We start from the raw sequence: 144,179 nt of genomic DNA, 5'->3' as shown, positions 1-144,179 counted from the left end.
AAGTCTCTGTTATGTCTCACTTATAGGGGTGCCCCAATATATTTATAACTAACTCCGGGAAATAGAAATAATTCTCCACAAAATTTCATCTCCCAGTAATGCAGTGATGATTTAGGGTGGACTTTATAACTGATGACAAGAAATTGCATTGCCATATTGGTCTATGGACATTGATTACATCACTATGAAAATCATGTTAAAAAACAAATGACAACGTTATTGCTTTTCTATCTGCAGTGAAATCTGATAATGCATAATTTTATTGAATCCACATATTCTATGATTTTTAATTAGACTATTAAAATGTCTTGTACCTGATCCTCTTGTCTATTGCCTTGTGTTGTCTCCCTTTTACATTCATTCTTTTCTTTTTTTTTCCTGTTACTGTTTCCTTGTTGACAACAATCACAAACTACTTGTTTTTAAGTTGCCTCTACCTTATCATTGCTAGAAACAGGTTGATACTCAAGTTTAATTCAAAACAGTGGCAAACTAGAATTCAAGATATCCATATGTTTGTATGATATTCCTTTACTATTTGATTCAAATCATTAAATGTAAGAGACTATGTCCTTGTTAATTTGTGTTCTATTTTATGAACCTCGAAGGAGGTGCTGGCCACCAAGTCAACAATTTCAAGATGTCAACCTTATCTTTCGCAATTTAGAGGTCCATTGTTGGTAAAAAAAATTTCTAGCTTTATATTGTTATGTAAGACAAAATTAGAGCCACTAATATCCATATCTAGTGAAATCTTTTTTTGGTTAACATTCTCCCTTTATCATCACCTTTCATAGCTTGTGAGAAATTATGCATGTTTTTAGCAGGTAAATATATCCCACTAGAAGATTCTCAAAACTAAATTCAAAAGTTTGCCATTAGTTTAGTTCATTTAGCACTTATTTGTCATAGGTTAGGATTATTGCATATTTTTTTCTATTTGATCAAAGGGTTTGTATCATCACTTTTAAAGCATTTGAGTGGCCAAAAGATTATTGTAGGTGTTATCTTGATAAACTTGTAGTGTTTGAATATGTGGAAGCATGGGTAAAGCTTTGTGATCTGGGGATTTTAAAGGCCTATTTCACAAGATGTATGTTTTCTCTTTCATTAACAAGTATCTTGTTGGAGCTTCCTTTGGATCCAAATCACATGATGTGAAGTTCAATAGAATGTTAAGATGGTTGCATCGTTAATTGTTTTCCAACTCTACCTTTGGCAAGCCCTTGTGAATAAGGTGAAACATACTTGGATTGCTTGTTGCACAATCATATGATGGGTATGAACAACCTTAGGCCTAGTTATTATTTATGATCATAGTATAATCTGCATTTGCACAATATAGTATGGTGTACTTAGTACCATTACTACTACTACCACTACTATTGACTTACCTAGCTTCCTCATATTCCTATTGGACACTAATGTGGTATGTAAGCCACTTGTACTACATTGTGTAAACAAGACCCTTCCTTTCCCTTATCCTTTTCTTCCTTAACAAGGGCATAGCAAGAGACAAAATATGTATTCACTCAAGAATCCGAAATGAATGGGTAAACTAGTGGGCACATAAGTTATAACACAACCAATCAAAATCTAATGACTTTTAGTTTCCCTTCCATTCCCCCAACTCAACAAAAGCTTCCATTGTGTAGCTCCATGTTTATCTTTATTGTTGATTTGTGTATATGTAAAGAAGAGAGAGTGAACACATCATCAAATATGTTTACAACAATGAAGTGCATTGCTCAACGGCGAGTCATTCATGACTTATGTTCTTACCCACCTTGGTAAAATCCATCTATTTCTCATCAAATTCCACCTAGCTTTATAAATCAAAACCCCGCAACCAAAATTTTTAAAAAAAAACATAATTAGGGATCAATGGATATACTAAATGAATATGTGATTGACATGGGAATGGGTGTGATGTACGATTAGGTCAGGAGGTGGCATTTGTGTTGCAGCTTAATGTTGAGTTGTAGCATAGTTTGTCAGTATTGTTAAGAAGTACCAGAGTTTGTCAGTGGACACAAACTCAGTACCATCATGGTCTCATGGCATACAAAAATTGTACCAATTTTGTTTTCTAAAACCAAAAATGTTCATTGCAATTCTGACGTAAACCCTAGAACACAAGGATGAGGACTACGTTGCACATATAGAATCCTCATAAACTGAACTAGGATAGCATCAAAAATTTCCACTTTCGACGACAAGTCTAGACCAAGTTCAAAATGTTTTGCGATGTTCGGTTGGTTGTAATTTCGACGACGAAAAGTTCAATTCTGGCAACATCTTCTGATTGCGGGTGCATTCATTTCCGATGAGGTGTGCGTCAAAATTATGACGACCAAGTTAGTCGTCATTCCATCTGACAAAAAAAATAATGACGAAGACCATGGTCGTACATCCGACCATTTGTAGTCGAAAACCCGATCAACATGAATCGAAAAAGAAGCTGAAATTTATTAGTAAGGGGATCCAAAACCATCTTTAAGGGGTTCAAAAATAAATGATGGTTTTGGATCCCTGATTGTGTCTACTTATAATTTGGGGAGCAGAGGCTCTTTCCATCATTTGGGTATGCAAATCAATTATGTTGCGTCTGAACAAATTTGTGACCATGATGCTTATGATGTTTAGATCAGTTGTGTTCTAAGAACCCTTATGACACCTTATGACCCTTTATAGCCCCTAAGAATACACAACCCTTTAGGATCCCTGAGAAAACATCTCAGAGGTTTTAAAAGGTCATAAGGGGTCATAACGACTCTAGGAGGGGCCAAATGAGCTTCCACCTTCGCATGGTTAGCCCTGTTAAGTATAGAATATTAAATTATTCTTGAAACAAAGAGAAGCTCAATAAGGTAACACACCTTTTAATATTTCATCGTGCTCCATTGTTGATCTTATTTATGCTAACCCTTGTTTTGTCAAGTTACATATTCAACGTTGCAAGTTGTGAACATGCTTCTACAAGACAGTTCCCCATTACTAGTGAATGCATGCCTCATTGGTTTTGTGAGCTTATTTTAGTCTATAATAGATAAACTTCCTCTGTTCATTCCTTGATATTTGTTTATTTTGTTTTAGAATACACACACTACCTCATTGGGATTTGTGACAAGTTTTGATTCTCCATTGGAAATTCATTCTAGTAAAATGGAGTACTTTTAAGATAAGTATGTTTTAAAATTATGTATGAAGAAGGATAAAAAGTGTTGTGACAAATATCAATTCATTTTTTAAAATCTATATTGCATATAATCAAAGTATAAATGCTTCCTAGGTAACTTGATAAATCAAGATTTGGAAGGATAGAGATCATGTTATATGGGTTCACTCAGCCCTTCTCTCTTGTCCTTTATTACTTTAGATACAGACAATCATACTAAAATAATTGAGGGGTAGGTTATGATTTAGGAAAAATAGGGCTTCAAGTTCACTAACTCATTTTAGGGTGATTACACAACTATGTCAGCTACTTTAACTCAATATATTCATGATGGCCTAGTGGATATCTAGAAGCACAACTATGTGCTCAATTTCAAATCTTATTATATTTTGATGCACTAAATTTTCTACTTCAATGTTGACTAGATGGATATGGAGCTAATTCTCCAAGAGGAATCGGGAATGCCACTACTAGTGCAAATGTGGATAAAGTTTTGGGATAGCAGTACCTATCTTTCTTCTTTCCTATACTTTGAAAATTAAATTTTTTCACCTATTATTGAAATGTTAGGGGTTAACAGGGATAGATTAATTGTAGTGGTTTAGAGGATCTTGAGGTGTCATCATTTTCTTCAAAAGTGACATATTACACACAATTGAGGGGATTTCTATTTCTTGATCATTTTACTATTATGAGGGTGTATGGTTGCCCACAACCCTCACATATTCTACACAAGTATATTCCTTTTAAATTAGCCTGTGTTGAATTAATTTGTTAGATGAATTTTGTTTATGAGGAATAATTAACCCCACAAAGGAAAGGCACCTTTTTTCCTAGGTTATGGGTAGTACCAAACTTCACAATTGGTAAGAAGGCTTTACAAGAAATGAATACATTTTTGAAACACCATAGGATGATTATTGCCGCACCTAGTTTTGTGATCTAGAGATATTTTTGAAGATTGTCATGAAATTGACGACTCCATGGGCCAATATTAAAGATAACAAGCCTTTAGATGATGAAGATGTGATAAGAAAATTGATGGAGAGGAGTGTAATCTAGGAAAGAAGAACAAAGTGGGGAGATTTGATGACAGTAAAAAGAGAATTTAGAGAAATAGGCCCCAACTTTCCTAGTTTTTATCCAAAGGAGACTTATCTTTAAATCATTAAAAATAAATGTTAAATTTACAGGATGATCTTTGTTAAAAGATAGGGTTTTAGTTGTACCAAAAGATCAACATGTCAATGCCCAATACAACCTCTAGACTTACGGAACAAAGGAGGCAGTTCAGCCATGTCATGAATCATGAAGGGGAATGTTGGCGGTTAGTCCAACAATCACCCTCCCCCCACTCACCATTATGCAAGGAGATTCAAACCTATGACCAAGCTATAATACCTTGTTACATGATATAGTCATTGTTTCACCGAAAGATTGACTTGCCAATGCCCGATACAACTTCTAGACTTATAGAACATCGGAGTGGTTAAGCCATATCACAAATCCCAAAGGGGAACATTGGTCGTTAGTCCAATAGATCTTATGACACAAATGTCACAAGGTCTTGAGGCTACAATAGAGCTACAAGAACCAGAAGGTGTTATGTCTTCTTAGGGAAACAAGACAATTGAGCAACTCATTCATGGTGTAGAGAGTTGTGAGGAGCCACCTACCAAGAGGTACAATATTGATCAACTATGTACAATTGTGAGAAGAGCTCATGTAAAGGAAGTGATAGTTGAAGAATGAAAATACTTCCATGAGCTAAGACAAAGGCTCAAAGAGGAGTGTCACGAGGACAAGGTGGGAGAGATTGATTTGCCCCATGCAAATCCCATTGATGACAAGATTATATTATCCTAGAACTTTATGGAGGATGCGTCCTTAATTGAATCTGATGTGTTTAAGATCTTTTGTTGAGATTGAAACAAGATGAATTGAGGAAAAGTAGTGACTTAAGAGATGCACACAATAAGAAAATTGTGCAAGCCTTGTCGCAATATGACCTTGAAAATGAAGAAATTACTATCGAATAGGCTAGAATATTAGTCAAAGAGACTGAGATGCTATTATTTCCAGGTTGGGGAATTCAATCTAATTTCATCATTGACCACATTATTTGGCAACCTAAATCACTCTTCAGGTTAAAGATGGAGAGTGGAGATTTGTAAAGGGATCAGGTTTTGATCCAAAATCTAAGACTTTTTCAATTTGGTCATTGGCTCCAATAACTCATAAACCTCATGTTGTTAACACACAAGGTGAAAGGAGAGGAGATCGATTGATTTGGAACGTAGAGAATACTAGCAATTTAGAAATTGTTGATTTAATGACACATGCTTCATATATGAATATTTGTAGAAGAGATATGAAGAGACATATCATGAGCATATGACCATTGCCAAGTGGTATGAAGAAGAATTAATGAAGAATGTAATAATGAAGGAGAAAATAAAAGCATTAAATGAAAAGATTATCAATGCTCCATCTATTTCTCAAATTGTTGTCATGATAGATGTTGCAACTAATGTGCTAGGTGACATTGCACCTACTTATACTAAAGCATCTTTTCCTAATATTGTTAAAATTAAACTTCAATAATATGCAAACAAATTGAGAAGCTTGGAGAAGCTAAGAATGAAAATGGTGTCTACTTTGATGGAGCTGTTAAAAATAATAATTGATAATCTAGGGGGAAAGTTGGGAGTTGTCCATGGTTTTCACATCTTACTAGAGAAAGCAAAGGAAGTCTCTGGTAGCGTTGTTGCATTTTTAGAGGCTCTCTTCAATGTTTGGTCTCGGAGAAATGTTTTGATGGAAAAATTGGAAACCACCATGGTATACAAAGATGACTTACTAGAGAAAAACAATGACACCAAAGACATGGAAATTAATGTAAAGTCCTTGTTTTCTTTCTTCAAGGGTAAATATCAATTGATTAGAGGTAAGTTAAAAAAATTTGTAGAAGGATATCAAAGATTTGGTCCTACAGTTTATAACAGGGATAGTGGTTTGAAGGCAATTGAATTCTAGGGTGAGTGAATTTGATATGATTTTGTAGAACATAGAGATTTTGTTACACTTAATTAGTGCAATGGGCATCCATGATTTTTATGAAGTACTTGTGTTTAAGCAGTTTATTATATTGTTAAATATAAACCATGTTATTTCTTTGAAACTCTATCTTCTTGTCTAGCCCAATAAGGATGGTCCAATCCGTTCCTCAAAATACTAATAAGAAACAAAATATCATCTTTGTTACTTGTGATAACAAGATAAAAGTCTATCTCTTGTTCATGTCTCCCATATTAAGAGATTACAATTCTATTATCGAATAGCCCTAAGTGTGGACTTAAATAAAGCAAGTTAATGGTGCAAATAGTATAGTCACCAAGCTTGAAAGCAAGGAAAAAGGGAAGGTGCAAAAAATTATTTATGAATGATAAACTTAGTAATGCCCCACTCGGAGATCCTTGGAAACAAGGATGAAATACAAGCAAGATTTTTTTTTTTAAAAAACAAGTGTAAGTGTACATGATAACAACGTACATGGATCTCAAAGATCGCAACGGAAGATTGACAATCATCCAAACACCAACGGATCTCCAAACGCCACTACTAACCAAAAACACAAACAAGAAAACATCAGAGATCAACCAAGCTAAAAGACAAAAGTTGACTCCTAAAAATTGGTTGTGTCTAAAATCCTGAAGCCCTGAAATTTGGCTAAGTCTAAATTTCTGAAGCCTTGAAATTTTCTAGAATCTTTATCTTAACCTGTAGAGATCTAGAACCTATCTCAAATGAATCGTCGCATATATTAAAATATATCTTAAGTATAAGGAATACTTAAACAATATATTTAAAACCCCAAAGGACTTACTATAGAAAAACACTCAACCAGAATCAAAATGCAACACCAAAGGATTGAAGAACACCAAAGAGGGTATTCGAAACAACTTCCAAAAAGTTTGGGTCTTACCAAAAAGTGCCCGCTACCCGCCCGCACATGTTTTTGCACAAATTCAAGCGATACTTTAAATTAGCATTGGGCGATACTTTCCAATATCGTGCAATACTTCTAAAGAAGGAGGGTGACATTTTCAGGGACTGAGCGATACTTCTCTCAAGGGTGTACGATACTTTTCAAGTATCACACGACAAAACCCCAAGAGGCGTGCGACACAAATAGGAAACACATGATACAATTCTAATGGGCATGCGATACACTATTTATCGCACCATGCTAACACATGGTCGCCCAAGAAACACAAGAAAATGCTTAAGGATAACACAAATGGATAAACAGAGAATAAAACCTCCACACTAGGGAGTACCAGATCCACATTTCGAGGCAAGAACACTCAAACCATACTGAACGATGGGAAACAATAACTAACCATCTAACAAACAGTAAGTAGTAAAAGTACAAAAGGAAACATCGCAGTGTACTGAAAACAACGTCGCAATAACACAATTAACATTGCAATGAACAAAAAAACTAAGTACGCAGTTCCTCCCAACTGTCAATGGCATCATAATACCATCGTGGGTCCTAACCATCCCCCGTGCATAACATCTCAAGCCACCTATCAAATCATCGATACTATCATAATAGGGACATCACTACTAAAACATGTTACAATCATAAGCATAAGGAAATCTAACATGCTAGTGGAAAGCATAAGATAATCCTACAAGTAAATAACATCACCTATCACATGCTAATAATCAATGTAAGGAAATGAATCAAATCTAACATCATCTAAACATGATATACAAGCATCCCAATGAAAGCATAAGTCACCAGAAAGCATACTCTGAAAACTAAAGTACCAAGTGAAACATCCAGCCATGGTCGCGCTAGAACAATATACTGTCTTTGTACACCAGTCCTTAGCAGTGATGTAGGTAGCTATGCCTCCCAACCACATGACACTCGTAGGTCCACACCTGCCATGTTGATGGAGATAATGATCCAACCACAAACACACAAAAACAACATCCATGGCTAACACACATGCCATGCAGTATGATGACTGAATCTAAGACATAGATAATGCATAAACTACAGGTCCTGGTCAGACATCTCAATGGGCTACTATGTAGGGACTAACATCATGGAGAATCGCTTGGCATCAACAAGCCCAAGCTCGGATCATGCGTATACAACATCCCTCAACGGAAAGGCTCTTACACATACATTTTATTATCTTTAATTTTATTACCACTCAATATTTTCTTTAGTTATCACTTAATTAAAACTCCCTCTGCCATACTTGTGGTGTCATGATCACTAGGCTACGAGATAGGAGCCCCCTCCATATGCTACCCTACCCTACCCATGCTCATCCAACGATGAGTGTCATAGGCATGCAAACTCCCAACTTAACCCCAATGATCATAACTTAAGAAAGAAACACGAAAGATCGGGCCTCGTAGGTCACCCAAAAAATGTATGTGTACGTACTCATGTGTGGTGCACCACCATCATGAAGATCAACACAAGGACTCGATGAGAACACAAGCATAAAGTCACTCAATCGAAAAAAATTCAGGAGGACGGACACAACACACATCTCAATGCAATAGAAAGATGCAATAATGGTCTGATTGATATCCAAATGGATCATTCAGGTCCACGAACCACATTGTGCTGAGAAAAATTGAGCAAATAGGGCGGCATGCAAAACGAGGTAAAAACTCCAAATTTTGGAAAAATTCCAAAATTAAAACCCATTTGGCCTTTGGGTGCAAAAACTCCAAAAATCCAAAAATAAATGAAATCGAACACCATATGCAAAAATGGCCAACATAATGACTCAAAACCCCAAACCCTCATCCCAAAAATAGGAAAAACGTTCATACCCCATCAACTGGGTAGAACTAGCAAACAGAAATGGAGGGGACCACTAGTTCTCAACCTCCTAACATACTGCTACAAGAAACAGAAGCTGAAATGGAGTAAAAACAATAAAACGGGAAGGCCTACCTAACAACAGAAGGGGCAAAAATTGAAACCCGCACAATAAAATAAATCACCCATCGAATTTGCCAAAAATCATGGTCTACCCGAGTTGAATCCAACGAGACCAACCTTGCGAAGATCCCACATTCACAGCTCCCATAATGACAAAAGTCCAATCCTTCAAAAGAGGATTTTGGAAAATGCTCTCCAAATTCTCAAATCTAAAATAGAAAAGTGAGGAATTAAATTCCTCTTTCAACACTTATTTTCTTTTTGGGTGAATAGTTATTTAGGGCAAATAGCCAACTATAGCAGCTAGACTCCGAATCAACCCAAACGAAGATAGGTTATTCTTCATAATGGGAATTCACCTAAGGCAAAGCTGCCATAAATTAAATTTGAAAAAATTCAAAGCCTAAAAACCCAAAAACACAGAAAAACTCTTAACACTTTCGTGACAATGTGAACTTCTAAAATGCATAGACACGCTCACTAGTCTAATTGCATAATGCAGATGAGTTTGGATTTACTAATCATCAAAAGGTTTTAATTAGAACAATTAAAATAAGGATACATCGACCATACAGGGATGACATTAGCAAAATATGAACAATTGAATCACTAACTCCATGTGCCACTACTAGGGATATAATTCCTACACACTAAAATACATGATCAAGTGCAATTGCATATAAGATCATAGCCAAAGCAGCATGTATTCAAATACCTATTTAATCCATTTACATCACTCACATTCGTAGAAAGCGTAAAAATACAAGAATGAAGTAAATAACCATGGCATAAAATTCATCTCATAACATAACCAACAAATATGTCCACTAACAATAAAACAAGATATCATCATAGATCTATTGTCATCTCAAAATAGCATCAACATGCAAATATGATAAACTGAATAGTATAGCAGTAAAGCATCTATGTTATTGAATCATAGTATAACATCTGACCCTCAAGTCATCTCAAAATACATATAATAAGAGTATCAAGTATCTCTCGAATCAAAATAGACAAGGTACAAACTGAAAACATGAGAGGCACTACAAACTTCCTAAGGTTGAGGATTTGTGCTATGTTCCCCTATTAAAGGTGAGATTTCTCACCCTTCCAACTCTTTTGTAGAAGATATTGGATCTGTAATGGAATTTTTGACCAATAATTATGGGGAATTGGGAAAGGAAATTGTTATGCATCATAAAATGCTTTTAATTATTATTTTTGCACATCAACAAAAAGAATTCAAAAGGGTCAAACTTGCTAAGAAATTTGGAGGTCAAGTATTGATACCATATAAAGAAATGCTTCATCATAAGCACTGGGAAGTCAAGGAGTAAATATGAAAACTGAAAGCTAAGAATACCAAGCTAAAGAAAGGATAACTTCCTTGAGAAATAGGTCCAAGGTAGAAAACCTAGGAAGGGTGGTTAATATAAGAAAAGCAATTACTCTAATTAATGATACCATGGTTAAGTTGACTCAAGAGAGGATGAGATCCAACTCCTTGTTAGAGAATGTTAGTCCTATTACCTGTATCAAGGCCAAAAGGCCAAGGACACAAGAACTGTTGAGAATGAGCAATCTAAATTTTGTTGAAAGGCACCTTGACTTTCTACAAGAAGAATAGAGTTGTAATGACATTCAATCAATTGCATTTTGCAAGTTCCCCATGTCATTTTATTGCAAATTTTGTGTGGCTTGTTGCTAGTACGTAAGCCCATGTGTTTTGATAACTTTGATATTGCCTCGTTGATGCTTCATCATTTTTACTATACAAGATATAGATGGGTTAGTGCCACATGTTACCTTCTATAACAAAAACCATTTAATTTTTTAAAAATATTTCTATAAGTTGCAATCGAATATTCAAAAAATAAAATAAAAATCTCTTCATATTGATCAGTTTGATCATATTTGTTAAAGTCTCAAATACATTATAGAACACTATGATACAATATAATTAAAAATGTAATTTTGTCAAGGAATAAAAATCAAATTGAAGTGAACCATGAAAAATGAAGATTTGAACATGTTATAAGGCCTTTATTGTAACGTTTATTTCTCACCATCTCAAATCTCTAAATTGGAGTAATGAGATTAAAATTGAGAGTGGAATATGTAATATGTCACTTGACATTCAATTTAAAGTTTTAGTCTGAACAAGTAATTTGTCAACCCCTTACTAAGATATAAGAATAATGATTTTCATTGTTTAAAGTATCCAAATTGAAATTTCGAAGTTTACAATATATTATATGATTTCTTCAAGATTGAATCACAATAAAAAAAGGCCTATGATAATTTATTTAGCTTCAGATATCTTATATCTATCCTTGTATGTAGAGTACAATGGTGAAATTGTGCATTTTTCAGTATCAGGTGCATGCTTTATTCAAATCAAATGTTGATCCACTATGCTTTTGTGTGTATGTGGTCAAATTAATCCCCTTACCCAAGAAATTGCCTAATTTCTTTCCTAGTACTTTCTAAAGAAACATTAAACATACACAACAATGTTACGCTCAACATTACAAATGGATGGGTTGAGCCATACAAAAAGGACTTGTTTTCCTCCATTTTGTGATGACAAAATGGAGGTAACAATACAATTCTTTTTCAACTAAGTTTTACATATCTTTCAGATAATTCACTATTTAATTGGCCAACATTGATCAACCAATCATTCCCAATTCACGTAGTGAATCCTTTTACAGAAGGCTTTCGTCAAGTCCTTTTCATTTTTTCATTTTATTAGTCTATGCTTGATTTTTGAACCCTTAAAAGTCCTTTCTTGCATTTTTCAGTGTATGTTTGGTTGCTTTTGGTCTTTTTGTTTTGTCTAATCTCTTGCTTTTAGTTTTCCCATTTTCCCTTCGATTCGATATATCTTAGGGCTTAATCAGGTTTAGTAGTCAAAATATATGACCATTCAAGTACCCAAAAAGTGGACTCTCCAGGAACAATACCATATTTAAAATATCAATGTTATATTTTAATGATGGCATTTAGCTTTAGAAAAATATAACTTAAAATGTTATGTTTTTAAGTTACTTTAGCACTTAAGTGATTTAAGTGACTATAGTGCACTTTATGTTATATTTTTGTAGTCAATGACTATTGACCAATTCAAAAAAGCAAATGGAGGTTTAAAAAATGGGCATTTTTGCATGTAGGAGGCAAAATGCAAGTTAGAAAACCGTTGAGATGCATAACATTTTTGCATAAAACTTGTTCTTGGGTGTTTTTGAGCAAAAAAGTGCCCTTCAAATGCCAAAATATGGGTTGTTTTTAGAGCTCTATCTCAAAAACATGATTCTCAAATGCCAAATCATGCCTCCAAATGCAAAAAATGCCCTCCTTGATTAATTGTATGGGCTAGAAATGCATTTTTTCTGGGGTTGTTTGACAAAAATATGTCATTTAAATGCATATACATGACAGGTTTTTGGCTTAGGAATGCAAAAATGGGTTCCCCAATATCATTTACATGCATTTCTTTGCCAAACCACACTATGTAAGTGTTATTACATGTGTTATTTCTCTTTCAAATGCCCTCCATAGGCAAGTTTGAGTCAAATTGGACTCTACAATGGAAATTGCATGTAATGTTTGGAGAGAAATGCATGTCTTTGGTATAAATTGCACTCTCCAAGCCACATTACATATTTAAAATGCATACTAGATGTCATTCCTTGGGAATTTTTGGCTTTGGAGTGCAAACTCAGGGTCTTGGAGAGCTATTACATGGGCATTTAGTGCAAAATTGGACTCTCCAAGGCCCATTACATGTAATATCTTTGGATGCAATGCAATTTACATGCAAATCAGACTCTTGGAAGCCCTTTACATGTTTCATAAACTTGCTTTTTATTTTCCTAAGTCCACAACTTGGCTTCCTAGTGTAAATCAGACTCTCCAAATACATTTACATGTTGAGGTTTTGCCTTTACATGCAAATTGGATTCTTGGAGGCCCATTGCATATTTTAAAAATATGCTTTAGTATGTGAAACACATGTATTTTCAAGTCAAAATCGGACTCTACAAATGCATTTGCATGTAAACATGTAGAAATGACATGTTAAGTTGCACAACTTAAGTGACCAAATTAGCACATGTCTAATTAATTTTTGAGGTAATATCACTTAAAGGGGTCAAAAAATACTTACACTATATAATTTATATATCATGTGCAAGCATTATTGAAAAAGTAATATTTCACTTAGATGTCTTAAAATAAAACATAAAGTAGAACTCAACACTAAATTAGAACTATATAGTGATAAAGTTACTTAAGTGAAAAATTAAAAAGCAACTCAACATGAAAATATAACATAAAGTGCACTATAGTCACTTAAATCACTTAAGTGATAAAGTAACCCTTTTTTTTCGATAAACAAGATGTTGAAGCCATTAATTATATTCTGAGGTAAAATATAAGTACAACCCAACTCATGGGGCACTGACAGGACAAATTTGGGTAGAAGTCCTTCAGTCTTCCCAGTAGAAGTACTAAACTACCCATAAAAGGATTACAATAAAATTTGGAAGCTAAGTATGAATGCTTATATAATTCTGAACCATTCAACTTCAATTTTCCCTTTTGCTAGACCTTCTTAAGAAGCACAAATCCACCACACAAAAAAATCTAATTTTCTAATCAAGCTATAAGTAAAAAATAAAAGAAAAACCCATGGTAAGACAAAATGAATGAGAAGACAATAAAGAATAAATGCTAGTGAAAAGGAGGATTATTCATTAACACTCAAAAAAACTAACTTGTATTCTCTAAGTTTTCTAGCCTCAAATGAGTACAATAAAGTCCAAAAATCAATGGACTCAAACTTGGTACTATCTATCCTACCGAATAGAAATAAACCAACAGAAGCTTAATCAACTGGCATATAGGATGAGGCAAGAGAATCTTCAACGTCTAAAACTTCTTCTTTCTCCAAGGTGGGTAGTTCCAAGCATTCCAAGCTCACTTATGTTTAGTTCTCCCACGCACCAATTCTTTCTTCCACCACATACCTATCCAACCATGACCTGCGTTCTCTTGACATGCTTGAAAAGGAAAAGGAAATGTATATTTCTATGAATAATGGGAAACCATTCAATTACTCTAATTGGATCAAAGGAAGGGATAATGAAATATACAGGAACCAACTATCTACCATGTTGAGGGATGTCATACTGACAGCGCCTGTAAATTAGCTCATTTCTCATGTTTACCAAGACTTTCTCAAGGTTCTCTAAATATTATGGCTTAAACAAATGCCTACAAAGCATATTCATACTACTTTTTTCAATGTCAATCAAACTTATCATTGCTAGGAACATTGTAGGGATATTGTTATGAACCCTGCTCCAATCCATATTCATGATGAATTATTTCCCTAAAATCTTAACGATTGCTCGAACTACTAAGAAACGGGTGTTAAGGAGAACTTCCTTTAGATGTGTTCCATTAATGGGTTCATCAAAGGCTATTTGGGATGGAGGGTCGTTCAATTTGATTATGGTATTCATCTTCGAGAGTCCCACAAATTACTACTTTGGGTTCCTAAATATAAAGTTGCAAAGAGATGTTTCAAATTACTTTCCCTCAGATGATCTAACTCCCACATTTCTATTATTATCTATAAATGAATTGATCAATAATAGCTTGAAAAAACCAAAAGAACATCATTTCTTGTTTTTCCTTATGCATCTATCTAAAGAAGCGAAGAGACATGAAAGTTAATTCCTAATATTCTAGCTTAGAAATAGATTATCCATATAAAGAAAATTACAGAAAAAACTTCTACTTTATTCATTCCATTAGGAGAAACTGGAAACACAATTCTTAATACCATTTAGTCCATAAAACTAGAGAGCCCATTATCATAAGTTTCTTATATTAATAGTATATGGAGATTTATACATCTTTATAAAATGTTCACTTATAAACTTCTAGAAAGCTTAGATAAAATAAGATAAGATAAAATTATTAATGTCCATGCAAAACCAAAACGGTTTATGGGACTGAGCATACAAACAGAAGAGCCAGCCAAGCAAAGGCACCAAACGGTGACTGAAAAGGAACAAAGCAACAACAAGAAAGAAAGACAAGGTAATGACTAAGGGTCCTTCATTGTCACAAAGAAATCCGTAATAGAGAGGTACATCTGTGGACAATCCATAGTCTTTAGATCCCATGAAGAACCTCTATAGGACTGATGTTGCTTGTAGAGATTGGTACAATGTCTGACAGATCTGGAATGTGAAGTAGTGGAAGGCCTTTCCAAACCCCGCGAAGGAGACAAGGGAGAGAAAAAGGTGGTAATGAGCTAATGAGAAGTTCATTTCTGATGAAAGGACTGTAGGGTATTCTCTCGAAGATGGGTGGCCTCCTAAAGATAAAGTGCTAAACACCGCTGATCATTATAACTGAAGAACATTGAGAGAGAAGAACAGTCTCTGAAAAGACACTAGAATCTTCCTTTGATCTCATAGTAACGAGGACAATGAAATATGAAGTGAGTCTTGGTCTCAACCTCCATCAAAGTGCATAACTGGCATAATCAATCAACCCGATCCATATGGTGATCAGTCTAAGCCCTGAGACGATGAGAACCAACCCTAAAAGAGCCCAAAGAGAACCGTAATGCATGATTCCAACGCTGGTAAAGATAGGCAGGGAAAACAACAATACCATCCTGAATAACAAGAAAATGCTCAGCATAGAAGGCCATCTTAGGTCGCAAACCACCTAGGGGATGACACCAAGTAGTGGTAATATATTGCCTATAGATATCCTGTCCTACATGCTCATTCAACTCCTGATGAGAGGGAAGAAGATGAGCCAGGGAATCCAGCAAAAACTGATAGGGAGTTAGAGGATCAATCTCAATCCCGATCGAACCCAACAAAGAGGTGGCCTAAGCGTACCAGCATCTTGATCTAGCAGAAGTGTCAGATCTCATAATCTCCACCGAAGAACAATATGCCAAAAAAGAGTATCTATGTCGGTCAACACCTGTCTCCATAAAACCATGAAGCCGATGAAGAAACCAAATCAAGTCAAAAATAATGGCAAGTTTGAGAGGATGAGCACCAAACTCTGCTAAAACAATGTTGTGAGGGGTGAATCTGTGACACCTAATGATACGATGCAACAACAGTGTCTGGACCCGCTCAATAGAAGCCCAATCAGAAGCAATAAGAGGTCCCCAAACCATAGAATCATAGAGGACTGTCGGACGGACCAAGTAGTAAAGAAGGGACAACTTGGACGAAATATCCTGAAAATGATGCCTGAAGCATTGTCTCTCCAACAAAGCCAGGGAGCCCATACCCTTACTGACTCTGGACTGAATAGCAGGTCTCAAACTAAAATGTGGTCCTGAGAACTTCACACCAAGATACATGTAAGAGGGAGTAATCTCAACCTCCTTCCCCTGGAAGAAGAAATGGAGATGAGAGGTCTTTAAACAGTTAAAGACCATAACCCGTGTCTTAGATAAATTGACCACAAGTTGTCGCTGAGTACAGAAAGAAGCAAGACTATCAAGGAGTCTCTGTAAGCTATCGAGAGAAGAGGCCAAGAGAACGACATCATAGAGCTAAGAGTAGAATTGGAACAAAGCCTACCCGTCTTAACAATATACTATTTCTATATACATTCTTCTTTTAAAAAACCAACCTACCCTAACTACTTAAAATTAACTGACCAAAACCCTACTATTACCCATATACTACTAAACAACAAAACTAAGAAGCGTTGACAAAATAGAGTATTCCCTTGTATGTTTTTACAAAATGGAGGTTTCCCCCTGCTATGATTACTAGCCATTATAGAAATAAAGAGCAGAGGAGAGGATTTACTCTCGTCATTCAAGTCGGCTCCGACCTTTTACCTTTCAGGTACTTTTCCCTAGAACTTGGACCTATTGTTGCTTCCCTTTCTTATTTTTTGACCTTCAACTTGCTCGAGATCATGTCCTCTTTGGAGTCATCCACTTCATCTTTAGAATCAAACATGCGATGTTGGCATAATCCAAAATGTCCTCATAGCCTTCTACTCCTTCCTCTTTTAAATATTTTACAAACCAGTTAGGGTCCTTCAAACGCTTGAAATGAAATACAACCATTAGGATTTACTCTCGTCATTCAAGTCCGCTTTGGCCTTTTACCTTTCAGGTACTTTTCCCTAGAACTTGGACCTGTTGTTGCTTCCCTTTCTTATTTTTTGACCTTCAACTTGCTCGAGATCATGTCCTCTTTGGAGTCGTCCACTTCATCTTTAGAATCAAACATGCAATGTTGGCATAATCTAAAATGTCCTCATAGCCTTCTACTCCTTCCTCTTTTAAATATTTTACAAACCAGTCAGGGTCCTTCAAATGCTTGAAATGAAATACACCCATTAGGAAATTTAGACTCCTCATTCTCATATCCACCTTGTCTCGAAAAGAGTCACAATCTTCAATGCTCAAAATTGAAAATTGGGATATGGTTTTCTGTCTAGCTTTTGCTTTGTCATTGTTCTTAGCTTATGGGGCCATTAGGTTAAAATCAATGTTTCACAGAACTATATCCATGTTAACCAAGTTTTTCTTTAAAAACAAATTACTGCACAAATTCTTCAATATCTCCTTGTCCCTTTCAAAGAACATCATTAGGGCTAAGAACATTGATGTGATGTCTAAATCCACCCTCATCCTATTAGTATTCTCCAAATAATCATCCCCCAAAATCCTCATAACAATGTCCAAAACTAGACAATGGCGAAAGCATAAGATACATCTCAACCTTTCCCTGGTAACAAACTCCTTGATCTGTACCTGCCTCTTCTTTCCTCTCAATCATAGGATTGTATTCATCCTCAAACCCAGATAATCTAAAAAGTGATTATGGTTTGCTCCTATAAGTAGTGAAAAGGTGGTGAAGAAATGATATCAAGGTGATCACCAGTGCAAGTATAGATTAATAGTTGATTGCCATTCACAAAAATGATGACAATGTAGTCCTAGTTTCTAATTAGGAAGGGTTAACAAGCATCATACAGGCAATACATTTCTCACAACAAACAAACTAAATTATGTGTGAAGGGGGTCTTACAAGGAGTTAAGAGAAACAGATTTTTAATTATAGATGTGGAAATCTAGGCCACCCCATACCAACTTTTTGTATGTTCTAGTAATAATTAATAACTAATAATGAGTGTGAAGTTAGATTTATTGATACTATTTTAATTGGTTGCAAGAGATTCATCAATCCCCAAACTCGCAAGCTCAAATGCCCTCCTATTTCCCTCCCAATAAATATGGTTAAATAATACTCTGTTGAAAGATTTGCAAAGCTCTAATGCCTCTGATAGCTTCGCATCTAACCTCTAATTGGTAAGAGAGACATTTCTTAGAGCATTTATTATTATGGTTGTATCTCCTTCTATTTCCAACTTACTTAGTCTCGTATCTTTGCATAAAGAAAGACCTTCCACTAAAGCTAAAATGTTTGCCCAGTTGTTAGTGGCCTCCCCTATATATTTTTTTATTTTTTCTATTTCTTCCCCTTGTCATTGGGAAAACAACATCCTATACTAACTTTACCTGGGTCCCCCCTCAAACCTCCATCAAAATTGAGCTTGAACCAGTCCTCCTTCGGAGCCAACCATACACATTCTTTCCTCTTAGAGGCTCCTAAGGATCCCCACTCAACAATAAAGGGAGGGATTTTTAAACCACTCCATTGACCTCACATCTTTTCATCCCAGTGAGTCATCACAACTAATATAATGTATGAATTGAGCAACCTATTATTTGTTAGTTCAATGATAGAAATTTATATCTTATTGATGAGAAGTTTTGTGTCTATCTTCCTATCCTAAAAGATTCTTCTTTTCCTTTCCAAGAACTATGGAAGGAGAGGAGATCCAGTGGCTACTAAAGATACTATCGTATCATAATAGAGGCCAAGATGAGAACATACTAGTAATAGAACTATGAAAAGTCACAATCAAACCTAGTTGGGAGATGAGCCATTCCCAACAAGAGGAGTAAGGGCAAAGGAGGAAGAGATGATTGGCAGTTTCTTCCCCAAACTCACACAAAGGACACCTACTAGGGCCCTGAAAGCCAAACTTTCTAAGCCTTTCCTCTGTGGCAGTCCTCTTGTGAAGGACTATCCATGAAAAAAACTCAACTATGGGAAGGCAAAACTTATCCCAACAATATCTTAGAGGAAGAAGGCTTTTTGAGAAACCTTGGGAGGATTCCAAAAGCCTATACCCCATTTTGGAGCTATACTCTCCATTGCTGCTACATCCTAAATAAGGGAATCTTTACTACCCCTAAAAGAAATTTTCCTAGAGAAAAGAGTTGATTGAAGGAGATTTTTTTTTTCCTTCCAAGGAAATATCAGAATTTAAGTCTTTCCGTCTCCAACTCAGCACATCTGCCTCAAAGATCACATAATCCCTAACCTTAGGGCCCCGTTTAGATTCCAAATAGACCTTAGAGAGTGGGAGGGATAAAGGTCTAGGGCTTTATACCCTCCCCAAGAATCATGCCAAAATAGAGCATCCCTTCCACCACCAAGATTCCAAGTTAGTTTATTTTGAATGATGGATTTACATTTAATCAAGAAATTCCAAAATCTCAAGCCAATAGGAGGATTAGTTTCCCTAAAAAAAAATTGGATTAGGGGAAGCAAGGTATTTATGAGTTAGGATCCTAACCTAAAGTAGGTTAGGAAATATGATCATCTTCCAAACTAGCCTTGCTCCTAAAGCTTCCCTTGAAGTTTGATATTCTTCATACCTGCCCCCCAAATCCTTTGATCTACAAACCTGATCCCAAGAGAGTAGGTAAAACTTTCTTTTTTTTGCACTACCTTGCCAAAAAAAAGACCTTAGATAACCATTGATGTTAGTCAGATTACTACTTGTAAGATACATGCAAGAAAGTTGATATATTGGTTAAGCTGACAATCTTGATGAAACCAAGGTCTTCCTTCATGTTGAAGAAAGCCATTTGCCCTTCTAGCCAGCCACTCTCAATTTCAATTTCTCTACGAGAGGATGTTCACTAGCATTTAAAGGTGAACCTAAATGAATCCTTATTAAAATTAAAAATCGCACAAATATGCTCCTCAAATACACTCCTCCATTCGAGGTTTTCTATTGAATAAAAAGATGTTTGATTTTTCTTTATTAATCTATTGTCCTGATGCCACAAAATATTGTTTCAAAAATGTTGTTCAAAGTTGTAGCCTCCTTTATCGAGGTTTCACCATACAACATAATATCGTCTACAAAATGTTGGTGAGTGGTAGGTTCAAGGTCGCTTGTAATGGGGATCCCCTTAATAAACCTTAAAAATCTAGCTCGAGAGATTGATATACTTAATGCATCTGCCATTAGAATAAAGAGGAAGGGGGATATTAGGTCACCTTATCTAAGTCCTCGTTAAATACTAAAAAAGTCTACCAAAGTGGTATTGACTAAAATAATAAACAATTTTGGAATCTAGATGCATTCAAAGATTAATTCTATCTATTGATTAGACAAACCATATGCCTCTAGACATTTGCATAAAAATTGCCAATCGACCCTATTGTACGCCTTCTTGATATCTAACTTAAATGAGCATATTGGGGGTCTTGTTATTCTAAATTGAATGGATAGCTTCATGTGCTATGACAATGCCATCATATATAGATCTACTTGGGACAAAACCCATTTGTTCCTCACTAATAAGGTCTGATGAAATTCCCTAGAGTCTAGAAGCCAAGATCTTGGAGAAATGCTTGTAAAGAGTATTACAGAGAGCAATTGGTCTGAAGTCATTAAAAGTTTCCACACTATCCTTCTTCGAGATCAAAGCAATAAAAGTATTATCAACTTCTCTCAAAAGTTTTCAAGAGTTATGTACATCTTCCAAGGCTTGATTAATATCATCTCCAGTAAAGTCCCAACATTTCTAGAAGCAAAGAAAGCCATCTGGCCCTTGAGATTTTTCTGGATGCATTTGTTTAAGAATTGATTCTACCTCTAGTTTAGAGATTATTTGCAATAGTAACTTATTTGGTTCCTTGGAGACAAAATTAGGAATGTTTATAAGAACATCTTGTTGAGCTTTTAAGTTTGAACAAATCGAGTTATTGTAGATATCTTCAAAGTAAGAGATTGCCTCCAAGCCGATCTCATCAAGGGGATCCTTTTTACTTTGATCCATCCCTTTGATAGATGTGATATGATTCATCATCCTTCTCTGTTTAGAGTTGTTTTGAAAGAAATTGGTTTTCCTATCACCTACCTCTAGCCAAACCTCCCTAGATTTTCGTCTCCAAAAATGTTCTTCTTTAGCAAGGACTTCTTCATATTGTTGCATGAGCTCTTTTTTTTTCAAGGAACTAGGATTCTCCCATTCCATGCTCTATAACTTCAATGTTGAGAGATTCCAGTTTTTCTTCAAGAGTAAGCTTACCCTCAAAGATATTACCAAGGAAATCCTAATTCCACTCTTTCAATTTATGTTTAATAACTTTCAACTTACTAACAACTTGGAAAAGTTTGGAACCCAAGACTTTTGTATCCTCCCACCATTGTTTGATTAACTTAAGACAATTCTCCTCTTTAAGCTACGCCTGCTCAAATTTGAAAGTTCAATTATTGTAACGTTTATCCTCCAAAATTTTGAGTTCTATAGGAAAGTGATTCGAAACTGATATAGGTCTTACCTCATATTGGAATGAAATGGATAAAATGCACAAGTCCCCATAAGTCAAGAATCTATCTAAACTTTCTACAATATTGTTGAAACCCTTCCTTTTGTTGTTCTAGGTAAAGGCATCTTTTAAACATTCTATTTCCATTAGGCCTAGCCTATTGACCCACTCAGAAAACTCCTTGGGGGCAAAGGAAAGGGAATTGTTTCCCCCGCATTTTTCGGAGGGACAAAGAATAACATTAAAATCCCCTCCCAAGATGGATATACCTTCATTATGTAAATTAATCCTCCCCTCAAGTTCCTTCCATAATCTACATTTATCTCCATTGTTAATTGGACCATAGACGTTAAAAAGCTTGTAACAAATATCAAATCTTATACGTTTCATTGAGCCAAAAATCCAATTCCTATGAAATTCTAAAGAAGATATAGAAACATTTATTGGATCCCATAACAGTGCGAACCCTCCCAAGGCATCTTATGTTGGGGAGTCCTTGATTTACCTCCAACCTAAAGACCTTCTAAGTTTACCCATCTCTTGTATATTTAATTTTATTTCTTGGAAAAGAGTAATGTCAACCTTAGTAGTAGAAATGAAGTTCTTTAGAAGTCGTTGTTTGTTAGGGGCGTTAAGGCCCCTAACAGTCCATGTTATGATATTCATGGTGTTGTGGGAAGGACCTTCCCCTTCCCTGCATGAAGAATATCAATGAGTTTAACATGTCCCTTAGCTACCCCATCCCTAGTTTTCAGTTCTTGCAAGGATTTTCACCCGAGCTTCTTCAATACTTTCGCACAATCCATATTCCCCCTACTTGGAAGGGAAACACCTAGACCCAGAGGACATGAATTGTCCTCAAACAATACATCCTAGTCCTCAAAGACTAAGACTTCCTTTCGAGTGGAAGTATTTCCTCTTTTCTCTTTATTCTTCTTCAAGAATCTTAGAGATCATAATAGATTTCTATAACTTCACTTTTTCCTCATAAAAAATCTCATCCAAAAACTAATTCATAAGGTCATCCACTAACCATATTATTGAGGGCTTCAATTACCAAATTTACTTTTGCTTCTTTTCGTTCCAGAGTTTCACATGGATATTCCCTAGGAGTGGTCGACTTGTTGTACAATTCTTCATCCACCTCTAAACCCTAATTAGTATAGTCCACTTTCTTAAAGGTGGTTGCCTATATAGATGTCAACAGTGGGGGACAATCTTCCTCATAATGTATAGGCCTAATAATCACCAAGTTTAGACAGGGAGGGCAATCTCTAATCTCTCCTTCCACCAATTTGTTCACCAGATGGACAAAGAAACCATCTTCCTCTTCATTAAGTGATATTTGAACATCTGGGCTAGCCCTTCAGTGGATCTAGTTGCAAACATTTTGAGACAAATAATTCACATGTTCTAGATCTATTCTAAAGAGGTCATTAGCAAGTCTCAACTTGACAGAGATAATTTTACCATTAATATTAATATCTAGGTGTTTACGATTAATAATATTTACATATACTTTGACTATAATGATTGGATTGGAGCAAGCAACATCAGTTTCGACTGTTCCTATAGAAGATCATAATTTATTACTTATGAGCCTAAGTGTATCCTTAACTAAGAATTCAATCGAGAGATTTAGAAGTGAGATAATTTTCTCTACTTTAAAGTTTGTCGATTTCTTTGGATCAAAGTAGAATTTCCAATCTAATTTTTTTAAAGGGATAATCATTTAGAACTAGGGCTTCCCCATACAAGAGTTTATTTTTTAAATTTGCACTATCGCAAGCCAAATACATGAATTCATTTCCATAATTGTAAAGTTTACTTGCTTACCTAGATAGTTTTTAAGCCAAATCGTTAAAGAAGATACCTCCATACCTGGGCCTATCCATTGGGAAAATAATCCCAGATCCTAATACCTACTTTGAATACACTTTACCGAGTGCTCTAATAAACACAACATAGCCCGTTTTTGTTTTACACCCTCCTGAACATAAATTGCAACTGACATAGGACCTTGAGTTTGGGATACCTTTCCACAATCTAGGGACGACAAGCTAGTTCTAGATCAATTTCCACCATTGCTTTGTTTTGGTGGGGGCCAAAGGGGTTTGTCCATTTCACAAATGGAGTACCCCCATTTCTCGTTGGAAACCTAGCTTGGGACTTGTATCTTTGTCTGCTAAAATTCTTTAATCCTTGCTTCCTGGACCTACAAGAGTGGATCTGAATCCAAAGATTGGTAGAAGGGAAAGGCATATTTTGTTCGCCAAAAGTGAACACATTGCTTGTGGTATTTGTTCACATTCATTTGAGATCTGAAGTTTACACAATTCACATCATTTGCCAAGTTTGCAAGAGTAGAGGTCATCACATTAAGCCAAGGTAAAGTGATAAAATAACTAAAAAACATAACATAAAGTCATTTAAAGTTATATTTTTCAAAAATTGACTGTCAACAATAAAATGTAACATTAATATTTAAATATGCAATTGTGTTTGGAGAGTCCACTTTTTGGGCACTTAAATGATCATATATTTTGACTACTAAAGCCAATTAAGCCCTAAGATATACTGAATCAAAGGAAAACCCAAAAGCAAGAGATTGGACGAAACAAAAAGACTAAAAGCAACCACACATACACTCAAATGAAAAAATGAAAAGGACTTGATGAAAGCCTTCAGTAAAAGGATTCACTATGTGAATTGGGAATGTTTAGTTGATCAATGTTTGGCCAATGAAATAGTGAATTATCTCAAAGATATGTGAAACCTAGTTGAAAAAGCTTTACACTGTTACCTCCATTTTTATGATGACAATATGGAGGACAATAAGACTAATTCAACATAAGTTGCACTTGTATCAAGAAAAAGATAATTTAGTTTAACTCTATTTTATTAGAAAATACCTACACCTCCATAATCTCTCTTTTAAGGCCCAAATTATTAACCAAGCCCTCTTCATGGATTTTGGAGGATGACCCCATGAAATAGAGCACACCACAGAGATTACAAAGTTGACGATAAAGATGTACAATTGTAACTTTTGTAGATATAGTATTTATCCACACTGAAAACTCCTTCGATAATGTTGAGGGACGGGAGCACAATGCAAAGAAGGTTGAGAAAATCAAAGGCGTCTGTGATCTTTCCTGAACAAGCATTGCTCTCTATTATAAAAAGCATGGATGCAAAACTAAACCAAGGATGTCATCCTCAACCATGTGATTTTTCATTCTCTAAAGAACATGCAAAGCGTGGGGAAAGCTTCAAAGCCTATCATGTGACTTGTTCAAAGAGTTGCACAAATGTAATCTTAGTGCCTCAACCAAACATAGAACTTGCAATGCACGATGGGATAAGTACGGAAGTCTTATGATTTTGTATTGTAGTGATCGACATAAACTTACCCATTAGACAAGGTTTTTTGGGAAATCCTTGCAACCTTCATTAGATCCATCTTTCCCCTTTGGAGGGTCCTAAGCGAATCAAGCATTGTATGGTCAATGTTGTAATAGATTCATTGTGGAGCATAACGATCTCTATAAGATCCTTGCACTTCAATTCAAATTAAAAGGAGAGAGATCACTCTAGATTATCCAACCTAATCTGCTTCATATCATACCCACACTCCATGACAATAAAATCATCTCCTTGAAAATGATTGCTAACCCACACGAGGACCAAGTGCCCCCCATCATTGCGCAACATTTTGTTTTCCTAACCCACATGAATAACATTAGTGTAGATGTTCTTGTATCACACCATGCTGTATTAAACATGATGGTCACTCGTTTGAACCACCTTCAAAATCTCCACTGGCCATAGCTCGTTCTTTCATTGTCTCTACTACAATTCGAGCCTATAATGAACCAAGTCTCTACAGAAGAAGCGGCTGGAAATCTTGTTGGGAGGATTCTTGTTCAATTTTGCAGACAACCAATCCCTCCTAGACAAATACACCATGTCAACCCTTACTGCAATTGGAAAACATGATTGACACCCTTGTGACCATATGAATTTGCCCTTGTAATCACTTGGAATTGTTTTTTGTTCCTATATGTTATAGATTTGTAATTTTGGATCAATTTTGTTTGCAAAACTACATCTGTCACATAATATATTTAGATGCATTGGTGTCGATGCTTGATTAAACATTTATTGTGATTAAGATTCTTAATTAATGCTAAAATGGACTTGAATCGCCAAAAAAAATTGGTCTCCTCCATTTTCACCATTTTCAAGTCTTTCAACCTCCTCCAATTTACTGTATTCAGAAAGGTAAGTTTCAACTTTCAAAAAAAGTGTTTGACTGCAAAGCCCAAGATCATGGAAACCTGTAAAATACATATATATGGGAGACTGTTCATCACCAATTTTGACAATAATCAATAGGCAACGTGACAGATCCATTTGTAAATTAATCTTATGGCTCCAAAACTGCCATACCACTGATATTTGATGGAAGAAAACATTAAGCATATGATACATGAAATATGAATAACAAGGGCATTTACAATTGATATATCTATCTGAATCTAAAGAAAACTACAGCATTGAAGATGCAAAAGTTCCAGATACTCCAAAGAGAATATCTAGGCGCATGAAACTCACACTACCAACACTAAGTATGCCAAGAAACTCCAAACCAAGAGATTGATTTGCGCTTTCCTCTTCCAAGTATCAATAATGCATGCAAATTTCCACCAAATGAAGTCAAATGCTTCTAGCATTGGTGGATGCTATAACTGTCTCCTTGACATATAGAAACTCGTCCTTCACTAATGGGATGGTTTTCCAAGCATGCACTTTGAGATCAGAACAGTTGCTCATTTGACTCATTTCATCCTCTGCAACTACAGAACAGCAAACTTTAAACAACAAACAAATAAAAGAGATGCATGTAGCTGCAAAAAATATCTTGTATCCATAATTTGAAGATCATGTCCATATAGTCACTTAAATAATTCATCTCAAGAGTCTTAAAACATATGTTATCAGTCAAAGTTGAAGAATTATTTCTTAAGACAATTTCTACAAAAAATATATATTAGCCCTCTAATATGAAATTGATTCACTGCCTTTAGACCATAGTTCAAAACCTACCATGCAAGCAATCTTCATCTCGTCCAATGCAAACTGAAGCATAGTGCAAGTTTGTAGGCTGAAAGAGCAGAAATTGCCACTTAGTTTTACTAGCACCACTCTTTTTTAAGACTTCCAGTTTTATTGTGCTTACCTGTGACATAGGCAAAAAGGTAAGTGAATTGCGTTGTGTATTAAAGAAATATCAACTAGAATACTTCATTCAATCCAGTAAATTATAAATTAAAAGATCTTGCAAACATATGAATGTTACTGAAATTATTTGTACAAGTTCGCTTTTTTGTAATTCCATATTTTTATCTTGTTAACAAATATTAACCAATACATGCTATGAGAAGGGTTTTGTTTTTTCATACAACAGAATTACAACCAGCATCTTCCGAGTGTTCAATATGCTTATTTATAACTGGAAGGTGTTTGATATGGATTGAAAAGTCCTTGAGAGGTGCTCCACTTATTCCTTTTCCCAAAGCTTTGACATATGCTTCCTGCAACATGTTACAAATTTTATACAAACCATATAATCCTATCAAATTAAATAGCATCCCACATTCTATTGTTCCTTCTGTTATTAATTTCATTGATATATGTTTAGTTTTCAAAGGTTAGAAATGTGTCAAATTCCTTGGAGCATAATCTTCAGGACTGTTGTTTATAATATAAGTTTATAGTAATCAATTTGTGAAAGACAAGATACTGCCTCTTTCATGTGATTCATCCAACTAAAAGACTATAGAGGAAAAAAGAAAAAAGGGCATCTTCATGGCAGATGCATTAAATTATGATATAGAGCACAAAATTCACAATTACAACCACTAACAGTAAAGAAACGTGCTTGAAAATGGGTGTATATGTAACACTAAGGTTGTTTGGCAAACACAAAAATATATAAATTTGTTCAAAAAATAATAAAATATCTTAGCATCAACCTTTACAGCAGCTAGATTTGATCAAGATATATATTATTCCTGCTACTCTATGGTGAGTTAAACTGCACATGGAAATGCAAATAATTCCCTGCTATTGATATCTATAGTCTTCTCACTGAAAGCGATATCAATTGGATATGAAAAAATTCTTGTGAGGCTTGATATTGCTTGTCTGCGTGAAAGAATACATTTAATATGCTTGGATTGATACCTGCAACCTTCAAAATGTCCCCATCCCTACCCTCCACTATGTTACGTTTAGTGCAAGTGGTGTAAAGTATTACATAATTGTTCTAAATACCCTGGATGTAGCAAAGATTAGCAGATTGTGATCATATGTTATAACTATCCAAAAGCGAAAACTTGAGGAAATAACTTAGTATTTGCAGGATAGAATTTTGCCTTGGTTCCTGTACATTTATGCTGTTTTAGCTTCAGCATGCTGCTTTCAGAAACTACACAAAACCAGGACACTTGATATGTGATCTATTTATTTTCAACCATTTACATTCTTTGCATTATAAAAAACCACACAAAAATATGGCCACGCACATGCAAATTGAAGTGAGCTTAATGCCTAAACAATCATTTACAAATTGTCAAGAGGATTACTTTGTGTATAACAAGTTTCTGCATTTAGAAGTGGAGCCACAGCCAGCTAGAGTTCATTGCACACTATTGTCTTAATGCATTAAATATATATGAATATTACACATTCTCATCTTTAAATTTTCCTGGTGATTAAATTATACCATTTGAGCCATTTATGATTCAAATGCCTGCATTTCTTCAATCATTCAAATTATTTAGCTTTAATATTCCTTAAATGGTGGTATAGCTGCAAAATGAAGTGAGCTTAATGCCTAAGCAATCATTTACAAAATGTCAGAGGATAATTTTGCCTGTAACTAGTTTCTGCAATACAAGTGGAGCGACAACTAGCTAGGGATTATTGCACTAACAAGTTTCTGTGATACAAGCAAAGCCACAGCTAGCTAGGATGATTGCACATTATTGCCGTAATGTGTAGAATAGTGTAATAACCCCAACAGGGTTATAACCTCTTCAAACACCAAATTCTTTTATATTTCAGTTGTTTGACATTTCGTCAAACACTTTGCAAGCAAGAGATATATTGCATATGTAAATTCTGATTGCTTTCTAAATGCCAAATTTTAATAAATATGCTTCCAAAGAACACACCAAACAACTAACAATGAAGATGCAATTGGTTTTGAGTAACATTGATTATAAATAGGAAAATATGCATCTACATCAATAAGACATTAGGGCAATGAATTCTGATATAAAACTCTGATATAAATCAGATTACAATAGATTTTACAAAACCTACCAATACCCTAAATATCTACTCTCAAACAATGTAAAATGTAGTAGATAAAAACCTCGAATTGCTCCAAAAACATGAATTTTCTTGTAGTAAATTGCTGTAGCAAATTCCAACTTATTCCTTACTCCAAAAAGCTGGCCTTAAGCCACAAATTTGACACAATGAAAAAACTGATTTGTTTTCTCCAACAGTCGCAACCCTTCGGAAGATATTTCACCTCCTCAGTTATGCATAATCAATGGGAATGTTTGTTCCCAACGATCAATATAACAACTGCAGAAACCCTTGGCTCCACAAGCTATCCAAAAGAGTAGATGGAAACACATTCAATGCTCAACAATGAGGCTACCCTCCCTATTTATTCTTTTCTTTCACCCTTCTAGAAGGAAATAAAATATTATTTAATTACACTTTCTAGAAGCTTCCCCCTTTCCAAGGCAATAATTAGTTGTACTTCTAGAAAATGCACTCTCCCTTTCCAATACAATAATGAGTTGTGCTTCTAGAAAATTAAATTAATCAAATATAAAGTCACCTTTTAATTTTAATTTATTTGATGACTTTATAAGAAATTAATTTAATCAATTTCTCCTTATTTCTCCACTTAGCCTTCGGAGAACGTAAAGTCTAAGAACTCCACTGAAATGCTAAAAAGATGGGGACATTACAGTCTGCCACTCTTGAAATTGCTTGTCCCCAAGCAATCTCAACTCTGGATGCTGCAAAAAAAATTCATTCTCCCAAGTCGCATCCTCTACTGGCAAGTCCTTCCACTTCACCAAGTACTCCCTGATAGTACGTCTCCTCAAATTCCTCTCCCTAAACTCAATGATAGCCTCTGGTAGTAAAAACAATTTCCTCTCATCGTCCAAGGGTGGGAGCTCTGTAGAAGGAACAATCTGGTGTCCTAATGCCCTTTTGAGACGTGACACATGAAAAGTATTATGGACTTTTCTCTGCCGGTAAATCCAACTCATAAGTCACCTCTCCAACTCTCCTGATCACCCAAAAAGGCCCATAATAATGTGGCTTAATTTTTCGGCACCACTCTTCTTGAGAGTGGATCAATGGTAAGGTTGTAGCATCAAATATACCATATCACCTACCTCAAAAGTCCTCTCAGTCCTCTTATGATCAGCATACTAATTCTATTGATTTTGTGCCTTGGTGATATTATCCTTAAGAGCCTTCACAATGTCCTAACTCTCCAGTAATAAGTCTCGAGCACTGGGCACTCTACTATCTAATCAACAAATCCATGAAACTAGGTGCCTCATATCCATATAATGCCATGAATAGTGGCATCTGGATAGACATGTGATAAGTGAAATTACAACAATATTCACATAGATATATCCACTTAACCCAAGCCTTATGTTGCCTTGCTATGTAATTCCTGAGGTATCCCTCCACCCATTTGTTCACTATCTTTGTCTGACCATCTGTTTGGGGGTGGTAGCTAGTACTCGGAGTGAGTTCTGTCCCGCACAATCTGAACAACTCCTGCAAGACCTCATCTTTGAGCCCTTTCCATGAAAAACGCTCATGAATCTGTCGGTAGGTTTTGTAAAAACCTGGATGTCCTGCCATAGGTGAGTCATGATAAATCCTCAACACCATTCTCTTCACCTTTGACCCTGGCACCAAATAAATGTGCCCTTTATAAATGATGATCTCATTCACAAGGGTGAAATCACTAATCTGGATCAATCCATCTATAAATCCTGATGCCCATGTATCCTTTGCATACTCTGCAAGGATCAAATGTCTTCAATCCTTTGATATATCTGTCATCAAGCTCAAGTGGGGTCTTCGTGACAAGGCATCTACTACTACATTCTGTGTCCCCTTGAAATAGGTAATATCAAAATCATATGCCTATAATTTACTTACCTATTTTTGTTGCCTGTCATTAAGATCTCGCTGCCCTAGGAAATGTTTCAGGCTATTGTGGTTGGTTTTTATGCTAAATTTGCTACCCACTAAATACTGCCTGAATTTGGCCAAAGCATGAATTATGCCCAACATTTCCTTATCATAAATGCTGAAGCTCCTCTCAGGCCCCTTGAGCTTCCTACTCTCATAGGCAATCAGGTGTTTGTCCTACATAAGCACCGCTCCAACACCTTCACCAGATGCATCACAGTGCAACTCAAAAGGTTTGCTAAAATCTGGTAATGCTAGCATTGGACAAGAAGTCATCAACTTCTTAAATTTATCAAAACACTCATGTGTCTCAAGAGTCCATAAGAAAGCCCCCTTTCTCATCAAGTCCGTCAAGGGTGTTGCATGCCTCGAATATCCACTAACAAACCTCCTGTAGAACCCACACAACCCCAAAAATCCTCTCAAATGTGTCAAGTTCACTAGAGTAGGCCACTCAATAATAGCACGAATCTTTTCAAGATCCATGCGTACTCCCTAAGCATTGATAATGTGATGACCCAAATATAATAACTTTGATAATCCCAAATCACATTTGGACTCCTTTGCATACAAGGACTCCCTGCTCAGAATGTTCAGCACAGTGTCTAAGCACCACACATGCTCATCCCATGTTCTACTATACACCAAGATGTCATCAAAGAAGACTAACACAAATTTCCTCAATGAATGTTGAAAAACCCTGCTCATTGTGCACTGAAAAGTAGCTAGAGCATTAGTTAGCCCAAATGGCATAACTACAAACTCAAAATGGCCACAATGACATCTAAATGCCATCTTCTCTATATCCTGTTCTCTAACTCGGATCTAATGATAGCTTGACCTCAAATCAATTTTGGAAAAGAAACATGCTCCATGTAGCTCATCTAATAACTCATCAATCCGTGGGATGGGGTACCTATTTTTTATAGTTTTTTTGTTCAGGACCCTGTAATCTATGCACATCCTAGGAGTTCCATCATCCTTCACCAAACCACAGAAGAAGCGAAAGGTGACTTACTTGGTCTAGTGTGCCCCATAGCAAGTAGTTTCTTGATGGTTTTCTCAATCTCATCCTTCAATCTCTTTGGATGCCTGTAGGGTGTGATCATGATGGGTTTAGCACCCTCCTCTAACTCAATAATATGTTCAATACCTCTATTTGGAGGTCTACCCGGCGGTGTTTCACTGAAAACCTTATAGTGTTTGATTCTCAGTTCCTATATGTATGGGTGATATTCTGATTTTTGTTGCCCTTGTGATGGCATTAAAGTGCAATGGGCTGCCCACTCAACCTAGTCATGTCTCAATAAGCTCTCCATGCGTCTGCAAGACATTATCCTAAACCCACTGTCACGAATGGCCTTAAGTATATGGGTCTTCCCCTCTGACTGAAACTTCATCTCCATATCTCTCAAATTGAGATAGTACTCCCCTATGTCATGTAACCAAGTCATACCCAAGACCAAATTTGTATCATCCATGTTAACAACATAAAAATCTGCTTTGAAATCAAAATTGTTGATCTTTAGGGGCAGACCTGTAATCTACCTGTCACATTTGAGGATGTAGCCAGTAGCTACCCTCACTCTCAGACCCTCAAATTGCTCTGTTTATATCCCACACCTCTCAATCAATCTGGAATCAATAAAATTGTAAGTAGCACCTGTATCAAGCAAAGTAATAACTCATTGACCAACCAATACCCCTCTCATCCTGAATGATCCCTCTTGTTGTACACTAGTGAGATGGGCCTCCTTAAGTCTACCCTTAGTCTTCTCATCACCTATATCATTTGTGCCTTACTTTTCTTCAATTGATTCCTCATTTTCAAATTGTTGGTCTGAATTTTCAGAATCAGAATCCTCATAATATGCCCACATAACCCTGTTTGATTTCCCCTTTGGCCTTAAGGGACAATCATGGTTCATGTCATAGGGTCCTTTGCAATAAAAACAAAGTTTTTTTCTTCCTTAACTCATTCAATGTCTCTTTATCCAAAGGAGCAAATGATTTATCTTTATTTTTCAACCTTTGTTTCATTCCTGTCAGGTTTCTTGAAGAATGGTTTGTCTTTGCTAGATGCTCCCTTCGACTAAAATTTATTTACTGGGGTTGCTTGTTCCATACTTCTAGCCTTCTTAATTGATTCTTGTAAATTGAATGGATCAAAGGATTTTACCCAACCCTTCAGTGGTTTGGATAATCCCTCCATGAACAAAACAACCAATCTCCTATCTAATATATCTAGCACCATAACAGATAGACTCTGAAAATCACTAATGAAATACTCCAATCCACCTGTTTGTCTCAATTGTGCCAACTCCCTGAAGTAGACTTCTGGATCCTTCTCATCAAACCTATCTACCAACCTGTCCACGAAATCCTAATATGAAGTCACTTGGTTATGTTGAAGAGTAACCATCCCATTGTACCACCAATCATGTGCAGCTCCTTCTAAATGTAGCGTAGCATATTTTATTGCCTCCACTTCTATCATAGGTCTCAGTGCTAAGAAGGTATCAAGCTTGTGAATCCAAGCTTGTGATGTCATTCTGTTACTCCCATCAAATGTAGTTAAGGAAAGCTTCCCTGTAGCCCGCTTTAATTCATTATCCTCACCACGAGGTCTCCTATTTTGTTTGACTGCACAGTAGTGTTCTCTTCTTTGGTTCACAAACCTCTCAAAAGTCATTCTCTCCTGTACCTGTAGTGTCAATAATTCCCATTCATCATTAGCAACCATAAGAATATCTGCAAATGTCCCATCCTCAGCTTCCTCTGTTGGCTCCTGTACTGGTTCCTCTCTAACAAAGGTAGGATGTGTGGACTTGTTTGCTGTTCTGGAAAGAGTTTTATGAGCTCTAGGAGATCCCACTGCACTCTTGTTATCCCCTTGTTCCTGATTTCGTCTGTCTTGTGGGTTCATGCACTCAACCATGGTGGCGAGTGCCTGCAAAGCCCGAGCCATCCACTCTTGTCCTGTAACCATTGCTCTGAAAAATTCCCTTGTTTCCTAATCCTCATTCCTATTGTCTCTTGGTGGGCTATGCTCTTACCTATTACCCATGGTGTCTGGCTGCCTGTCAAAACCTTGTTCCCTGTCAAACAAAGCTTGCCTGCGAGTGGAAAAATCTGTGAGAGCCAACCCCAGGTGTTTGCATGTGATTGCTAAACCCTCAAGATGGCAAGATTTAGCTCTCATACCAATGTAATAACCCCAACAAGATTATAACTTCTTCAAACACCAAATTCTTGTTTGACACTTTGTCAAACACTTTGTAAGCAAGAGAGATATATTGCATATGTAAATTCTGATTGCTTTCTAAATGCCAAACTTTAATAAGTATGCTTACAAAGAACACACCAAACAACTAACAATGAAGATGCAATTGTTTTTGAATAACACTGATTCTAAATAGGAAAATATGCATCTATATCAATAAGACATTAGGGCAACGAATTCTAATATAAAACTCTGATATAAATCAGATTACAATAGATTTTACAAAACCTACCAATGCCCTAAATATCTACTCTCAAACAATGTAAAATGTAGTAGATAAAAACCTCGAATTGCTCCAAAAACATGAATTTTCTTGTAGCAAATTCTAACTTATTCCTTACTCCACAAAGCTGGCCCTAGGCCACAAATTTGACACAATGAAAAGACTGATTTGTCTTCTCCAAGAGTCGCAACCCGTCGAAAGATATTTCACCTCCTCATTTATGCAAATCAATGGGAGTGTTCATTCCCAACAATCAATATAACAACTGCAGAAACCCTTGGCTCCACAAGCTATCTGGAAGAGTAGATGGCAACACATTCAATGCTCAACAATGAGGCTGCCCTCCCTATTTATTTTTTTCCTTCACCCTAGGAGCTTCCCCCTTTCCAAGGCAATAATTAGTTGTATTTCTAAAAAATTATATTAATTAAATATAAAGTCACCTTTTAATTTTAATTTATTTAATGACTTTATAAGAAATTAATTTAATCAAATTTCTCCTTATTTCTCCATTTCGCCTTCGGAGAACGCAAAGGCTAAGAACTCCACTGAGAGGCTAAAAAGATGGGGACATTACAAATAGATACAGATGTGTGTGTGCGTGTGTGTGTGAATATTACACTTTATTGTCTTTAAATTTTCCTGATGATCAAATTATACCATTTGAGCCATTTATGATTCAAAAGTCTGTAACTCAAGTGGAGCCACAGCTAGCCAGGGCTTATATTTAGTCCAAGAGGTGTGAAAATTCTTCTGAATTCCCTGGATGTAGCAAAGTTTAGCAAATTGTGCTCATATTTTATAACTATCCAAAAGCCAAAACTTAAGGAAACAACTTAATATTTGCAGGCTAGAGTTTTGCTTTGGATCTTGTATATTTATGTCGTTTTAGTTTCAATATGCTCCTTTCAAAAACTATACAAAACCATGACACTTGACATGTGATTTATTTATTTTCAACCATTAACATTTTTTGCATTATAAAAAATCACAAAAAAATGGCCATGCACATGCAAATTGAAGTGATCTTAATGCCTAAAAAAATAGTTTACAAAATATTGGAGAATTATTTTTGCCTCTAACAAGTTTCTGCAATACAAGTGGAGCCACAGCTAGCTAGGGATTATTGCACTAACAAGTTCCCATGATACAAGTAGAGCTACAGCTAGCTAGCAATTATTGCACTAACGAGTTTCTGTGATACAAGTAGAGCTACAGCTAGCTAGGGATCATTGCACATTAGCGTCTTCTTGTATAAAACATATATGAATATTACATTTTATTGTCTTTAAACTTTCCTGATGATTAAACTATACCATTTGAGCAATTTATGATTCAAATGCCTGCATTTCTTCAGTCATTCAAATTATTTAGCTTTACTATTCTGCTTCCTAATCTTTACATGGTAGTACAGCTGCAAATTGCAGTAAGCTTAATGCCTAAACAATCATTTACAAAATGTCAGACGCTTTGCCAATAACAAGTTTCTGCAATACAAGTGGAGCCACAGCTAGTTAGGGATTATTGCACTAACAAGTTTCTGTAGTACAAGTAGAGCCACAGCTAGCTAGGGATCATTTCACGTTATTGTCTTAATGTGTAAATGTATGAATATTACACTTCATTGTATTATACCATTTGACCCATTAATGATTCAAAAGCCAGCATTTCTTCAAAACTTGTTAGTGCAATAATCTCTAGCTAGCTGTGGCTCGACTGGTATTGCAGAACTTGTTATAGTAAAAATTATCCTCTGACATTTTGTAAAAGATTGTTTAGGCATTAAGCCCACTTCACTTTGCATGTGCATGGCCAAGTTTTTTTTGGGTGTAATTGTTTATAATGCAAAAAATGTAAATGGCTGAAAGTTTAAAGAATTTTACATGGCTTGATATTGCCTATAATTTTTTTTTCATAATTGAGGTCTTTTATGTCTAACTATTCTGGTTCCTAGTCTTTAAATGGTAGTATAGCTACCAATGAACTTGAATACATGGAAGTTGTAGCACTATAACTGCAAATCCTTTATCCACAATGTCCCCTTTCAAAAATAGGATTTAATATTAAATAGTAATAATAAAATATAAAGTTAAGGGCCTACAACACAGGTAAATTGTAAGTCTCTCATCTGGGAGGTCTTGGGTTTGAGTCTACTCAAGCTTAACACATAATAACAATTAATCTAAATAAATAATAATATATAATGTAGGCTTCAGCCCACTACTTAACAAAAAAAAAATATTAAAATATAATGACTATGAATAAAATTAAAAGTAGAATTTATTTAAATTTAATGAGTGGTCAAAAGCCATGAGATGAAAAGATGTACTCCCTCAAACATGAGATATAAAAGAGAGAAGAATTTGGAAAGGGACAAGGAGAAAAGAAGAATTAAGGGAGCATGGGAACTAAGGAAGGATTAATGAAAGAAGACTGGAATGGGAAGAACTGATGAAGGGTTGTGACTCTTTCAAATGGTGTTAAGTAAGAAAGGTTGTGACTCTTTCATTGGGTATAAATAATGAAGGTTTGTGACTCTCTCAAAAGGTGGCGATTGTGAAAGGTTGTGACCATTGCAAAGACTAGGTGTAACTCTCCCTCTCATTCGCAGATATAAAGAGCAGGTGTGACTCTCCTTCTCATTTAAAGAATTATTTATTATTCTCAAAAGCAACAATGTAAATTGACAACTCAAGTTTTATGAAAGGTGGTGACCCTTTCACTAAGAGAGTATAAAGGACTCATTCCAAGGATTAAAAGATCACCTCTCAATCATCACTCATGAATTTAGCAAGACAAATCTTTCATTCATCCCACAATCATTGGGACCTCATTATATCAATCAATCAGCAAGATCAAGAAAACAATCAACAAATCGTCAATCATCACTTCACCTTGGGATCAAGGAAGCAAACAATTCAGCAATCACCTAATCATCATTCACCAATACCTCAAATCATCAAATCAAAGGAAGTCATTCATTCGATCAATCAATCATCAAATTAGAATATGATATTTTACTATATAATCTCTCATAAATGAAAAGAACGCAATAATACTTACAAGTCAACTTATACATTGATTGTGGTATGAATTTCCATACAGAATGGAAGGGAAGGGAAAAAACAAAAATTGGTAGTAAATTAAAATGTATAGCAATTTGATTACATAATCCGTGAGTCTTGGTATGAGCATAGTGGAAAACATACATTGCATATTGAATCTGCTTATGATTATGTGAATAAAATTCAGTAATATGTACTTGTATATGATTTCTTAATATACATACATACACACACACACACATGCACATATATATATTTATATATATATATATACACACACACCTCTGATTTAATATGCATTTCATGATTATATGTGATAGTATTGTTGATATATTGCTGATTTAGGAATTTCTTAATATAGGAGATTTGTATAATACTACATATATTCATACTGTGAGTGCTGTATCCAGCTGTGCTAGGGGAAATGAGTGATTACAGGAAGGGGAAAGGTGATGCGGTCCCCTTCTAAGCATTCCACCGCAGGGTATATGACAAGGGAGTCCCAAAGAGCCAAAGGGGGACAAAGGGGACTGCCTTCGAGTGTAGGAATGATGAATATTCTGGGCACACTGTTGTGAATACTCCATATATATATACACACACTTCTGATTTAATATGCATTTCATGATTATATGTGATAGTATTGTTGAAATATTGCTGATTAAGGAATGTTTTAATATAGGAGATATGTATAATACTACATATATTCACACTGTGAGTGCTGTATCCAGACATGCTAGGGGAAATGAGTGATTACAGGCAGGGGAAAGGTGATGCGGTTGCCTTCTAAGCATACCATCTCAGGGTATATGACAAGGGAGTCCCGTACAGCCAAAGGGGGACAAAGGGGACTTCCTTTGAGCGTAGGAATGATGAACATTTTGGGCACCCTGTTGTGAATACTCCTCTTCTCTATCATGGCAAACAAACATAAGGATGTTAAATCATTGGAAGTAAGATACAAGAGACAAGATTGAGAACAGTGATAGGACACCTCACTAGGTAAACCCCCCACCCCCTTCTCCCCTCATATGGATGGCATGGGCCACATGAGGCCAAGACATAAGGTATAACTACTCTCGAGCCTAAGGTAGAGGGTCTCTGGGGCACCCTATCAAGTCGCCCCATATTATCTCTTTTATGGTTGAGTCATATTAAAATTAATTTCAGCAATCTAGTGATCTGACCTACATTTCCAATGTGTGCTTATTTCTAACCAAAGAAATCTATTTATGAATCATGATTATAGATGATTCCTAACTTGCTAGCAGGATCTCAATCAAAGTGGAAGGTAACTCCAAACCCAGCTTGTTTTGCTAAAAAGTTGTAACCTAGGGCAAAATTTGGGTGCTCATAATTTGGGAACATTACAGCCAACTTCTCCAGATTCATTGACTGATTTCTGGTAAAAACATCTGTAAAAACAAAATACTGTGAATACACTAACAAATCATCTTGTCAAAGATCCAGAAAAAACCACTTCAGTTTTAAAAACTAACATACTATCATGTGAATTCGATCCTACATTATGACTTGGTTCAATGCTAACATCTGTTCGCTACTAAACAACCTACTTCTCATCAGACAGTACAGATTGAGTAGACATCCAAAACAATCTATATTCTGAACTAACATAGCAAAGAAAAATATTGTTTACAACCACCTCACTGATTTGCCTACTCATATATATGCAGATTGAGTGATTTGCAACTTCTCTCTCTGTCTTTTGTGACAAATAATGAGGAAACATAGTAACATGCTAAGGAATTAAGAATTGATCATCCAAATGGAACAATACTGAAAGTACTCAATTACTTAGAATCTAGAGGAACAAAAAAAGTTGAATATTTCAATTGAGTAATTTTATATATTCTTGTAGAACATATAAAATTAATATCCATGAAATTAACCAAACCTTAAGAGTCCACAGTTGAATAAATTTCTGTCTTTGTTCCTCAGGGTCTGTAAATGCATCTAGCCATGCAATTTCTGGTGAAGAAAACCAGCGCTTGGCAAAAGCTAAAATATTGGTACTTGTTCTTCGTGCCTTTTCCTCAACATCAATGCCCACCTTTGCACAACAAACAGAAAATCAAAATTTCCATGAGTTAATAAGCACTGCAGTTGGCAAAGATTAACTTACTGTAAATGTTTTTGACACTCTAAATACAGCCAGATCACCTAGTCATGGCCAAATTGAGGACCAAAATATACAATTATCTATCCACTTATTCACAATAATGATGTTTTGAATATCAAACTTGAGCTTACTGAAGATTTCGTTGTCACGCCACAACAAATGAGGGAAGAAGTATGTGCAATATTGAAAGACAAGGGAGGCAGCTTCCACTCCTTTCCATAACTTACGTCACAAGGCCATACTAACTGTAATAAAAAAACTTTCTTATTGGGGAACCCACATAAGATGCATTATAAAATATTTCCAACAAAAAGAATCCGCATCTTTCTTTTTGGAATTCAAACTACCTCTGGTTTTCCGAACATATTCTTGCTAAACATTAGCAATTTTGGATCGACATTTCCATCTGTATCTGCTTTGCAAAGATTAAAACATGTGAGAAAGAATCGTAAAAAGAAAATATATACAGGTGACCAAAGTAAGACAATGATACTTACAAATTACAGTTAGCAATGATAGCACTAGAAGAAAATTCCTAAACCATTTCCAATGATATAACAGGAATACCAAAGAACTGACCAAGCTATAGAGGCAACATATTAGAGCCTTTCCACTATGTGCATTACTAAAAGGAACTTTGCTGTTTCAACACACGCATACTGTTTAAGTTCTCACAAAAAAAGTCATTTATCATTTTACAAAACTAATAACAGTTGCGGCCAGTGGCTTGAACTTGTGAAGAGGATGACTAAAAGAAACAAAGTAATTTTTTTCTTTTTTGATGGAGGGTTCAGACCTGCGAGGCAACCCAGTGAGGCACGAAGCCTGCGAGCTACCAACCAGCGAAGGCCACCACATAGACGATTTAGAGACCCGATACAGGCCCACTCATGTCTGAAACCTCTTTGGCTTAGAGCCAAGGACTGAGGGGCATCCAAGCTGTAAAAATCACCCAGGGCACGATCCCGGCCTCATGCCTTATGATGTCGGAGCCTTGCACTCATTTCACTATAACCTCTCAGCAACTTATCCCTTTATTATAGTAGGAAAAACAACTCGGATCAAGACAACCTATCATTTATTTCCATTTAGAAGTAGATGTAAACTAAGAAATCAACTGATATTCATTCCCACTGTTAGTGTAAACATCATTTACAGATTAAGCTTACTTAGGCTTAGTTGGCATATGGTTACGTAATTTACATGTTAAGCTTGCTTAGGAATTAGTTGGCATAAGTTAGTTGTGATGAGTTACTAAACTGTCATTTAATTTGTCCATACATAGTTGAAAACTGCACGATAAATGATGCATATCGTGATATACCACGACTTACCATGGGAAATGATTTTATTGCTCAGAAATTTGTTGCCGATATTTCCAAAAAATTACGGCAATGTTTAAGCAAAAATATTGTAAACATGGAACATTTTCTGAGAAAAATTGGGGGCAAGTTATGCCACAGCAATTCCCAAAAGTTCGCTAAAACTTGTCAAATGTTCACAGCCCTTATGTGCATTGTGGTTCAATTAAAATATATTTTAAAGGAAAACAATGTTTCTCAAGGCTTCCTTTGGCACACTTGTTAATTTTCCTTCTATTTTACCAGCATCTGTCATTCTCTATGGTTACTATTTTACTAATATAAATATACATTATTACTAAAATTACATATTTATATAACGTAGAAATTATATTATTATATTTATATATTCTGGGCATGAGGCTGTAGTGCAATGGCTATTGCAAACCCCTGTTAATAGGGATGTCATTGGTTTGATCCTAAGTTACTGATTCGTCCCCAGATCAGCTGGATTCGGAAGCGGATACATGCGGATTATGGATGCGTCCAGATTCCCTGTGGGTGCCGGCTGGAAGCCAGCAACAGGCCTCCGGATGTGTCTGGAACTGGCCAGAAGCCAGCCACAGGCTTCCGGCCAGCACCCGCAGAGAATACGGACGCATCCAAGGGAGACCAAACCAATTGAATTGCTTGCGAGTAATCATGGAGGCACAAATCTAGACAGCCTTCAAAAAGATTTCTGAATGGGACCTAATCCTAACACTAATTGGTCTGCTTCACTTGGCTTTTCTTTTATTTGTGATGACATCTCACTAGTTAACCAATAATCATCATATCTTGACAAAGATTTGTATGCACCAGAATCAGAAGATCCTTCTGATGCTTGTGCACGGTAATTATGAAAATAAGCTGGTGATAAAATGCATGGGACCACATCTTCTGGGATATATTATGTCCTGAACTGATGTTGCCATCCTTTCTTATGAACATGACTGAAACAACTAGTAAAACTCTGCTCAACTCAATTTCTAAGCATTCAACTACAGAAAGTTTATAAGAAAACAAAATCATAGAGCTTAAATAAGAAGTAAAAAGGTGGCTAATATCCCCATGTAAATGATATAGTAGTAACCATCAAAGAAGCAGTATATTTTCTTATGCACACAAAAATTTAAAAATCACAGAGATTGAAGCAAAGGATATTATCCACTTCTCTGACAGTGAATTGAAATACAAGGGCGTAAGATGGTTTGGAATCCATGTGCAATCTACTACAAGGCTCCAACAAGAAACACATATTAAATACAAGGTTGATGATACAATTTATCAGGATGACATATCATATACTGTGGCAAAAGCATCATGTATTTGAATTGAAGGCCATCTTCTTAAATAGTAGACATGAAGACGAGGATGCTTTACATAGTGTAGTACTTGAGGAAAGGGCAACTACTTCAAGCTAAGAAACATTTTGGCCAATTCAAGTTGCGAACATGATTTTGAGATTCAAATGATTTGCTTTTGTATATTTCTTGCATTTCTTTGCATATATATATATATATAGACACACACACACCCACACACACACACACACATGCTTCCTCCTACATCTGCATCTGCAAAATTTATTTTTCTGCGCATCCCGTATCCACTTCTGAATCCACATTTGAATCGGTAACTTAGGTTTGATCCATTGAAGGGATTGGTGGGATATTGGAGAATTTTGGCACATATGATGGTAGGGATGTTGACAGTGGCAAGGATGGGGGTGGGACACAATGGTAAGGGAATAGAGATCCAATGCATAGAGAGAGGAGAACGTTGGAGGTGTAGGTAGGCAGGCCAAGAGGGTAGAAAGGTTGCCAAGCTGGCACAATACACAAAGGTGGAGTTCGCAACGAAGGTAGGATAGGCAAGGAGAAGCTAAAAGCTACAGTTGATGAGGGGGTGGAAAGTGGCCAAGGACAGATGTGGCAGCAGTATATGGTGGAAGTCAAGGGTAGCAGTTGGAAATTCGTGGTCGCAGGAGTGAAGGTGACAGGGGAAAATTGGGTGATGATTGGGTGTATGGTGGGAGAAATTGGAGCTTGCGAATAAGGACTGACACATGGAGTGATGGAGGGTGGTAGGGAGTATGGGTAGTGTGGTTGGAGAAAGGAGATGAATGGCACGTGGAGGAGATCAGAGGTTGGGAAAAGAACGAGTGTGGAGGCAGAGACGTAGAGGAGACTCGGGTGAGATGGAAGTTGCTAATGGGTAGGGCTATTTGTAGAGGGGTACAAAGATAGAGAGCTACATGGAGTAAGAAGGATTAGTGGACAAGCGCGTGGAGATTCCTACAAGGTGTTGGCTCAATGGATGACCAACTACCACATTGAATCTCAACCCAAGTGTTGGTGATTAGAAGTATTGGTCCATGCACGAGAGGACATTCGAAGTACATGGGGATGAAGGAGGAGGAGAATACCATGGGGATGGGGTCCCCCTCTGGGAAACTGCTAGTTCAAAGCTCCAGTCAAAAGTGATTACCGACCAAATATATATATATATATATATATATATATATATATATATATATATATATAATTGTCTTTACTTCTTTTTTATTATTATTTGTTTATATCATTTTCGAATATCTATATGTTTTTTATATCATTTTGAACGTAATATAATATTTATATTTCTAAATATTAATATTATTTTTTTATTTTTTAAGTTGCATCAGGGGTATCACTACGACCTAGCCCAGCAACCAGCAACTCATATATTGGGTACTTCTGTGAGCTAGGGAAAGATTAACCTCCCACAAGTGAGATCATCCACTCGCAAGCCATCTCACCTCTTAAATTTGAGAGCAAATTCAAACCTAAGACCGTGGGGAACTACCCAAAACCTCAAGCCAAACTCTAATACCCGTATGGGCTTATTAATATTTATTTTATTGACAAAAATATATGAATGAATTCAAAAATATTAATATTAATCTAATATTATAGAATTATATGTTTATATTCATAAATTTATATGTTATATTTATAGAATTATTCTTTTATATTCATAAGTTATATGTTTTCTGCATTCAATATTAGGCAAGAGCCTACAACACAATGGTAAAATTGTTTGCCTCTCATCCGGGATGTCTTGGCTTCAAGTCTTCTCAAGCTTAACACATAATAATAATAATAATTAATCTCGACAAATAATAATTAATCTAGGCTTTGGGCCATTACCTATAAAAAAACTGCATTCAATATTCATAATTTTATGAATGGTGAACCTTATAGTTAGGTTTAATAATCATTATTATTATTATCATAATAGTTTCATATATATGTGTATACATCTATACACACACACACACACATACATATGTATGTTCATATGTTTTTAAGAATACTTTAAGAAATTATATATTTTTAAATGTTTAGTAGTAGTGCCAATTTATTGCTGATTTTTTTGCAAGTTTTTGGCAAGTCCAAGTTTTTCAAAAATTTGGGATAGACAAGTTATTATCGAGTTCAAGTTTTTCAACTATGGTCCATACGATCGAGTATTTATCCTACGTGTCATTCTAAATATAGATGCTAGCTCATTATTTAATATTATCTTTAAGCATTTACTATATTTCATCGTGCATTTAACGTTTGTCACAGGGGTAGTTGTAACCATAGATGTGAGTATCGCCGATTAATAGGCGATACTAGAAAAAATCGCGATTTTTTGGGGCCGGCGATTTAGTCGCCCCAAAAATCGCAATTTTTTTTGCAGATTTTTTCAAAAAAATCGCCCACGCCCGGCAGTCACATAAAGTGACGAAAAAACATATTTTTTTCATTCAGTTTTTAAATTGCTTAGGGCGTTTTGGAGAGGAGAGGATAGAGGAGGAGTTCTTAGCAAGCAAGAGGCGGAATCGAGTGCATTTGGAGGCCTTTTGATTCGATTTCTTCGTTACTAGGTAAGTGATTTGAATCTTTGTTTTTTATTTTTGCAAGAGATTGTATTCTTTTTTCTTGCATGTAAATGGATAAAAATACATTCCTAATTAGTTAGGAATGCATTTGATGAATGTAAGCAAGATTAAATGCATTCATTTGCATTTTTTTCCATTCTAGATCGAATTTATGTTAGAAATTTGCACTTTTTTGAAAAATTTGAAACCCTAGCAGCTAGTTTGTTTGAATGTTATTTGGATTTCAATTTATTGGTGCTATTATTGGAATGTTGATTGAATTCTTTGTTTACCTGTTAACTTTGATCTTGTTATAATTTATTTATAGATTTTTTTTTAAAATTTGTATGCGTAAGGCAGCCCGCAGCAGTTTTAAATGGCAAACAAATGGCCATTGACTCCATGCCCTTCAGGCTACATTGGCACCAGGCCAAAGAATGCGAGAGATCAGGCATGGAAATATGCCTATGAAGCACCCGATGAACCAACCAAAGTGATTTGCATTCAATGTGAAAAAGTAATATCCGGGGCATTTATCGGTTCAAATATCACATCACAGGGATCTCAAAACATGATACGAATCCTTGTGAGAGTACAACAGAAGAAATAAAAAGGTTTGCAAATGCCTTGCTCGTAGCTGGAGAGCAAAAAAAATTGCAAAGAGAGCGGAATAAATTGCATGTCAGGGCAGCCATAGCAGAGACCTAGGGCAGTTTTGTTGATGTTCAGGAGGAGGAGGCAGCCATTAAGAGCATGGCCGGCTCTTATCGTGGGCCGCGTGTCCACAAATAGGGTGGTTTTTCTTTCATGAGTTCCGCTCCCACTCCCACTCCTACACCTCCTAGCACTTCCGCACCATCAAGACCAGCAGGTGCTTCTGGGATAGGGAGCTATTTTGTGCCGAGGCACACACCTAGTGCACAACCTTCATTAGAGGCCACTAAATGGAATAAGAAGGTCCATGACCAAGTGGACAATGCACTAGCAAATTTCTGGGTTTTCAACAACCTTCTTATTAGTGTTGTTGACAGTCCCTATTGGGAGGCTTTGGCCACAAGGTTGACAGTTGTAGAAAAGGGGTACAAGTCCCCTTCTCATTTTGTGTTGGGTGGCAGGTAAGCGAATAATTTTATTACACTCGATTTCCTTTTAATTTTTAACTTTTTATTTAGTTCTAAATTTTAATTAATTTATCTAGAAATTAGAATGTTGATTACTAAAGTCTAAATCAATTTAAAATTACTAAGAATCTAAGACATAACTAAATTTTGTTTTTGTAGGCTTATTGGAACTGTTGTTGAGAGGGCCAAAGCATTTGTTGAGGAACAGAAACAAGAATGGACAAAATTTGGTTGCACCATTCTTTCTGACAGGTGGACGGATGGGAAGAGCAGGACCATAATTAATTTTTTGGCCTACTGTAATGATAATGTGGTGTTCCTGAAATCAATCAATGCCTCCAGCAAGGTAAAAAATGCTCAAACATTGGCATTGATGTTGGAGAACATGGTCTTAGAGATTGGCATTGAAAATGTGGTGCAAATCATCACAAACAATGCTGCTGCATATGTATCAGCAGGTAAACCGTAATTTTATGTTGCATGTGCATTGTGAATTTCACAAGAAGAATTTTTAATAGTTTGATATTTTTGAAAAGTTGGAAACTAATTAGTATTTGCTTTTACAATTGGCAAGAAAACTCCTACAGCAGAGGCACCCCACCTTGTCTTGGACCCCGTGTGCAGCACATGTCCTTGACCTTCTTTTGGAGGATATGGGCAAACTTGAGTGGGTCACTCCAATTGTGGAGGATGCAAGGCAGGTGAAAAAATACATATACAATCACCCATGGGTCCTTAGCCTGATGAGAGAGCACACTTATGGCAAAGAAATTGTCAGGCCTGCCGTCATAAGGTTTGCAACGATTTTCTTGACATTGCAAAGCATTCTCGATAATTTGGTTTCTTTGAAGCAAATGTTTGTTTCCAAAAAATGGCTTGATTCCACATTTTCAAAGAAGAGTGAAGGAGAGAATGTTGTGCGGATTGTGTTTGATAAATATTTTGCAGATAAGGCCGATGAAATAGTAAAGGTAACTACAAAACTTTAAGTTTTAGTTTGCACTTTACAACTTTATAACATACTAAGTTTGTAACTCAAGTAAATAATAATTTTGTAACTTGTCAACTAATTTCAAATTTATATTGCAGGTGTTTGAGCCTTTAGTCAAAGTTCTGGGTTTGGTTGATGGAGACCAAACGCCAATGGGTGAACTATATGAGGCCATGGACAAGGCCAAAGAATCTGTCAAAAATTACTACAAGGGGGAAAGCATCAAATATGAACCCATTTGGTAGATCATTGATAGAAGGTGGAATAATCAGCTCCACCAACCCATTCATGCAGCAGGATATTTCCTCAACCCACGTTTTAGGTATACCGTAAACTCATTCTTGCTCAAATTTAAGTTAACGAAGATTTGAGTTCATTTTGCTTTCGTAGGGTGTTGGGTGTGTACTAAAATTGCAAGACTTATTTGTTTTTCGTTTTTGGTTTTAGGGCTGATGGTACATATACAGATCCTGATGGAGAGGTCATCAGAGGCCAATGTGAGTGCGTCCAAAAGATGGCAACCAGCGAGGAAACAAGAGATAAAATCATCGCTGAGCGGGAGATCTTCACTTCAGCAGGGAGCAAGGTGTTCTCCACTCCTCTCTGCAAGAGAGCAAGGCTTACACAAACCCCAGGTAATACATTTGCAAACTTCTGAATCTCAAATGCTAAATTAACATTTATGTTTCACTTTTTGTTGTCTATTAGTATTTTCTAACTTGTACAATTTTTGTGATGTAGTGGCTTGGTGGACCACTTGGGGTGCAAGCACTCCAAATCTTGCAAAACTTGCTCTCAGAATCCTATCACAGCCTTGCAACGCATCACATTGTGAGCGCAACTGGACTTTGTTTGAGACCAGCCACACAAAAAAGAGAAACAGGTTGTCCCAAAAGAGGATGAATGACATGGTCTATGTGCAATATAATCTTAAATTGCGCATGAAAAGGGCACAACAAGATCCTCGTGGGCCAATCGATTTGGATGAGATAGATCGTTATTATGATTGGACGGCACAGGAGCAGGCTCCCTTATTTACACAGGAGGACATCTCTAATTTGGAGAGGGAGGCTGCGGAGGAGGCTGTGCAAGAGGAAGGGGGTGGAACTGGATATGACATCGATTTGGATGACATCGAGGAGGGCGATGATGAGGATGATGACATTGAGCTTACTGCAGAGGACCTTGACATCTTGCGCGTAGCGACTGTGGAGCTACCGACATCTAGTTCTATAGCTACACCATCTCCTGCATTGACACAGACACAGACACAGACACAGGCAAAGGCATAAACCCTGCGAGGTTCTAGTTCTAGAGCTTTACCCTCTCCCGCACTCACTAGTAAAGTGACTGGGAAGAGGAAGATGTAGTTCTGTATTTGACATTTGTACTTATTTGTAGTCATGTTGATGTGCTTATTTGAACTCTTTACATTTGACACTTTATTTATGAGAATACAACTTCTCATGTGTTGTGAACTTGTTAGTTGTTAGTAATTTACAACTTGTCACTACTTACTTGTTAGTAATTTACCGATTAATAACTCTTTTTGCATTGATATATATCTAAACATGATTGTTTCTTATGTATTGTTAGTAATTAAGTCATTAGATGCAAAAAAACATTGAATTCTGTAAAAAAATCGCATTTTTTTTTATTAAAATTTAGTGGTTTTTGAGTTCCCAATTTTTTGCCGATTTTTCCCAATTAAACTTTTTGAGGCCTAGGCGATTAATCTCCTCAGGCGATTTTTACATCAATGGTTGTAACTACTTCATCAACTTGCCTACATAAGGAAGGCCTGTTTGTACATTGTATCATATCAATGAATATCAATTGAATCATTTTTGTATCATTCAATATCATTGTTCAAGCAAGCTCATGTTCGAACATTCTCTTGTGAAAGGCATCCTTCTTGGTTGATCCTTCAAAGTTTGTCTAAGTCGCAAGGTTCACCAAATTTTCCGCTTTAGCTTCGAAATTCGGCAAACTTATAGAAAGCATATGAAATTGGTCAAAGTTTGTATTGAAGTTTGTGGACAAATACAAGCAAAGGTTTATATAATTAAAATAAATGCTGAAAAACAATTCTTCTAGGTGGGTAACCAATCGTTATTGACCATCGAGAGGTATCAAGGGTACTGCTGAAATCCTCATAACCATATGACAATCTCTCTCTATCTACAATACAAATCATACTTTTCCTCCATAGATAAGAAGTAGATGCCTTGCATTGGTCGAGTCCCTTGACAACCATAGCGGGAAAAGTTGTCAAGTTTTTATGCTTTTCAGCCCTCAAATAAACTTTCTCAAACTTCCTAGAACAATATTAAATGTATTATACAAACTCTATTTATAATATAACTTTATTTTATTATTTTACTTCTATATTTTGATATTAACATTTAATAAATTAAAATTTAACATTTTAAATATTCAATTTAATTTATTTTTGTTTTTTGATGGGTAATAGGCTGAAGCCAAGGTTAATTATTATTTTTTGTCATTATTTTTTATTATTTGTTAAGCTCGAGTAGATTTGAACCCAAGACCTTGCATGTAAGAGGCTTGCAATTTACCGTTGTTTTCTAGGCTCTTGCCTAATTATTTATATATATTTTTAGTAAAGTTAAATCAATATTCTAAATTTAATTAAATAATTTAATACAGTTTGTTTTTATATTTTAAAAAATTATTTATATTTATAAAAAATCAAACTAAATAAATTAAATTTAATAATACTTTTTTTTTTTGAATTTTCTTTCTTCGTGTCAAATTTCATCTGAAAGTTATTGTTGTTGAATATGAACTTGAACTTGAATCTCGTGACTTAGAACTCTCTAGCTTCATAACAGGTTCTTTATCATTCCATCATGGTATCAAGGCTTAAGCCAAGTAAAGCCCTTCCCATATCGAAGAATTGAGCTTTGTGGATAGCGATTTTATTGCAGGTTTTCAATTTCGAAGTGACTTGGCTATCAAATCTGAGACGTGGTGATGTTCCAGAGAAAACTTGGCAAATACAACCCCACCTTTGTGTCAAAATGGCCCAAGACCTCAAATACACGTATCAAATCATCTATTTTGGACACTTTTTAGGTCATCACAAGATTTTTTGGTTGTATCTGTATTCATCCAATTAGTATTGTGCAAACAAAGAGAGAAAAATTCCCTCCCCAATGGAAAATTTTATGTTATTCAGCTATTCACTGAAAATATTTTTGCTCTATCTAGCGATTTTATTGCAGGTTTTCAAATTTTGAAGTGAGTTGGCTATCAAATCTGAGACGTGGTGATGGTCTAGAGAAAACTTGGCAAATATAACCCCACCTTTGTGTCCAAAAGGCCCAAAAACCTCAAATACACCTATAAAATTGTTCATTTTGACACTTTCTAGGAGATCATCACAAGATTTTTTGGTTGTATCTGTATTCATACAATCAGTACTGTACAAACAAAGAGAGAAAAATTCCCTCCCCCATGGAAAAATTTATGTTATCCAGCTATTCACTGAAAATGTTTTTGCTCTATCTAGGCTAGTTTTTTGTAAAGTTGGCTCTATCCAAGCAAAAATCAATCACTTGGTACACAGGCCCCAACATCGATCTAACCCCTCACTTTTTCCAACCCAATCAATGGACCTTTAAAGCACATTTAAAAAAGTATTTTAAACTTTTAAATAAACAAAAGCACATAAGACAGAGAATTAGAGTAGAGTGAACAAAACATCAAAATGAAAACACCAAATTTCATGTGGGAAACCTTTTTAGGAATAAACTACATTGGATCAATAGATGTCTGTGAGCTGATGCAAAAACTAAAGTTAAATGACAACTCACAGACAACACCAACTTTAGTTTTTGCACCAACTCGAATGCATGGAAACTTAAAAACACTTTTCATAACCATACAAAAATTACACACATCCTGCTGAAATGGTTCTTGACTTCCTATCTAAAACAAATTGAAAAAGACAACCAAAATATATCCAACACCAAAATAAAGACAGCAATCAACAGCAGAAAAAATAATCTTGAAAAGCTCAACAAGCAGCATACATAATTGTCTCCATAAACTCTAAACAAGGAATTGCTGAGGTATTGTTGTGAGGTTTTCACACCATCGTCCTATTGCGAATGGGGACCCCCTCTTTTTGCTTTAGTTGTCAGTAGGTGTTAGTTTAGGAGGTAGATTGGCAACATATCGAGAAGTCTAAGTGGGCATGCTTGGATCTTGAGGTGGTGAGAGATGTTCAAGCTTAATCATTAGAGTGGCTAGTTGGGGTGCTCAAGCCTTAGGAAAGAAATAGTTGTGGTGTCCAGATGGATCATTATTAAGTGAGAAGGAAAATTATGAAATATAGGCAAAGAAGTTTATTGGGCCAAGGGATTGATCAAGTCTATAAGATAAGTGTGTTAAGATGGCACTTGTTCATCTTCAACTAGTCAAATCATGCCAAGTGTCCTACTAAGAGAGCCTCACAATATTATGTCTAGATTCATTGAACTCGCCAGAAGCGAAAAGTCAAGGGAAATTCTCCTATAAAGGAAGATTTGTTGTAAACCCATGTGGCATCTTACTGATGGCTCCTCTAGTTGGTGCATTCTTCTATAAGCTTCTACCTAACCCATTTTCTCATTGGTTCTTAAAGGCATTGCAATTCTCTTATTGGTCAGCATTTAATGTGTGTAGTTGTTAGTCAAACTAGGGCTTTGTTGGTATCATCTTAGCCCTAGATTTCAAATCAATTAGAGCCATTCAATGTGCTTGGGGACTATAAAAGGCCAAGTCGAATCATTTGTGAATGGGAGATTTGTTGAAATTGTTGCTATAATGCTACCAAGATTGTTCATAATTCATTCTTGGTCTTCATGGTGGATTACTTGTTTCATTTTGCATGGTTCTACTTTTCCTCACTCATAGTAGATTTCATTAATGTTGAGTAGTGGAATGGAAGTAATTGTGAATCAATCTTTGTGAAACTCACTAGTCCATACCACTAGTTGCTTGCTGATTGTAAGTTTGTCTTGCATGGTAAACTGAAAGTTTAATGAGCTTTACTTCAATTACTGGTTGCACATTGATAAGCATCAATTTATGGTGTTAATCTAATGGTTATAGTTTGAACATCTTACATTTGCCTTAGGAGATTGCACTAGCTTGGTTGATGTCGATGACTAAACTAAGTCTAGTAGAGTTACAAAGCCTAACAAAATTGCTTGGATTCTTAGAGTTATATTAGATTCCTAAACTTTATCCCTTTGTTGTTTATATGGTTGGAAATAGTCAAAGTAGTTGATTGGGTATTGTACGTCCCTTTGTGATAACACATCATTACAACTGAGTGAAAGTCCATAATATGAAGCAACTTTGGGGTTGCCTCATTTGATCACACAATCCATATACATTATTTAGCATATGAGCTTCCTTGTACAAGAGAGATTTGGTGTTTCAATTGGAATACTAAGTATTTGATTCAGCATGTTGAAGTGGCCATAAAACTCACATCAAAAAGTATTTACCAATTAATTTAGAATTAAAAACGATTCCTTTTTAATGCTGATCATTTCCCTTTTTAATGCTGACATTACTCAGCCATCGTCAGGAATAAGCTGCCCAAACGCAGACAGCGAAAGAATCTAAAGCTATTGCTCGAAAAGGATAAATAGATTAAAGAGCAGCCAAGAATCAAAGTCTGAGACTATCAGAGTATACAAACACCTGCAGTCACCATACACCAAGAATAATACAATATCGCCTCACTAAATTACCATGCCCAGGAAATAATATTTATTCCACCAATCAATACACAAATTAAATATAACTGCCACTAATTAAAAAAATCGCTAACTAGCTTTGACATCAATGATAAAGTATTGAATAGGCCCTATGTGGCATGTATACCCAATCAAGTGTTTCGGTGAATTCAACCCTCAAGGAGCTTTTATTTTTGCTCTTTTGGAGACCACCAACATGTCAGAGACCAGAGGCCATTCCACCTAGGGCTTAATCTCCCCACCCCCCATTTTTTCATTGAGATCCATATAAGCAATTTATTTCCATGAAGCATATCTTGGACATATAGAGTCATATTTTTGCAATCAATATATTTTTGGAAAGATGGTTCTACCAACATTGTATTGGTGCAGGTCAATCTGCCTGATTTTTCCATTTATCAGCCCCGTTTCAGCTTGAAGTCAACCCTTGTTTTTCGATCTGCCAAGCTCATAACTAATTGCCAAAATCTTCAATTTTTATGATTATTGCGACATTGCAAAGGCATTGAAGAGCTCTATCATTTGGTCAATGCATTTTTTTCCAAATTCAGCCCTGTAAACTTATATTTACACCTTTGTGAAGTAAGTGGCTTTCGCCAAAGACAATTCCTTCACGAGAACCTTCATCAGCAGATGACGAATGTCATTGCAGCAGACACTTTCTACATGCCTTTTCTTTGGTTGACCAATCTTTTCCACTAGGTTCCCAAGTGTCCCCTTCTTGCTCTCGGTTCTTGCTAACGAAGCATGATCTTAGTTGACTCCAATGCATGTCCAACTTATGAAAGGCCTCTCGGAGGAAAAGGGTGGTCCCCACAAACTATTCATCCACTCCCCACGTGTCTAATTTCCCTCAGCGGAGACCCTTTCGCCCAAGGTCTAAAAGGATCGCACCATCAAGAATACACCCTTATTACAAATTCAACGAATTATTTAAGTGGCGCGTGTAGATTGGGATATCACACAATTTCACAGATACACAGAATAATCCAATTAATACATATGAAGTAAAACTTAGAACATTCCATAATACCAGTAGGCAAGGAAATGATTTCTTTATTAATACCACAAACCAACATGAGTACAATACCAATGTTACAGAAATTTATAGAAGGGTCGGTTCGTTGGAAACCAACCGATGCATTTCCTTACCACCTAACTACCCGACCCAACTAGCTTAAACAAGTACTAACATAATAGTTATTTTATTCCGACTACATCTATCCCCCCAAAAAAAAGTTGTCTTCCAAACGACTTTAGAACATGAAACCAACAAAAACAACTTTGACTTCAAGAGGAAGGATGGGAAGACATCCCTGTGCTCGGAGTTCCCCGTAGCCGTTGCAGGTCTTGCTTAGTTGTCTTCTGCTTTGTTTGAATACCCTACAATACCCGTAGCGCATCCATCTTTTTAGCTTCTATTGTGGCAACCTTGCTCTCCAATTCAGCTTTTTCTTTGTTCCAAGCTCCCTGCATAGCAGCTTTCTCTGTTGCCCACTCTTGTTAAAGACTCTTTCTTTCTAGCCCCCAAACTTTAGCTAGATTTTTCTCCTTTTGAAGTTTCAAAAAGGTTCCCCGAAAGGCAACCTCCATTGCTGTCAATACCTCTAAGAGAGGCGAGTGTTCCTGTCCCACGGAAATGATAGAGTTGCCCGTCCATGTAATCGCCATGTTCTCCTCTGAATAGCCACCCTGTTCTAGTAGTCCCCAATCCGTGTGGCAGTCAATCTACATAAAAGCAGCGAATGCTTCTGTTGCGGTGATGATGGTTTCTAGGTTCTGAACCTTGACCTGCTCCACGATCTTCTTAGTAGAACGCTCCATGGCCTGAAGCTCAGTGAGGAACAGTTCAGCCTTGGCTGCAAAAGATGTTGTGTTTGGTGGTTCCCCATGCTCACTTTGTATCTCTACCTGTTCCTCGGCAGCTATTTCTATGGGTGAAGACACCATGCCTTCTTCCTCGAGTGACCTGTCTACTTCCTCGAGGACAGTATCTATCTTGGCCACATCAGTACTAGCTACTGTCGACATCAGTACCAGCTACTGTCGTCATGCTACTCTAGGTATGAATTTTCCCAATTTTCTCCTCTCCTACTAGTTGTACCACAAGAGCAACTGGATGGACTATTTCGGGTCCAAGAGGTAACCTCACTTTATGGGCACACTTTCTTTGGCACCTCAGATCAATGACTTTAGTTCGAGATGATTGTTCCGGAAAGATAAGTGGCACCATCTTTGGAACTGATAGTTTGGAAGTCCCCCATGTTGGAATTTGTTGTCGACCACTTGTTCCTTCCTTGACTCTTGCTTGATTTGGATTGGAAGTATCTGCTACCTCAATTTTGTCAAGATCACTAGGCGGTTTCTAGTAAAGTTCAGGAGGTTTTGCTACCCCTGCTACAAGTAGCCCCTCTATAGGTGGTAAAAACATCATTGCCTATGGAGTCCCCGGAAGATGACTCAAGCAGATCTCCGCCTCCTATGAGTCCAAGGAGGAGGAATCCATATCGCTGCCTTCTTCTGAACTTTCATCATCCTCCTCTTCCACTTCTTCGATCACTACTGTTTGTTTTGGTTTCTCTTTCTTAGGTTCTCCTTCATTGTGAGATCCCATGGTATCTATATGCAGCCAATATGTCATAGCCAACTTATAGGGCTCCACCCTATTAGCCAATACCAGAATTCCTCGGTGCTCACTGCTCACCTGAGTGCCTTTTGCTTCTAAGAACAAGGCCACCGTATGATGCAGCATATAAAAAGCTTTATGTTTCAACTCCATGAATTCTCAAAGTCTATCAGAAAGAAATTTGGCCCAGTTATATGTTTGCCCTTTGTACAATCCATCCACTACAGGTAACATCCATAGAGCAATATCAGAAGTGTGGCTGCCCACAGTGAGCTTGCTTTTAACAAAATCTATATAAGTTTACAGGGCTGAATCAATTTGCGGCATGAAAATGATTTTATCTACCTCTGTTATACATAACGCTTTCTTCAGGAGATGGTTTGCCTCTGCTTTTTCCCACCAAGTCCTGCACTCACTTCCCATCACACTTTCAAATGTAATATTCTCGGCAATGATGGTGATTTTATGTACCACTTTCCCTTTACTTTTTGTCATCTTCCTTACCTCCTTTGCTTGCAATATGACAGATTTCTTCTTTTTGGAGTTGATAATGTTTCCCTTGCTGGGATTTCCAATGCTAAGTTTCACCATTGTGCGTCCCTATGTTAGTTCACAAATCAATTGAACTGGTTGTATATGCCACCAATACCAACCATCCCTTTGCAAGGATTGCTTGTAACCAACTTCCACAGGTTGTCCCGAATTCTATACGAATTTCTCAGGTACTAGGAATGCCTGTGTTTGTCATACCTCTGTCGGTCGTCCTCCAGACTGTTTGTAGTGCCTGCCCCTAAGTCGCATTTCTGTTATCATTGCCGAACTCTTTTAGGCCAATTTATGTTTGATGATTAGTATTATTATTTTAGAGATTATCAGATGTTGTTTTACACTCAGTTTATTATATGATGAGATTACTTGGTACTCTATATTTTTCATGCATGTATGATGATTATTCAATGTTTTCAGTTATCGATGATGATTAGTTAGATGGTTTATTATCACACGTGCTTTCTTATGGATACTTACCCCATACTGCATGTGTATGGTGTGCCTGTTTGTTTTATTTATGTATGGTGTTTCTGATGTGGTTAAGGAAGGGAGTCGTAGTCACCTGCTAGACGGGATCTACACGATGCACCACTTCCTGCCATTGTCTGTTTAGCTTAGAATATTGTGTTTGTACATGCGTGGATTTTATGCAGGTTGCAGGTACCGGGTACCGACTTCCCTGAATTGCCAGGATGAGCGTACCCTATCGCATTGTCTCAATGGTAAGAGAGGGGAGATAAACTCTTAAGTCCAAATCCTAAACCCTTTAGCCAATTGTCCTAATTGATAATTAGGACAAGTATCTGAGTTAAGTACCCTCTGAATGCATCAAATGATGTAATTTCGGGATTATAACTCTTTTTGTTTTGATTTAGTATGTGTTTTTCTATGTAGGGTTTTCATATGTTGTTTATGAGTCCTTGATGTGTTTTCTATTAATTAAGTCTAATTAAACAGATTAATTAATGATTTAATTCAATAGAGAATTATTATGATATCTTTAATATTTAAATAATTGAGAAATTAATTAAATAAAAGAATTAAATTTAAAGGTTAAAGTTCAAAGATAAATTTAGAACAGGATAATATTTATCTAATTTAATAATAATATATTTGGAGTTCATTTTTAAATAAATGCTAAATATTACTATTATTTAAATTAATTAAATATGTTATCAATTAAGTTCTAAAATAAATTAAAAGTTGAAAGATATAAAATTATTAAGAATTCTAGATCGCATGATCTAAGCATGAGTTTAAATATGAGAATTAAATTAAAAGATTAAATAATAGAAATTAATAATGTTATTTTAATTTCTTAAAAGTGCACATGAGATTAAAGTAATAAATTAATTTAAAATAGAAGTCAAGTGGATTATTAAATAAAGTTATTTTATAATTCAACTTATGTGCATGAAAGTTGAATGCAAAATAAAAGAAAAGATAATAAAGGTTAATTCGGGAGTTAACTGAGTTATGCAATGAGTCTTCTCGGGTGAACGGACAATTAGTGCCCCGATTTGAGGAGAATTTGCTTATCACAACTTTGGGGGTTCATTTTTGAGGGACACGATTTGGGAGACGAATTTGGACGGGAATTTTGGGGAGACAACTTTTGGAAGCGAATTTCAGAAGGCTGATATCAAGAAAGTTTTCCAGAGGAAGGTTATTGAGAGGAGCGAATTCTCTTACAGTTCCTGGAGATTGCATAATAGCATCAGGATCAGGTAGGGTCTTGTGTTTTCGATTATCGATTTATTACGCAATTATCCTTTCCTATCTTCTTCGTGTCTGGGGTTTGTAAATCCGAATTCTCTGTGATGAAAGTTTTAAGCTTTCAATATTGTGAATTTATTAATTGTTCGTCAATAATTTCTGTATCCATGCAGACTGGAAGAATTATTAGAACCCTTGTTTTCTTGATTTAGAAATTAAGATTTAATTGGGTAAGGGTTATGAATGTAAAATTGAAAGTTCTAATTTATATATATATATATATATATTTTCCTTGGAGGATATTGTCTTAATAAAAATTAAATAAAACTAAATTTAAAATAAACATTATTTATTTTATATATATATTTATTGTCTTAATAAAATTAAATAAATCTAATTTAAAATAAAATTAATTTATTTTATACATTTATTAAAATCGAAATTGGAGATTGTTTTAAAATATAAAAAAGAAAATTTAAAAAAAAATATATATTATGTATTTGGAGTGGGGCGGGGCCACCACTTCCCACGCCCCACACTCCCACGCTGCCGCAGCAGCAGTAACACCTGCGGCCGCAGGTGGATGGCAGGCCGGCGGGCCTTTAAACACGCCATATTTTATTTAAAAAAATGAATTACGATTTACTTTTATAAACCGATTTTTTTTTTAAATGTTTTAAATAAAGTTATTTTATTTAATATTATTATTAGTTAATTTAAAATTTATTAAATTTTAAAGTATATTGAAATTTTATTATTATTTATTAATAGTTTTATAAATAAATAAATTATTAATAAATATAATATGATTCTTTATGTATCACTAATTAATCTTATTTAAAGTTTGACTTAATTAAGATTAATTAAATCGAAAGTTTGTTTAAGCAAGTTTAATACTATAACACCGATTTTTAACTCAACAAGTATTATTAATAATTTAATTATTACCTTAAATTGTTTTAGGACTTTGACTTAAAAACAATTAGGGATAATTAGGTGTTTTCATTTGGAGATAGGAATGGGTTAATTTGTAAAGGTGAACTATGGTTTCTATCTGTTTAAAATATACGTTCAACTGGAAATGGAAACCTCACATTTACTCAATAGTATATTATCAATCAAATTGAACTATAAAACTTTTTACTTGAAAATAAACACTGAAAACTGAAACCTTATTGTTTAACTCAACTGTATATTTCAAATCAAAACCAATTGTGAGACTATGATGTTTTCTATATATCGTTTATGTTTGAGTGTTATGGGGTTGGTTTAGCGTTGACCAATTTAGGTTGTTACCAGAGGCTCGAGGTTGTGAATGTGATGTTATGATGATTTGTTCTTGATCTTTTCAAACCAACCAAGGTAATGTAATAGTATGCTCTATGATGGATGTATTTACTGTTTGTTATTGCTTTCCAGTTTCCTTGTGTGAAGCTGAGGTGTATGTATTTGAGATACCTAACTTAACCATTTTCGAGTCTCGATCAGTTATATTTGATAACCATTTTTGAGTCTCGATCAGTTATACTTGGATTGCTTTTCGGTCGCTTGAGAGGACTGAAGTGTTTGTTATGTTCTTGATGATGTCATGTTTTAACTTGACCATTTTGGAGTCTTCGATCAGTATTGTAATTTATTATTGAGATACTTTCTGGTTGCTCATTGGAGAACCATTGGATTTTGTGATTTATCATTGATGCCTTCAGTTGCTGATAGAGAACTGTCGTGATCATATGATTATTATTGGATGCTTATCTGTTGCTCATGAAGAACTGATGTAATTTTGTGGCTTATCTTTTATGATGTTTTTCAGTTGCTTGTATAGGACTGAGGTGGTTTTATTATGATTCTTTGATTTATGATTTCATGAGCCTAGGGTAGGTTATCTATGTGTAGTGTCGGGAAGTGGCTTGCAATGGGGATCGGGGCCCTAAGAGGCTTCCTGGAGTAACCCATTGTAAGTTGATTTAATAAGTGAAAACATTTACACTAAATGGGAGAAAATGAACCTAACAAGATAATTGTATGTTCTCTCCCATGCCTTGAGTGCTAGTACAGACTAGGATGGGGTAGAGAGAACGCTTGGTTACGACCTTGCATTCCATAGTATGCCTCGTCAGTACGAGAGGATACTAGTGGCCGCAGGGATCAGTAGGGACCCGGGATTCCTAAGGGATTGCTCGGGTAACTTCTACGTGACTTTTGCGATGACACTTTCCCGCTTGCATATTAGGTTTCCTACGTGTCTTGTGGTACCTCTGGGATTTAGATGTCGATCTTTTTAGGAACCCTTGAGTTAGCATACTTATAGGATTTCTTGGACTTAGAGAGTATTTATGATTATAGGTTTTGTTATCCTATTTGGGACTTGAGACTATCTCCTCAGCGCGGTGGGAGTGGACCATTTAGGTTCCACGCGGTCGGGTGGTAGTGCTTTTTACTCTTACCATTGAGATCCGTTCCGTGGTCACCGTGGCTGGAGTTTTCGTGATTGGCATTTACCTTCACTATGTTCTTGGATTATTATGATGGATGGTTAGATTTTATGATAGATGTTTTATCATTATGGATGTATGGATGTATCATGTATGGGGAATAGTTTCATATATTTTTACTGCACTTTGTATCATGGATTTGAGGATGTTGTATCTTTATCTTTACATATGTATATTCTTTTAAGCCTTTCATACCCTGTGACTTGTACAGTGGATGATTGAGCATTCCGAATTAATTTGCTGAGAGGCATTCGGAACAAATGTATATTATGGACATGGGACTTTCTGATTATTCTTTCATATGTATGTGATAGTTGTTAGACTTAGAATTAATTAAATTTAAACGTGACTCAACGTCTTGGGATCTTTAAGAAATGTAACTTACAATGTATGTTGTCGATGATTACATGTTATTGCTTCCGCTACTATGTGTTTGATGTGTATGTTATACTTTCTTACTTTAAAAAAAAAAAAATGTTTAGCAAACTTAGTGAAACTTTAGGTTAATTCTTTTGGATCCCTTGGCGGGGCGTTACACTGTTGTCGTATGGGTGTCTCCACCTGTCGTACAGAATTACCTCTTATACACCCTTGTACGGATGTGAATAGTTGTCGTACGAACTTGAATGGATACTATACAGATGTGGCTGGAAGTTGTACGGATGTGGCTGGAAGTCGTACAGATACTGTACGGATGTGGCTGGAAGTTGTACAGATGTTACTCATTATTTCCGTACACTGCCATGTTAAGATGAAATTTGTCGATGTCGTACTTTGCCTTGTTCCCGTACGAATGTCATTTGGTGATGCCATACTCTGCCCTACTATCGTACGGATGACTGTCGTACGGGTGACTATCATATGGGTGGCTACCGTACAGGATTTCCTTTTGAAGCCTATTGCCATACAAACTAGTGTCTCTATTGTACATGCATGTGTCTTGGCATATGGATGTAGTTCCTTGTTGCCGTACGGATGGAATTCTTTGCTATTGTCATACAACCGTACTTCCTTGTTGTCATACTTTGTTGCTGTCGTACAGACGTGTTCACCTTGCGTAAATTGTTTTGTCATATGCCTTTTTCACTGTGTTGTTGTACAAGTATGTTCTGGAAGTGCCTTTGCACGGCCACCCGTCCCTCTTGTATGGCTATTCGTACGACTACCTCCTCGACTGCTCCTTCCTGTATCCATACGATTACCTCAGCTGCATCTTCCTATCTATCAATTCCTTTTCTATCACTTGTGGTAATGCTTTTTGACTTGGTCTCTTTATAAGGACTTGGTTTCGTTTTTTCTCCTTGGTCACTTTTGCTTTTTGCTTTTCGTCCTTTTTCCTCTTTTATATTTATAAAATAGCTACTTGCCAATTTATTCCTTTTCTCATACGCTTTTGACTTAGACCCATTAACGAGGTCTCTAATAGGCTTTTTATCCAAAGTAGATAACTTCATTGCTCCATTCTCTTTATACTCAGTACACTCCTCCGGGTACCTTCCATCTGACTGAGATCTTTGTATTTGCAACATATTACATTCTCCATGGAAAACTTCATAGTCTCCCATTTGCCAGTGGAAAAATCCTTTAAGGGAACTTCTGTCATCGTCTAAGCATTCCCCTAGTGTAAGCACCCCTTCCTCATCTGGTTCCATCCCTTCATAGTTTTCTCCTTCAGAGTCCGATGCCAAGTCCTAACTTACTGACTGGTTTCTGAGATCTATGATGTACTTTCTTCCTTCAGTCTCAATAGATAGTGTTCCGTTTCCATTTATGGGTAGCTTTTGCTGCCACCAACCATCCCCTGCCTAATAAAGCATCGCACCCTTTCTTTTCTAAGGGGATAACCACAAAATCAATAAAAATTTGTTGTGTACCAACGATGACTTTTTGTCCCATCAGCATTCCTATACTCTTGATTCCATGTTGGTCTGCTCCTACTAGTTGAAATGTCGGGGCTAGAGTGTAGGTTTCCCTAATTCCTTCCATTTTTCTTCTGATAAAATATTTATGCTAGATCCTCCATCAACAATGTTATTTGAAAGCTTACACCCTAATATCTCCATCTCTACTACTACTAGCATTCTCCCTATTCCTATGGTGAATAGGGTACTGTCCTTTGTGCCTACTTCTCCTTTCTTCCCTTCTCCTTCTCTTTCTTTGAGGTTGTCCCTTTCGGGTTTGCCCCATATGTTAGTGCTACCTGCAATTGGGGTAATGTTTCTAATAAATCACCTACTTTTACTAGGATAAAAATCTCTACTACGTGCCTCACAATATTCGTTACACCCCTATAGGAAGTAGGTTTTTATGACGTCTTTCCTCCCTCCCCCATGCTATCTTGATTGTCTTTCTTTGCTTCCTGAAATCTTTCCATCTCCATACTAGCATTTGGGTAGGTTAATTTTCTAGCTTGCATCATGGTGACTGCACAAATTTCGTCTTCTATATCTTCAATGCATAGCATATTTACTCCCTTCTGTCTCGAGCAATTTGCATCTTTATGATTGCCTGGCCCACACCATTTACAGAGCATCCCTCCATTTTGTCCTCCTCCACTTTGGCAATCTCGTGCAAAGTATCCCCATTCATTGCATCTCCTTCATTGGATCACTGGTCTCCCTTTGGAATCATACTGAAGTGGACGCCAGGGTGTGTTGTTAGTGCTATTGTCATTGCTATTATTGTTACTTCCTCTCCTGTCGTTTCTGTATCCTCGTGCCGAGGCTTCTATATTTGTATTCTTATAAGGAGTGGAGGGTGGTGTGGATTGTTCCCCTTGGGTCAGGAATACGTAAGCGCTTCGTGTTTTTAAATTGTAAGGACAATCTTTAATTGTGTGCCCCATTACCTGACAAATCTCGCAAAATGCCTTCTTCAGGCAAGATTCTTTTGTATGGCCTTCCTTTTCACAATCAGTACACCAGAGTTCTCTCCCTTCTTTCTTTTCTTCTTTACTCCCTACCACTTCATCAATCATCTTAGATCTTTTCTTAAGGTTTGAATAGTTTTGGATTCTTCTTTGCTCTCTTTGGAATTTTCACTGGAGCTTCCATGCCTTCTCGCCTTGGAGGTTTTACTTTCACTTTCTATGTCCATGGCACAAGTACATGCATCTACAAAGGTCGACGATGGGACTATCTTCATCTTTCTCCTAAGAGATGGTGTTAATCCTTCAATGAACCATCATTTCCTTAGTCCATCTACCGGCTTGTTATTTTTATTTTTTATCAGCTCTTTCATTCTTCTGCTATAGGCCTTGACAGATTCACTCTTCCCTTGTCTTGTGTTGTAGATCTTCGTTACTATTTCATCGTCATCTCTCAAGAGTCTAAATTCTTCCTCGAAGGCTATGCGGATGTTATTCCATGTGTTTTTCTTTCCTGCCTCCAAATCCATATACCAATCAATGGCAATACCCCTTAATGTGGCCGGAAAGGCTTTTAGCCATTCCACCGCGTCATTTCGTCCATTAGCCTGCCATATTGTTATACATGTTTTACAGTGGCGAGTAGGGTCCTCCGAGCTGTCCCCTATGAACCTTGGCATTTTTTGTCTATCTATTGCCATTATGTGAACACCTCCCGATGGAACGCCTCTGGATGGAACGCCTCTGGATGGAATGCCTCCGGATGGAACACCCCCTCCCGATGGAACACTCCCTCCCAGTTGGAAGTTCGTTCTTGAGGAGGAACTACTAAAAGTATCCCCTTCTTGACTTTGCTCCTGTCGGCGTCTCTGGGTTTTTGTATCCCAGCTTCCTTGTTGGTGTCTCAGAGATGACCAAATTTGCTATACCTTCAATAGTATGCTTGATCAACCCTTCCTGGATTCTCATGGACTCCCCTTGTCCTCCTTTCCAGTTACGACGTCTCGCCTCCTACTACTGGAGACGTAGTATCGTCAAGGCGACTTCTTCCTCAGTTTCTTCTCCTTGTACCCGCCTAGGATATATGTTTAGATTCAAGGGCATGAATCAATTTTATTGTCTTTCTCTTTTAATCGTAACAAATTGCTTGCTAATAGGGGAAGAAACTCTCCCAGTAGTTCGTACACTGCTAGTGGCACTAGAAGTTCATCGTGCACGGTACCTTCAAGGACCATTCTCTCACAGGCTTCCCTTCGTATGTACTAATTGACCGCCACTTCGCACGCTATCACCAGATCACGTATCAACTGATCCTCCCTGATTATTTCCTCCTCTTCCTGTCACTATTTGGTACTTGGATGAATGGTACAAAGGGCCTTCCCATTACTCCATTTTGTTGACCTCCAAGTTTGAACTTAGGCAACGGCGCCAAAAATGTAGATTGGGATATCAGACAATTTCATAGATACACAGAATAATCCAATTAATACATATGAAGAAAAACTTAGAACATACCAAAATACCAGTAGGCAAGGAAATGATTTCTTTATTAATACCAAAAACCAACATGAGTACAATACCAATGTTCCAGACATTTATAGAAGGGTCGGTTAGTTGGAAACCAACCGACGCATTTCCTTACCACCAAACTACCCAACCCGACTAGCTTAAACAAGTACTAACATAATAGTTACTTTATTCCAACTACAGCACGTGTCTCCAAGCAGTAGTCACCCTTAAAGTACATTTTTACACCATAAGTATTCGCAATGCATTGACGACAAAAGTATGATGATTTTCAAGCAAAGGTCATGTCACTTAGAGGTAGCAGTCACGAAATAGGGGAATGGAAATCGACTCTTAAGTGTAGAGCACGAAGATAAATGGCTCATCTCATGGGAGCCAACAATGGCAAGTGACTCTTAAGTCCTACCAGAGCAACAACATTGTCCCCATGACTGAGGACCATTTTCAAATTCTCAAAGGCTTTCTCCCTTTCAAACTATATATACTTGCATCTTTGAAACAAGAAAAAGGACTCTGATCTCTGAAAGGAGAAGGAGAACAAGCCGGATATCCATAAATATTATCGGAGAATCAAGAACCCTTTCTCCTTCGGAAGTTCTTTCCAATAGAATTGGTGTTAATGCAATCACTTTTGCATCTATGTAATCATACAAGCTATTACTATGCCTTAAGCTGAACCTATGTCCTAGAGTTATGAATAAGATTAATCGTGCATTTGGCCTTTTGGTTTATTCTATGATTCAATTCACTTTTTATGTGCCAACAAGCTTTAGTCTAGCTTTTGAAAAATGTTTGTTTCCAGAGAGATTATGCCTCAATTGCTTCTATATTCTTGAACTCGTCATTACATGCTTTACTTTATGTTGCCATAGTAGTTATTTATGAGCATATGGATGTATAATATGGTTGGTCCGCACATGCCCTATGATTTCCACTCTGATATCACCTGTGCTTCAAAGCCTTGGATTGCCTCTATATCTAGTGAATCGCCTTTTGCGATTTTATCTTTTCCATTCTTTTCTCCACCCGAAGCAAAAAGAGTTAGCTTCTAAAATCCCAGAGGTTTCACTATGGTATGCAATCAGGTCCCGACCACCATTGTTGCTTATCATAGATCTATTGCACCCTACTTATGCCAACCTCAAACCAGAGTCAATTTCGGAAATCAACAAGCCTTGGGTACTATCTATTGAGTTTTTCCATTTTGTGGCATTTTTTTGATAACTTGGACACTCAAATATTAAGAGAGGTACATTTTTTTACGGGGGCTTCATTTTCAGTTGCTTATCGTATTTAAAGGTTTCTATAATTATCTATTGGTTCTATCTTTTATATGTTAGAGAATCGTCATAATCTATAATGGGTTCTTCATTTCATCCTTCTTTGATCATTCTGAAGAGTAGGGACTATAACCAATAGAGAGATGGCATCATCACCCATCTAAGAGGGCTACATTTATTGCCATATTTGTATGATCTTGTTCCCCTATCTAGCACACCTTGTTAGAAATTTGCTTTAAAATGCAAAGAGGATTTTGTCTTCAAATTCATTATTATGCATGTCGATGGTGACATTTTGGAGTCTATTGTTGATTTTGAGAGCCCTCATACTCTTTGGACAAAAATTTGGGAGTCATAAAGAGATCATAATACTCATTCATTCCCCTATGATACTATTGTGCCTCTTTATCCCTCAAATAAAATGCCCCGTGTTTATTAAACTTTGGAGTCTTTTGACACTTCAAATGAGGTTGCTTCAAAGGTTCCAGACTCTTCTTCAAAGATAGTTAATCCACCTTTAGTTTCATTGACATCTCATCTAGAGTCATCTCAGACTTCCATCATTCCTGATCAGCAAGAGCATAATTGTCTTTCAGATGCGGACACATTTTCCCTTTTTTGGATTTGCAGTTTGAGGATGGCTTCATTTAAGGTATTTCAGCCTTGGTTTGTCATTCTACTTCATATTTGTTAAACACATTTGAGGGGTTATATGTTGTCTTCGATGACAATGAATGTACTCCTTTTTGCCATATCTTATTTGTCTTTGGAGTCTGTTATACATCAGTTTCCAAATAGTTCTAGTATGTCACTTTCTTCATTGATTGGGCATGTACCTAATTGGTTAGTGACATCATCATTTTCCTTAGGCAAGAAGACACGTGAGCATTTTCAAAGACATCATCATTGTTTAGGCTTCCATCTTTCACAACATAACTTGAATATGAAGCATTCCTGCATCTATACATGGTTTTGTTTCTTCCTAAAGAGAGACAAGTTGTTTGTAAGCATTGGATCAGTTTTTGTCTTCAATCACTTACCATTCTTGCAGGAAATTATCCATTATTGGAGGACTTCTTAGTCTCTCTCTTTCCCTCTTATAGTGGAGCTATCAACTATATCTACGTAATGTATTTAACTATTGCAGGAAATTGATGTTGAGACTATCACTTGCACATGATTTGTGTATCTCTTTTCTGGAGAGTTTTCTCTCATTTTCCATCTCAGAAGGAAGTGTAAAGGCTTATTTTTCCCTGTTACACTGCCATAAACTACCACTTAGAATGTTGTTTTTAACAGCATTTAGGAAGCAACATTCATAAACATAATTTTAAAACAACTTTTGAGCCGTTTTCACCTCATGCAATTCACATAGGTTGACTATCAAAGATATATATAAGTAATCACAATTGCCTACACATACTGTTTGGCCATCTCATCAAAACAATCCCAAGCTTTGTACATCTTACCATCTTCGCATAGTCCATCAATAACTGCATTGAATGACACTTCCTTGAGCAAAGGGCCGAACTCCATCATTTGTAGAAACAGATTGTAGGTTTTCTCTATTTTTCCAGCCTCATAAAAGCCATTTCAATTGTACATATATACATACATTCCTACACATAAATATAAAAAATGTGTATATGCATTGTGTGTGTGGGTGCCCACATTACTATATAGACATTCATGCATGCATACATTTATACATACATACATGCGCGTATATATATATATATATATATATATATATATATATATATATATATAGAGAGAGAGAGAGAGAGGTATGTATGCATGTTTGTATGTATGTACATATGTATAAGTCTATGTATATATACACATACATAGATATGTGTGTATATACATGCGTATATATGTGTATGCATGCATACATTTGTACGTATGCATGCATGTATACATACATATATGCATTAGTACATAGGCATACATACATATATGTCTATATATTTATGAATATGCATACATACATATACAAATATATAATATACATGCGTGTGTTCATATTTTACATATATAGACACACATACATCTTAGTTACCAGGAGAAATATATGGAAATGCTTCCAAACACTAGGAAACTTCAAATGAAGCTTATTTGTCTCTTATCAGCATCCCTTAAAATGAGAACAATTCTAGTACAACGTTTTTCAAAAATATCACATAAATTACATTGGACTCTGAAAAGTGCTGAAATGTGGTTGAAAAAGAAAAGAACTAAACAAATACACTAAACGACTTGTAATTTATAAAAAAATTGATAAATTAATTACAAGTTTTTCTAGTGCTAAAAGAAATCCTTACTAAATTCCAAAGAGGTAGGAATATTAAGTGAGACAATAAAAGGCTTAATGCAATGTACATGCATCGAAGTATTTTCCATTTATGTTTTTGAAAATAATGGGATTTTCCTCCCCATTTCTTGGTCATCCTGACGCAGTCACGGGAGGAGGATCCTCAGAGGACAGTACAACCATACAGCAAGAGTCACACAACAGAAGCAAACAACAAGGGACAAAATGGAACAGAGAGAATGCAAGAACAGATGTTCGCTTTATTACAGAATCATAAAATTATATGCAATTGGCCAAAAACATACAATTGGCCAAAAACATGCATGCTTACATTCCAGTCATACAACCCTGATTACAATAGAAATCCAGACTTATTCATTCTTCAAACCTCCAAGAGGTTATCTATCTATCAGCTACTGAGAACTGTTTTTCTAAGGATCAATTGCAACATTATATAGAGCCTTTACAAGCATCAAGTCAGCCAAAGAAGATCATGTTCTCAAGGGCCAAGGAAATGTATTACCAAATATAGGTCAGGACCTAAATCTGGAAGTACTCCATAACGATCTGAAATGAAGTGCAAACCCATAGGTAGTTTGGCCACAAGCATATGAACATTGAACAATGTGCCATGAAGCTTCACAAATCATGGCATTGCTTTGCAAGATCAGAAAACCCCAACTTAGTTGTTAAACATGAAGAACAGTGGTCCAAGCAAGAATCCAACAGACCTCCATTGCAAAGAAACAAATCGAGATGTGAACCCAAACAAAGGAAAAACATGATGTCTGAAACATGCCATAAGCTCAGCAAGAGATATTAAGCTAACTCAAAGAAACACCACAACAAACATAGAAACTAACTATTATTAACAAACTAAAACAAAATATTTTTTGTTGATGCAAGATTGCCAAGAACCTAAGATGCTCCTGCATCACATCTCCAAGCAATCATGGATTGAATTATTTATTTCCAATCCCAGTGATAATCATATATCAATATAATTAATCTATTTCAATACTTTAAAATGTTGATTTTATTCCTAATTTTTTACATTTTCATTTTCTTTAAAGAAATGTGTCTACAAGTAACCATCTTGAACTTTTTTTGAAAATAGAATACGAATAACCATCACCGTCTCCCTTACCAATATGAGTGTCCATCTCCTAGTGACTTTGACATACATATGTATGTATGTATATATGTGTGAATACATGTCTATATGTACATAGACATATTGTGAGACCCCCACCTTATGTGGTTCTCTTTGACTTTATGTGTTTTTGATGATGATGTCATTCATTCAGAATGTTTTCATATGTTATGGATAGTACTTTTTGGTCTTAGATCTAATGGATATTCAAAAGAGTTCTCTTTCAAATGCATCTGATATTGTTGTGCTGGCGGGATTCATTGGCTATGAATACATGGTGATCATCAGATTTCTTTCCTTCCAATGTTCCTTTTCACAAGATGTGAGACCCCTCTATACATGTTCTCTATTGACATTATTTACATTCATGATTTTGTGATTGTTGTTGTATGGTGCTCCATTGTGTGTACTCAAATTTTCACAGAGTTAAGGATGATATATATTATTTTATGGATGGTGTGTCATGAACCTGCTTTATGCTATAATTCCATGTGAATTTGGTTTATATGTTAGATCAAATATGATCACTAATATTAGTTACATTTTTGTTATAAATGATTACTTAATGTGCAATTATTATATTAAATTCCTAAATTAATTGGTTACTTAGGAGTATTTGTTACAATTTAACCTCTGTATTTTTTATATGATTTTGTATAAATGATCCTCTGATAAGAATGAATATTTCTAATTTTACCAAGTCCACGTAAGATGTTTTGGCTATTATTACTCGTCATATCAGCACAGGTTGTTAACAGTTGCAATCTTCCTGGGGAAAAGGAAGAATATATAACCAGATTATTTGAAGTTTTATTGTGTGTTGATGTAGTGAGTTGTGTAAGTTATTATTGCTATCAAGTATTGTTGGTTATATTGTTTATTTTGTCTCATTGAAGTTTAAAGGATTTCTGGGCATATAAAACTAAATTTTATTTGTTAAAATTAACCCTGGGAGTTGGTTGAGAAGTTATGTGTGTGAGTCTCTTCTTCCTCATTATATTCTCGATTTTGTTTGTTGGAGAGGTATATATGTGTTCTCTTGGCTTCAGAGCTTTTGCTCTGAAATTTTTTTGGGAAGATGATATTGCAATAAGCAATAGAGGAAGAAAAGTGAGGAGAAAACTTGGAAGGGAATTCTCCATCGTGCCACATTTTCTTGGCTAATGTGTTGAGCTAGGAGATTAACCCCTTATTTGGAAATATGACCTCCCCATTCTATAAAAAGATTTAATAAATTTTAATTATTAATTATGTTATCATTAAAATTAATTATATCACTAATATAATAATGAATAAATTAATATAATATGATATTATTTAGTAATGAATGAATATAATAAAAATAAGAATGAGTAAAAATATAATTAATGTAATACAATAATTGATTTTATATCAATAATTACTCGGCATTAGATTTCTCTAAACACCACCCCATAACAATGTAATATGGTAATATGGTAACAATAACATCAATAATGAATGGAGGATCAAAGTTGACAATGAAGACCACGGTCATGATAGGCCTGAACATCACAGATAAACAGATGACACTGTTAATGATATTAGCACAAGAGTCAATATTTTAATGAGCTACACCCTTGCCATTGGAGACAAATAAGATAGATAGGGTACCCCTTCCATATGATGAGTCTTCATCATATCGTTTCATATATGTAGGAAGTGATTAATACTTGTGTCGTGTTTAATATTCATTAAGTTAAGTGACATGAAACAGTGTGATTAGATAAGCACCAAGAATATAAAGAAGAAAATAATAAAATATTAAGATTTATCAAGAAGTTATCAACCAATGCAGTTAGGGAGTAGACATGGATATGTCTAGACTCTATATTGATGACTCCTCATACAAAAGCATAGGTATAAGAGGGCGTTCCTTATAATCATCCAGGAAGGGCATGGAATGGAAAGAATATAGAATAAAAGAGATACTATATTGATTTTGATTGAAAAAGCAGATTTGCAGACCGACAGAAACGTCAAGAAAAAGATGATAGATTTTATATGTTAAAAATTTCCAAGGAAAGAGCATTAGGCACCAAAGAGGAAAGATAGAATAGTTCTCATCAGGGATTTAGAGAACCAAGGAATTGAAGGTAAATCTAGGTTCTCATCAGGAGAAAAGAAATATATGTGTGGGTGTGTTATTAGCAAAGATGAATTAGACAGTGATGATAAAATGTATTACATTGAATTCTATTAAATATAAAGGCTATTATATGATCATATATGTATGTGTGTGTTAATAATAAAACCATCATTATTCATATATGTATGTATGTGTACCATACATATATGTATTGTTCCATCTTAAAATGAACACACTTAGTATTTATGACCTTTTAACTGTTATTTTTCAGGATCGCTGCAAATGTACTAAGCACTACCTATTGTGGTATGTGTGTTCCAAGGGCATTGATCTCTCTCTTTTTATACTGTGGATGATACATGGAAAGACATGTCCCTTCAAGGGACATCTCTACTCAATTGATTTAATTAGAATAACAATCAATTATTTAACCCCACACAAACACACACACACACATATCACATATATATAACTTCCGATTAGTCTCATGAGTCTATCCAACTAAAGCTACCAAACATTAACACTCCCTCTTAGCTAGGGAGGATAAACATTGAATAATATTACACCATTGGTAATATAAGAAATGACAAATTTTAAGGATTTCTTTTATTAGAAGATGTGCACCATTTTAAGATCACAGTTGATATCACGAGTATTGGCCTCGAGAATATCAACATTTGATATTCAACAAATACTCTGAGTAACATTTTGATATCGCATTTGATAACATGAGAATTGGCCTCCAGAATATCAACATATGATATTCACCAAGTACTCAATAAGGTTTGATATCACATCTAATATCATGAGTATTGGTCTCGTGAATATCGACACATGATATTCACCGAGTACTCGATAAGGTAATAGCCTACAGAATATCAAGATATGATATTCACCAAGTACCTATCATATATCTGTACAAACAACTCATAGACCGTCAAGTGACTGCGTTGTTGATTTACGAGATATAATCCATCATGATTTGTTTCAACATTTACAGAAAATGTATATCATGACTAAAGTTATTGTAAGATCGTTGTCTTCCAATAACTTCTGCAAATACAAGTGATAATCATTTGGAAGTCATCATTTCCTCATGATGTACACAAGGGGCAGGCCCATACACATGTGAAGTCATCACAAATACTATCATGTGGTGTTGTCATGACATCCACCATGAATCATATCAAAGAATAAGATTTTCGCCTCAAACTTATCTCTCATAGAGAAGAATGTATCACAAGGGATTTCACTAGGAACTTCTTCACAAAGAAACACTAAACTTTTGATCACTTTGTCAAGGTTACTTCTAATAAAGTGTCAAAACTCCCTCTCTATATCAATCTTCTGAGCTCCTCATCTAAAGTTTCCTTTAATGAAGTGTTAGACTCCTACTAAATGTGATATCAATCTTTATTTTCCTACACGAATGTACTCGGAGGAAAATGAAAAGATCAAGGCAAATAGCTCTAATAAAAATCACTTTTAATAATTATTCTCAATAATAATATATTTGTATTTTAATTATAAGAACATTTAAAAATTTGATTCTATACTTAATTTATAATGAATTAATGAATCATTTCTATTCCAATATTCAACATAATTATTAATATATTATAATAAGACGTTGTTTTAATTTTTTATATTCACTATTCCAATCTATAATCTTGTATGCGTTATAGATTTCTATAACAAGCTAAATCCATAAGTATTTTTTTATGAAACAATAAATATACTTTATATACCTTTATAATTACCATATACCTAATATCATTTTAGATATTTATAAATATATATCCCCTTGACTTAATAATGTAAAGGGAAATATGAATTACCTCTATATTACATATAAGGCCCAATGTCTATTAATCCGTAATTTGCTACATCATCAATCTGCCTATTTGGAGTCTTAATTACTCAACTCTAATACTCGACTGCTTATACAAGTGTTGGCTTGCAACTGGTGGTGGAGTGTAGAGTAGCAATGGGTATCAATGTTGATCTAAGCGTGCCACTTAGATGTTCGTTAATTTCCTTGTGCCCGTCCCTTGTAACATGTACTTCCCTTATGTGACTAATGTCCTCAGTGTATGCAATGTTCGATGGGGATTTTGTAGTTCCCTGGCTTCCTCTTTCCCTCATGTGTGCAACCAATAACTCTAATTCTACATCATGTTTCGTTGTGTATTCAAAGGACTATTGACTTGGTTTTCGTGGCGCATATTTTTACTGCATTTGATCCAGAAGCGTCGTCAAGCTATGCAAAAGCTTCTAGTTTGGGTGCAAAGCCCTCATCTCTTGTGGCTTCTCTTAATGCAATTTCTAGTGTTCTCACCTACAGAAAAAGTCCCTGTTGCTCGGCCTGCATGTCTCTCATGGTGGAGGCGATTCGTTAGTGGTTGTAGAAGCGTCAATTCATAACATTTTATATTTTCTCCTAGCTCTTACTTGTTGATAGATACCTCATTCATCATCAGTGTTAAATATGTTCCCTCTAACTTAGTGCTACCTTAGAAATGATCAATCTCCTTAATAATTGATACAGTTCTTTTTTGACCTTCTCCCTAGATTATTCACATATCTTTTTGCTGCTGATTATGTGTTCAGATTTATACTTTTATGTTGATCATCTTTGCATAATATGAGTTCCAAATAAATTTAGTTTGGCCAATTGCTTTTTCTGCACCTTTGTTGTAGCAATCTATCATTGCATATAGTTACATTTGAAGTTGGCTCTAATACCATGTTATTTTTTAGGATCGCTACAAATGTACTAAGCACTACCTATTGTGGTATGTGTGTTCCAAGGGCAACAATCTCTCTTTTTATATTGTGGATAATACATGGAGAGACATCATGTCCCTTCAAGGGACATGTCTATTCATTTTATTTAATTCATATAACAATTAATTATTCAATCACACACACACAAATATATATATATATATATATAACTTTAGTTTAGTCTCATGAGTTTATCCAACTGAAGTTACCAAACATAAACATTAATTCCCATCCTTTAGTGACCTTATGGACCATGGATGGATTCATGCTCAATCATCTATTTCTCCTATTCATCCCCATATCTTTGACTTTCACCAATGCAATTTCCAAGCCCTCAAGGTTGCCTCCTTGTGGGCTAACTAGAATAGATCGACCCAAGTCAACCTCTTCCCCGAGGATTTTGAATCCAGGGGCCAGTTTTGTCTCAAGGTTGCAAAATTTAATAATAGGGTAGTCATGTTGGCTTTCTTTGTTTTCGCACCCGAAAACCAGTATAAAAGGAAACATCCACAAGCCATCCACATCTATTATAGCAATCACAAGTACAAGTTCAAGCATTCAAGGCATTCAAAGATTTAAGGATCCTTTGTGAGCATTTCCTCTTCAAGGTCAAGCATTTTGTCAGCCATTAAGAGACGAGACCTACATTGAAGCATTCATCATCTTCTTCATTGATGCACATTTACATCAATGGCTCCATGATATGGTTTTGGTATATCCATTGCATTTGTGGAGATTTCCTACATCCTTCATTGTGAACTCAACATCTACAACATACAAGCGTTGTAAAACCTTATTCACAAAGGTTTCTACAAGCAAGGTGAATAATTACATTTCTTGCTTTCCTTTACATATTTACATTTCGATTTCAAGGTTGATTCTTTCCTGCCCAAAGCAAAAAATAAGTTTTGCTATGCACAAGAGCAAGATAGCATAATTGTGACCACAGATTTGTTGAATCATTTCTGAAGAAGTTAAGTCGACTTTGCTACTATAGCCCGAGAACGTGACAATTTCACCAAAAAGCCTCTGGAACATGTTGCACTAGGTCAATGTCTTCCAGAGGCCTTGAGAAAAACAATGTTTCTGGGTTTTCCATTGTTATCGTGAATCTGTAGTTGAAAGTTCTATCATAGGTTCAAATCCACGACTTTTGGAGCGAAAAGGCATATTCCTCTACACATTTCAAGGTGATTACTCTATCATTCATTTCACTTTTTAGTCTAGACCTACTTTTATATCTTAATCGGGTTGATTGCTTACATTTAACACTTAGATCTATTTTACACTTCTAATTCAATAAATTATCTCAATTGCACATTTACATTTTTACATCTTTAATCAAATCCTACATTGCATGAAAGAGGACTTGCTTGCATACTTCTTTATATAATTAGAGTTTAGCATTTGCATCCCTTTATCCCTTTCGGTTTTGCTAATCTAACTTGGGTTATATTGAGAGTTATGTTTAGAAGCCTCTCTTTCTCTTGTATTGAATGTCAGAGTGGAAATGGTTAGTTAATGAATTCATCTCACATAGTTTATATTAACCCTACCCCATTTTCACCACTAAACACTTTGGTACACCCGACTTGTGCCCCTTTCTCATTGGAGTTAAATTGTTTAAATTGGTTGTTTACCTTATTTTGGTACACCCAACACGTCTTCTTTTTAATTTTAGGAGTTAGAACTAGCTATATTTCATGTCCTTTTTAATTTTAGGAGTCAAAATTAGCTATATTTTTGTGGTTTGATCTCCCTTTTATGCTCTTTGTTACATTAATAATTGTGTGGTTACATCTCATTAGAGTTTCCTTTTGTGATCTTCTCTATTATGAGCTTCATTACATTAAGTCCAACCTCTAGCATTCCCATTAGGAGAAGTCGTAGACTCATGAGCCTTGTTTATCATGATTCATCTTTTCTTCCTAGGAACCATGATGATACTAATATTTTTACTCAAGATCTCAATCCTATCATTGAACATAACTCTTCTTATTATTCCCATGATGCAGAGGAAGCCTTAAGAGATCCTCCTTCCCAAGTTAATAAGCTCTCTCATGAATTTGATACATTGGAAAATTGGCTTGTGCATGAGAACCAAAATCCTAATAGTGTTGTCACTATTGAGGCCATTACAAAGCTTATTACTCATGATGATAATAACATCTCTATCTTGCGTGGTATATCTCACCTTATTAATAATCATGCTAAGCCTTTAACGGAATGTGTTCACGAGTTAGGAGACACTCCTTCCACAAATGTTGAACCCTCTATTCTTATTTCTACTACTATTCCTAGCATTCCCACTTATGCACCACCTCTCATGGAATCTTCGACCCAAGTCTCTATTCCTCTAAGTGTTGGTCTTCCTAACCCTTCACTTCCCTCGAGTGTTCCTCCTACCTCCATACCTTCTTCATTACCCTCACACAATGTCGTTCCTCTAACAAATTTCCAATTCTCTTCCCATTCCTTCTAATCCTTTGCCAACATCCTTACATTTTCCTTCCACTTCTTACAACTTTGCTAGTACATCCAATATGTCTATGCCTACTATTGCATCTTCTAGTCCTACCATTAGTACCTTGGTTCAAAACATCACTGCTTTGCAACAAGTGGCTCAATTCACCCAATCTAAGTACAACATCCCTACATATGACATTGTTGATCCCCTTTCCTTAGATATCATTCATGTTGTTATCCTACAACATGTTGAGATACCATGCCTTGAGACTTATAATGGTAAACGTGATCATGTGATTCATGTTAGGAATTTTCAAATTACATGTAATGATTTAGCTTAGGACTATAGGCTCCTAGCTAAATTGTTCACAGGCACTTTTAGGGATAAAGTTTTGCAATGGTATTGCTCTTTACCCCCTTATTTTATTGAATCCTTTCAAATGCAAGCTAACACTTTCATTCAACAATTTTAAAACAATAGTGGTCCTCAAATTTATTTGATTCATTTAATGCATTGTAAGCAAAACGTTAGAGAAATTGGTAGATTCAAACACTTGCATGCTGAAATATCTTATCATGTGCCTAATCATGATATTCAACATATTTTTATTAACTTGCAAAACAATATTAGAGATAAGATTCTCCTTACTAAGTATACTTCCTTTTCAAATCTTTGTGTAGTGCTTCACCGTTATTAGTTACAAATAAGCCAGCTTGAGATCTCTACTCCAATGGCTCCTGTTACTATTGATAAGAGTGACATAGTCGTTCATCAAACAAGTTCTCTAGGCCTAACAACTACATCAAAATTCACAAATCAACCAGCATAGTTGATAATCCAATGGCTACAACAGCCAAAGGTACAACTAATTTTTCCTATGTGTATCATCCTAGTCGTAAGTACACTCCTTTATCTAAATCTTTGTCTGTGATGATGATGAAGTTGATTCATGCTAACATTCGAAAAATTTCTCCTATCCGTCTTATTGAAAGTGTAACAAGCTATTGTTCTAACCAACCATAAATAACAATTATATTATTATTAAAAATACGTTACTTTCCATATTCACATGAAAAACAGTTATAACATATATTTTACATAATCATATGAAAGAGGGTTAACGGCTATTACAGAATAAGTGAAATATCTTTAACTAAGAAATGAAAAGAGTATTCATAATTGGCCATTACTTGATGGAAAGAGAGATCATTCAATATTATCTACTATGAAGAAAAATACTTGCAACAATAAATTGAACTTGATTTAATACATAAAAGAATAATACTCGGAAATTATGAAGGCTTAAGAAAACAGATCTTTGTCTTGTGCAAGTCCTGGCAATTGGTGAAAAGGAGAAGCATTGTCAGAGGCTTAACCTCCCAACCGCAAACCCTAAGTATACCCACACAATCTCAACTGAGAAAGGCCATCCCTATGTAGGATTAGGCATGGGACACCACTTCTCCTACCATCTGAGCATCCTGGTGTTAGAATGTCAGTGATATAGCCAGCTAAGCTCCCACTCGCCAAGCCGGGTACATGGTTGGTTCCCTAATCTGAGCTATGGAGTCCTTCCCATCAGCCCATCTATCCGACTGCAAGCTACCCCGACCTCTAGTGATCCTAGCAACTATTAAGATAATATCTTATACTTTCTATAATAGTCAACTACTTGTCTGTAGTCCGTCTTTCAGTCTAGATAGGAATGTTTCCTATCCCGTCTCTTTTTTCTTCAGTCCAGATAGGAATGTTTCCTATTCTGTCTCTAGTTTTGTTTCTAATTCCGTCTTCAGTCTACGTTGTTTCTTTTAGAAACAACGTCCTTGTAATTCTTTATAAGGAACACATTTGTTCCTCTGTTAATCAATGAATCAATTATCCGGAAATCTGTTAATCTGCCAACTCTTCTTGAATCTTGTAACAGCAACAAGCATTGCCACTAACCTACCTTGGCCAAGGATTTGCGTAGACACTTTGTACCCGATCACCCACCAGTCGACTTCACAAACAAGACTTATAGCTATTAACCAACATGAACTGGATCAATTTAATTTATTTGCTTATATTCATTTACTATGTTTTTCCATACTGATTTTCTACCTCTTGTCTTGCAAGTTAATTCCCATAATCAATTGTTATCAGCCAACACCCTTCATTTCAACCTTGTTTTAATCCTTGATGAATCTCGGTGTGGTTGTCCATGATTCCTAATTAAACTCTATTTACTACAGACAAGATTCCTTTGCCCATCCTAGGCCTATAACAGATATCTATAAAGAAAAAGGTTCATGGCATTTCATAAACAATATCCTTAACTATCTAATGGTGCCCTCTTCTTATCTCAGAGGCATATGGACTATACCCCTGTATAAGAATTGCACAGGTTGGTATTATATCCCAATTATTTTAAGTTCTGAATAGAAATCATGATAGTATACAACAGATAAATCAGATCGATTTCAAATACTTAGGCAATCAACTCATGTAAACAAATCATTCATTTTCGGATCCTAGTCCACCTAGGTCTATTCATATTATTGAAATTTATTCTTGCTACGAGCTTGAATCTCAGAGCCTTCGATCATAAATAATGAAAAAAGAGATGTGCAGAGAGACGCACGACCTGGTTGTGAAACAAAGGTAATGTCACCCTTGACTGCTGGTAGAAACTTGTAAAGGCCCAGCACGGCTCCTTGAATGTATAACTCCTACTATGGCTATGATTGTTGGTTATAAAAAGGTAGCAAGAAGCTTAAAACAGCCTATTGTTACAAGAAGATTATTTCGCAGGTATTGGAGAGCGACAATGTAAGGACCCTTACTAATAGGATCACTAAAACACTGATTCTTTGTACAATTGAATTTCGTCAAACACTTGGCATGTAATCTGAACTGTACTACTAAAGAAAATGAAACTGAATATGTACTATGGAAATTCCGTCAAACACTTGGCAAGCAAACTGATTTGTACTGTTAAAGTTTAATTCCGTACTCAAGAAATTGTTGTGCAAAAAATCCACAGTAAACTGATGTAATAACAGTACCAATATATTTAAGTGTTCAATACAATTGCTAATTATAACTTCCAGATTCTGACAACTTTCAAACTTGCAATTGTTTGGCACTAAAAACTACTATAAGTATGCACTATAAAGAGACCTTATGGTTTGAATTGAACATTAATGTTTGTCACATATGATAGACTCAGATTTGAAATATGCAATGTAGATAATGACCGATTTCTATGAACATTGAACTATTACAGCAATGACTGACAAATACAAACCCTTATTACAAACTTTGATAATAATCTAGCAAATACAATAGAATTAGAAGAACCTAGAATTGCAATACAAGCATTGTAGACAAAAACCCGAACTGTATGTTGCACCCAAGAAAGCTGTCCATACCCTGCTGCTGTGCCAGGTGTTACTGTAGCTCGGCACTGTAGTGCTGTCACTGTAACTCAGCACTGTAGCTCGACACTGTAGCGCTGTCACTTTTCACCATTCACTTTGCATATTAGTTTCTGACTTGCAGGCACCAAATAAACCCCCAGACTGTATATTGCAACAGCGTGGAGATTGATAGCTGAGAGGGATTTCATCCTCAAAGCCCCAAGAAGATTATCTCCAAACTAAACAAGTAATTTCTTCAATCAACAAAGCATGCCTCAATGGAAGCTCTTCCACCTCTTTTATTTAGTTCTCACAAAACCCATGCCTTCGTCTTGTCAATGTGATATAAAACATAACTCCCTTATGTAACTTATGTCTCCAATGTATTATAAAATAAAGGGGACTCTTTTATTTAAATATTTCCCACCAACTATAGTCTAAGCATTAACAAAGTTAAATATTTAAATTTAACTTTATAAAATGACTTTATTAATGCAAAATAAATCATATCAATAATAAATGAATCTTTTTGTTGATTTTAAACATTTACCATCGATATGTTGCTGCCATAGGATGTCCAGAATGACTTACTATAAATAGTAAGTATGCCCAAAACTACCTCAAAACCCCTCAGGGACACCTGCAACTGAAAACTGTCTAGGTCAAATGGCCTCTAAGTCCCTTTGATATCCTGTTAGCCTATGGGACCATGGGGAAATAAGCTAACGACACATCATGCTATGAATGCTAGAAAGGGGACATTATAGAAAATAAAGAGTTGTAATTGCTGATGTTGCTCAAGGAAAAATAAATCACATATAAAGAAACTAATTGCAAGCATTGAAAGTTATATCGCTGGTATAGAAAGCTATCGCAAGTATAGAAAGAATGGCCTCCTGCACCTCATGCGTGCTTGGTTTAATTATAATCTCCCCAAATGAGTTACGAACAAGAAGTCTAGCAATGTGGTGATCACCTGTTCCGTTCTTGATTTGCATAATAAATAAATAAACACAAATAAAAGGCCGATGGAAATAATATTAGAACACAGACATAAGATGGAAATAATAATTTGCTCCTAATGTTTTAATATAAAGACACCATCATGTATCTACATATGTTTGTATATGTATGTACACATGCATATTTATACGTAGTATTCTAAATATACGTAACTTGTGTATACATCATATTTTAAGTAAACGTATATATTCATGTACATGATATTTGAATATATGCATATGTATGTACATGTACAATTACATGTAAGTACCATGGTATCAGTATATAAGAACATGTCTGCCATAGTAAGGAAGCTCTAAGATCAACCCAAATCATAACAGTAACAATTGTTCTTGGTTAACATCCACCATACTTAGGGAAATACTAATTTGAAATGGTCAAAGCTCTGGTAGGTGGGAATCTGGAAGGAGGAAAGTTAGTGGTAGGGACTGACCCTAGAGGGACACGGAACCAGATAGCGGGGATTTCGATAGGTTTTGCAAGGTCTGATGGACCCTTGGAAGAAAAAGATAAACTATCAAGATCTTGCTCCACAAGATGTGGGAACGGGAACGTTCTTCTCATTCCCCTGCTCGATTGTCACGTGCTCAAAAGGGACCCATTGCAGGAAAGGAATTTTTTGGAGAATGTGGACAAGAATGCAAATGTATGCACGACAAAGGACCAAACGAAGGAGAAGTTGGCAGGCTATCAACGGAAGTGGCCGTCTTTGTTTGGGAAAAGACCTGGAGGAAAATCATCTTTTCCTCCAGTTACATCGAAATCCTACTGAGAGAAAGGTGAGTTTCAAATCTTTATTCTAGATTCGATTGTTGATTTTTTCTGTCTTGACTATGGATTTTACTCTAGTTGGAAAATTTATGGGGGCCAGGCCTAATATTGATGCTTTGAGAAATATGATCAAAAGAAAATGGGTTATCCGTGGTCAATTTGACATCACACCTATGATGAATGGTTTATTTTCCTTTGCTTTTACCTATAAGGAAGATTTAAACATGGTGCTTTGTGTTGGACCTTGGTCGTTTGATAATAGTACTCTTACGATTAAAAAATGGGAACCAAATATGGATCTATCTGATGCCTTCTTCCTTACCACTCTGGTATGGTTAAGACTTCCTGTATACCCTTGGAGTTCTGGCATGAAGATATCTTCAAAGGAAGAGCTGGATCTTTTGGTGCACTTGTTGGACAATGTCACGGCTTCAAAATCAAAACTTCAATGTACTAGAATCTATGTGAAAGTGCTCATTTGACGAACCTTCCCCAGAAGGTGGAATTGAATTCAAAACCGGGTAAAAGGATGCAAGAGATAATCTTTGAAGATCTTCCAAATGCTTGTTTTGTTTGTAAAAAATAAATTCATTGGGCGAAAAACTGCCCTTTGAAAAGTAAGAATCAACCTAAGTTGGCTAATGTGGAGAAAAATAAAGAATCTAAGATCCAAAAAAGGGTATGGAAACCTAAAGTAACCCCTGAGAAGGTGATTGAGAAAGCAATACTTGAAAAGGTGCTTAAGGATAAAGATATCATTGATAAACAAGTTTCAAGTAAGCAAATGGAATTAGAAGAGTTTTCTAATGTGCAGGTTATAGAGAATTTTGTAGATCCAATGAATCAGTTGGTTATCTATTAGAAAAATGAGTCAGAATGGGAAGATTTGGAAGAGACAAAGGAAGGAGAAATTCTTGAGGAAAGAAGTCGTACTCTGGCTTTAGAGAATATACAGGTTGATGAACCTCAGTTTCAAGAGCCTCCCCTTTGTCAAGAGATTATTTCCTTTGAGAAGATACTTGAATCCAAAGGGATGGAGGTGATTTTACATAAGAAGGAACCTAAACAGAAATAGACTCAAAGAAAGAAAACAAAGAAGAAAGGTAACACTTTATCTAAAAGAGTGGAGACTCGAAGTAGTAAATTGGAAATGTGTTTTCCAAAACTGAAACCGAATGTTGGTACACCAAAGAAATCTGGAAGGAAAACAACTAAAAAACTAGAGAAAGTGAAAGTTTACAGAATATTGTTGATGGGAAATAGGCAACTATTTTGGATTTTACCCCTAAAAATTTATGATGAATATTATTACTTGGAATATTAGGGGGTTGCGTAGCATTCATAAATTGGATATTGTTCAAAATTTTGTTATAGAGCACAAACCCAATATTTTAGTGCTCCAGGAAACCAAAATGGATAAAGAGAAAGCTGAAAAGCTTAAATCTTTTAATAATTATTGTATTATGGCTAGTAGCACAGAACGAGCCTCGGGGGAAACAATGATTATGTGGAAGCTATCTTTGTTCTCAGGTACCTTGTTGAATGCTAATAAACATTTTATGGTGGTCAAGATAAAGAGTATTGCCCAGAATAATGAATGGTATGTTGTTAATGTGTATGCTCCTAACATCAAGTGTGCAACAAAAAAGTTGTGGGCTACCCTTTCTAACATAAACAGTAATGATTACTATGGTAGATGGATTTTTTTACAAGATTTAATGTTTCGCTTTATGAGCATGAAAAAAAGGGGGGAATGTCAGTCAGCTGCATGGTAGAGTGGATTTTATGGATTTTATAAACGTAAGAGGTTTAATGGATTTAGATCTTCTTGGGATTGATTTCACCTGAAGTAACAAAAGGGTTGGTGATGAATGTATCCAAGCTCACTTGGATAGAGTCCTTATATCTCCAAATTGGACTAAAGATTTTGTGTGTAAACTAAAGGCTATCCAAAATATTGGTTTAGACCATTTTCCTTTGATTTTTACAGCTGAGAAAATCCATAATAGAAAGAATTTTCCTTTTAGATTAGAAAATGTGGTTGCAACATCCATAGTTCAAAGATCGGTTGGCTGAATGGTGAAACGTAAATATTGAAGGAACAGCTCTATTTTGTGTGGCTTCTAAACTCAGAAATGTTAAAAAGAGAGTAAAAGTTTGGAATAAAAGATGTTTTGGGGAGATTTTTGATAACAAATCTAAAATTAAAGAGGATTTGCAAACGATCCAAGATAGGTTTTAGAGGGAAGGGTACTCTATGGATTTAGTAATGGAAGAAAATGAGAAGATGGTGGAGTATCATGATATTGTTACTAAAGAAGAAATTTACTAGAGGCAAAGATCCAAATCTATTTGGCTAGATGAAGGTGACAGAAATACAAAAAAAATCCACTTATCTACTTTAAAACAGAGCAAAATCTCAAATTTCAAATCTTAATAAAGGTAGTATGAAGTAAACTGAGGAAAATGAAATTTAGGAGGAAATGGTCTCCTTTTTCTCTTTTTTGATGTCCTTAGATCCTAGCATTGATTTGTCTCATCAGGCTGAGTCGTTGGATGTTATTCCTTCTTTGGTTACTAAAGAGCAAAATAGAATGTTGTGTGCTATCCCTAAGGAAGAGGAAATTTATAAAGTTGTCTGCTCGCTAGGAGGGGATAAGTCACCAAGGCCGGATGGTTTTCCTATGTTGTTTTTTCAGAAAGTATGGAAATTGGTTGGAAAAGATGTGTGTGATGCTGTTAAAGAATTTTATGGGGCTAAAAGGATGTTGAAAGAAATTAATTCAACTTTCCTATGCCTTATTCCAAAGAAGGTTGGTGCATATTCTCCGGATCAATTCAAGCCAATTAGTCTTTGCAATTCATTTTATAAAATTATTTCAAAAGTCCTAACTTTGAGGTTGTTGCTTTTGCTTCCTTCTCTTATTTCTAGGCAACAGAATGGTTTTATTCCTGGTAGACAAATCCTTAATTCTATTATCTTTGTGCATGAGAATATCCACTCTTTATCTCTTTCTAATAATCAGGGCTTTATTATGAAAGTTGATATTGCTAAACCCTATAATAGAGTAGAATGGTCTTTTCTTCATAAGATTTTATTAGCTTTTGGTTTTAGTGTCAATGTGGTTAAGCTAATTATGCAGATGATCTCTACTACTACAATTGTTGTTCTGGTTAATGGGTGTTCCTCTGAATTCTTTAAACCATCCAGGCGGTTGAGACAGGGAGATCCTTTTTCTCCTATTATCTTCACTATTATGGTTGATTGCTTGGGCAGATATATTGGGAAATTGGTCTCTTTAGGAGAAATCAAAGGTTTACGGCCCTCTTCTCATCCTCTTATTTGTTCCCATGAACAATTTGTGGACGATACAATTTTATTGGGTAAAGTTGAGGTTGGGGAAGCAAGGAACCTCAAAAAGGCCCTTAATCTCTATTCTTCTGCTTCAGGTCAATTGATCAACTGGAATAAGAGTTCATTGTATTTTATCAATACCCTTATTTCGAGACAGAGAAAGATTGCTAATATTCTTGGTTGCTCTATAGGGTCTTTTCCTTGTATTTTTTTAAGACTCCCTCTGGGTCAAGTCCTTCAGATTCTTTTTGGGAAGATCTTATTAAGAAATTCAACAAGACATTGGCATGTTGGAAAGGTAATTTATTGAGTCAAGCTGGAAAAATTAATCTTCTCAAGGCTTGTCTCCAAAGTATTCCTACGTATGCTTTGAGTCTCTTTAGGATTCCAGCTAAATATGTTGATACTATTGACAAAATCCAAAGGAACTTTCTCTAGTCTAGCTCTAAGGATAAGAAGGGAATGGCTTTAATTGATTGGGATCAAATTTGTAAGCCTAAGATGGATGGCGGTTTGGGGATTAGGTCTGTCAGGAGTATGAGTAAAGCTCTTCTTGCTAAGCAAGGTTGGAGAGTTTATCATGACAATAAGGAGTGGAGTTCTATTTGGGAACATAAATACCTCTTTGGTGCTCCTTTTATCTGATTTTGTTTCTTATCTTGATGTTTTATCTCCTTCTGTTATTTGGGGAGCTATTCAGGGAGCTAATAATATTTTAACTAAAGGTTGTATTTGGAAAGTGGGTAATGGGCAGAAGATCAGGTTTTGGGATGATGTGTGGATTTTGGATCGTCCCTTGATTGAGGATTTTGAGGATAGAACTCTTGTTGATAGATGTAAACAAACTTTTGGTATTCTTGTGGGGAATTACTGGATTAAAAATGAATGGGTTAATCTTGTTGAAAGTAATATGATTTTTTATAGTGTCTAGTTAATCTTGAATGCTTTTAGCCAATATCCTCATATTGAAGATAAAATGTTTTGGGGATTAGAACCAAGAGGTCGTTTTAAAGTCTCTTCTGTTTTTAGAATTGAGGAAAAGGGAATTAGACCTTTATGGACTAAAGCCTAGATGAAAGGGCTTATTCTTAAAATTTAAAAAAAGTTTTGGTTCTTGCTTCAAAACAAAATTTTAACCTTGGACAATTTGCCAAAAAGATGGGTTTATGTGGTTAACAGATGTTGCCTATGTAAAAGAGAATCTGAAGATAGGAATCATATTTTCTTAAATTGCAATTATAGTCAAAAAGTGTGGAGTTATATCCTTATCTACTGGAATTTAGATTGGGTTCAGCAGAATAATATTGATCAATGCTTCCAGAGCTGGACATGTCCTTCTAAGGAGGTTAATATTGGTTTTTTGTGGAAAATTACTCTACCCCATCTCTGGTAGGGGATTTGGAAAGAAAGAAATAATAGAATTTTTAGAGACAAAAATTCTTGAGTGGGTTCTTAGTCATAATATAACTAGAGCTATTAAGGAAAACTTCAATTCTCACAGAAAACTGAGTGATGTCCAAATCAATAACCCTATGTAGACTAAAGGCTATAAAACCAAAACTGATAATCAGAGGCACAATGTAAAATGGGAATCTCCCCCTATGGGTTGGATTAAAGGTAACTTCGATGGTGCTGCTAAATGCAATCCTGGCAAAGTTGGTTGTGGAGGGGTTTTGAGGGACCATACTAGTAGAATTGTTGATGCTATTGCCATCCCCATAGGGATTTCTACTAGCTATAAAGCTGAAACCACGACAGTGTTGTATACTATGAGGCTGGCAGTGGATTCTGGTTATCGAAATTGTTGGATGGAAGGAGATTCGCTTAACATTATTAACATTATTAATAACAAGAGTCTGATTACTTGGACAATTGAGGGAAGTATAATGGAAATCAAAAATCTTATTAATAAATTTGATAATGTTATATTCTCTCATATTTTTTGGGAGGGTAACTCAATTGCTGATTGGATTTGCCAACCAAGCTGTCTATAGGGAAAGCAGCTAAGGTGGCAAGCTGACCTATGCAAGGATATGGAGCTGACGGCAATAGTTAATCATGACAAGACACATGCTAGAGAAGGAAAGATTTCCTAAGATTGGAAAGTTTATAAAGAAGAGTGATGAGTTTACGGAGGATAGTTTGAGATTCTCTATGAAGTACTTTTGCGCTATTATGACTTGTGTTTGGCACGTAAGGTTAGTAGCTCCTTGGTAATCTTCAAAACTTTATTACTTTTTCTGGTTTTCGCTACTCTTGTGATATGCAGGGGAAGACAAGCTTTCGAGATGGGAGGGGAACCTAGAAAGCAAGAGCCGAGCAATTGCAGGGTATGGAAGGCAAAGGCCTCTGTGTGGGAGATTTTGCAGAAAGGTAAAGTGACGACCTACATTGAGAGACTCCATGGGTATAAACCTCACATTACAGATTCCTTCTTTAAAAATTGGTTTGAAGATAGGGTCACTTTGCATGGGGTCATGGTGAAATTGACTAAAGAATTTATTGTTGAGATTACAGGGCTTCCTATGGAAGGGATTAAATTCAGCAAGGAGACTAGTATCTCCAATGCGGCTTTCAAGAAATTTTCTGAGACTGAAGATGAAGAGAAGAATTTGGAAAAAAATGGCGACTTTTACAAATTGAATCAAATAAAGGTCATTTGGAGGGACGTGCTATCATGTATCTGTGAGTATTTTATTCTTGATGGTAGGGCTAAGAGAGTCCATAAATTTCACTTTGTTTTCCTAAATCATTTTAAGCACAAAGATAGGATTTCCTTTCCATTTTTTTTTGAAATACTCTCTGCTTCAAAGCATATATGCTCATAGGAAGAAAGAATCTCGTCCTGTGCTTCATTAAGGTTTAATATTACTTATTGAAAACTTTTGTAAAAGTAAGGCTATAGAACCCTCTCCGATTTTGGAGAAGAGGAAAGGGTCTGGTAATGTTCCCCACTCTAAGAGAATAAAAGTTGAAGAAGGGACTAGTGATAGCAAGAAGGTTTTCAAACGAGAGAGAACTAAGAAAAATGTTGAGGAAATCATAGAATCTGAGAATTCTGATAATGATGAGAAAACGGAAATAGGGGAACGTAGTTCTAACCTGGATGGTTACTCTGGGAGTAAAGGGGTGTCAATTGGTAAAGATAATGTAGAGGGAAGTAAGGATAGAAACACTTATTCAAATGTTGGGTCGGAAGCCCTCGTGGAGGATGAAGAAAAACAGAGTGATCACCCTTCTCATATGAAGAGTAATGCCAGTGAGGAGAAAATGGAGGAGGATACTGGTAAGGAAATCGAAGTAAAACGCCCCACCGGTAAGGACAACAGCCAGAGTAAAGAAGATAAGGAGAGGATGGAGAATTTGGTTATCAATATTGATACCCAGATCAATACTGTGACCACTGTAGTTGGTTATGAGCCTAGGGCTGTGGTTGACGGGAGAGATGACTCTCAGGATGCTAAACTTTCCTTCCTTCACGTTGCCAAGCTTAAAGTGACGACTTCCCTTCGGGGTAATTCTTGGTTGTATAATGAAATAATGGTTCTTAGGAAGAAATTGGGGGTTATGCAGAAAAAATTGGACGTTGAACGCACTAAGAGAACTCATATGGAAGTGCAAATTGGTAACATCCCTGAAAAGCTTAAAGAATATGAGCAGGAGCTTCGTTACTTAATCAAGGAAAGTGGTCAAAAAATGGAACAGGTCACTTCAAGTCTATGTGCCACGGCGGCCAGTCTAGGTAAGAAGAGTAATGAGGAGATTATGTCTCCTGGTAATGCAAGGATGGGAAGTCCATGAGGACCTAGCAAGAGAACTAGGCAGAGCATAAGGAAAAAGGTTGTTGAGGCTCTTGAGGCTCTTGTTCTTGCTCCGGCTAACATAATCCAGAGTACTGTAGAAGTAAAGAGGTGGTGAACCTTATCAAAGAGTTGTTGTAGGTGCTAGTTGTGGAGTTGGTGTGCGAGTTGCTAGTCTAGGCGGTTTTCTTAGTTTTTACTTTTTGCTTTCTAGCTTGTTTAAAACTCTAGGTTCCAAGTCCTTGTAAAACCTAGTTGCTTTTTATGGATTATACTTCTGATTTCAGGTCCCTATAAAACTTAGTTTCAATGTTTTAAACTTTTGGTTTCAAATCCTTGTAAAACCTAGTTGCTTTTTATGGTTTATACTTCTGATTTCAAGTCCTTGTAAAACTTAGTTTCGATGTTTTAAACTTTTGGTTTCAGGTCCTTGTAAAACTTAGTGGTTCTTTAATGTGAATCATAACGAACAACCAACACTTCACTTTCACATGAAACCATAATGAATAAAAAATTTAGCCAATAAACTCAACTTCGCATGAAGTCTCAACGGCTCTATAGAATTTCTTCTTTTTTTTAATTGAGCAAAATAGTGATGTAACACTAAGTCATTCAATCAAAATGCTTTTGGTCAATACTATCGTCAACTTGGTCACGATATTCAAAAGTGTTATGCTTTGAAAAATGCTATTCAAGATCTTACTAAATTCCAATGCTATATCTATTGTTGTTGAGGTTAATAATGTTAATAAATTCGTAGCACCTCCTAATCAAAATTTGCAAATTTACACCAATCATTTGCCTTCGCATTCAACAAATTTCATTAACCAACCTTCCCTTGTTACTAACATTAGTTATGATGATATGGTATAAGAAGCTAAAAATGTGGTCAATAATGTTGTCTCAACCTCAACCTTAAGTTTCACCTTCACCCAAACCTAAAATTTCACTTCCTATCGCCTTTGATCATTCCGATATGTTTAAAACACCTAATGGTCCTCTTTACATTACCGCTAGGGATGCTCATATCACTTCTCGTGGTGTTTTAATTAATCCTTCTTCCTCTATGAATGTTATCACTGAAGAACATCTTTTTAATAATGGATTGCATAAAGATTCCTATAATACATCTAGTGTTTGGAGTCAAAATTGTAATGGTTTTCTTTATCATCCTCAAGGTTCTATCAATCTTTATGTGACCTTGTTTGGTAAGGTTGTTTATACTATTTTTGTTGTTATTCCTAATTCCAATCACTTTCATGTTAACCTTAGTATCCTGTGGCTCTCTTCTATGAAAGTTGTAGCCTCTCCTATTCATACGTGCATAAAATTTCCTCATAAAGGAGAAATTGTCACCATTAATCATTCTCTTTATAAACCCTTGCATCCTCGAGAGTGTACTGAGATAGATGTCTATTGGCCATCTCTCCCTCAAACACCACCTGAGCATCTTGATCATCTTTATCGATCCTATTAGAAATATAAGGTAGAAAAGTTGATCCTTCTACAGTCGTCTTGCCTACCTCACCTAATCCTCTGCCTATCATTCCTCAACCCATAGTTGTTCACTCCTCGAAACCTACAGTTGTTGATCCTAATCCTTCAAGTTTATCTCGTAAAACCATTTGTACCCAACATGCTCGTTAGGGTCGCAAGAATCGTCAAGCTAAGGCTAAAGTCAATGCTCTTGCTTCTCAAACTGCATCTTCATCTCAACATTTGTTTTCCTTTGATCAACCCACACTTGAGCCTTAGGAGGAGGTTCATCATAGTGATAACATGCAAATGGATAAACATGATGATTTTGTTCATATTTTAGATTCTATTTATCTTTGATATGGAAGATACTCTTGATGATGATTCTGATGGATGTGTTAGTGATGATGAATATGCAAATAATGATATGGATTATGATTTTCCTAACATGCTTTCTACACAGTTAACACTCACTCCTAGTGAAGAGCAGAGTGACTCCCACCAGAGTCCTTTCTTGGATCTGGTCATGGTTCCTATTGTGTTGAATATTGTTCCTCTTGCGACTCACCCACCTTTCCCTAATATTATAGATCGAGATGGGGGGGGCACACGGCACACTTGAAGTGAACTTCTCTAGCACGATAGTCTTTGTGTGTTTGTGTTGTGTCTCCCCCTATGTTGTGCTCTTTTTTATATGTCTCGTCTAGATTCCTTTAGACAATTCTTGTTGCTTCTTTGGCATAAGATAATAAAGTAATTGAACATGTCGTACATATTCTTCTATTTGTACCTCTTTTCTTCTATATGTCGTTACATGTTATGTTGTATATGTGTTATTATTCATATATGTGCCCTTATGTAGTCTACTTGGATACTTGTGACATGGTAGCACAGATTCTTCACATCTCTTACGTGTTTTTTCCTCCATTGTGTTGTAGTTCTACTTCCTTTGGGGAATGATGGCATTTTATACTTGATATAATATTACATATTATCATATGTTCATACTAACCCCAAAGTTAGTAGATCCCTTCGTACTCTCATTTTGCCATGTGTTTGTTTCCCTTGAGGTGTTCTCTCTTAGGGGCATTTCATAGTGGAAACGTTCTTAGTGGATGCAATCACGCTTCTATTAAAGCTATTGCTCCCATTAAGGCATTTGAAATCAATTTAACATGGGGGCATACACTCCACTCACTTTTGCACACAAACACGTTGACAATTTGGTTTCCTCTATTGAACTACTCACAGTTCATGGGGACTTAACCTTTGTTCTTTTGGATCTGTCTTTGGACTACTAACAGTGTGGGAGGCCTGATCCTTGCTTTTGATCCCTCTTCAAATTATTAACAGTTTGGGAGGCCTAATTGTTGTTTGATTCTTCTTTTGTCTATTGTCAACCTGGGAAGCCTAATCTTGTTTTCAATCCCTTAAGGACACACACATACTTATGCATGGGTCATCTTTTCGATTCTTCTTTTTGGAACGTGGAGTTCCCTTGAAAATGAATCCTTTCAATGAATTGACTATCATGCCATAGACACTTGCTATACCATTTCGTTCATCTTCGATGGCTTGACTAGAATACCATACATGCTTGCTAGACCATTCAACGTCATCTTTTGTTGCAGCACACCTTTCTTTATTGTGTAGTTCACAATAAGGAAAACACAGCTTGTTGGGCAAGTTGGCTACACTTTTTCTTGTTAGTGACATCTCTCTTATTGTGGCTCTAGATATGATGAAGATTCAAACCTATTGAGGTCTTCATGGTTTCTTCATCTCCCTAGTCACGATAAGATCAACTCTTTCTTTTTTATCTACTTTACCGTGAGTTTTGAGTCCCACTAAAGTGGGGGCTAAATATACCATCTTAAAATGGACGCACTTCATATTAAAGATCTTTTAGCTTTTGTCCTTTAGTGACCTTGTGGACCATGGATGGATTCGTGCTCAATCATCTCTTTCTCTTGTTCTACCCCGTATCTTTCACTTTCACCAATGTAGTTTCTAAGACCTCAGGGTTGGCCCCCTGTGGGCCAAAACTAGAATAGGTCGACCTAGGTCGAGTTGTTCCTTGGGGATTTTGAATTTCGAGGCCAGTTTTGTCTTGGGGTTGTAAATTTAATAATCGAGTAGTCCTGTCGACTTTCTTTGTTTTTGCAACCGAAAACTAATATAAAAGGAAGCCTAAGCACTTCATTTTGACATCCACAAGCTATCCACATACATCATAGCAATCACGCATGCAAGGTCAAGCATTCAAGCAAGCAGATTTCCATAAGCATTCGAGGCATTTGAAGATTCAAGTTTGTGAGCACTTCCTCTTCAAGATCTAGCATTTTGCTGGCCACCAAGGGAAGAGATCTACATTGAGATATTGATCATCTTCTTCATTGATGCACACTTACATCCATGGCTCCATGAGCTGGTTTTGGTAGATCCATTGCATTTGTGGAGATTTCCTACATCCTTCATTGCGAATTCAAGATCTACAACATACAAGCGTTGTAAACCCTTACTGACAAAAATTTCTACAAGCAAGTTGAATACTTACATTTGTATTGCTTTTTGTAGGGCTTGACCAAGGCAAGCCCTCATCCACCCAAAATAAAATAAAACGTTTTACTGTGTGCAAGAGTAGGAGAGCAGAATTAAGACCACGAATCTGAAAATCAATCGTCAAACCATTTCGAAGAAGTCAGGTCGACTTTGCTATTGTGCCCTAGGAACACAATGACTTCATTGAAAAGCGTTTGAAACATGTTGCACCAGGTCAACGTCTTCTTGAGGCCCTGAGAAAGACAACATTTTCTTGGTTTTATGTTGTGATAGCGAATCCGAGTCAAAAGTTCTGTCAGAAGTTCAAGTCTGCAATTTTTGGAGCGAAAAGGCATATTCCTCTACACATTTCAAGGTGAGTACTCTATCATTCATTTCACTTTTTAGTCTAGACCTTTTTCATATCTTAATCAAGTTAATTGCTTACATCTAACACTTAAATCTATCTTACACTTCTCATTATGTCAATTAGCTCAATTGCACATTTACATTTTTACATCTTTAATCAAATCCTACATTGTATGAAACATAACTTGCTCATGCACTTTCTTGATATAATTAGAGTTTATAGTTAGCCTCTCTTTATCCCTTTGGGTTTTTGTTACATCCTAATTTTTGGCTCAATTTTAAATGTTCCTTTATAGCCATTGAGGCTTTATGCAAAGTTGAGTGACTAATTAAATTAGTTTTAAATTAAAGCATAAACAAGTTTTGAAGGGACCCGGAACCCCTTACAAAAACATAAGATATACGGGAAGTATCACCAAGTTTTACAAGGACTTAAAACCTAAAGTTCGCAACAAAGCATCAAAAAACCAGGTTTTACAGGGACCTGAAACCAAAATTTAAATGAAGTATTTACCCAGGTTTTACAAGGACCTGGAACCTGGAGTCAAAACCGTAAAAAGCTGGAAATAATAGTAACAACAGAAAACAAAACCAACAAACCGACCTAAGACTAGACACCTGCAAACTAGACCAGTGACTAGATTAGCTCTTTAATGACCTTTGCTAATTCCTTGCCAGCCTCCGCTGTACTCTGAAGGATCTCTTCTGCAGCAAAACCAAGATCCTCTCCAGCCGCCTTCTTAGTACTCTGTCTTGTTCTTTTGCTCGGCCCACCAAGGATCTTTGCCACCACAACCTCAGGAAACTGATTAAATTAGTTATTCATTATGGTTTCATGTGAAAATGAAGTGTTGGTTATTCATTGTGAATTCATGGGAAAATAAAATCGTTGTGACGTTATATGAATTGGAAATGAATGGCTAATTCGATTATATGCTATGGTAATTTTGACTTCGAAAAATGATGAGCAATATGTTGTTACCATGATAAATTTTCACTTGTAGGAACACGATGAAGGGGGGAAGCATTGCCAAAGAAGAATTGGGCATGGGAGCACCACCTATCATTGGGAAAATAGGTATGAGTCCTAAACCACCATGGCCAAGGGTAAACGACTATGTAGGAAAGAGTATACCTTGCACGACTATGAGCTAACTAGTCTAACTTATATAATTAAATAATTACTCAAGCATAAATCAAATTGAGAACACTATTTACCTTTAAGTAATATCTTTTTATGTTTTAATATTATCTTATGTCAACGACCCCTATATGTTATGTTTTTATACTACTATATGTTCTTATATTTCTCCAACCTTGGCTTTAGTCTTAATATTATTCAACTTGAGCAGCCATATTTCTCTACTTCATTTTATTGGCCTTATATTATTTTCGGTGACCACATTAATATTTTTGTCGCATTGAATCGATGGTCTTGTATCTTGTAACTCCTTACCACCTTTGTAATCTTTCTCGTAACCAAGCATGCAACTAAGAAGGCTAAGTCCTTGAGAAAAAGCTCATCGAGAATATACAACATTCTCATCTCTGGCAGAAGCATGTGCCACCGTGTGCAGAATTGTTTCTTTCTTTTCACTTTCATTCTTGCTTGGCAATCATCCCTGCAAGTTATATGCACCTTCTACAGGCGATAGAATTCAGCTTAATCATTATTGCAGTGCCTAATTAGAGCGGTAGTAGCCAATCGTGCATCCTTGCTCCCATAGCCTTCGATGTTTGGGTAACCTAAGTTATCAATCAAATTGTTCAAGTCGTGCAAGAATCAACCACCATTTCAAGTGATGATATCATCATTGCTAGCTTATGTTCATATTTTCAAATGATATTTTGAGGCAAATCTGAAGCCATTCATGAAATATTGATTAGAATCAACCATGCTATGAATCGATTTCTCTCTTTATCCACACATTGTAAGAATGATTTAGAACTGTGGCATTCTCTCATTAAAGAAACTTCTCTCTCCATGATCATGAATACTAGAGCATAACTTATACAGGGATATTTGAAGATGTATCTTTTGAGATAAGAAATAACACCTTGTCATCAGTAACTTAGCAAGTAATACGATATGTTTAAATTCCGTGTCAGCTCATGGTAGTTCATTGTTTGGGTCTTGTTGTCTAGTCGAGTGGTGGATTGACACTCTAGCACCAGGATGCTCTGTGGCTAGATAGTGGTGTCCCGAGCCTAATCCTAGGGTAGGGAGGACCCTTCTCAGTAGAGATTGCGTGAGGATACTTAAGGGTCCATGGTTGGGAGGTTAAGCCCTTGCCAATGCTTCTCCTCTCCACCAGACGTAAAGACTTGCACAAGATAGAGATGTGATCTAAATTCAACTATCTTCTAGTAACGGGTATTTTACTTTTATGAATTTCAAATTTCAAGTTGAAGATATGTTAGATGGTTAACATCATTTAAACAGTTATTTCCTTCTCAGTTATTTTCTTATAATCACTAGCTCTCTTCCATTTGAATGTGTAAAGTAGTTGAAAATTTGTATTCACATGATTATGAAGGTAACGTATCTTGATTAGTTGATAATGATCTCTCCTTCCATTAAGTAATGTTTAGTTATGATAGTAACTATATATATATAGAATCGTTGGTTAAATGCTCTTCCAATAGTTGATTAAGGCAATTTAGTTAATCTGGTATAATAGTTGATATCTTTCATATGAACATGTAAAATAGTTGTTATAACTACCTTCTCATGTGATGATATGGAAAGTAACTATCTCAATGTTATGATAGTTTGCTCGCTAAGACCCAAAAAAGGGGTTTTTACAGTTTTGCTAGTCTAACTTGGGTTATATTGAGAGTTATGTTTGGAAGCCCCTCTTTCAATTGTATTGAATGTTAGTGCGGAAATGGTTAGTTAATGAAGTCACCTCACATAGTTTATATTACAAACTCATTGACCCTACCTCATTTTCACCACTAAACATGTGTATATGTACACACACACACACACACACACACACACACATGTATGTGTATATATATATATATATATCTTATGTTTTATATATAGTGGTAATACATGAGATATTAATATATATGTAACATATTCCTCAATCCCTCTATAGCCCCTCAAGACAATAAGTTGTGTAGGGAGAGGTGGAGTAAATCCTTAGAAGGTAAGTAACTCCTAAGAAAGGTTAGGGAGGAGGTCCCAAACCCTTATAGGAACCTATTGTAGACTAGTGTCAAGCGCCCTACAAATGAGAGAAGTGGGCTTCAATACGTTAATTACCAAATATATAATCGATTATTCATTGTTTTAAAAATTTGCATTGATTTGGTTGCGTCATAATGTGTGTTAAACATTGGGAATTGACCGCCCCCTAGTTGAGGACACATTACAAGTGGTATCAGCACATAACCCTGCCATCCTATTGGGAGTAGTTAATGCAAACCAATGAAATAATGGAGTAAAGCCAAGATGAATGAACAATTAGCCAATGAAATGAGGAATAAGTCATTAAAACATACCACACTATAATATAGGACTCCAGTCTCTATCTATCATTTCATATTTTGTAATCATATGCAGTAAATTCAAAACTATTAACCAGGCATACATGTAGGCGGAAAATCAATAATATGTAATATCTAGTATTAGCACCATGAATTTGATTCTCCATCTTCTAATGTCTTTGAAGGATATGGAGTTTGTGAGGGGAGTAACAAAGTAAATCATTCACATATCAAGAGGGTCTTAACATAGGTATCGACCTTTAGGGAGCCCATTTGTAAATTATTTCCATGTCTTATTCATGGTAATTCTACCATCTTTCGTCAAGATTAACAAGAAAGGAAGATAGATTCATGAAATCTAAAATGAGCAAAGTTGTGATGTATTTGTTCAATCTTCACAATGAATTATTATAAGTTTAGATAAATATTGATTCCATGGTGTGTATACATTTTATGTATATATATATATATATATATAAAGTGATAGCATGTTAAGGTCTATTGCTAGCTAGGGAGTTTCAAGACCCAAACCCTAATTTGTGTTAGGGTTTATGTTTTCTAGGTCAAGCTATAGAAGTTAGAAAAAGAAGTCATTACAATGGGTAAGTTTGAAAAGCTGTGTAGAAACATTTTTGGTAATTTTTACTTATTTATGGAAATTGTAATTGGAATATGTTGAAATGTCAAACTATTATTATAAATACTTATATGGTGCGATTGTTGTGTTAGGAGTAGACCAACCTTGAGGTTGTCTTGGTTGTGCTCCAAATAATAGAGATTGAGTAGCAGAGCACACATAAGGGTTTGTTGTTATGATAGGAGTATCCTAATTACCTTGACAGTAAGAGTACCCTACAACCCACATAATTATGGATATGAACATCTCAAACTCTTGTGAAGAAAGAATTAAAGGGTTTGGAAAGTATTCACAATTGAGGCCATTTAGGATTGGAAAGATTTGTTAAGGATATAGCTTCATTCGGCTTCAAGCATTCTTATATTTGTTATGGATTTAATATATTGTTGAATGTATATGTATATATATGTTTGTGATAATACAGATATATATATATATATACATACTCTATTGTTTAACAAATATATATATATATATATATATATATATATATATAATTGTATAGATTATTATTAGTCACAATATATTAATATATATTCTTACATACACAAAAGGAAATATAAGGTATCGGCAGATTAGTCTAAACTGGCAATTAGTATTCATGAGGCCGATACTCTAAGCAGAGTCACAATCATGAAAGGTTGTGTGCCACAGGGGAAGTCACAACCTTTCATGACCGTGACCCTCGGATGTCATATTTAGTAAAGCATTGAGTTGATACAACAATCATCACAATTCAGAATTAATATATTCAAAGAAATCGATCAATTCAGAATTCACATTCAAGGATTTTGATAAGTATCAAAAGCATACTTCAATAATCAGTATTCAAGCCTACTCAAATACAGGTTAGATTATTCTCTAGAAAAGATCTTTATTTAACATGGTATTAGAGCCTAACTAGAGAAAAATCATAAAGCAGATTCGTTCCTCTCCTTGTATTAGTCAAACTCAATCTCAATCAAAATGGTGAACGGAATCAGAGTAGAAGACAAATTGGAAGGGATTGTAAACTTCTCTTCATGGAAAATTTGAATTGTAGCCTTCCTTGAAGAACTTAAACTAGATTCCTTCATAGAAAAAAATATTAAGATGCTTGAAGAAGAATCAGAAAAAACAACTTGGAAAAGACGTAACAGTAAAGGTAAGAAGATTATAATTGACGCCATAAGGGATCACATACTTCCCTCCATAGCAAGATTGAAAACAGCCTATGAAGTATTTAAAACTATAAAATATACATTTGAAATAAACAATGCAAGCAGAATACTAACATTAAAACATCACCTCCTGAATATAAAAATAAACAAAGGAGAGTCAATGACAACTTAGTTCTTAAGAATCTCAGGGATAAGAGACCAACTTGCTACTTTTGGAAACAATGCAGATGACAAGGAACTTACACTAATTGCAATAAGAGGCTTACCTATATCATGGGAACCCTTCATTCAATGTGTAAGTCGTCCCTCACTTCCAAAATTTGATCAACTCAACAATGAGAGCATTCATGAAGAGGAATCCCGATTAATCTCAAGAGGAATTTGCACAAATAAACAAGGGGAGATTCAAGCCCTACATACCAACAACAAAGGGAAGAAGAGGAAGTTCAAACCAAAAAGAGGAAATAATTCTCAATATCACAAAGAAAAGGATCTATCCAAAGTTCAATGCTATCGATGTGATAAATTTGGTCACGTCCGAAATTTTTTCCTGAATGGAAGAAAATTCAAGCTGCTATATCTGAATCTCATGAAGTGGAAAATCCTCTATTTTATTTAGCTTTGTCAAGTGAATAAAATACAAGTAATAATACTTGGATAATAGATAGTGGAGCTTCCAGACACATAACTAGATTCAGAAATCAGTTTGAAACATTCAAAGAGTATTTCACAGAGGAACTCACAATTGGCGATAATTTTTCTTATCCAGTAAAAGGAATTGAGACCTGCTCCTTACAAATAAAAACAGGAGAGACTCTTCAACTAAAAGATGTACTATTTGTACTAGGAATAAAAAGAAACCTAATTTCCATTTCAGGCCTAGCTGACCAAGATACTGTGTCTCCTTCAATGAGGATAAAGTGTTACTATGCACTAAAAACTCCAACATTAAGAACGCCTTTAGTGTAGGATCAAGAGATGGAAGCTTGTACAAAATATATATTAAAGCAAAACAAGCAGCACTAAATCATGAAGTCCATAATTCAAATGAACTTTGGCATAGAAGATTAGGACACCTTGGCTTTAGTGCTCTTCCAAACATAGGAAAAAACACTATAGGCATACCTAATCTCAAATCTGATCACATTAGTATTTGTAAATGGTGTCCCCTAGGAGAAAATAAGAAAGGATACTTTCCTTTAAGTAAACACAAGTCAAAATTGTACTAGAACTCATCCACACTGATTTGTGTGGACCCATGTCAACACCTTCACTAGGGGGGTTGTTGTACTATGTAATATTCATTGATGATTACTCGAGGAAAACTTGGATATACTTTCTAAAACTTAAAGAATCTAATGAATTTTTACAAAAACTCAAAGAATTTAAAGCCCTAGTGGAAAATCACACTGGAAAGAAAATAAAAACATTAAGATCAAATAATGGAGGTGAATACACATCTGACATCTTCAAAGAATTCTGTATTTCTGTTGGGATTAAGAGGGAGACTACAGTACCGTATAATCCTCAACAAAACAAGGTTGCAAAAAGAAAAAATAGAACTATTATAGAAGCAACAAAAGCCATGATTCATGATCAAAATCTCCCTATGCCTTTTTGGGCCAAAGCAGCAACTACAGCAGTATACATTCAAAACAAAAGCCGACATGTAACATTAGAAAATATAACTCCGAAGAAGCCTTCACAGGGAACAAACCATATCTTAGTCATCTAAGAATTTTCGGTTGTCCAGTCTACATTCACATTCCCAAAGAGAGAAGGTCTAAATTAGAACCTTCCAGAAAGAAAGGCATATTCGTTGGCTACAGTGAAACAATTAAGGGATACAGAGTATATGTTCCAGGACAAAAGTCTATTGAAATCAGTAGGGATGTTAAGTTTGACAAAGATATCGCTTTCAAAACATCTTTAAACAAAGAAGACGAGGAAGTTGAGAATTAGAGGGAATTCATCATAGAAGATGATCATAATAATGAGAATCAGAGAGAGAACACTATAGAAGATAACTCAACTGGAAATCTGAGGGAGAGCCTTTCAGAAGACAGAGACACACCTGCATCTAATGCTGAGAATGATTAAGTTTTAAATCGCAAGAAAAGACCACTATGGGCAAGGAAAATGATTGAAGAGAGCAATGTGGAACCAAATGAGGTTTCTAGAGAATATTAGAAAACACGAAATCAAAAATGCTATGTTGTTTTATTGACAAAACTCACAAAAACATAACCAACTAATGTTGAGGAGGCCTTAAAATGTCAAGCATGGAAAGATGAAATGGTAGAGGAATATTAGTCCATTCTAAACAATGACGTCAAAGATATTGTTCCTATACCTAAAGACGAATCAGTTGTATCCTCAAAATGGTTGTTTAAAATCAAATATGCACCTGACGGAAGCACTAAAAAGAACAAAGTCAGATTTGTTGCAAGGGCATTTTCTCAAAAGGCCGGAATTGATTATGAAAAAACTTTCACTCCAGTTGCACGTTATACTTCAGTAAGAACAATAATTGCCATTGCTACATCCAAAGGATGGAAAATACATCAAATGGATGTAAAGGCAGCTTTCTTGAACAGTGTCATTGAAGAGGAAGTATATATAGAACAACCAAGAGGATTCACTACACATGATCATAAACTATACCTATGTAAACTAAAGAAAGCCCTCTATGGGTTGAAGCAAGCTCCCAGGGCTTGTTATGAGAGAATAGACAACTATCTTCTCAACTTGGGATACTCCAAGAATGAAGCTGATCCGAATATATATTTCAAAATATCTAATAATGACATGTTGATACTCGTTCTCTATGTCGATGACTTGTTGACAACTAGTGCAGATCATCTTATAGCCAAATGTAAACAGGACCTCATAGCTGAATTTGACATAAAGGATCTAGGTCTTCTACATTATTTTTTGGGTCTAGAAGTGCGACAAAAGGGCAATTACATCTTCCTAAATCAAGAAAAAGTACACTACAGATATATTGACCAGATTTGGGATGATGGATTGTAAGCCGCTATTTACTCCAATGGAAACTAATTTTCATAAACTTAGGAGTGAAGCAGCAGACTCAGAATTAGTAGATCCTACTCGCTATCAACAAATTGTTGGATCCCTTATGTACTTGTAAACACTCGACCAGATATCTACTATGCTACAAATGTATTAAGTCACTTCATGTGTGAGCCTCAGAAGATTCATCTAATGGGTGCCAAACATATTTTAAGATATTTAAGAGGAACTATTGGACTTGGATTAAAGTATGATAATACTAAGCTACAACTTCAAGGGTATTTTGATTCTGACTGGGCAGGCTATACTATTGACCATAAGAGTAAAACAAGGTGTTATTTTAGTCTTGGATCAGCTATGATATCTTGGTTCAGTAGAAAATAGTCAACGGTTGCTCAGAGCTCTACAAAAGTAGAATATATAGCAGCTTCCATGGGAGCACACGAAGCAGTATGGCTAAGGGAACTTTTATACGGATTACTTGGAAAACCACTAGAATCCACCATAATTCATTGTGACAATCAAATCTGTATTAAACTTTCAGTTAATCCAGTTTTTCATAACAGGTCTAAAAATATAGAGATTTCTTACCACTATATAAGGGATACGGTAGACAGAAATGTTATCAAACTAAAGTACATTAGCGCTAAAGAACAAAATGCAAACATCTTCACCAAACCTCTAGCAATGTTGAAACTTGAATACTTCTGGAACAAACTTGGTATAACCAAACTGTAATTCAATATTATGTAAAATTGTTATTGAATATTTAATAAAATCAATATTGCAATATTATGGATATGTCATGGCAAGAAAGGTGACGATCTTTCATGCGGTGAGGTCACTATTGTAAGGTGATGATCTTAACAATAGTTTGACTTCTTGTCATGTATCTCTGAAATTGTTGAAATACATGACGACAAATGTATCAAGATTGACTACATTGGATTAATAATCCGGAATGCTTTGATTTATTGATACGGTGTTTATCACTGGATTCAATTCTGATTTAGACAAGAATAGTGATAATGGTTTAGACAAATGCATCCTAGTAGTATGCTCTCAATCCTCTTTTCTTCTAAGAGGGAGTGTCAAGGATATAGCTTCATTCGGCTTGAAGCATTCTTATATTTGTAATGGATTTAATATATTGTTGAATGTATATATATGTTTGTGATAATACAAATATATATACTCTATTGTTTTATATATACATATAATTGTATAGATTATTATTAGTCACAATATATTTTTATATATTCTTATATACAAAAGGAAATATAAGGTATCGGCAGATTAGTCTAAATTGGCAATTAGTATTCATGAGGCTGATACTCTAAGGAGAGTCACGATCATGAAAGGCTGTGACTCCCCTTGGCATTTGCCATGGGGGAAGTCACAACCTTTCATGACCGTGACCCTCGGATGTCATATTTATTAAGACCGATGGCTGTTGCATTAGACAATCAATAACCAAGGCATTGAGTTGATACAGCAGTCATCCCAATTCAGAATTAATATATTCAGAGAAATCGATGAATTCTGAATTCACACTCAGGGATTTTGATAAGTATCAAAAGGATACTTTAATAATCAGTATTCAGGCCTGATCAAATACAGGCTAGATTATTCTCAAGAAAAGATCTTTATTTGACAAGATTGATGTGTGTATTTTCAACAACTAGTAAGCGATCACTTGAGTTCCTTTGAACACAAAATGAATCACGTTTTAAAGGTGTGAATCCAACAAAGGAACTGACTTTGCCAAGGACATTTGATTGTTATGAAAGAGCTTTCTTGTCATCTTGAAACAAACTCAATATTAGAAGCATGTTGGTAAAGTGATATATCTACAAGTTCACCACTAATAGCCGATTCTGAGATCCTCGAAGCCAGACCCAAGTAACTGATTACTCGAGAACCTTTGTCAACCCTTTTTTGCTGCTTGGGAAACTCATTAAAATGTGGTAGGTTAAACATCAGATTTTGAAATTTCTCAAGACACTTGTTTTCTATGCAAGAGCTCTCTTATCATCTTGTAAAGGTGTCGACATTAGACCCATGTCGAGAAAGGGCTAGATCTACAAGTCTTGAATTGTAGCCAATTCTAAAAACCTCCCAAAATCATCCATTTCAAAGCCCAATAAGGGATCCCTCAAGTACATCTATCCCTTGGGTTGCTTGGGTGATGTCGTGATATTTATGGTAGTTGCAAACTTTTAGCATCAAGATACCAATGCATGGGAATCAAACTAATAATTTACTGACTTGTAATACCCGCCACCACGTGTCTTTGAGGCATAATAATGTGGTGCAAATAGATTCAATGCAATCATGGAACAATGCAATTAGAAAGGGGGATCTACAACATTGAGAGTACTCATCTATTGTAGGGTCATCATGTAATACATACATATATAAATGTATGTGCATATCTATTAAATTAATGTATATACATATCCATATGTATAAATGTACATACATAAATTGTAACAAACAATTTTTCATATTGAAAACAGGGACAGTTTAAATAAAGATTTTTCCAACATTCATTGAATAGATAACTGAAATCCTTTTCATATGACATTAACTGTTTTAACAAATAACTGAAATAACCATAACCATATCAATGATCATCCAAAAATAATTAGTTTAACGATTAACTGAAAAATAACTATATCCATGATCAGCTGATATAACTAGATTAACGATTAACTGAACATGTTCAACTGAAATAACTATATTAACGATCAACTGAAAATAATTATATCTCTAACTAACTGAATTAACTAAATTATTGATTAACTATCCTTTCTACATACAAGTAAGTAAATGCTTATCAAGAAAAGAAGGAAAGAAACATACAAGTATCATCCGGAAGGTTTTTAGCTGGTTGTGCAAGCCTTGGTTTTGGTAAAAAGAGAAGCATTAACATATGTTTAACCTCCCAACCTCAGACCATACTTATCCCCACACAATCTATTGAATTAGAAAGGCCCTCCCTACCTCGGGATCGAGCTTGGGATGTTCTTAGTCTAGCCACCTGAGCATCCTGGTGTTTAGAATGTCCGCATAGTTATGAAATGGACATGTCTACATCACTGGCACCTCTAACATCAAGTGATCATTAGATGGCAAGCATGCCCTTAAACTACCTTGGCCAAGGATTTCTGATGGGTTCATCGACCCGATCACCAATGCTCAACTTGACAACAAGTTACATTACAGGGATGAGCATGAGCTATTATGTAAGATTTATTTATTTTGATTTAAAGTATCAAGTTTGATTTCATTTTTTTTATCCTTGCAGGATTTCATCTCACCTCTTCACCTTTTTTCGCGGCTACACAGCCGGTGGGTCCTAGGTGTTCGGAATTTTAGAGCATCCGACCCTGTTATGTTAATTTAAGGCAAATGGTTGCTTCCAGCATTTCACATTCTGTGATTAAAGACTTGCAGAAATAATTTCATTGTATTTTAACTTCCATTGGTTAACAACTTATGATTCCATTGGTTAAACAATCTGTGATTTGAGTAAAATAAAGATTGCAAAATTTATTGTTTAATTCTATTCTCTATTGGCATGATGACTTATGAATCCATACTACAATTACTTGGCTTTCACTTGTCATGCAACAATACTAAACTACAAGAAGTTCAATCTGTAAAATCGAATACTGAACTTGATGCTATGAAATTCAATGTTTCTAAACAAGAAAATCAAATTGAAAGGATTGTGTTTGGTTGTTTCACATAACCTAAACAAGTCGAAAGTATTGCCTTGCTAGCACCCAGCTATTTCATCACACTTAACTTGCAATATCTAACTGGAAAACGTAGCAAACAGGGTAGTCGGGTGTTTGAAATATGATATCTGCCTTCTTCTCACGGCATCCATTAAAAGGAACAAGTCGTGACTTCTTAGCTTCCGTAACATGAGAATATTTGTAAATTTATTATGCCAACTATTTAATCGGCTATAAACAAGGAAGGAATAAAAATGGAAAAAAAAATTGGAAGGTTATAATTCGAATATTATGATAATTTGAATATTATCATAATTTTATATTTATATATGTACATGTCAATATGTTAGTAAGGTGGCATCGTTATATTATAAGAAAATAATTTAACGGTGTCACTTCATTTTTATATTTATATGTACGTGCATATATATATTATAATAATATGGAAAATATGGTGAAAGATCATTTTAAATCCTTTGAGGTACTTTTTATATTTTAACTCAATTATTTTATGTTTCTCAAATTATTTATTTAAATAGCTCATGCAGGTCCCACAAATGTATGCTATGTTCAAGTAGTTAAGTTCTTACCAAAGAGGTTTAAGGTCATACCTGTCAATCCTGTTGATTGGACTAAACAAGTATCCCATTCCGATGATCCCGTTTAGCAATGCTTCCCCCCCCTTCATCTTCTCCTACAATCACCCATGAAAACACCTCCACCATAATAACAATTCCATAATAATTTTCATATAAACATTTACAAGACTTTAAATTATTAATCATAATTCCAGAATCAAGCAATTGCTAACATCATATAACAGTTAATGGTTAATGACCATCTTCATTAACAATTAATACAACGGATATTAATAACTACCTACTTCACATGATCATGAAAGAAAAATCCATTAAATCCGACAGTTATGAGCAAGTTTATAATTAGGTCAAAATTTTGGGCTGTAACATAAATATAGATATAGACAAGCATACATATTAACATGTATTATGTATGTAGGTATGTATGACTGTACATATGTGTCTGACTTGTGGACTCCTCTTCCTAACATATATCAATGGCCCACACCATTATGAGATTGCATAGAATCGGTTTGCACATGATAATCTCGCCTCATGAAATACATACATATGTTGTATATATTATTATATAGACATACATAAATACATATATATGTCTATATATGTATGTAGGTTGGTATGTATGTATGTGGATGTATGTATAAATATATACATGCATCTAGCTCTTTAGTTGCTTGGGAGAATTACTAGCATTTGAGGTAGTTGTTGCCTACTAGAATCAAGCTGCCAATGCATTTGAATCAGACTAATAACTTACATAAAGAGATTGTCTCAATTGGAAGCTTCCCCCTACAATGTGGTTCTCTATCATGACCATGCTACTATGCAAACAGATTCAATGCAAATCTCAAAATGGTGTAGGAAATGGATGTGCATTAGGAAGGGGAACACATAGCTAGGGCAATGCTTAATTGTTCTTCAGCCATCCCATCTTATCATAGTCCAAACCTAGTAATACATAGAAACAAATACATATGTGCATTAGATATATACATAGATATATTATGTATGTGTGTATACATAGTACATAGTATACACATATATATCCATAGATATATATAGTATATGTATGTAGCGTGTATATATGTACATACTTGCCTACATATGCCTATAATATATGGGTGTGTATATGTGTGTGTGAGTGTACATAGCTATAGACATATATAAACATAGGGGTGTCTGTAGACCATGGCAACCCACCCCCTACAACACATCTTGGAGACATCACCAGAAATGTCCATATGCAAGCTTTTTTTGGCCATCGTCTCCTAAGTCTCCCAACCAAAAATTGATATCTCCCACAAGAAAACTTAGGGAAAAACGTGATATAAAGGAAATAAATTAAATATAACTCACATAATGCACTGATATTTTGGATGATAGAAAAATCCATGCAACGTTATAGTGATCGTAACTACTGACACTAGATGTTTTGAAAGACATAAATAGTTGTTTAAATATATCCTCTCAATGTAATGGTTTAAAGAGAAATTGTCTTCACTATTTAGGGTTCTCGTCTAGCTTATTTATTGTTTGTTATCAAAGTTCTATCTCATGATATTTTGTGAAAATTATTAAATTATATTAAAAATATGGCATCTCTAGGTACTCTCGTCTCTTGGTGACTATGGTATAACATGCTTACATATTTATATGTACACATATAATATATGTATGTATATGGGTGTGCTTGTATTTGTATATACATGTAGATGTATGTATGCATAATATGTATGTGTATGTATCTATGTACATTGTATATGCTTGTGTATAATATATTTACATCAACGTATACATACACATATATGGATATATACATTCATAGACATACATATATACATATGTATGCATATATGTGTATATATGCATTTCTACGTATGCATGTATGTATGTTTAAAATATATGAATGTACATATATGTATATATGTGTAAATATTTATATATATATGAATGCATGTAGACGTGTGTGTGTGTGTGTATTATATACATAAATATATTTATAGACATACATACATATATAATGTATCTGAGTATCTATAATATACATAAACTAAGTTATTTGTTTTTTAAGCCTCTTGTAGAATAACCTCTGGTTGGTGTTCACTTGAGAGTGTTAGCACTATCAAATGTCACAAAACTTTGCGCAAGCTAGTGAGTCAGTGGCTATCCTCTTAATATTCCTTTGTTTCAAAACAGGAGAATTTTGTCGAAAACTTGATTGCCAGCATGGAATCAGAACCACTCTGCAATGAAGTTGACTACTACACTATAACAGCATCCTTGAAACACCATGGAATATAGCCAACATCCATACAGAGTTTGTACAGAACTTTTATATGATAGAACCTTTATAATTACAGCATGTTTTCTTGTTCTTGAATTCTCTTATACAATAACCTCTGTTTGATGCTCACTTGAGAGCGTTAACAATCATTCAATGCCACAAAACTTTGTGCAAACTAGTGAGCCGGTAGCTATTCTCTTAAAACTCCTTTGATTCAATACTGGAGACTTTGTTTAAACGAAAATTGACAGCATACGGTCAGAACTACTCCACAATGAAATTGACTACTACATTAATACTGCTTCCTGAGATCTGTCATAAAAGCTTATAATGCCAATTAACCTATCAAATTTATATATTCATTCTATGCTATTTTAAATCTTGTTTACTGCTAATTTATGCAGTAGAAATGCAAATTTCATGTCAAAGTTTTCCCTAATTGATGCAAAAGATTTACCTACATATTTTAAAACAAAGGTATGAGTACAAATCCAAGAAAGCAAAAGCATGTACAATTAGCCAAGAAAACTTTAATCCCATTGAATCCTACATTTTGCAAGAGTAGTGCGCACCAAAACACGAGCAAGCAGTGCCTGTTTTTGAATCTTCTTTTCCTCCAATTGAGAAATTTGTGCACATTCTTCTGATGAAAGCAACCCTTTATATGCATCAATGAGAGTTCTATCTTGCACCTCTTCCGGATGCAAATACCAAAAGTGAACCTCCCTGCAAATAGAGAGACTGGAAATGTTAGACCCTAATATTATACTATATAAGTGGATTTTCAAAAGTATTGCAATCTAGAAAACCTTCCCAAACCTAACCCTTCAATAGAATGGAAAGCAAGTCATTGTTCTATTTTAGCAAGTTTGAAATAAATAGGGGTCTCATAGTATGATATAATGTATGAGTTGGCTTCTTTGATAAATTAGCATATGTAACATTCATTGCAAAGGAATAATGTCATATACTATTTCTCTACTTTTTATGAGAACTTTGATGACAAGGTCTCTCCAATAAGTGAACAATGTCAAAAGAAAAAGTCATTGACATTTCAATATAGAGATAATACATGAGGCAGAAAGAATAACAAATCGACAATATAATATTTTTTCTGCCCCATATAATTCTTATGGATGTAATTCTGTATGCCCAAAGTGAACTAGGACTCATGCAGAATTTTCTGAATCATAACAGTGCAAACTGTAAATCTGATCCATTATGTGCCTATAAGTTATAGGTCATCTTTCTTGTACATCAATTCAACATACTATGAAAGCTTCACAAGATATAAGTGAGAAACATAGTTACAATGGTAGAAGCTTGAGTATGAATGCTCAGAAAATATAATTTTACATCAAAACAACAGAAACTAAAACAGAACTAAGTAAATGATCTGGATTTCAGTAATCTAAACATACTTTTATGTCATTGAACCTCTAGGAACAGGTGCACTAACCCTCTAGAGGTACATTAAGAAACTAGAGAATAGAACATATAATTAAGGTAAGACATCTCTCTGTATAGCTCCCATGGACAGATCAAACAATGTTGCAAATGGAAGTTGATGTTGATGAACTGCTATCAAATACATGACCAGATTTCTAACCAGAGTTAGTATTGAAGAGGTCCTCAATCCTAGGGCCAGTGGAACATTGATGTTTGGCACTGTAAACACAAAGTTCTATAGTAAACCGCATTGGCAACAATACTAGGTTTTGCACAATGGTGCTGGAAATTTTGGCACTATAGCACTACATTAAGTGCTAGAATAGGAATCAGATAGGCACAATAACTGGGATTCAGGTTTGAGCCCAAATAAGATATCAGGTTGATGTTAGAACTTGCATCGTACCACTACCAAATTAGCAAAACTTCGACAAGAAACATGTTACACCCAAATTTTGACCTAGTTTTAAAAATTTCTCATAGTCGTTGGACTGTAGGTAGTTGTTTATATCCATTGTATTAACTGTTAATGAAGATGGTCGTTAACCATTATTTGTTATATGATGTTTAGCAGTTGCTTGATTTTGGAATTATGGTTAATAATTTAAAATCTTTTAAATGTTTATATGAAAATTATTATTGAACTGTTATTATGGTGGAAGTGTTTCACGGGTGATTGCAGGAGAAGATGAAGGGGCGAAGCATTGCTAAATGGGATCAATGGAATGGGATACTTGCTTAGTCCAATCAACAAGATAGACAGGTATGACCTTAAAACTTCTTTGGTAAGGACCTAACGACTTGAACTCAGGATACATCTATAGGACCCACGTGAGCTATTAAATAAATAATTCAAGAAATATAAAATAATTTAAACTAAAATATAATACGTACCTCAAAGGATTTTAAATGATCTTTTACCATATATATATATATATATACATATACATATACATATACATATACATATACATATACATATATATATATAGATATAAAAATGAAGTGACACCCTCATATTATTTTCTTATAATAAAATGATGCCACCTCACCAATATATTTACATGCACATGTATAAATATAAATCATAATAATTTTCGAATTATAACCTTCCAACTCTTTTTTCCATTTTTTTCTTATTCTTTCCTTTGTTTGAAACTGATTGAACACTCGGTGTTTTTAATTGGAAAATATTCTTTAAGTTACAAAAGCCAAAGAGTCTTTTTAAAACCTTTTTATATCATGAGTCGGGAGAGCCAAAGACGCAAAAGCACACATTCCCGTTTCTTTTCCTTTTAATATCGCATTCTTCCTTGCTTATTGCGGCTCCATTCATAATCGATACTCTGCTACACATCTATCGAATATCTGCAAGACCATTGAAACCTTTTTCCATTTCATAGCATCGTCATTCTAATGCTCTCTGCCATTTATGCTCTTTTCTTGCTGATGATTTAAGTAGTTATACATTGTGGCTACGTCTACAAGCAACTGAAGAAGAGCTGATTACCAATCAATTTGCAAGACTTCAAACAGTTCCGAATTTATATCGGGTCATGTGATAATCATTTCCAATTTATGTTATTCCAATATTTTTACAAATCGATTTCCATAGCTGCAGCTGTAGTTTATCCTCATTTATAACTAAATAACTTTAGGGAGTTGCTTACCAATAAGCATAGTGAAGTGTCTATAACATGGAATCATAATTTATTCTTGCCAATAGACCTTGGAATTAGATGATAATTATTTCTGCAATTTTTTTCTTTTAAAGAATATAATCATGTAATCACAGATTGTGAAATGCTAGAAGTTATAATATTCATAAATCAATAAGAGCCAGTTGCTCTAAAATTTCGAACACTCAAGACTCACCGGCTGTTTAGCTATGGAAAAAGGTGAAGAGGTGAGATGAAATCTGCAAGGATAAAAAAAGTGAAATCAGACTTGATACATTAAATCTAATTAAATAAATTTTACTTAATAGCTCATACTCGTCCCTGATAATGTATCCTGTTGTCAAGTCGAGCGGTGGTGATCAGGTCATTGAACCCATCAAAAAACCTTGGCCCAGGTAGTTTAAAAGCATGTTTGCCATCTAATGATCACTTGATGTTAGTGGTGCCAGTTATGCAAACATGTCTGTCCATAACTATGCGGACATTCTAAACACCAAGATGCTCAAGTGGCTTGACTAAGAATATCCCAAGCCCAAGCCCGATCCTGGGGTAGGGAGGGTCTTTCTAATTCAATAGATTGTGTGGGGATAAGTATGGTCCGAGGTTGGGAGGCTAAGCCTAAGTCAATGTTCTCCTCTTACCAAAAGTCGAGGCTTGCACAACCAGCCAAAGACCCACTAGATGATACTTGTATGATTCTTTTCTTCTTTCCATGATAAGCATTTACTTTCTTGCATATAGAAAAGATAGTTAATCGTTAATCTAGTTATTTCAGTTGATCATAGATACAGTTATTTTCAGTTAATCGTTAACCTAGTTATTTCAGTTGATCACAGATACGGTGTACTTTCAGTTAATCGTTAAACTAGTTATTTCAGTTGATCATTGATATGGTTATTTCAATTGAATGTTGATAATTAAAACAGTTAATGTCATATGAAAAGGAATTAAGTTATCTATTCAATGAATCTCTTTATAAACTGTCTTTGTTTTTGTTATGAAAAACCGTTTGTTACAAAACAAGGAAAGATGAGGTTATCATTTAGCCAAAGACAAATCAAACACGACACATTCTTACAGTTTTAGTGTACTCTGAATTTAATGTCTAGTACAACGACACTGCAGAAGCAATTATTGAAAAGTTTTGATTATTTGGAAGCTACAATGGTAATTTTGATGGTCAAGAATATCAAATTTCTCTCTTCAAATTATCTAGACTCTACAAATCATAGTCATACGATTCAATCTTAAACCTGTATCCTTGTGATTGACCAAGACAAAGATTAAAATTATTCTGCTCTACCGAATTCAGGTACTATTTGGGGTGATGCCTCTCATGTTTTATAGCAGTTCACTTTTGTACTGTTTTAAATTAAATTGAGTTAAATGTATGAGCAGATCTTAAAATCAAACAGCCTCTCCAGGTTTCCTACTTTGAATTACTAGTAATGTCATTTGGTTACCCGATTACTCCTGCTACTTTCATGAAGTTAATAGAATACTTTCAAACCATGTAACGAATTTTAGGATTCTTAGATGATATACTAAATTTCAAGAGAAAGGAGAGTCCATTAAACTTACAACATGGTACTCAATCTTCTTCAGATGAAAAATTCCAAAAGCATAAGGTATAATTATGAGATGGGTTCCCATTTATGAGACGCAGAACATCACAAATGTAGAAATCCAATTAGAATGTAGCAAAGGGGATTCACTACAATATAATGTGCAAACAAAGGGCTAACCAAATTGCAAAGACATATTAAGGTCCCATGTTGTAACGAGACTACTACTTTGAAAAGAAAACCTTTCTTTGGAGAATTCAAACATAACAATATAATATACTCAGCCACATGTATAACCTCTTTACAAACATTGAATGGTTTTCAGCCTCTTCTATCAAAAACATTAATGCTTGACAACTAAAGGCAAAGAGTACAGTTTATATCAAAGGCTTCATGGATATATATGAGTGATGGAACAAATGAAATAAACACATGGAAAGAGCTTGAAAAAGAGCATAACCAAATCAAACCACAACACCTCAACTTTCCAAGAAAGGTGATAAAGTATAAAACTAAACAGCTTCCTCTACAATAAAGTGTCCTAAGCTATCATCAAGATTTTGTGCACCACTCAAAATTTTGCATAAATTAGACAAGCTGACAAAAGACTTCAACTAAACTCTGACATAGAAGTCTACATATTATTTATGCTAGTTACTTACAATAAAATATACAACAAACTCATGACCTCATCAGAATATTCAAGGACACATACATCTCAATGACCAATTAGATAGAACAACCAAGAAAGCGAATTGAGTTTCCATTAAATAGAATTTCTGAATTTTCTATATTATAAACATGCTTATTTTTTCTCCATGTGAATGGCATCATACATAGCATTATATCAGCCATAGATTTTCTCTCCTCTGAACAACAAAGATTTTGTGGCCATGAAAAAGTGATTTGGAGGAAGTTAGTATCACTGACATCAGCGGGTGGAACAGAAATAACCTCACAGTTGACTATGTTGTTTGCCTGTTGTTTGACAGGAAATTACACTCATTTCACCAAAATAATTTTCTAGTAACTAATGAATATACTGATACATACACATTTAACTTGTTTGATAAAATAAGCTGATTGCCAATCCCCTAAATGACTGCTAACATTGACTTATCAGAGATTTACTTTCTTTGCTTAATGTACATACTTGGTCTTAACATTATATGCTTATTTGATTATGGTGTAAAGAACTGGACTGATAATGACCAAACATAATGATGACTGCATGCTAAAAATGCCATGCTTTGTTGTCCTTCCTCCTGAGTGCTGTTGTACTTATTATTGATGGAAATTTATGTGTTTTTACCAAAACACACATTGACTAAAAGCTGATTGTCATAAATGAAGATATATTTCTCTATAATAGCTGTACATTGTCGAGTAGAAGCCAAAGTGGAGATACGTATAAGTCCTAACATTAGACATCCTATGGGAGCAATATCAATTAACATGGTGTCACCTTTACCCCTCCTATTATTTGGAATGTTTTAATCAACATGTAGATGTTATAAGTTATCAGAGCATTTGTCAATCCTCCTCCTATGAAATCGATAAATTGTTCAGTGCAGTATCGCAAAATTTCCCAAGTACTAGCAAAACTCGCAAGTACCCGTAAGTTGAAAGGACAGACAAATTACTTGTCCAATAACTTGCTAATGAGTTTTTGTAAAACTCATGATAATTTTTCCTATAAAAACAAGCAAATGCAAAAAAAACGTGATTTCTATGTCAAAAACTCATCTAAATTCATATAATTTATTGATTCTTGACTATAGCTCAAAAACCATGATTTTCACTGTAGATGAAGGTTTCAAAGGCCTTAATTTGGACTTAGTGGCAAGGCTTTTTTTGAGAGATTTTCACACCATTGTCCCATTGCAAATGCGGACCCCTCTTTTTGCTGGTAGGTCTAGGCAATAGAGCAATTCTGGCAACAACTCAGAGTTAGCGAGCCTTCCAAAAAGTCGAGTTACAAAAAATTTGAAAAAATGGCCAATTTTGGCTTAGTGTTAAAGTTCAGAGGGAAAACATTGGTAAAATTTAGCCAAGTGTGAAAACCATGAAAAAATAGCAAAATTTGGTTGTGTCAAAATTTGGGAAAAGATAGTAAAATTTGGCTGTGTGAAATTTGGGATATTAAAATTAAAATTGAGTCAAAAATATAAATTCTGAAAACTAGCCTAAGTAAATCCCCATAAATGGGAAATAAAAAAGAAATTATTGATACAATTAAATAATATTCCCCGTTTTGTGTTGACATGTAGAGGAGTGGACTCCATCTTTCAAGTGGCAAGTTCTCCACATAGAGGAGTGGGTTCCACCTCTCCAAGTGGCATTGACATGTAGAGAAGTGGATTCCACCTTTTAAAGTGGCAAGTTTGCCACATTAAGAACTAGTTTCCACCTTCCCATTTGGTGATTAAGAAGTAGATTTCACCTTCGCAAGTGGCAAAGCTGCCACATCAATAAGTGGTTCCATCTTCTCATCTGGCAAATAACACATCAAAAAGTGGATTCCACCTCCCCATGTGGCAATAAAATGAATTAACCAAAGAGATTCATTTGAGCATGGAGATTGAATTCAAATTGGCCATTAGAAGATAACCATTTGATGTAATTAAACCTTGCATTGAGCTTTGGATTAAATATTTAATAAGTTTTCAATTAAATATATAATAATTTAAGCAAGGGAAGATCGATTTCAATGGCATTAATTGGAATGGAGATTAATTTCAAATTAAGATAAAACCCAATTTGCCTCGATTCTGCAAAAATGAAAACAGAATTTAAATTGAGTTTGCAAAATGAAAATGGGTTTTAAATTGAGATGAGATTAAAATGATTTACCTCAATTTTGCAAAATCAGGATCGATTTCAAATACAAATAATTAATTCATCCATTGTGGCATTAAATTTATCCAATGGCATTGATTTTAACAAATGGGCAATTGAAATTAATGGAAAAGAAATCATAAGTGGCAATAAATTAAATATTTTCCAATCAACTTGAAGTTACAAAGGGTCATGCATTAAATAAAATATTTCCAAGGTCCTCGATTTTGCAAAAATATCGATCAATTTCAACCAAAAAGGAGCCAATTCAAATTTATTTATTCAAGGAGTTATCAAATTTAAATAATTAGGATCAATTTTAAATAAGAAAAAAAACAAATTTTTGAATGATGTCGATTATTATTGGTTGCAAATCAATTTGAAAATGAGAGATGGGATTCCAATTTGCATGACCCAATTACATTTTGTTATGGGAAGTTGGGATTTAAATAAAATCAATTGGAATGGTTTTGTGAAAAAAATTGAATTGCATTCTTGATTTTATATCCACTAGTTTCCTCTCATTTCAAGAGATGAATTTAGAAGTAGCAAGTTTGTGATGATTTTCTAACTCTTACTAGCTTCATTTATTGAAATTATCGTTTAGAATTTCACAATTATTTACAAGTGGTGGGGTTAAAGAATGATGGGGTGCAACTTTTATACAGTATAACACCAACGTTGGGGTACGTTGGGACGCCAAGACGAATTTTCAAAACAAGGGGACAAAGGACCTCAATTTTGTGACGGCAGGGAACAACAACAAAGGATGGGGGTAACAGGGTGTTGTATACTATACATATAGAACCTTGAAATGCTAGCTATGAAATGATGTTTCAGTATAACATACCAAATTGAAATTCTTCAACATATCAAAATTGCAACATAAACAAGAAGAATTGAACTTTCCACATAGTAACATAGTAAATATCTACTAGTAACATTCAAAAATCATAATTCAAATAGAAATTCAAGTACCCATCCCAACAATGACATGATTGCGAAATGGTGAAGGTGGGGTTACGCGGTACTCCAAATGGCTTAAGTTGTGAATTGCAAATATTTGACGATATAATTTTGTTTTGCAAGGTTCAAATGAGGATGAGTGTTAAAAGGTAAAGCTGAATTGAAATCCATTTGTTGTAGCAACTTAGAAGATCAAGGCAAGAGAAAAATTGTAAGACATCAAAGGGGAAGAGCAAGAAAAGCATCCAAGGGAGATAATTCATGAAGATGAAGCAATTGGAGGATATGAGCCATCACAATGGAAGGCTTAACAATGATTTCTCATTATCAAAGACGGGGTCTTTATCAAGTTTATATTTATAGGGTGAGCATGTTGAAGTGGAAGCCATTTCCTTAACCAATGAGAACATGCCAAGTATTCTAGTGGAAGAACTCCACTGTACTATGTCTAGATTCTTTGAATCTGCCAAGAGAGAAAAGGGATAAAGAAAAGAATATTCTCAAGGATGACTTAGTGTAAATACAAGTGGTGTCATCTTATTGGTTCATGAAATGGTGGCTTGTTCAACTATTCTTCTTCTACAAGCTTCTACTTAACCTCTCTTTTCATTGGCCTACAGAATATTGTAATTATTTCATTGGCTCATTTGTTGGTACATCTTATCAAGTGGTTATGCTAATTTGTTTTCTTATTGACCTATGAAGGCAATGCAATTTTCTATTGGCCCAGGTGGTGGTGCTTAGTTGTAATTGGGTGGACATTTAATATTTGCAGCTATGGTTATGGAAACCCTTATTACGGCTTATGCAGATTAATTAGGCCAATTGAATCTTGGTAATTCATTATAATTGAACCTCTAGATAAAGGACTGGTCACATTATTTGAAAGAGAGTTATGTTGGACAATTGTTGCTAAATACTACCAAGATCATTCTTTATTCATTGTTGTGTTTGCACAATGCATGTATATGGCCGTTTTGGAGTATTGCACGGTTCTTTGCATCTCTCACTTAGATTAGGATTTTATTTCATGTTGAATAGAAGAAAAAGTAGATGGATGGAAGATATTGAATGGTAAGTAGTGATGAAGCTAGTGTCCATACCTTTTGGTACTTGTTGATTGTAAGTAGCCATGCAAGGTTAGTCTAGGCCTAAATTGCAAGCGTTTAACTTCTATGGAAATGTTCATTTAGATTGCGTTAGCATTTGAATGAGTATTAACAATGTGAAAGTCATTCCCACATCCGTAGAAGATAGAAACCTCATATGCCTAGTTGACAAGGTGAAGCAAGGATTGGTTAGAGCCTCACCCCATCATCAACGTTATCCTACATTCCTAGAGTTAGATAGAATTATTAAACCCTTTCTCTATTGCGGTTTATTTAATTGGAAGTAATTAAAGAAGTTAAAGTCAAGTTGATATCCATTGAATGAATAGCATAAGTCCCTTTGTTATACCAACATATCACATGATTAAAACTGAGTGAAAGTCAACGATCAAGAAGGAATTGTCTCATTTGATCACACAATTTGTATATATATTGTTTAGCATATGAGCATCCTTATTCAATAGAGATTTGGAGATTTGGTGTTTCATCTTGGACTACTAACTCTAAGTATTTGATTTTGCATGTTGTAGTGGGAACATAACATAACTCGCATCAACAAGTTCCTACCCCAAACCCCACGCACAAACGATCATATTGGGGGTATTGCCCCCAAACCCCCACAAGGGATACTACTCTATGACCTCATTGGGCATTGAATAGATCCCCTCAACCCCATTGGGGTCTTCACTCCCATATTACCATTAATAATTGTGATTTGTCAAATGAGAAACTCAATTACAATAAGAAAGTGATGAGGAATCGGGATATAAGTCAAGATTGCTAACTTAGACATTATTATCGCACAAATTGCCAAAAATCTCTCTAGAGGAGGCAACTTCTACGAATGACATGGCTACTGGAAATGACATTGTGACTCATGTTGACATTGAATTGTTTTCTGATCTATGATATGTATTAAACTATAATTTTGGTTTACATATGATAAAAATTAGTAATACACTCAACAAATTAGCATAATGTTTTTTTTTATTAACAAATTTAGTATTTAAAAATGTTGATAAGTCAAGTTTTTTTTGCTCAATTTTAACCAAGTCCCAAGTTTTTGAAATGTTTTGGGTCTACAAAGTTATTTCAATATACAAAAGTATGGTATATATAAAGGCAGTCTTCTATAGTAATTGTATTGGGCCCATATTGTTCTAAGAGATATCAAAGTATGTTTAACAATCCAATTATTGGGTATCTATAAATTATCCTATTGTTGTATGACATGATGACTTAGACAATTGCAACTATTATGTATATTACTAGTTTTTATATGTACTAAGATACTGGATTCCTCGAAGAAAGCTAGATCTTGGTTTTGACACAATTCTGATCCGGAATATGCACCGAAATGAAATCCAAATTCGCTTCCAAAACCCTGTCAAAATACACGTGGAACCTGTAATCACCCAAAAATGGTCTAGAAAACTATAAGCCCCTTTTTCAACATTTTTAATCTCTATGCTAGACTATATCTTATGCTTAATCAATTTTGCATATTTATCTAATCATTATTCCTTGTTCAAATCATTATTTATTATTTATTTGATTATAACCTATAGTTTGACCACCTTATCCTAGTCTTTATTTAATTAGAAGAACATGCTACCTTTTAATTATATTAAATCACCTTTATCCTATGTGTGGACATGAAAAAGGAATTTCCTAATTTAAAAATAAAAGAAAAAGACTTTTTACCCTAAATCAACCAATAAAGGTTTTCTAAAGCCATTTGATGGTCATTCATTCATCTCTCAAGCATTTTTCAACATTTTGGTATTGTTCTACAACTCTTAACATTTTTCTTTGAAAGTGAATGCTTTGGAGGACTAAGACCTGCATCAAAGACTTTGAAATAGTTGGAGAAGCTAGAGTTAGTCGGAAAAGGTAAGTGAATCTTCATCGTGTTTACACTTTTAATGAGTCTTTGAAGATTTTTCAAGATTCTTTGAAAAAATTCAAATTTTTTAAAACTTTTTTTGGAAGTTTTAAATACCTTTTTTATACATTTATGTATATTAGGGGCTTATAATGCCAAAAAAAATCAATTAAATGTTTTGCAATAATGTGTTGAGTTTTCTTTCCCATTTCTGGTTCATTATTCAAACTTAGATAAAATGGTTGGAAGTGGAAGTGGAAGCAGAAGCTCTAGTTCAATTGTTGGGGCAAGCTGTTTTAAAATTGATGCAGGTTCACTGCTTTGGCATTACACAACAACGATAAGGTAGTAAATGATGGCGGTGATTATGTTTGGCGGTGTAACAATTGCAACATAGAGTATTTTAGCTCATACTATCGAGTGAAACCTCACTTAATTCCTAGCAATGGAAAAGGAATGAAACTTGTAAGGGGAAAGATGGGAACAGGTCGCCAACTCATTAATCCTACAATATGCTAGAGAACAAGACAATGTTGATAGAAGCAACAGAGAAAAGACAGTGACTGCTCCATCCCATGCCAAGCCCAGCTCAAGGAGACCTCCTAGCAGTTTGGTAAAAATTGTTGGCCCACATCCTTTCCTGTCGACACCACCACCTTCTAAACTAGAAATTATTCTCCAAAAAGAGGCTCATTGGATCTAGCCTTCAAAAATGAAATGAGAGACCATTGTGATGAAAGTATTGGTCCTTGTTCATATGTGAATGGGCTTCCACTCGACCTTGTTAGCTTGCCTTTTTGGCAGGATATGGTGTGTGCACTTTGCAAGGGACCTGTTGATCATGTTATTCCTAGGTATGAAAAGGTGTAAACCATCATATTGTCGAGGAAGGAAGCCTTGCAAGAGCACAATTGAAAGTGATCAAGGATACATGAGTGGAAACAGGAGTATTGGTTATTTATGATGGATGAAAAGATTGCAAGAATAAGCCTTTGATCGATGTTATGGTAGTGTCACCTAAAGGGTCAATGTTCTTGAAGGAGGTGGATTGTGAGGGGCAAGTGTAAGATGCAAATTGGTTGCCAATATCCTCATGGAATCAATTCAGATGATTAGGGCTGCAAATGTTGTCCAAGTCATAATGGACAATGCTAAAAATTGTAGGCTAGTGGAGGCTATAGCGGAGGCCACATATAATCACATTTTGTGGACACAATGTACAAACCACTCACTCAAATTAATCATGCAAAAGATTGGCACTCAAATTGAATGGGTCAATAAAATTTACACAAAGGTTGAAGAGATACAAGTGTTTGTGACAGATCATCACATGACACGAGCCATATTCAGGACCTTCTCCTCATTGGGAGTTGTTGAAAGTAATTTAATATTGTTTTTATATTTTATTTTTTAGTTTCAAATGTTATAGATGAACTTGATATGACATGTATGCTATGACTTTTATGCCATCATAGGTTGCTGAAACATAATTTTCATTGTACACAATCATCTTAAGATGACTTGCGAAGGTGTGAGAGGCCTTGAGTGCTATCGTTATCAACACTTGTAGAGTGTATGGAGGCAATCAAACAAAAAGAACCAAACACTAAAAGCATTGGCTCTTGATGATGAATGAGGGCAACATGCAGAATATGTTTTGGAATTCACCGAGTCCATCATAAGCATGATTAGATTTGATGATACTGACCGCCCATATTTGGGTAAAATTTATGATGGCATGGACACCATGGTGGAACACATAAAAATAATAAGAGTGGGCAAGGTACATACAGATACTTTCTTTTCAAAGTGGTGGAAAGAATCCATAACCAAATAGGGTGGCACCATATAGAGATGCAAAGGTCGGTGCTAGTTATAAGGCTGCATTTTCAAAAGATGTGTCATGAACATGACGAAACTCGAAACATTGTCATGGTGGCATCACATAGAGGTGCAGAGGTGGTTGATTACAAGGCTGCATTTTCAAAGATGTACCATGATCATGATGAAACTCAAAAAGATTGTCCTCACCGATTTTGCCCAATTCGCACCCACCAAATATCATGACATTTCCGCTCTTCATGCTCAATATAGGATGGATGTGCTCAATATAGGATGGATGTTGATACTTGGTGGTATGCACATGGTCAACACTTCATTTTCTTGCAGCCTCTTGCAATTAAACTTCTCTCCCAACTATTTATCTTTTTTCAAAAGCATTGTTCAATTTTGAATTTTCATTCAATCATGATGCTATCTTATTGAAATTAAGTACTAAATGTAAATGGTGTTAGCTAACTCAAACAGGTTGCAAGTTCTTCTTCCCATGAGCATAGTTGGAGTACATACTCCATCCACTCGGAAAAATGCAATCGTATGGGTTTGAAAAAAGCAAAGGAGTGTTATGATTTAGAGGCCACAGCTGCACACAACTTGCCCAAGTCTTTCTAGATCAACAAGAGGCAACTATTTCACATGACATGATGAGTGCTACAATTGTTGGTTCAAATGAAATTCAAGAGGAGCCAAAAGCTGAGCTTGATTCCGATGAAGATGATGAAGAAGAATATGGAATTGGTTATTAATTTTACTATTTTAATTTTTAAATATGAAATATGTCTTGTGTTTTAAATTTTCAGCATGTAATGACATTTTGAGACTTTTGCAAAGTGTGAATATGATATAATCATATATTGACAATTATGGATTTATCGTTTTATGAGATTCAGCCTTCCTACTTCTTATTATTATCATTATATGTTTGAACTTTGAAGTATTGAACTAATGATGAATGAGCATTGACATGTTGCATTAAATGAATCTATGAATATACATACATACATAAACATATATATATTTAAAAAATGTCTATACATATAGCTTCAGTACCAAAATCCGGCCCCAAAATAATTTGTAAAATCCACAAACCTGAATCTGAACCAAAACCAAGATCAGCTACTAACTATATATAGTTTTGGGATTAGCTATGATGTGTAATATCCCCTTTTTGATATAGGATTTACCAATAAATGATCATCATAAAATTAAAATATAAACAAAAAATAATAAGATCTAAATTAGGACATAAAAAGAAATAACATTAAAAAATAGCATAATTAAAATCTAGTTACGTTTAATGAATGGTCAAAAGGCATGAAATGAAAAGTTGTGAATCCCTCAAACATGAGATATATTTAGGAGAAGATAGCTTCATCTTAAAAAGGGGAAAGAGAAAGGAAGAGAAAAGGGAAAGTATGAATCAAGAAAGAATTAATGGAAGAGGAAAAAGGAGCGAGAAGAAAATAAAGAAAAGACTCGTTCAAAAGTTCATGACGGGTTATCACTATTCCAAAGGACAGAAATGATGAAGCGTTGTGACTCTTCCAAAGGGTATTGATTATGAAAGGTTGTGACTCTTTCAAAAGGTAGAACTCATTAAGGGAGGGTTGTCACTCTTACAAAGGGTGGTAATTGCGAAAGGTTGTGACCATTGCAAAGGGAAGAACTCATTAAGGGAGAATTGTGACTCTTCCAAGGGGTGGTAATTGTGAAAATTTGTGACCATTGCAAAGGGAAGACATGATGAAGAGGTGTGACTCACCCTCACATTGGAAGATAAAAACAAGGAGAAAGTTTCATTTGAAGATCAATTTGGGGAATAATATATAATTCTCAAAGGCAACAATAAAAAACTGGTGACTCAGTTTTTAGGAAAGGTGGTGACACTTTCACCAATAAAGTAAAAAAGAGTTTTCATGCCAAGCATTGAATGAGGACTTATTGATCATCACTCATGAATCCATTCAAACAAGTCCTTTATCCATCAGTCATTAATCCCTCAAGAAATCAAGCAAAGAATCATGAAATCCACATCAATCATCACTTCATCTTGGGATCAAGAAAAAAAAAATTAGCAATTCAGCATCACTCGTTCAAATTATCATTCTTTCAATCATCATCCACCAATATATAAAACTAGCATTCACTATATCATTACTTTCCAAGTTCCCAATCATTTAATCAACAATTACTTTATTACAACTCACCAATGCTTAAATTATCAAATCAAAGGGAATTCATTCAATCAATCAATCAATCATCCACAATCAAATGATCAATCAAGGAAAATTAAAGAAATTGGAGCAGATTAGAAATATACATACAGCATTCACTAGCAGAACTCTGATTTAGAGTGGTATGCATGAGAATGTAGATATATTTGACATGTATATTACTAATATGCAATGTGGCTAGACATCTAAACTCTTCAATAAATCATTAACTAGATATTAATAGAGCTTTGCCAATTTAAATGTTTCTTTTAGTAAATAAGTTTATCTATTCTTTATTTTCACAAGCAATCATACGGGAAGGGAAGGAAATATATTACAGAGAGGCAACAGACCAGTTCCCACTGAATTATGTCAGTCACCCCAAGTGACTTTTAGTTGGATATTCTAACCATTTGTGGGCCCTCTCCAAACCCTGCCATGTATGATTATGGAAAATGGAACAATTGATGGCTTGACTCTTGAAGCTCAAAAGCTATTGCATGTCTTAATCCAAATAAAATATTGATATGTGTGTGTTTGTGAGTGTGTTGTTAGATCCCTACCAGAAATAATTGGTCATATAAGTTATATTTCAAATATTGTTTAATGTGATTACAGGTTCTAAACCAGGATTAATCTTGACAAAGACATTTTATTGGCAAAGATATAATTCTAAATATATTACTTTTCTTATTTTAATTAAAATTGTGATTTTAGATCAAGATTTAGGATCATCCCAAAAGGGGGCATTACAATATGCTAAAAGCAGTACTATAAATTGTTGAGAGATGCAAAGATTATAAGATCCAAACAGATTGAAGACATAAGTTTACACATTTATCTAATAAGAACTACTTATATAAATGAACATGAAACATAATCCACCAAATGGAATAGTAATTGTATAATTTCTGTGTAAGAAATTATTTGAATATAATTAGACTCGTATGATCAGCCAAGAATTGGATATTCTACCCTATCAATGAGAAGCATATTTAAAGTTCCTAATGATTGTCAAACAAAACAAAAATATTAGCAACCGCTAACAGTGGACTCTGTTTCATCAAAAGGTACTTTTTCTGGGTGCAACTTGATCAACTCCAAAGATTCAATTATTTCTTCCAACCAAACTTAATCAGCATGTGTCCTTCTTCATGAAGAGGGAGCGCCTAGCAGCCTTGACCTACTCTTCCTTCATTCTCACTCAGATGTTCTTAATCAGTTAAGATCTTCGTATCTGTGTTCCCAACTACAACTCCTACTCACACTCAGCTCCAACTTCTACTTCATCTATTGATGTAATTGCACTTAAGAATTCTCTTCACATGATCATTCTCTATTCCACCCAACCTCTTGGTCCTAACCACATTGTGGTCTCTTTCAAACTTTGTTAGCATCTCAGGGTATTAGTTTCTTAAGTCTGACCTCCCTTCTTAAGTGCAATGGCATTAATGTTTATTCCTTTAACCTCTCCATTCTTTGAATAGACCTTTAAAAAGGTAGATCAACTTCTCCTTATTTTGAATGGGCCCCTAGAGAGGTAGGGAAACAAGTGTTGTGTTGCTTGATCCCAAGACCAACTAGCAGAAAACAACTATTTTCTGAAACTAACAAACTTTGCAATCTAGAATAACTCCAAAACGTTCTTTCCTATCAATAGATAAAATTCCCTGGAGAAAGTTATGCCCAAGGATGGCAAGGCCACTATGAAAGTAAGCTTTCTTTTGATAAATTGAATGGCTTTTTTTGTAGTTAGGCTTTCTTCTCCTCCCCTGCCCCAAGTTATAGATGGCTGCCAAATAAAACACAACCACTAACAACTTAACTCCATTTCACCACAAAAACTTCATCTAGAGGAGATTCAATCAACTTGAAAGATATGGTTATTTCCTCCAACCCAGCTTCAGCAGCAAGATTGTAGAGGGATTTGCCTAGCAACATCAACCCACTCTTCATATGCTCCCAATCATTCATAACTGATTGGATAATCTCATATTTTGTTCCCAACTTCAACTCTTACTCGCCCTTCAACATCTTCAATTCCAATGATGTAATTTTACCGATGGGTTTTCTTCAAGAATTCTTCTTTATTCACTTTGTTCTACCAATCTCAAAGACCATCTAAACTCTTGGTCCTAATAAAATGTGACCTGTTCCTAACTCTAACGGTATCTAAGAGCATTAGTTTCTTAAATCCAACTCAACTTCTTTAAGGCAATGATGCTAATGCTTATTCCTTTACCCTCCCCATAGATTGGATAAAGCCCCTAGAAAGGTTAGACAACTTCCTGGTAGTTTAAATCGGCCCCTGGAAAGGTACGAAATAGTTGTCCTGTGTTTCTTTCTCCTAGGCCCAACTTCTTTTAAAAATTGAAAAACTTTGCAATGTAGAATTGTAGATATCCCAAGAGGTTGGCTCAAACTTTCTTTTGGATGGTAGGAATTCCCTAGAAAAAAATAAGTTCTAACCATGGCCAATAAACAAACTATAAATGTAGGGCATTCTTTCAAAAAAATGAATAGCTATCATTATTGTTAGGATTTCATCTCCTCCCTCCACCCCCTCGACCAAGTCGTGCCTCTATCTTAGTGGTTGGGGCTAGGTTGATGGTAATGTTAGTTAGGAGGGAAGGCCTATGGAATGTAGGCTTTCCTTAGTCAGCCCTTTTCACCACTCTTTGTATTTTTAACATGCACACGCAACTATTTTCATAGATGAATATAAAACGCAATGCACATTGGACTGAGTAACAAAGGTAGAGCTTTATTCGTGAAAAGATCTTTACTTAATCACAGACAAAGCATGATGAACCAAGGATCAAACATTATACCCTCTCCATGAGAAGCATATTCAAAGTTCCCAATGGTTGCCAAAAAGAACACAACTATTGAAAACCACTTGCAAGTAACCCATAATGACTACCAAAAAGTCAACAAAAGACTAATAAAACATTTTAAAACTACAATTTTTGTCATGTCCCCTTTCTAACGACATGATTTCCACAGTAGATTTGCCTATCATTGACTCTCGTAGGCAAATGATTTGGAGAGAGAGTCATTTTGTTGATCAGTGGTTGTATATTGCTCTTGGAGAGTCATAGTTGAGCCTACATCCAGTTGAGTGGGGCCTACATGTTCTAATTTTGAGTTGCGATTGCACTTTTATTTTATAAAGTTATTTTATAATAAAGTGCATTATAATAAGATTTTATAAAAGATGTTTCTAGAAGTTCCTAGTGACTTCTTAGAAAAGTTAATAAATTGAGGGCTGGAGGCATCCATTTGGACAAGCGATTTTGTGGATTCATCTTCTATTCGTATTGGAGCAATTTGTGGTCTTTTGGTCTGCAAATTTCCATTAGATCTTTGGGAACAAAAACTCCCTTGGATCTGCATAACTGAGGAAATGAGATATCTTCTGAAGGGTTGCTCATTGGAGATGGTATTTAGCCATTTCATGGTGGATTATTCTGAAAAGTGATTTTGAGGATTTTAAGCAATTTGCAAGGGTTTGGAATTCATCATTTTTTGCACAATCAGGTTGATAATTCTTGGAGTCTTGTGGTAGGGTTCTTGCATCGTCTATCATTGCAGGATTTGCTAGAGTTGAATAAATTGCCATCTACACGAATTGCTGCAGAACTGGAAATTTCGAAGGAAGGCTGGGAAGCATATTTATGGTTATAAGTTCTTCATACCTGGTCCAAACTTCATGCGACTCATGGCATTGTCTTCCTTGACACCAGGCAATTCAGTCCATACCAGTTAGGCACTGTGTTTGAAGGCTGCGAATTATATTTAAAAAATCGCACAGAGCCGTACAGGAACAGCAGTATTGACAGGTTGTATAAGAGCAGGTCAAGAACAGATCTAAGTTTTCAATCGGTCATCATTCAGTCAATCCCATCAGCATTAATCGCAGGGTTTGCAATCAGGCAGGGAACAGAGGTGCAATTTCAGATTCATGCAGGTGACAACAAATTGAGGTGGCGATTTCAGGTTCTTGATGTTGATTTGGTTGCTAAAAACAATTAAGTACAAATTGTATATGTTCAGTCCTTGTTATAGCAGTCCAATATATGTCTTGAATCAGACGCTGTTATTCATTAACTTCAATTGGATTGTTATAGAATTTTGTGAGGGTTAGCTATTACCATAAGCGCTTTATATTGCAATTGTTATAATTGTAACAGTCCAGTCCTTAATGGCATATTACAATCAGATTTTCTGAATATTATTGGTACTGTTATTATTATATTGTGTTTCATTGCATTTGTTACATCAATCATATTTGGTGAATTTGTTGCTACAACCTTGAAACACTACATCTCTGACCACTAAACAGTTACATGCCAAGTATTTGACGAATTGTCACAGTTCAGCATTGGGGTTTTTAGTGGCCTTTATAGTAAAGGTCATTACAATGGTATCAGAGCTTGCTTGCAAAGTGTTTGACGAAATGTCAAACAACTAAAGTATAAAGATTTTTGGTGTTTGAAGAAGTTATAACCTGTTGGGGTTATTACAATTTTTGTGTCACTCTAAAGCTTAAGGTACCAAGACATAATAGTGAAGCCAAGAGGATGCTAAATCCTTGTCAATGTGACTGTATAATGATCTAAAATGTCATAGTTTGGGTGGCCATATCTCTATAAGTAATGGAAAATGTGATTGCTCGAGGTGGGGCTGATCTTCACAATTAAGCATAGACTCCAAAAGAAAGCAAATATACAAGACAAAAACAAGCCTATCAACCTAAAGATTTACAAAAACGATGTTTCTAAAAGAAACAATCAAGAACTAAAGATGAAAATAGAAACTACCTTGATAAACTAAAGACTGACTAGGATAACCATTAAAGAAACCTTTATAATATTCTAATACCCTCCCTTAATGGTCATTGTCTAACTATTGCCTTTTAGTTACAAATTCTTCAAAACACTCTGGTATTGTTGAGACCTTCCCTAAGTTTGCAAAATGTTAATGAACAAGAAGCCAAAATCCATTCAACAAAGAATTGAGAAGGATGCCCCCTTCTTTAGAAAGTTTTGCAAAAAGAGACACTTGCCACTGACTCTGCCACTCAAATGAGTTTGCCACTAACTCTCCTAGAATCAGCGACACATCTGACCAAGAATCATTACATAAACATCCAACTTGATGTTGGATAATGGAGCTGCTCTTCCCTAGAGACAAAGACAAACACTAAGAACAACCAGCACAATTATGAGAAAAAATCTTTGCAAATGAGCATCATGCCCCAAAACGAACTGCAATAAGTCACAATAATTTTAGGAGAAAAATCAGAAAAAACATACATGATTTTTTATGTAAAAAATCAATCAAAACTAAACAACAAAATTTGAGACACAGATCAAAGAATACAAAGCTTTGTTTTTGAGGAATAATAGAAAATCTCAATAGATAATTTTTAAGGAAAAAATTATAGATCAATCAAATAATGATTGACGAAAAAATAATAAATTATAAACCCACCAAATGATTTTTGAAGGAAAAAATTATTGAAACCCATCAAAAAGATTTCAAGGGAAAAAATTCTGAAAACCCACCAAAAAAAATTAAGGAAAAAATTTATGAAGACCCATCAGAGAAACCTTCATGCAGCAAACAACAAGACTTTGCATGGTAAAACAGCTCATGCAAGTACATGTAACTTACAAAAGCACTTGCAACTCAGATGTAATTACATGCATCCTTCAAAAATCAAAGAGTTTTTCTCAAACCAAGAAATCACACAATCAAAACCCTCAATTAGGCTTGCGATTAAAAATTTTCACAAAATACTTACAACAGGTTTTAATTCAAAAATTTGGAATACAAATTTCGAGAAAAAATTCCAGATTAGAAGAGGCTCGAATCTTTCTTAAAATGATCGCCAAATTCTATGAAATCCCATCGACCTACTCTAATACCATATTATGGTACATTAAATTTGTTGTATTAAACAGAGCATATGAAAGCTCCGTATAAAGATCTACAAAGAAGATGATGCTAAAAGAAACAATCATGAACTAAAGACGAAAATAGAAAGTAACTTAATAAACTAAAGACTAACTAAGATGACCATTTAAGAGACCTTTTATAATACTGTAATACTTCGTGCTCCCTATTTTTTTACGGTTTTCCCTACTCTTGACATTCTTCCAAACTAGTAACCATATTCTCTCTCTCTAGATTTAAAATTTGTTTATTTCTAGAATTCACTTTTTATTTCTCGAATTCACTTTTTCTCTCTTGCCTTTCAATAGTTTATTTCATTTTTAGCTATAAATTTTAAAAAGAAAAAGTTTATCCTCTCTAAATGTCATAGAGAAAAATTGATTCATGTTAGCCATTTTAATCTAATTTATCGTTCTCTCTCCCTCTCTCTAGTTCCACAACATACCAATGAATGATTTGAGGATAAGATTTGTATAAAAGAATAATTTTTTGTTTTAATACTTTTCGACCTTTTGTATATAATTAAACATAAAAAGAATATCTGGAATTATCAACCACCTGAAAGAATATCTGGATATTATCACCAACCTGAAAGTACTGAGAATTCAATAGTAAAAATTTTAGACAAGGTTTTTGAACTTCCAAAATATAATGTTCCTCTTTTGGGGCATTAGAAGTCGATAACATAATTAAAATTAAGCTGTCAAATTATATCAAATTTAATGATGGCTTAATTTAATTATTTAATAAAGTAATTAAAGACTTTAATGGAGCTTAGTGAAAATTAATAGTCAAAGGGGAATACTAAAGAGAAAGAAAAAGAATTCCAAAAACAGGTAGAGGGAAAATGAAGTCACAATATGTTCTATTAAAGAACATGGAGAAGCTCATTCTAGATATACTTGGTTCATGTTTTGGTTATTGTTTTCTTGGAGAATTTAAAAGCTTCACATTTTTTAATCGGAATTGTTGGCATGTAAAACCTTGGCAAATTTAGTCAATTGGATTGAAACCCAGTTCAACTTTGTGGGGATTTGTGACAAAGTCCATAGCAGGGCAAATTCATGAATAGAGGTATTTCATATTTGTTCAGAAAACATGGTTGTAATGATTTAATCTATTTTGATGGCAATATTCATCTATATCTGACATGTTAAATAATTTTCAAATAAACTGTTGGATGAATAGGACTCAGTTTGCGTGAAAATTGTTTGTTTAGATTTCTGTCGAGCATTTGGTAAAATCTGAAACAAATATTGTAGGGGAATATTATACAAAACCTTCTGAAACTACGATCTTCAAAAAGATTTTCTCGATGCCAGCATCCTTTTCAAGCAATAGAGAAAAGCTTTTAGTTACAACATAGGCCATACATGATATCCAGAGCTGCATTAATACGAGTGAGAACATTGTCTGCGACATGTCTAAACGTTTCTAACCTGAGTCCCACTACGGTAAGCACCCCCTACACACCACTTATCCATGACCTGTAGGCTAGTACAGAAGGGATACAAGTTCTATTCATAATTATATCTTACTGTGGCGCCATTTGAAAAGACCTAATTCCTATGAGCATGCATAAAAACTGGAAGCACAATACCCTCTGTAAGTTGCAAACTCTTTTTCACTTGAATTGCTTTAAAAGGGGAGACTATAAAAAGCATACAGCTAAAAATACCTTTTAGCACAAAAAAATGAACGAACTGGACATCCAAATTCTTTGCAAAACAGTTCTTAAGGATGTGATACTTTTAATGTATGATCAATAGCCGTAATCTCGTCCAAAAAGAAGAAGACAACCGTGCACAGCTAAGAGTTAAACTAGCCACAAAGAAACACAGATCCAGGAGGAATTATTAAATACCTGGGAGGCGGGGGTGGATAGTGTGATAATGAAACTGTCGTCTGCGGTATGCCTGCAAACATTCTTCTCCCAATGCACGATGGTGTATAAATTGAATACGCCATTTGATGAAGGCCAGGGCTTGATAGGCTAAAACATCTTGCTCAAGTTCTAACCAGAATTCCACAGAAAAGAATTGCAACCTCGAATTGAATATGCCATTTGATGAAGGCCAGGGCTTGATAGGCTAAAACATCTTGCTCAAGTTCTAACCAGAATTCCACAGAAAAGAATTGCAACCTCGAATTAGGGGCTTCATTCAGGCGATAGTTAGGCACATTCAAGGGCTGGCACATGCATTCCTCCTTTAGGGTTACCTTTTCCGCCTGCAACACCAATTGCATTAGGCAATGAGTGTGTTTTTTCAGTTGGAAGTACTTACGAAGCTGAAAGAGTAATTCAAATTAAAAACATTTACTGTTGATATTTATTATTTTTTCTTTTTCAAAACATAAAAGTAAATAATAAAATAAATAAAATACAAGTATTGTGTGTTTTAAAATGTTTAATGAATAAATAATTAACAGTAAAATAAAATAAAATAAAACTAATCTGGTTTGTCTTTTTACAATTGGATTAATAAAATAAATAAAATACAAGTATTGTGTGTTTTAAAATGTTTAATGAATAAATAATTAACAGTAAAATAAAATAAAATAAAACTAATCTGGTTTGTCTTTTTAAAATTGGATTAATTAGATTTTTTTAAATACTGTTTTGACTTGTGCATTTTTACAATATTAGAATTAAATATAATTAAGATATATTATTTCACTTGACAATTAGAAAATAAATTATATTAATAATAATCAATGATTTGTTAAAAAAATATAGACATTGTCAATTTTACATTAAACGTTCTTATATAATTTTCACATTTAATATTTTTTTTAATTTATTTAATATTTTAATTGTTAAAAAGATTTCAAATTAATGATGCTACTATTGATATGTTACTTAGTTCAACAATAATATAGTTCTTTAAAGACTTGCTCAATACAAGCTTAATAAATTCACACATTTGTAATTTATCCAACTCACACATATTATAAAGACATAAATTTAACAATAAAATTTGAAGATGGGAAAATAATTTCAATAATAGTGCATGTATGATTTGTTTAAATAATTATTTTCTAAGAAGCCTCCTCTGTAGGGTTGCAAGCTAGGCACTCACAATTTCCCCATTCAAATCTCAAAGCCTCATACATTTTTGAAGATATAAATGCCTTACACTATTGGCAAGAACTTTGACACTTTGCTTGACTTGTTAAAACAAGTAAATCTTTATGCTAGAAGAATTGGATCAATTTGAGTATAAAATTTAGTGACCTTCTATCAATTATAACAAACTCTTATTAATTGAAGGAGGCTCTCAACCTTAAATTTGTATATTTGTCTTAATTATTTTATGTTAATATAGTAGTATGTAATTGAATATATTAAATGTCAAAATATTCTACGTGTAGATTGAAACTGTTATAAATTTGAAATAAAAATAAATTATAGTAAATATTTAGACTTATAAATTAATTATAACAATTAATTTAATAATTAAATTGGAAAAAGTGTTGAATGTAGACAAGTAGTAACATAAATATTAATTTGAATAAAGAAATATGGGCATTCTTAGATTTGTATGCAATAAGGAATATTCAATTTGTAATGTGTGCTCTATATATCATAGATTTTTGGGGTTAATGTAAAAATAGGTTTTGAGGGGACCCGAAACCCCATACAAAAATTATCCAAGATTAGGCATTACATCCATAGTATTAGTGGAAAAAAATAGGTTTTACAATGCCCTGAAACCCTAGAGATAATACAATATAGTTCAAATCAAAATCCCCTAAAGGAAACACCTAACTACTACTGAATGAAATAAAGACTAGCACACCTGATCAAGACCAGATACCAATTCCAGAGACCATAACCACAGATACATGAAGAACAACCAAAAGAACAAAAAGATATAGCACCACACTAGATGAGTTCTTTCACAACTTTAGCCAAGTTCTTCCCAAGGCTAGCCACCTCTTCAATTGATTCTTTAGCAGTCAAACTTGGACCCACCTAAATAGCCTTCTTTGTACTTAGCCTTGTACACTTATTGGGACCTCCATGTAGTCAAGTTGCCACTAGGGAAACAATCTCTTACACATTTCTCCTTCCTAGGTTGGCAGTGACGATGCATAAGCTAGAGGTAACCATATTCATGTTTTGCTCACTATTCTTAACAAGTTATCGTAGTTTGGCCTTGTAGTGCAGGAGCTTACAAGGAATGTCCCCAACCTTTGTTTCTAACTCCATCCTTTTTTTTTCTCTACCTGAAGGCTAACTTGCATATCCCTAACCAAAGTCTTTTGTGAATTTATCTCATTACATATCCACGTATCAGCCATGAGGGACATGTCAGTCTGCATCTTGGCCTTATGAAGAAATTATGTGAACCTGCATCTTGGCCTTATGAAGAAATTATGTGAACCCACATCTTGGCCTTATGAAGAAATTCAAGGTTTCCACTACACTCCTCCCCATCCATCTCATTTGGATCATCAATAGCATAATTTCCCTCCTAAATGTCTTGACCACTTTTAAAATCCTCAAGCCTAGCATCATCTATATATCATATATTCGTTTAAATTATTTTTTATCAATAAGTAGGGATTTTGAAAGGTTCGCAATCCCTCTTACAAAGAAAACATGAAGCATTTAACCTAGAAAAACAACAAATGGTAGCAAGAGAACAACAACTTCACAACAAAAAACAAGGCAAAACATAAACTAAAGAGCCCCACCAAAACACAAGGAGACCCACCCAAAATCAAGGTGGTTTTAGAATATGTTCCAAGGAGCTTTGTTGTACCTTAGAACTAGGGTCCTTCTTCCCAAGTCCAAATTTCTTGTGCTGTAGAGGCATCATAAAAGCATTGGTGGGACCTTCCTAAAGTTCTTTGTAGAACTATCCATGGGGGGTTTCCTTTTGATATCAACAATTGAACCTCCTAACAAAGGGAAAAAGAAGACTATAGAAAAGGGGTTTGATCCTTCATTTTCCAAACAAAGTGATAATTACTACTTTCCAAACAAGTGTTGGTTGCATGCCTCACTTTACCATAATAAAAACAAATAAATGAGGAGTCCTCAAATTCAATTTGGTACACCCACTTACCAAATATAGAGGCTAAGATAATATGAGAAGAGGGCACTTGATCTTTCTCCACAAAAACACAAAATCTAGCAATTTTGGAGACCTTTTCCATAACACTATACACCCTAAAAGAGCTGAAAATAATCCTATAAATGTTTTCATTACAAATTTCTAAAGGTAGCTCTGGTGAATAAACCTAGATATGAAACTCCATAATTTCCTTTTTAGGGTTGAAACCAGGGCACCAACTTCAAATACACAAACCATTCATGCCCAAAAACCAAGGGTCATCATGAAGAATCCTAAAATAATCTCGACACAAAATGGGAAAAGAGAAATAAACCATTCAACATCGTAGTTCTCTCAACTTGTACACTAAGCTTTAGAGTTCAAAGAATCCATCTACATGTAGTTTGGATATTGGGACAATTACCAAAAATTCTCCCCACAAGAAACATCCTCAATAAGGCACCATCTCATTAAGAAGGAAATCAAGAATAAAGAGTTAAAATTGATCTTCTTGAATTTCCTTAGAATCTTACTTAAAGTAGAATAGAAAGATTGACCCAAAGTAAACTTAAAAGACAAGGCATCTTATTAGTTGCATCAATAAGCATAAGTAATAGGTTTCTTCAAGCACTTATGGGAAGTAACAACATTATCATGAAGAGGCGATGCAAGATCCACCATCCCTGAGTAGAAGTTCACTCTAAAGCTAGAGGAGAAGGAGCAACACTCTCATAATCAACAATATTTAAATTGTATCTACTAGAAGAGGAGACAAGAACCCTGTAAATAGCCCCCAGACTATTACTCAAAACATTCTCAAAAACAATTGGGGTAGGAGGAAACAAAATAACTCATCCTTTACTAACTCAGACTACGACCCATTTTCATCTAGAGAAAACAGGAGAGAAAATACATATCAACTAAATTGAGATTCAAATTAAAGGAAGTATCCCCCAAGGAGGGTGAGAGAAATCCCCTTTTCACCCAAAAATTTATTGTCATCACATTGTTCCAGATCAAAACTTGTAGCCCTCATATTTGTCAAACAAGTTCCAATAAGATATCCATAAGGGTCTCATCCTCCTCAGCAGCAAAAAACCTTGTTGAAAGAGGAAAATCTTGAAGATGAAGGGGAAGACTAATCTTCTATTCCCTTTTCTAGATTTTTCATTGATGTCAATAATTGTGTTTGTATTTTTAGTGATAAAATCTGACTAAAGACTTATCAATCTTAGGTTGTTACAAAGTGACAAAATTATGGGTTTCCAAGGATACAAATAAAATATATCAATATGGTCTCTTTCTATTTGTGAAAACATACATATAAGGCTCGTAAAATAATATTTTCATATTGTATATAAGATTGTTAAACACACGAGTAGTTAACCACAAACTTTTTAATGGTTTATGTTGTCTTCAACATGAAAAAGGTACTTTGTATATTTTGGTATAATTTATGAGAATTTATAATACAAGGTTCTGCATTTTGTCATTTTGAAGACATAAATAGTTATAATAAATGAAGTGATTATAAATTTTTTAATTTTTTTTTAGCTTCATTCATTGTTATTATGCTATAAGATAATATAATTTATGTTATATTTATTTAAGGTTTTGTATTGACTCATTAAATATTTTCTTCTCTTGTGACTTGGGAGACACATGAAGATTGGAAATGAATGTCAAATTAACAAATGACAAAAAAAAATTAATACGTAACAATTGTTAATTACTTGTCAACAAAAACACATGATCAAATATGATTATAGGTTAATTGCATAAGTAATAATAAATATGATTTAATGAAAGTTTTACTAATAAATTATATATCCTTTACAGTTGATCACTTGGTAACTACTCTCTTCTAGATTATATAGAGGAATATATGTTGCAAGGTGAATGATTTGTATGAGATTTTTTTTTATGATGAGATTATTAGAGGGATCTAACATAGAAGATAATTGAGTGAGAGATTACATGATAGTTTGGAACAAAACATGTCTTTTATAACTATATAGAAGAGTTGGGTCTTTAGATATAAAAGTGAGGTGTTTGATAAGATGAGAGGTCATTATAATATATTATGACTGATAATGACCTCTTCAATTTCATAATGAAAGGATGACTATTTATAACAGTGTAATAAGGGTTTGATTGTAAGATATTCATAATTATGAATGGGGTTTATGATAGAGATCATTACTGTATACTCAGATTTGTGAACTAATTCTAGAAGTTATCATAAATGTAATAGAATGGTAAATTTTTGTCACTGAGGTCTAATAAAATATTTTTTCATAGTGGTTTTTTACCCTTTAATTGTTTTCCACTCAAATATTTGTGTCAAGGTATCTTGTTTGAGTTTTGAATTTCTTGATTGTAATATCTTATGATGTTTCTATTGTCCTTTAATCTATTACAACTAATAATGTCATTTTGTTGAAGTTTTTGTTCATCAAAAATATTCATTATTTTTATAGATCGCCAATTCACACCCTTCCCCCCCCCCCCACAAGTGATATTAGTATTTCAACAAGTGGTCTTAGAGTCAAGTGCCTAGTAATTAGTCTAATAGTCTTAGGAAGGTTTTGGTTGAGGAATACTTATCATCCATGTCTCAATATAGCTTAACAAGAGAAATAAATCCCCTCTTTAATGGTTTTGGTTAAGATTCTTAGACAATAAGAATATGAGCTTATTTTCTTTCACTGGGTATTGATGTCTAAGGTTCTATTGTCAATGGGTATAATGCACCTTGTACTCTATCCACAAACTTTGTTGGTAAAAAAGAATTATGAGGCTGATGCTAAAGAAAAGTTTTACATTCTGATTTGCATGTTAAATATTTTTTTGTAAAGATAATGCATTGCAAATTTTTACAAGAGGTTTGGAATTGAAAAACATCTACCATAGTAATAATAGACTAAAAGAGGCAGAGATACAAAGTCTAAGGGATAGGCCTGAAGGTTTTTAAATGGGTGAAGGAGAGGATGAAAGGAAACTTGCAATGAAAAATATATAACTATTTCCACATAACCCATAATAGATCTAAAACAAATATACAATTAAAATCCACATGCAATAGAATAGACAACATGCCCACAAAAATGTGACACAAGATATACCCTTGGAAACCCTTATTAAGGGAAAAACCTAGCCTTCAAAAGCATCCATCACCATGTATCATTTAGCAAAGACAACATTGCAATACAACCATGGAAGACTTCAAAGCCATAGGCACAACCAAGAAATCCATGTGAACAAGCATGAATCCACACATCCCATGCCATGCTTACAACCTTCACAAATGTTCTCTTGGCTAACCTGTCAGGCCTTGTCCCGCTCAACTCTTGTCTTCTTCCTTTTTGTTGTGTCTCTACAACTACCCTTGTGGATACTTATATAGTGGAAAGTCCCACAAAACCACCAAGTGGTATTACATAAACCATGTGCTACCTAACCCATTGACCCCATATTTAATATTGGACATTTAAATCTTTTCTCCAATATTAAATAATTATGTATCAAATATTATCACAATGTTACAATACAATCATCAAGTACATTCCATGGGAATATTTTCATGTTGCACATCCATCTAGGTGCAAAATTACATAATAAAATAAAATAACAGAATACAACAATATTATGCAATGTGTGCAACACCCATTATCTCAACAAAGGATATAGAGGAATATTTACTCAAAGAGGATAAAACAATAAATAATATTTGTGATATTGGAGGATAAATAGAAGATAAAAATGTTGTTATGAAGGTTTTGAGATCCTTACCATCTAAGAGTGATTCTAAAGTACCGACAATTGAAAAGGCGATTGACATGAATATATATACTATGGATGACATATATGGTGCTCTTGTGGCATATAAAATGAGGACTTGTAAAAAAGAAAATTTATTTAGAGTAGCAACATTCAAGGTTGATAACAAGACTATGGTACCTTCAGACTTAAAAGATCTTGAAGTCATAGAGTGTCACCTTATAAGAAAACTAAAGAAATTTCAAGAAAGTATATGGGTAATCTTCCCTTCAAATGCTTCAATTTTAGGAGGATATGACAATTTGCAACCAAAATCCCTTATGGTGAATCCAAATATGATAAAGACAATAATGAAATACAAGGCAAAAAGTTATTTAATAATAGAAGCAAGGTTTTCTATAAAAAGAAGAAGAGTTTATTTGTATGTGTTTTGGATCATAATTCTAAGGATCCTGCAAGTGGGGAAGGTGAGATTTTGTTGATGAAAATTCAAAATACTAATGTGGATCAAGATCCTATGTGCAAAATGGATAGTGAAACTAAAATAATTAGAAGAGGCCCTGGTGCTAATCAAACATATAGTGAGTTTGAATTTGTTAAGGTTGATCTTGAGGGAAAACTTATATTTGCTCCTAAGGAGATCAAATGGCTTAAGAATTTATTATAATTTTAGGAAGTTAAACAAAAAATAATGATATTCTAGTTAATAGACTTTGAGATTCAAAATAGTTGACCAACACTTTGATAGTTCACCTTGAAGAAGGAAAGGCTTTTTAGGATGCTTTAAAGGAGAAAGTGGAAATAAAAAATAAATTGTGTCAATATATAGAAGTAGAGATTGTTAAGATAAGAAAGAGAATATAAAAATATCAAACACTAGAGTAGAAGACATGCTAAATAAATAAAGAAGGTTTGTTGATATGACTAGTCTAGGTATTAAAATTCAGCAGAGTTTAAATAATTGTGATAATAAATCACTACATGACATATTCAAACCTAAAATCCAAAGTGTAGATTTTGATGTTCAAGTCAAGCATAATAAAAACTTTCTAAATCCTTCAAAGTCTAGTCAAGAACTCTCATTCAAGAGGACAAATCCAAATGTGCATGCAAGAGGCCAAATGAACATGTTCAAAAAATCATTACTTTATTGTAGAAGGTTTTACTCAAAGTTAACTCATATTTTGTTGGTTATTGTTTCTATTGTAATAAATTTGGGCATAGAATAAGTGATTGAAAATTAGCCTTGGAAAGGAATTATAGATTTTGCTTTGAACTTTTTTCTTATAGGACGAACACTCTAAGATATTTATAATGGAATAACATTGGTCACATGAAGAAAGATTGCAAACATATAGAAAATTTAAGTGAGAAATCTATTTTTGCTCCTATTAATAATGTGAAGCCTCTAAAATGTGATGTTAAGGAAGATAATATTTAGATACCAGCGGTAAAGAAAGATATTGGTTAGTTCATAGTTGTTCAATTTTCTTTTCAAACTAGAATATAAGGATTTATTGATTATAGATAGTGGTTGTTCAAACCACATGACAACAAACAACAAAAGGAAAGTCATTAAATTGGAAAGTTTTGAAAGAGAGTTTGTTATTTTTAGTGATGATTTATCATGACATATTAAATGTTTAGGATCCTTGGTGATAAATGAGAAGATAACTATCCATGCTATTTATTTTGTATAAGGACTAAAATATAACCTCCTAAGTGTTAGCCAAATTTGTGGCATTGACTATGAAATATTGTTCAATGATCATGGATGTGAAATAAAATAAAAATTAGGAAAGTTGGTGGTAGTAGGTAAAAGAACCAAGAGAAATGCTTACAATCTTAAAGATCTCGCAAGTAGTAATGATCATGGCAATGTTTCTCTTGTGTGACATACAAAAGAAGGAGAGTTATGGCACAAAAGAATCAGACACTCAATTTTTGGCAATTTGGTCAAAGTAAGAAAGTATTGCTATATAAGAGGTATACCACCTAACCATAAAGCAAAAAATATTGTTTGTGAAGGAAGTTTTTCTTTAAAAGAACATTCATCTACTAGAAATTTACAAAATTTTCACACTTGTAATGGTGAAAATGGTTGGCACCCCACCATAACATTAGGGGACCAAGAGGACGAATCCTAGCCCACAAAGTAGATCTGACAATATCTACTAAGGAACAAGGGGGAAAAGCATGGGATCTCAACCTTGTAGTCTGCATACCTCTTTTTGTTGATCCCAAGTGTGGGATAAGTATGATAAAATGTGTGTAAATATGATCTAGAAAATAAATAAAATAATCGGGAATATAAATGTCTGTACTATTGAGATCAATGGAGGAAAACAACCAACTAACTGATTAGTGCTGACAAAAAGCACAAAAAGACTTGATTTCTATTAGGAGCCTCTAGAAACTACAAAATCTAAAGTTAGTTGGAATCTATTTCTATAATAGATAGGGATTACCTTGACCTTGACCCATGGTTAGGATGAACACAAACTAGACTTAGACAAAAATTGATGCCAAACTCCCTAGATCTGCACTTTGGACTATTGGATCTACAACAAAATTATCACTAAAACAATAGGGTCAAGGATGACCTTATCTTCAACCCTAGAATGTTAGAAATTGTAATTAAATATGGATAAGAAAATTCTTCAAAATTAGCCCTCAAATATGTTCTTGAAACTATACTTGCTTAGAATAGAGAGGAAAAATTGGTTGGTGGGGTTGAGGAATCAGCCTTAATTTGAGATAAAATTTGATAAAGGAATGCTAATATATATTAGAAGAAAATTGCAATGTATAATATAATATAAATTTTGATGCAAATATGTTTGATATCCGATCAAGTATGGTAAAGAAATAATCTTGACTCAACACAAACTCAAAAGGGAAATCATGTAAGACAAACCTCATTTATCAATGTACTTACAATATTCCTCAATGATAAATTCTTGTGTGGAAGTAGATCTTCTCTTCATTGGCCAAATTTGACTATCTCCAAATGTTGAACGAAGCTAGATCTATGAGAAGGAATGCATCATGCATGCTGAAGAACTTAAATGCTTAAATGGATGAACTATAGGAATGCCTCGATTTCTTGCTTGCTTGAGAAATCCTTCAATGCATCTTGAGAGCTTGAACATGGATATATTTCATTTGTATGTGATGTCCAAATGCAAAGAGAATGCATTATTTTATAGTTATTCAGAACCCAAGCTGAGAAGGTTCAACTAAAAAAAGTGAGGAAAAGTAATATTTAACATTTGGCTTGCAATTTCTGCAAGAAAATGGCAGAAAAAGAATCTATTTTGAAGATGAGATGTTTGAGATTAGATAACGATGATGAGTATATGTTGAAAGAATTTGAAGATTACTATGAGCGGTCAAGAGGCAATATACAATTGCAAAAACCCCTAAATAATGAGGTGGTAAAGAGGAAGAATAAGATAGAAAAGGAGATAGTAAGATCAAAGTTGGATGAGTCTAAATTGCCTAATATGTCTAGAATGAAGTTGTTTATACATGATACCCTTGTTTTCATTTTTTCTTACATACTTACCTAGTTATATCTTTAACAAATATTTATTCTTGGTCATTTCCCTTACTTTGTCAACACTCCTTCCTTTATCAGAACAAAATTATTAGTCATTGCATTTCTTGATTTTTCAAAATCAGTTATCCCTCCCTCTCATTTCATAACTTAGTTGCAAGGTTCTAAGTTTTCAAAAGTGGTCAATATCCCAACTTCTCTTAGTGTTGGTCACATTGTCATGGGTTATTGGAAGTTTAAAAGTCTTAACCTTAAGTTATGAATCTTCAAGTCTTACTAACCTAGAAAGTAATGGGTCCCACTTTAGTTTTCTTACAATCTAACCTTTTTGTTCCTTGTAAATAAGATTACACAAAATGGGACTCTAGTTTTTTAGGACCTAATAATGGTGATATTAATTACACATCTTATAATATATATAAAGTGGGGTGATAGATGAATTAAAAGCTTGTTACAGATTATTGCACACTCTTCTTAATTTGTAATCCTTGTTGCAAATTCATGAAGACTAAAATTCAAATCTAGTTGACAAATGTGAAGGATATTAACCTATTAGAAAAGATTGAGAAAAGAAACATGACTTCTTGGTAGGATCACATTAATAGTGGTTTGGTGCATTCAAGAGGTTTTTTGCTTGTGATTTTCTATATAGACAAAAGGTATAACTAAAAAAAACAAGAATTTGGATTGAGAGTAGGAAAGTGATTGCATGGATTACACAAAAATTGTAATCCAAGCTTTGTGTATACTAGTGAAGGCGATGACAAAGAAAATGTGTATTGTGCCAAAATTATATAGTCAAGTCATGGTTGAAGTTTGAAAAATGAGGTAAGCCTTAGGTGCTCACCAAGCTTAAAAGAACACATTTCAAAGATGAAATTGCAGAAGTAATTCCTTTATTGTGATATGTGGTTAGAAATGTTAGCTTAGAGTATTTTGAGTAATGGAGATGTCATTTTTATGTTGATCATATTTGACAAGAAAAATGTTATTGATTGATCCAGTATAATTAGTTATCACTTGAATCAACAATTGAAGATTTTTTAGCAAACCATGGGTTTCAACAGGAGCTTGTAATTAGTTTATATTCTAGTCAATTAAGAAACCTTATGGGATACACTAGAAACCCAACAATTTACATTGAGCAATGTGCCTATCTATAGAAAATATTTCTAACTCACTATAAAGGAAGGAATATAAGTCTATTCCCACATTAATGAAGTTTTTTTTAACAGATTTTTTATAAGGTTGCAAGGAAATCATAATATTTAAGAATTTTACAAGAGGTTGTTATAGTAATGGAGTTTAGAAGTTTTTATACACAATTTGATAACTTTACATTTGATAACTAAAAGTTTTTAAAATGTGGGTTGGAAGCTTTTGGGTTTAATAAGAGATATCTGGAGATGGTCCTTTTGCTGGTTTCCTCTACCACCTTCTCTGTTCTTGTTAATGGTTCTCTGACACCTTTCTTTCGGGCTTCATGTGGGTTAAGGTAAGGGGATCCACTATCTCGTATCCTATTGATTCGCATGGTTGCATGCTTAGGTAGATAGGTGGAAAAAATGGTTAGTTTGGGGGTATTTGTTGGACTTAGACCTTCTTCTAAGAATCTTACTTGCTCTCATCAGCAATTTGTGGACGATTCTATTGTTAT

The 144,179-nt window shown here is 34.9% G+C and overlaps 1 protein-coding gene across 2 annotated transcripts; it reads right to left on the bottom strand.

Annotated features, from left to right (window-relative positions):
* Positions 1 to 26,204: 26,204 nt before the first annotated feature.
* LOC149529441 (uncharacterized) lies at positions 26,205 to 132,423 on the bottom strand. 2 transcript variants are annotated; one of them, XM_089808921.1, is made up of 8 exons: positions 131,985 to 132,423; positions 109,167 to 109,342; positions 40,248 to 40,312; positions 40,032 to 40,145; positions 39,676 to 39,831; positions 27,340 to 27,471; positions 26,984 to 27,116; positions 26,205 to 26,733 (listed from the first exon to the last, which is right to left on the bottom strand). In XM_089808921.1, exons 1-8 carry the CDS (start codon positions 132,086 to 132,088, stop codon positions 26,594 to 26,596), a joined length of 1,020 nt encoding a protein of 339 aa, XP_089665047.1. In that variant the 5' UTR covers positions 132,089 to 132,423; the 3' UTR covers positions 26,205 to 26,593. The 2 variants fall into 2 exon arrangements, with proteins under 2 accessions (XP_089665047.1, XP_089665048.1); XM_089808922.1 differs by having other exon boundaries at positions 26,205 to 26,727.
* Positions 132,424 to 144,179: the final 11,756 nt, after the last annotated feature.

This window comes from Cupressus sempervirens, chromosome 11 (genome assembly GCF_028749045.1).
Source record: "Cupressus sempervirens isolate cs-2001-9-10 chromosome 11, ASM2874904v1, whole genome shotgun sequence".
Lineage (NCBI taxonomy): Eukaryota > Viridiplantae > Streptophyta > Pinopsida > Cupressales > Cupressaceae > Cupressus > Cupressus sempervirens.
The sequence above is the reverse complement of the archived record's forward strand: the minus strand, read 5'-3'. Positions and strand labels throughout refer to the sequence as shown.

Excerpts from the sequence above, each read along its gene's own strand:
- LOC149529441 (XM_089808921.1), bottom strand. The coding sequence starts at position 132,088 with ATGGCGTATTCAATTTATACACCATCGTGCATTGGGAGAAGAATGTTT. Across the intron at positions 27,472-39,675 it reads TTCAACTGTGGACTCTTAAG|GAAGCATATGTCAAAGCTTT; the intron begins GTTTGGTTAATT and ends AACATGTTGCAG. Across the intron at positions 27,117-27,339 it reads ATGCTGGTTGTAATTCTGTT|GTAAGCACAATAAAACTGGA; the intron begins GTATGAAAAAAC and ends CCTATGTCACAG.